This window comes from Oncorhynchus mykiss, chromosome 7 (assembly GCF_057628025.1).
Source record: "Oncorhynchus mykiss isolate SJ-2025 chromosome 7, ASM5762802v1, whole genome shotgun sequence".
Taxonomy (NCBI): Eukaryota; Metazoa; Chordata; class Actinopteri; order Salmoniformes; family Salmonidae; genus Oncorhynchus; species Oncorhynchus mykiss.
In genome coordinates, this window is record NC_143028.1 from 7,036,100 (window position 1) to 7,179,716 (window position 143,617).

The 143,617-nt window shown below is 44.7% G+C and overlaps 4 protein-coding genes across 61 annotated transcripts in view; 2 read left to right on the forward strand and 2 right to left on the reverse strand.

Annotated features, from left to right (window-relative positions):
* The window catches only part of LOC110528827 (obscurin-like protein 1), a 25,212-nt gene extending 24,128 nt beyond the window's left edge, over window positions 1-1,084 (reverse strand). The window contains exon 1 of the mRNA XM_090240079.1: window positions 572-1,084. The gene's annotated coding sequence lies outside the window, so the exon portion shown is untranslated. The remainder of the gene's footprint in view (window positions 1-571) is intronic.
* Window positions 1,085-12,684: 11,600 nt separating this feature from the next.
* LOC110528829 (uncharacterized) lies at window positions 12,685-96,993 on the forward strand. Of its 8 annotated transcripts, none has more exons than XM_090240086.1 (42): window positions 12,685-13,135; window positions 67,106-67,653; window positions 70,246-70,326; window positions 70,469-70,522; window positions 70,669-70,744; window positions 71,376-71,432; window positions 71,925-72,079; window positions 72,246-72,263; window positions 72,370-72,576; window positions 74,281-74,307; window positions 74,500-74,562; window positions 74,663-74,746; window positions 74,852-74,905; window positions 75,011-75,145; window positions 75,285-75,341; window positions 78,002-78,046; window positions 86,154-86,276; window positions 86,454-86,525; window positions 86,615-86,641; window positions 86,741-86,839; window positions 86,956-86,991; window positions 87,380-87,463; window positions 87,557-87,586; window positions 87,694-87,729; window positions 88,098-88,157; window positions 88,256-88,333; window positions 90,039-90,074; window positions 90,434-90,487; window positions 90,727-90,795; window positions 90,964-91,029; window positions 91,212-91,239; window positions 91,350-91,403; window positions 91,504-91,538; window positions 91,658-91,780; window positions 91,924-92,083; window positions 92,218-92,282; window positions 92,424-92,552; window positions 92,661-92,693; window positions 92,826-93,461; window positions 93,592-93,789; window positions 93,908-94,023; window positions 94,208-96,993. In XM_090240086.1, exons 1-42 carry the CDS (start codon window positions 13,051-13,053, stop codon window positions 94,419-94,421), a joined length of 4,407 nt encoding a protein of 1,468 aa, XP_090096212.1. In that variant the 5' UTR covers window positions 12,685-13,050; the 3' UTR covers window positions 94,422-96,993. The 8 variants fall into 8 exon arrangements, with proteins under 8 accessions (XP_090096212.1, XP_090096214.1, XP_090096213.1 ...); XM_090240084.1 differs by lacking the exon at window positions 12,685-13,135 and adding an exon at window positions 44,122-44,527; XM_090240082.1 differs by lacking the exon at window positions 12,685-13,135 and adding an exon at window positions 44,135-45,811 and having other exon boundaries at window positions 67,109-67,653.
* On the reverse strand, window positions 96,921-107,338 carry LOC110528833 (reduced folate transporter). Of its 2 annotated transcripts, XM_021610967.3 has the most exons (6): window positions 106,951-107,338; window positions 105,476-106,142; window positions 102,984-103,785; window positions 101,856-102,048; window positions 101,536-101,677; window positions 96,921-101,421 (listed from the first exon to the last, which is right to left on the reverse strand). In XM_021610967.3, the coding sequence occupies exons 2-6, from the start codon at window positions 105,746-105,748 to the stop codon at window positions 101,218-101,220; spliced, it is 1,614 nt and encodes a 537-aa protein (XP_021466642.3). In that variant the 5' UTR covers window positions 105,749-106,142; window positions 106,951-107,338; the 3' UTR covers window positions 96,921-101,217. The 2 variants fall into 2 exon arrangements, with proteins under 2 accessions (XP_021466642.3, XP_021466643.3); XM_021610968.3 differs by having other exon boundaries at window positions 105,476-107,304.
* A 2,113-nt stretch (window positions 107,339-109,451) lies between these two features.
* LOC110528838 (poly(rC)-binding protein 3) lies at window positions 109,452-142,834 on the forward strand. Of its 50 annotated transcripts, none has more exons than XM_090240091.1 (15): window positions 109,452-109,768; window positions 117,077-117,169; window positions 118,420-118,542; window positions 134,195-134,369; window positions 134,618-134,641; window positions 134,795-134,836; window positions 134,956-135,072; window positions 135,228-135,359; window positions 135,573-135,701; window positions 136,399-136,542; window positions 137,987-138,028; window positions 138,666-138,744; window positions 139,240-139,295; window positions 139,536-139,705; window positions 139,875-142,834. In XM_090240091.1, exons 4-15 carry the CDS (start codon window positions 134,289-134,291, stop codon window positions 139,927-139,929), a joined length of 1,071 nt encoding a protein of 356 aa, XP_090096217.1. In that variant the 5' UTR covers window positions 109,452-109,768; window positions 117,077-117,169; window positions 118,420-118,542; window positions 134,195-134,288; the 3' UTR covers window positions 139,930-142,834. The 50 variants fall into 50 exon arrangements, 33 of the variants coding, with proteins under 33 accessions (XP_090096217.1, XP_090096222.1, XP_090096220.1 ...); XM_090240096.1 differs by having other exon boundaries at window positions 134,795-134,827; window positions 138,669-138,744; XR_016497033.1 differs by having other exon boundaries at window positions 109,466-109,768; window positions 134,795-134,827; window positions 139,543-139,705; window positions 139,875-140,266.
* The last annotated feature ends 783 nt before the right edge of the window (window positions 142,835-143,617 follow it).

Here is a 143,617-nt window from a genome sequence, read left to right on the forward strand (position 1 = left end):
ATACCTCCTGGGATTTTTGGATTACTGTTGATGTGCTACCTTACCTGAGAGACAGTCACAATCTGAATGCCCACAGGGATTGGGATCAGGAAAAGGGAACTCTAGAAATGCCTAATACTTGCTGTCATTGTTGCTATACTAGTAACCACCTATCAGGTTCAACTATAGCTTTCCAAATGCATTGTGGTGCAGTTGATGATCCTATAGTTTGTATATAGCAGCTCTGGCATGCAGGGGCTATTTCCCAATACAGAGATAACTCTCTCTCTCTCTTACACGTGAACACATGGCATTTGATACTGCAGCCAATGTGTCTAGGTGCTGCAGTATATTCCCTCCAAAAGGCTGTCATACAGTACATTCTACTGGATCATGCCATTGACCCAGTTATCTATTTGGTTACCATGGGGGCAAAGATCCTGTTGATAAAGAAGCTCTTTTATCGACTTCCAGTGTTCTCCAAGAGTTGCTGCATTTCCTCTTCCCTCTCATAGGTGAGGTGAAATGATACACAATCCGCGTCGCTTAAATAATGATACAATCGTACAAACTATGATAATCAGAAACTTACCAGTGATTCTAGAGTGACACTTCCTCTGTTCCACATTGACAATATAGCCCAGAAATTAAAGCCACTCTTCAGAATCTCCTCCCAGGGTTCAAGAAGACTTGGACCCCTTTGATTGGAATGACACTTGACCCAGGTGTAAGTCTGGTTCAGAGTCCCTTAAAATGGCCGCCGTCTGCTCTGTCCGGTAGGGATATATTTCCCGTTCTCAGTGGTCTGCTGCAGTCCTGCTCTATCACTAAGACAATAATGTCTCTCAAGATGTCCTGACTGAATAAAAGCTAAATGAGTGTCTTGATCAAGTGCAATCCTCAAACAGCATCAAACAGATCCACAGCTCTCAAGGCTCGTTCTGTTGCTGTATCTGTCCATCCAGTGAGGTGGCTGTGGCTTCTGGAACTGGTGGGGGTCTGGAGCTCCGGTACAGGGACCACACAATCCACTCTGACTGCCTGCTGGTTTGCGTCACCCGGGCCTAAGGCGTGTCAATGTCAGGGAGAGAGGGAGAGAGAGAGAAAGGGGGAGGGAGATGAACAACCGTTAAATGCTTGTGCAGCTGCTGCCCTGCCGCTGCTAGCCGCCCCTAAAAATACCACAGGTTTTGATGACAGCCAGTCAGATAAGTCTTGGCCCTCCATTCACAGACCCTACAGGAGCTAAAGATAGACAGAAGCACTGAGCAGCACTGCTCTGTGACTGATCAATCAGCTTCCTAGAGATCCTCTGTTTAATCTCCACAGAGGACACCCCACCTGCCAAGACAGTGACTCCCGGGATCAAGCACACTAGCTCATCATCCGTAAACACAGACGATGTATGATGTGTCATAGACATAGATGTTTAAATGTACATTCTGGAAGGGCAGTTGATAATTGCTGAGCTCAAACTCTGCTTATAAACAATTGGTGAAGCATTTAACCTTTCACTGCAGTGAAAATCAGAGTCACACAGAGTGATTCTTGGTAGTCTTAAACAAATCTGCTTTGAAACAAAAGTATACACCTCACACACATGGTTATGGGCTTAAAACAAGAAGACACCTGTTCCATGTCAGATATAAAGTTGAAATGTATTACATTTTGAGTTTGCATCCCAATATTACACTTTATATACATCACAGAAGACTGAAATATAACAAAACTGTTATACATAGAAACACGAGTTTATTAATTCTGAAATTATGAAAGATGTAACGGTTTTCTTGATGAGAAGGAGAGTCGGACCAAAATGCGGCGTGTCTATTGCAATCCATGTTTAATGAAGGAACACACTAAACACAAACACTACCAAAACAATAAACTTAACGAAAACCGAAACAGCCTATACTTGTGTAACCTAACACAGAACAATGACATCAGGACACTAAGGACAATCACCCACGACAAACTCAAAGAATATGGCTGCCTAAATATGGTTCCCAATCAGAGACAATGATAAACACCTGCCTCTGATTGAGAACCACTTCAGACAGCCATAGACTTAGCTAGAACACCCCACTAGCTACAATCCCCATACATACACACCACATACAAAAACCCATGCCACACCCTGGCCTGACCAAATAAATAAAGATAAACACAAAATACTTTGACCAGGGTGTGACAGAACCCCCCCCCTAAGGTGCGGACTCCCGAACGCACCTCAAAACAATAGGGAGGGTCCGGGTGGGCGTCTGTCCATGGTGGCGGCTCCGGCGCGGGACGTGGACCCCACTCAATCAATGTCTTAGCCCCTTCTCCTCGCGTCCCTGGATAGTCCACCCTCGCCGCCGACCATGGCCTAGTAGTCCTCACCCAGAACCCCACTGGACTGAGGAGCAGATCGGGACTGAGGGGCAGCTCGGGACTGAGGCAGCTCAGGAGTGAGAGGAAGCTCAGGAGTGAGAGGAAGCTCAGGCAGGTTGATGAATCTACCAGATCCTGGCTGGCTGGTGGTTTCGGCAGATCCTGGCTGACTGGCAGATCCTGGTCGACTGGCAGGACTGGCAGATCCAGGTCGACTGGCAGATCTGGAAGATCCTGGTCGACTGGCAGATCTGGAAGATCCTGGTCGACTGGCAGATCTGGAAGATCCTGGTCGACTGGCAGATCTGGAAGAGTCTGGTCGACTGGCAGATCTGGAAGAGTCTGGTCGACTGGCAGATCTGGAAGAGTCTGGTCGACTGGCAGATCTGGAAGAGTCTGGTCGACTGGCAGATCTGGAAGAGTCTGGTCGACTGGCAGATCTGGAAGAGTCTGGTCGACTGGCAGATCTGGAAGAGTCTGGTCGACTGGCAGATCTGGAAGAGTCTGGTCGACTGGCAGCTCTGGAAGAGTCTGGTCGACTGGCAGCTCTGGCTGCTCCATGCTGACTGGCTGCTCCATGCTGACTGACAGCTCTGGCTGCTCCATGCTGACTGGCTGCTCCATGCTGACTGGTAGCTCTGGCTGCTCCATGCTGACTGGCTGCTCCATGCTGACTGGCAGCTCTGGCTGCTCCATGCTGACTGGCTGCTCTGGCTGCTCCATGCTGACTGGCTGCTCCATGCTGACTGGCTGCTCCATGCTGACTGGCGGCCCTGGCTGCTCCATGCTGACTGGCGGCCCTGGCTGCTCCATGCTGACTGGCGGCCCTGGCTGCTCCATGCTGACTGGCAGCTCTGGCGGCTCCTTGCAGACTGGCAGCTCTGGCGGCTCCTTGCAGACTGGCAGCTCTGGCGGCTCCTTGCAGACTGGCAGCTCTGGCGGCTCCTTGCAGACTGGCAGCTCTGGCGGCTCCTTGCAGACTGGCAGCTTTGGCGGCATCCTGCAGACAGGCAGCTCTGGCGGCTCCTTGCAGACTGGCAGCTCCTTGCAGACTGGCAGCTCATTGCAGACTGGCAGCTCCTTGCAGACTGGCAGCTCTATGCAGACTGGCAGCTCTATGCTAACTGGCAGCTCTATGCTAACTGGCAGCTCTATGCTAACTGGCAGCTCTATGCTAACTGGCAGTTCTGAACAGGCGGGAGACTCCGGCAGCGCTGTAGAGAAGGAAGGCTCTAACGGCGCTAAACAGGCGGGAGACTCCGACAGCGCTGGAGAGGAGGAGGGCTCCGACAGCGCTGGACAGGCGAGGCGCACTGTAGGCCTGATGCGTGGTGCTGGCACTGGTGGTACTGGGCCGAGAACACGCACAGGAAGCCTGGTGCGGGGAGCTGCTACCGGAGGGCTGGGGTGTGGAGTAGGCACAGGATGGGTTAGACCGTGAAGGCGTACTGGAGATCTTGAGAGCGGTGCTGGCACAGGACGTGCAAGGCTAGGGAGGTGCACAGGAGGCCTGGTACGTGAGACTGGCACCATCTTCACCAGCCGACTAACACGCACCTCAGGACGAGTATGGAGCGCTGACCCAGGTGCCATCAAATCCCCGACACGCTCCGTCGGGCGAATTCCATGTTTAAAACACCAACACAGCAACTCCCTCATTTCTCTCTCCTCCAATTTCCCCATTAACTCCTTCACAGTCTCTGTTTCGCTCACCTCCAACACCGGCTCTGGTCTCCTCCTTGGCTCCTCACGATAAACAGGGAGAGTTGGCTCAGGTCTGGCTCCTGACTCTGCCACACTCTCCCTGAGCCCCCCCCCAATACATTTTTGGGGCTGACTATGGGGCCTCCGTCCGCGCCGCCTTGCTTGCTTCGCAAACTCCATTCTCCTATATCCTTCCGCACACTGCTCCATCGAATCCCAGGCGGGCTCCGGCACTCTCCCTGGGTCGACCGCCCACCTGTCTATCTCCTCCCAAGAAGTATAGTCCATACTGTACTCCACTTTGGGCTGTTCTTGCCTGTTGACACGCTGCTTGGTCCCTTTGTGGTGGGTGATTCTGTAACGGTTTTCTTGATGAGAAGGAGAGTCGGACCAAAATGCGGCGTGTCTATTGCAATCCATGTTTAATGAAGGAACACACTAAACACAAACACTACCAAAACAATAAACTTAACGAAAACCGAAACAGCCTATACTTGTGTAACCTAACACAGTACAATGACATCAGGACACTAAGGACAATCACCCACGACAAACTCAAAGAATATGGCTGCCTAAATATGGTTCCCAATCAGAGACAACGATAAACACCTGCCTCTGATTGAGAACCACTTCAGACAGCCGTAGACTTAGCTAGAACACCCCACTAGCTACAATCCCCATACATACACACCACATACAAAAACCCATGCCACACCCTGGCCTGACCAAATAAATAAAGATAAACACAAAATACTTTGACCAGGGTGTGACAAAAGATAAGAAAAACATTCCAGCCAGGAGGCCACTAGGTCATTTGACTGCAGGAAAAGCTATGTAGGCCTACATAAATAACTAGACATATAGTCATTGCTATCACTGCATATGCTATGGTAATGGCCTCCCCTATCAGTGTCTGTCAGCCCCAGCCCCCAGCCCCCCATTACCAGCCCCCCTTCCCCAGCCCCATGCTCACTCCCCATGGTAAGTGACTGGGCCCATTACAACAGTTTGACTACAGCTTGTATGTTAAGTGACTGGGCCCATTACAACAGTTTGACTACAGCTTGTATATTAAGTGACTGGGCCCATTACAACAGTTTGACTACAGCTTGTATGTTGAGAGACTGGGCCCATTACAACAGTTTGACTACAGCTTGTATGGTGAGAGACTGGGCCCATTACAACAGTTTGACTACAGCTTCTATGGTGATGGACTGGGCCCATTACAACAGTTTGACTACAGCTTGTATGGTGAGAGACTGGGCCCATTACAACAGTTTGACTACAGCTTGTATGTTGAGTGACTGGGCCCATTACAACAGTTTGACTACAGCTTCTATGGTGATGGACTGGGCCCATTACAACAGTTTGACTACAGCTTGTATGTTGAGTGACTGGGCCCATTACAACAGTATGACTACAGCTTGTATGTTGGGTGACTGGGCCCATTACAACACTATGACTACAGCTTGTATGTTAAGTGACTGGGCCCATTACAACAGTTTGACTACAGCTTGTATGTTGAGTGACTGGGCCCATTACAACAGTTTGACTACAGCGTGTATGTTAAGTGACTGGGCCCATTACAACAGTTTGACTACAGCTTGTATGGTGAGTGACTGGGCCCATTACAACAGTATGACTACAGCTTGTATGGTGAGTGACTGGGCCCATTACAACAGTTTGACTACAGCTTGTATGGTGAGTGACTGGGCCCATTACAACAGTTTGACTACAGCTTGTATGGTGAGTGACTGGGCCCATTACAACAGTTTGACTACAGCTTGTATGGTGAGTGACTGGGCCCATTACAACAGTTTGACTACAGCTTGTATGTTGAGTGACTGGGCCCATTACAACAGTTTGACTACAGCTTGTATGGTGAGTGACTGGGCCCATTACAACAGTTTGACTACAGCTTGTATGGTGAGTGACTGGGCCCATTACAACAGTTTGACTACAGCTTGTATGGTGAGTGACTGGGCCCATTACAACAGTTTGACTACAGCTTGTATGTTAAGTGACTGGGCCCATTACAACAGTTTGACTACAGCTTCTATGGTGATTGACTGGGCCCATTACAACAATTTGACTACAGCTTGTATGGTGAGAGACTGGGCCCATAACAACAGTTTGACTACAGCTTCTATGGTGATGGACTGGGCCCATTACAACAGTTTGACTACAGCTTGTATGGTGAGTGACTGGGCCCATAACAACAGTTTGACTACAGCTTGTATGGTGAGAGACTGGGCCCATAACAACAGTTTGACTACAGCTTGTATGGTGAGTGACTGGGCCCATTACAACAGTTTGACTACAGCTTCTATGGTGATTGACTGGGCCCATTACAACAGTTTGACTACAGCTTGTATGGTGATTGACTGGGCCCATTACAACAGTTTGACTACAGCTTGTATGTTGAGTGACTGGGCCCATTACAACAGTTTGACTACAGCTTGTATGGTGAGTGACTGGGCCCATTACAACAGTTTGACTACAGCTTGTATGTTAAGTGACTGGGCCCATTACAACAGTTTGACTACAGCTTGTATGGTGAGTGACTGGGCCAATTACAACAGTTTGACTACAGCTTGTATGTTAAGTGACTGGGCCCATTACAACAGTTTGACTACAGCTTGTATGGTGAGTGACTGGGCCCATTACAACAGTTTGACTACAGCTTCTATGGTGATTGACTGGGCCCATTACAACAGTTTGACTACAGCTTGTATGGTGAGAGACTGGGCCCATAACAACAGTTTGACTACAGCTTGTATGGTGAGTGACTGGGCCCATTACAACAGTTTGACTACAGCTTCTATGGTGATGGACTGGGCCCATTACAACAGTTTGACTACAGCTTGTATGGTGAGTGACTGGGCCCATTACAACAGTTTGACTACAGCTTGTATGGTGAGTGACTGGGCCCATTACAACAGTTTGACTACAGCTTGTATGGTGAGTGACTGGGCCCATTACAACAGTTTGACTACAGCTTGTATGTTAAGTGACTGGGCCCATTACAACAGTTTGACTACAGCTTCTATGGTGATTGACTGGGCCCATTACAACAATTTGACTACAGCTTGTATGGTGAGAGACTGGGCCCATAACAACAGTTTGACTACAGCTTCTATGGTGATGGACTGGGCCCATTACAACAGTTTGACTACAGCTTGTATGGTGAGTGACTGGGCCCATAACAACAGTTTGACTACAGCTTGTATGGTGAGAGACTGGGCCCATAACAACAGTTTGACTACAGCTTGTATGGTGAGTGACTGGGCCCATTACAACAGTTTGACTACAGCTTCTATGGTGATTGACTGGGCCCATTACAACAGTTTGACTACAGCTTGTATGGTGATTGACTGGGCCCATTACAACAGTTTGACTACAGCTTGTATGTTGAGTGACTGGGCCCATTACAACAGTTTGACTACAGCTTGTATGGTGAGAGACTGGGCCCATTACAACAGTTTGACTACAGCTTGTATGTTAAGTGACTGGGCCCATTACAACAGTTTGACTACAGCTTGTATGGTGAGTGACTGGGCCAATTACAACAGTTTGACTACAGCTTGTATGTTAAGTGACTGGGCCCATTACAACAGTTTGACTACAGCTTGTATGGTGAGTGACTGGGCCCATTACAACAGTTTGACTACAGCTTCTATGGTGATTGACTGGGCCCATTACAACAGTTTGACTACAGCTTGTATGGTGAGAGACTGGGCCCATAACAACAGTTTGACTACAGCTTGTATGGTGAGTGACTGGGCCCATTACAACAGTATGACTACAGCTTGTATGGTGAGAGACTGGGCCCATAACAACAGTTTGACTACAGCTTGTATGGTGAGTGACTGGGCCCATTACAACAGTTTGACTACAGCTTCTATGGTGATGGACTGGGCCCATTACAACAGTTTGACTACAGCTTGTATGTTGAGTGACTGGGCCCATTACAACAGTTTGACTACAGCTTGTATGGTGAGTGACTGGGCCAATTACAACAGTTTGACTACAGCTTGTATGGTGAGTGACTGGGCCCATTACAACAGTTTGACTACAGCTTGTATGTTGAGTGACTGGGCCCATTAGAAGAGTTTGACTACAGTTTGTATGTTGAGTGACTTGGCCCATTACAACAGTTTGACAACAGCTTGTATGGTGAGAGACTGGGCCCATTACAACAGTTTGACTACAGCTTCTATGGTGATGGACTGGGCCCATTACAACAGTTTGACTACAGCTTGTATGGTGAGAGACTGTGCCCATTACAACAGTTTGACAACAGCTTGTATGGTGAGTGACTGGGCCCATTACAACAGTCCCCAGTACACCTGGTCGTGCTGCTGCTCCAGTTTCAACTGTTCTGCCTGCGGCTATGGAACCCTGACCTGTTCACCGGACGTGCTACCTTGTCCTGCTGTTTCGACTCTCTCTCTACCGCACCTGCTAACTCTGAATGAAAAGCCAACTGACATTTACTCCAGAGGTACCTGTTGCACCCTCTACAACCACTGGGATTATTATTATTTGACCCTGCTGGTCATCTATGTACGTTTGAACATCTTGGCCATGTACTGTTATAATCTCCAACCGGCACAGCCAGAAGAGGATTGGCCACCCCTCAGAGCCTGATTCCTCTATAGGTTTCTTCCTAGGTTCCTGCCTTCCTAGGGAGTTTTTCCTAGCCACCGTGCTTCTACACCTGCATTGCTTGCTGTTTGGGGTTTTAGGCTGGGTTTCTGTATAGCACTCTGTGACATCAGCTGATGTAAAAGGGGCTTCATAAATACATTTAATTGATTGATTGATTGATTGACATGAAGGAGGTCTGTAGATATTTCAAAATGGCCTCCCGTGATGTGATTACCAATCACCTCAGGTTTTGTATCCCCATTGTGATTGGTCCCTGAACTCACTGGAGGCAATTTTGAAATATATAAAAACCTCTCCTTCATTTTCTTCTGTAAAAACCAAAGAGAGTAAACCTTGATGAAGGTTAGGGCAGAAACCCGTAGGTTTTATGGTTGACAACAAATAAACTATTTAATCAACTTCCAGTGTTCTCCGAGAGTTGCTGAATTTTCTCTTCACTCTCATAGGTGAGATGAAATTACACACCGTATCACCTTTGCACAAAATGTGCGGCGCTTAAATAATGATACAATCGTACCGGACACGAAACAACTATATGATACTATTAAACTTTCTTTGCTAGCAAATGGCAAAAAATATGATTTTATAATTCAATGTTTTATCATGACTATCTTTCTAGTCAGAGTCTAACTACACTTGTCAGAAAGAGATACTATGGCTATACTTCTGGCAGAAGCACAGAGACTGGTCTCCTCACTTCCCTGTAGTGAGAGAGTTATAACCCCCCCCCACAGTTTTATCATTGGAATGTGATACAAAACGAGGCAACGATGTGCTTTAGGACCATGTGGATGCCTCCGAGCGGTCTGGTAGGCTGTTTGGAATGTTTATCCTACTGGATAAAAAAAAAAAATATATATATATATATATATATATATATATATATATATATATATATATATATATACGTTATACTAATGACGTTCATATGCAGTCACAGTTTAAGTGGCACCTTGAAAATGTCACTTCCTGTGCTTTGACTGCCCAAGTTGTGGAGGAAGATGGATGGAGTCTGGCTCTGAAGTGAAGGCCCTAGAAACACAACGCCTAGATACACACCTCCAGGCTACATAGCTGAGAAGCGTGGTGAAATCTTTCTGAAAGACGAGTGGACCTGCCTGTCTACGTGTGTGGACAAGATTGAGGTCGAAATGAGGTACCTGGAGATTCAGAGTTTCAGACGTGCAAGCTATCTAACCTAACACAGGAATAGACTAGTCATTTAAAAACTCATTGTACATGGTTCACCTCTCAGAAACGTCAGGCATGTTCTGGCAGCACTCTAAGATTACATGATGACCTTGACATTTTGTGTGAGTTTCCTTGGCTTACTGAACTAAATGACAGGCGAGGAAAATTGGCTGCGTTTCGCAATTCCTGACTTGTTAACAACCGTGACTGTGTTGACCCTCCTGAGAGGAGAGTGAGAGTCATTATGGCTGTCAGTTATGTGTCTTGTTTCCTGCAATTCCCTTTGGGATAAGACAACTATTCCATTCTATTCTATTTCCTTCTATTGTATTCTATTCCATTATATTCTATCCTATTCTATTGTCTTCAATCCTATTATATCCTATTAAATTCTATCCAATTTAATTATATTCCATTCCATTCCAATCCATTCTATTATATTCCATTCTATTCCATTCTATTATTTTCCATTATATTCTACTCCATTCTATTCTATTCTATTCTAGCAGCTCAAGCCAAGCCAAGGGTAGGATTGCCCTCTACTGACAAAGAAATGCCATCACTGATCTATTAGTCAGCAGATCTGACCACACCACACATAGAGTACTGTCGCTAGCAGTGCAAGGCTGAACTACGCAACCTGCATACAAACTACATAATATACAATTAATAACATGGGCATATGATGTCTGTTGACATAACATGAACCATATTTAAATTTGCTTGAACCACATCAATAAATGCCACTCTTTAGGGATTGGGAAATCTCTCTTGAAAAGCAATTCAACTGGCCATACAGGGCCTTCGGAAAGTATTCAGACCCCTTGACTTTTTCCACATTTTGTTAGGTTTTCCCCCTCATCAATCTACACACAATACACCATAATGACAAAGTAAGACAGGTTTTAAGAAAGGTTTTCTAATTTATAAAAAATAAAAACCAGAAATACTACATCTACATAAGTATTCAGGCCCTTTACTCGATTACAGCCTCAAGTCTTTGTTGAAGCACCTTTGGCAGTGATTACAGCCTCGAGTCTTATTGGGTATGGCACTACAAGCTTGGCACACCTGTATTTTGGGAGTTTCTCCCATTCTTCTCTGCAGATCCTCTCAAGCTCTATCAGGTTGGATGGGGAGCATTGCTGCACAGCTATTTTCAGGTCTCTCCAGAGATGTTTGATCGGGTTCAGGCTCTTGCTGGGCCACTCAAGGACATTCTGAGACTTGTCCTGAAGCCACTCCCGCGTTGTCTTGGCTGTGTGCTTAGGGTTGTTGCCCTGATGGAAGGTGAACCTTCGCCCCCAGTCTGAGGTCCTGAGCGCTCTGGAGCAGGTTTTCATCAAGGATCGCTCTGTACTTTGCTCCGTTCATCTTTCCCTTGATCCTGACTAGTCTCCCAGTCCATGCCTCTGAAAAACATCCCCACAGCATTGTGCTGCCACCACCATGCTTCACCGTAGGGAATGTGCCAGGTTTCCTCCAGACATGACGCTTGGCTTTTAGGCCAAAGAATTTAATCTTGGTTTCATCAGACCAGAGAATCTTGTTTCTCATGGTCTGAGAGTCCTTTAGATTATTTTTGGCAAACTCCAAGTGGGCTGTCATAAGTGGTCTGCCACTCTATCATAAAGGTGGAGTGCTGCAGAGATGGTTGTCCTTCTGGAAGGTTCTCCAATATCCACAGAGAAACTCTAGATCTCTGTCAGAGTGACCATAGGGTTCTTGGTCACCTCCCTGACCAAGGCCCTTCTCCCCCGATTGTACAGTTCTGCTCTAGGCAGAGTCTTAGTGGTTCCAAGCTTCTTCCATTTAAGAATGATGGAGGCCATTGTGTTCCACTGTGTTCTTAAATACTGCAGAAATGTTTTGGTACCCTTCCCCAGATCTGACACAATCCTGTCTCGGAACTCTACGGACAATTCTTTCGACCTCATGGCTCGTTTTCTTTCTCTGACGTGCACTGACAACTGTGGGACCTTATATAGACAGGTGTGTGCCTTTCCAAATCATGTCCAATCAATTGAATTTACCACAGGTGGACTCCAATCAAGTTGTAGAAACATCTCAATGATGATCAATGGAAACCGGATGCACCCGAGTCTCATACCAAAGGGTCTGAATACTTATGTTTTGAATTTTTATAAATTTGCTAAAATTTCTAAAAACCTGTGTTCACTTTGTTATTATGTTTTTTTAAAATTTTATTTAACCTTATTTAACTAGGCAAGTCAGTTAAGAACAAATTCTTATTTTACAATGGAGGCCTGATTAATTTGTTTTATTTCATCGATTTTAGGTAAAGGTTGTAACATTGCAAAATGTTGAAAAAATAAAAGGGTCTGAATACTTCCTGAAAGCACTGTATGTCTTCATTAGAGAATATTGGTTTCCACATGTAGGCTTTAACAGTGTGAGTGGGTTGATTTAGTGCTAGATGGACAGACTCACTACACACTGCACACTGTACACTCACTGTCTGTCAGCTAAGCAGCTTTTCCATTCTCTCTGGGTGGAATGCAGGGTTTAGTATGTATTATATGCCATCATGTCTCAACATGGGGACATGTATAAGCCAACTAAATGCTGATAATACCGTTTTCCTGCAGCCTTTGATTAGGTTTAGTCAAATGAGTCTTGGTGTACAGAAAGTTTATTGAAGAACTTGCATATTGTGTAAATAATTGTTTGACTGTGCCCTATGTTAGCTTACATGATTCTGCAAGGTATGTGGATATCATGAAGTCATAAAAGGCGCCAAATGTCAGTGTGTACAGTATGTATATTAGATTGGACCTGTCAGTCACGGAGGTTTGGATGAATCTACCAAAACATTAGGACACTTAGGACCCAGGGGAAAATCCCGTGGATAAATTTAGGTTTTGTCCATAGCGCCCGCGAACTAACGTTTTACTGTAGATTATACTGTCAATTCTGTTTCGGTAGTCAAGGTTCCGTGCCCAGGCAGAGAACTCACCTTGGAACTGTGCAAAGGCTGCGTAGCGTACCTGCCATTAATTCCAACGACACTGTTCTAGGACGGAGACGCCCAAATGTGCATGAATATTTTAGCTTTTTGCTTACCAAACAAAAGGATTTGTGGAAATATTTTGCACAAATAAGCGGAAAAGCATGCCTTGTGTTGACAGGTGGTCGTTGGGTCTGCATACCTGCGTACTTCTGCTGGTTGTCACACGGACAGAAACTCAAAGGACAGGTAAATAAATATATATCTCGGATACATTTTTGCAATTTCTTCGAAATGTACAGGGAACATTTAAGCCTTTTGAGACTTTAAATGCACGTGACTTAAATATATTTGTAAGTGAATACTATTGCATCTCTAGTTGGTATTACAACATAAAATAACAGCCTACTATGTTACATTTTGTGAATAAAAACATTTTACATCTGCGTTATAGGAGATTATAGATTTTATTTGAACCCCTACTGAAATTAGTTTATTACAGCTACTCTTGATGTCATACCCATTGTAGACCACATAAGGAAAACATTTCGGTTTCTATGACACCTATGCTGTGGACTGTTCTGGGCATAATCAGGTATAGTGATATTTGATCCATCACTCAAGGGAGGAATGAAATGTGGTGGTTGTGCTAATGGTAATGTATGTCTAGGCTTGTCCGGAACTATGAACAGCTAAAACCGCAAAGACAATCATCCATCACCAACGCCAATAGCACATTCAATAGTTGCATTGGAATAGAAAGTACAATATTAGGTTAGTCTACTATACAAGCCAGAGCTTGTGGTGGTCTTTTAACCTGCTAGACATAACATTGACTTGACGTTTATTAGTCTTTTCATCTTTGTAATGTTTTCACTGAACTCCTCAATCAGCTATTATAATTTAAGGGGCTTTATTGACATGGGAAACATATGTTTACAGTGCCAAAGAAAGTGAAATAGATAATAAACAAAAGTGAAATAAAAAATGTACAGTAAGCATTTCACTCACAAAAGTTCCAAAATAATAAAGACATTACAAATGTCACTTTCTCTCTCGCTCTCGCTCTCTAATTAAATTCAATTCAAGGGGCTTTATTGGCATGGGAAACATATGTTTACATTGCCAAAGCAAATGATATGGATAAACAAAAGTGAAATAAACAATAAAAAGTGAACAGTAAATATTATACTCACACAAGTTCCAAAAGAATAAAGACATTTCAAATGTTATATTATGTATATATACAGTGTTGTAATGATGTGCAAATAGTTATAGTTAAAAAGGTAAAATAAATAAACATAAATATGGGTTGTATTTACAATGGTGTTTGTTCTTCATTAGTTGTCCTTTTCTTGTGGCAACAGGTCACAAATATTGCTGCTGTGATGGCACACTGTGGTATTTCACCCAATAGGTTAAAAAAATATTGAATTATTTGTGGGTCTGTGTAATCTGAGGGAAATATGGTCATACATTTGGCAGGAGGTTAGGAAGTGCAGCTCAGTTTCCACCTCAATTTGTGGCCAATGTGCACATAGCCTATCCTCTCTTAAGAGCCAGGTTTGCCTTCTCAATAGCAAGGCTATGCTCAATGAATCTGTACATAGTCAAAGCTTTCCTTAATTTTGCATCAGTCACAGTGGCCAGGTATTCTCTGCTAGGGCGAAATAGCATTCTAGTTTGCTCTGTTTTTTGTTAATTCTTTCCAATGTGTCAAGTAACAATCTTTTTGTTTTCTCATGATTTGGTTGGGTCTAATTGTGTTGCTGACCTGGGGCTCTGTGGAGTGTGTTTGTGTTTGTGAACAGAGCCCCAGGACCAGCTTGCTTAGGGAACTCTTCTCCAGGTTCATCTCTCTGTAGGTGATGGCTTTGTTAGGGAAGGTTTGGAATCGCTTCCTTTTAGGTGGTTGTAGAATTTAAAAGCTCTTTTCTGGATTTTGATAATTAGTGGGGATCGGCTTAATTCTGCTCTGCGTTCATTATTTTGTGTTTTATGTTGTACACAGAGCATATTTTTGCAGAATTCTGCATGCAGAGTCTCAATTTGGTGTTTGTCCCATTTTATGAATTCCTGGTTGGTGAGCGGACCCCAGACCTCACAACCATAAAGGGCAAGGGGTTCTATAACTGATTCAAGTATTTTTTGACAGATCCTAATTGGTATGTCAAATCTTCTGTTCCTTTTGATGGCAGAGAATGCCCTTCTTGCCTTGTCTCTCAGATCGTTCACAGCTTTGCGGATGTTACCTGTGGCGCTGATGTTTAGGCTGTGGTATGTACTGTTTTTTTGTGTGCTCTAGGGCAACAGTGTCTAGATGGAATTTGTATTCGTGGTTCTGGCAACTGGACCTTTTTTGTAACACCATTATTTTGGTCTTACTAAGATTTACTGTCAGGACCCAGGTCTGACAGAATCTGTGCAGAATATCTAGGTGCTGCTGTAGGCCCTCCTTGGTTGGGAACAGAATATCTAGGTGCTGCTGTAGGCCCTCCTTGGTTGGGGACAGAATATCTAGGTGCTGCTGTAGGCCCTCCTTGGTTGGGGACAGAATCACCAGATCATCAGCAGTAGATGTTTCATTTCAGATTCTAGTAGGGAGAGGCGCTGCAGACTGTTCTAGTGCCCTCGCCAATTCATTGATATATATATATATATATATATATATATATATATATATATATATATATATATATATATATATATATGTTGAAGAGGGTGGGGCTTAAGCTGCATCCCTGTCTCACACCCCCCCCCCCCCCCCGGCCCTGTGGAAAGAAATGTGCGTTTTGTGCCAATTTTGTGTACATGGATTTTATAATGTCATATGTTTTTCCCCCAACACCTCTTTCCATCAATATGTATAGCAGACCCTCATGCCAAATTGAGTCTAAATCTTATTTGAAGTCAACAAAGCATGAGAAGACTTTGCCTATGTTTTGATTTGTTAGGATCAATTAGGATGTGCAGGGTGAATACGTGGTATGTCGTATGGTAATTTGGTAAAAAGCCAATTTGACATTTGCTCAGTAGAGGAAATGTACATTTCCTTTCACTGAGGAAATGTACAAGTCTGCTGTTAATGATAATGCAGAGGATTTTCCCAAGGTTGCTGTTGACGCATATCCCATGGTAGTTATTTGAGTTAAATTTGTCTTCACTTTTGTGGATTGGGGTTATCAGTCCTTGGTTCCAAATATTGGGGAAGATGCCAGAGCTGAGGATGATGTTAAAGAGTTTAAGTAAAGCCAATTGGAATTAGTGATCCACAGGCCTTTTTGGATTAGAGGGTTTGTGTACTCTCTCTCTCTCTCTCTCTCTCTCTCTCTCTCTCTCTGTCTGTCTGTCTGTCTGTCTGTCTGTCTGTCTGTCTGTCTGTCTGTCTGTCTGTCTGTCTGTCTGTCTGTCTGTCTGTCTGTCTGTCTGTCTGTCTGTCTGTCTGTCTGTCTGTCTGTCTGTCTGTCTGTCTGTCTGTCTGTCTGTCTGTCTGTCTGTCTGTCTGTCTGTCTGTCTGTCTGTCTGTCTGTCTGTCTGTCTGTCTGTCTGTCTGTCTGTCTGTCTGTCTGTCTGTCTGTCTGTCTGTCTGTCTGTCTGTCTGTCTGTCTGTCTGTCTGTCTGTCTGTCTGTCTGTCTGTCTGTCTGTCTGTCTGTCTGTCTGTCTGTCTGTCTGTCTGTCTGTCTGTCTGTCTGTCTGTCTGTCTGTCTGTCTGTCTGTCTGTCTGTCTGTCTGTCTGTCTGTCTGTCTGTCTGTCTGTCTGTCTGTCTGTCTGTCTGTCTGTCTGTCTGTCTGTCTGTCTGTCTGTCTGCAGCTGTCTGCAGCTGTCTGCAGCTGTCTGCAGCATTGTTTGTGTGTCCCTCCAGGCTAGTGATTGATGGTGTGCTCAGACTTTCCCTTCTCCAGGGAGGGTTGAGGGTTGGCCAGGCCAGTCTTTCCAGGGAAACAGATGCCAGTTCATCTTGTGGCTCCTGACTTCATCTGTCTTTGTTTCCTTCTCTTGTTGACCATGCCAGGGTGGCAGTGAACACAGTGTCCTTCAACCCCGCTAACTCACATAGAGGTCAACTCTGTTGGAACGCTGTGTCTTTTGTATGGACAGACAATTCATATCATCAGGGGTTTCAGAAGTAACATTATCATTCTTTTTAGCAATATTTCCACATAGAATAGATGTGGCATCTCTGTCCATGTTACAGTAGGTGTCTTGGAAATGATTGGTTGTATTGGAGCTGTGGTCTCTTTCCTTACAGGATGTTTCTGAGTGGAAAGGCAGAGGAATGCTGATGTATTGTAGGGTAGCTTCTATCTCATGCTATAATTAAATGATAAACTCTGTTGTTTCATAGGGCTCCAAAATCTCTGGACCCTTTCCTGGATCCACAGCTGTTCCAACAACCTGTATGAACATGAGGTCCCAAACTCAGTCATAATCATACCAGTGTTTAACACCGTAGCAACATTATGTTTTGTGTACGTTGACTGATGGATGGTTGGGTCTTGTGGAACTATATTAATAACACATATTGGGGGAAGATTATATGATGAATGTCTAAGTAACATACACATTTTATTTCTGCTATTGTAGTCAAATAGATTTCACATAACTATTACCAAACTATCAAACAATGTACGATCATACTTCTGAGGTCTTTCTGCAGGTTAGTTCGACTGGGCTCTAGGCCCAGGCAGTGGCTTGGAATGTGACGTTGGATGTTTGAAAGACGTCCCTTCAACCTGAAAATTGCACTGCTCATTATACTGTGCAGACCTATAAGCTGTGCTTAAACTATGATAAAGAAGCTACCCCTCTGGGGTTTGGCTGGAAAACATGTCTGCTTCAGTTCTGAACTAGAGACAGGATGGTAGTTCTAGTCTGTAGCTAGCTACTGTAATGCCATATAGTTCTATCGTGATCTCTGTGACACTTTGGTGAGTTGTGTCTTGAGTTGGGTGTGACTAGGGGCAAATGAAAGGGAGCTGACAAATCAACTCGCTTTACCTGTCACTGTCTGACTCATCAAAGGACTCTGGTGTTGGGCAGGGCTCAGGTTCAATAAGAGGGACAGGAGGACAGGACATTTGTGTTGGGCAGGGCTCAGGTTCAATAAGAGGGACAGGAGGACAGGACATTTGTGTTGGGCAGGGCTCAGGTTCAATAAGAGGGACAGGAGGACAGGACATTTGTGTTGGGCAGGGCTCAGGTTCAATGAAAGGGACAGGAGGACAGGACATTTGTGTTGGGCAGGGCTCATGTTCAATAAGAGGGACAGGAGGACAGGACATTTGTGTTGGGCAGGGCTCAGGTTCAATAAGAGGGACAGGAGGACAGGACATTTGTGTTGGGCAGGGCTCAGGTTCAATAAGAGGGACAGGAGGACAGGACATTTGTGTTTGGCAGGGCTCAGGTTCAATAAGAGGGACAGGAGGACAGGACATTTGTGTTGGGCAGAGCTCAGATTCAATAAGAGGGACAGGAGGACAGGACATTTGTGTTGGGCAGGGCTCAGGTTCAATAAAAGGGACAGGAGGACAGGACATTTGTGTTGGGCAGAGCTCAGGTTCAATAAGAGGGACAGGAGGACAGGCCATTTGTGTTGGGCAGGGCTCAGGTTCAATAAGAGGGACAGGAGGACAGGACATTTGTGTTGGGCAGAGCTCAGGTTCAATAAGAGGGACAGGAGGACAGGACATTTGTGTTGGGCAGGGCTCAGGTTCAATAAGAGGGACAGGAGGACAGGACATTTGTGTTGGGCAGGGCTCAGGTTCAATAAGAGGGACAGGAGGACAGGACATTTGTGTTGGGCAGGGCTCAGGTTCAATAAGAGGGACAGGAGGACAGGACATTTGTGTTGGGCAGAGCTCAGGTTCAATAAGAGGGACAGGAGGACAGGACATTTGTGTTGGGCAGGGCTCAGGTTCAATAAGAGGGACAGGAGGACAGGACATTTGTGTTGGGTAGAGCTCAGGTTCAATAAGAGGGACAGGAGGACAGGACATTTTTTGGGGGCAGAGCTCAGGTTCAATAAGAGGGACAGGAGGACAGGACATTTGTGTTGGGTAGAGCTCAGGTTCAATAAGAGGGACAGGAGGACAGGACAGTTGTGTTGGGCAGAGCTCAGGTTCATTAAGAGGGACAGGAGGACAGGACATTTGTGTTGGGCAGGGCTCAGGTTCAATAAAAGGGACAGGAGGACAGGACATTTGTGTTGGGCAGGGCTCAGGTTCAAAAAAAGGGACAGGAGGACAGGACATTTGTGTTGGGCAGGGCTCAGATTCAAGAGTCATGGTTGACGTGTTGTTAGGACAACATTGGTGGAAGAGTCATGGTGGACATGTTGTTAGGACAACAATGGTGGAAGAGTCATGCTGGACATGTTGTTAGGACAACATTGGTGGAAGAGTCATGGTGGACATGTTGTTAGGACAACATTGGTGGGAGAGTCATGGTGGACATGTTGTTAGGACAACATTGGTGGAAGAGTCATGGTGGACTTGTTGTTAGGACAACATTGGTGGAAGCGTCTTGGTAGACTTGTTGCTCTTAGTGGTCATGATGAAAAGAAAACCAGAAAGGAGACTGTATTGCAATTTGGGATAAACAGGTAAAATCCTGAACCACACCTCTGTTCTGTCCAGGGAAGTAGTAACACCTCTGTCCTGTCCAGGGAAGTAGTAACACCTCTGTCCTGTCCAGGGAAGTAGTAACACCTCTGTCCTGTCCAGGGAAGTAGTAACACCTCTGTCCTGTCCAGGGAAGTAGTAACACCTCTGTTCTGTCCAGGGAAGTAGTAACACCTCTGCTCTGTCCAGGGAAGTAGTAACACCTCTGTCCTGTCCAGGGAAGTAGTAACACCTCTGTTCTGTCCAGGGAAGTAGTAACACCTCTGTCCTGTCCAGGGAAGTAGTAACACCTCTGTTCTGTCCAGGGAAGTAGTAACACCTCTGTCCTGTCCAGGGAAGTAGTAACACCTCTGTCCTGTCCAGGGAAGTAGTAACACCTCTGTTCTGTCCAGGGAAGTAGTAACACCTCTGTCCTGTCCAGGGAAGTAGTAACACCTCTGTCCTGTCCAGGGAAGTAGTAACACCTCTGCCCTGTCCAGGGAAGTAGTAACACCTCTGTTCTGTCCAGGGAAGTAGTAACACCTCTGCTCTGTCCAGGGAAGTAGTAACACCTCTGTCCTGTCCAGGGAAGTCAAATCAAATTTTATTGGTCACATACACATGGTTAGCAGATATTAATGCGAATGTAGTGAAATGCTTCTAGTTCCGACCGTGCAGTAATATCTAACAAGTTCTCTAACAATTTCACAGCAATTACCTTATTCACACGTAAGTGTAAAGGAATAAATAAGAATATGTACATATATATATATATATATATATATGGATGAGCGATGGCCGAACGGCATAGGTACGATGCAGTAGATGGTATAGAGTACAGTATATACTATGAGATGAGTAATGTAGGGTATGTAAACATTATATAAAGTGGCATTGTTTAAGTGACTAGTGATACATTTATTACATCCAATTTTTAATTATTAAAGTGGCTAGATATTTGAGTCAGTATGTTGGCAGCAGCCACTCAATGTTAGTGATGGCTGTTTAGCAGTCTGATGGCCTTGAGATAGAAGCTGTTTTTCAGTCTCTCGGTCCCAGCTTTGATGCACCTGTACTGACCTCGCCTTCTGGATGATAGCGGGGTGAACAGGCAGTGGCTCGGGTGGTTGTTGTCCTTGATGATCTTTATGGACTTCCTGTGACATCGGGTGGTGTAGGTGTCCTGGAGTGCAGGTAGTTTGCCCCCGGTGATGCGTTGTGCAGACCGCACTACCCTCTGGAGAGCCTTATGGTTGTGGGAGGAGCAGTTGCCATACCAGGCGGGGATACCGCCCGACTGGAAGCTCTCGATTATTCTTCTGTAAAAGTTGAGTGTTTTCGGTGACAAGCCAAATTTCTTCAGCCTCCTAAGGTTGAAGAGGCGCTGCTGCGCCTTCTTCACCACGCTGTCTGTGTGGGTGGGCCATTTCTGTTTGTCCGTGATGTGTATGCCGAGGAATTTAAAACTTTCCACCTTCTCCACTACTGTCCCGTCGATGTGGATAGGAGGGTGCTCCCTCTGCTGTTTCCTGTAGTCCACAATCATCTCCTTTGTTTTGTTGACGTTGAGTGAGAGGTTGTTTTCCTGACACCACACTCCGAGAGCCCTCACTTCCTCCCTTTAGGCCATCTCGTCGTTGTTGGTAATCAAGCCTACCACTGTAGTGTCGTCTGCAAACTTGATGATTGAGTTGGAGGCGTGCATGGCCACGCAGTCATGGGTGAACAGAGAGTACAGGAGAGGGCTGAGAACACACCCTTGTGGGGCTCCAGTGTTGAGTATCAGCGGGGTGGAGATGTTGTTTCCTACCCTCACCACCTTGGGGAGGCCCGTCAGAAAGTCCAGGACCCAGTGGCACAGGGCGGGATCGAGACCCAGGGTCTCGAGCTTAATGACGAGTTTGGAGGTTACTGTGGTGTTAAATGCTGAGCTGTAATCGATGAACAGCATTCTTACATAGGTATTCCTCTTGTCCAGATGGGTTAGGGCAGTGTGATTGCAATTGCGTTGTCTGTGAACCTATTTGGGCGGTAAGCAAATTGGAGTGGGTCTAGGGTGTCAGGTAGGGTGGAGGTGATATGATCCTTGACTAGTCTCTCAAAGCACTTCCTGTCCAGGGAAGTAGTCCCGTTCCTCTTTGTTCCTAAGTGTTTCTGTAGACAGCTCTTAGCATGTTAATACCTGTGTTTTGTCCCACTCTTAACTATAATTACTACTTTACCCTTGTGTAGCCTAGTTGACCAAACCCATCTAGACTTTTAACTTTTAAGTCACTCTAAGTAAGGTAGTAGAGGCTACCCCTAACCACAGATATGGGATCTGATTACCCTACCACGAGTCTTAACATGAAGCCATTTGGTTAATAACAAATATCTGACCCCGGACCAGCAGTTAGGGAAAATGTCAATGACAATCCCAGGATGCTTTGGAGAGCCACAGGAAGTGTAATAATAGTGTAATAGTGACATACATGGATGATCTAACAGGGAGAAGAGGATGTTTTCATACCCTCTTCCACCTTTCTTTGTGTTTATATCAGCTCGCCCATCTAAATTGGTCTTTGAACAGAATAGGTCCTGTTTGATGGTACGGAATGCAATGTTTAGCCATCTGCACAGTCAGATTGGGCAGGCTGCTTTGAGGTGGTGCTAGGGGTGATGGTGGGGACAGGGGAGACCGCAGGCTGGGGCTTGCATCACCTCCCCTGCTCCTCACGACATGGCCCTATTAACATAGCTTTATTGTCATGGAAACCATTAAGAAAACATGTAACGATACATTGAGTACAAAACATTAGGAACACCTGGTCTTTCCATGACATAGACCGACCAGGTGAATCCAGGGGAAAGCTATGATCCCTTATTGATGTCACTTGTTAAATCCACTTCAATCAGTGTAGATGAAGGGGAGGAGACCGGTTAAAGAAGGACAATTGAGACATGGATTGTGCATGTGTGCCGTTTAAAGGGTTTATGGGCAAGACAACAGATTTAAGTGCCTCTAAACGGGATATGGTAGTAGGTGCCAGGCACACCGGTTTGAGTGTGTCAAGAACTGCAGCGCTTCTGTTTTTTTATGCTCAAAGGTTTCCTGTGTATCAAGAATGGTCCACCACCCAAAGGGCATCCAGCCAACTTAACACAACTGTGGGAAGTGTTGTAGTCAACATGGGCCAGCACCCCAGTGGAACGCTTTCGACACCTTGTAGAGTCCATGCTCCGTCGACACCTTGTAGAGTCCATGCTCCGTCGACACCTTGTAGAGTCCATGCTCCGTCGACACCTTGTAGAGTCCATGCTCCGTCGACACCTTGTAGAGTCCATGCTCCGTCGACACCTTGTAGAGTCCATGCTCCGTCGACACCTTGTAGAGTCCATGCTCCGTCGACACCTTGTATAGTCCATGCTCCGTCGACACCTTGTAGAGTCCATGCTGCGTCGACACCTTGTAGAGTCCATGCTGCGTCGACACCTTGTAGAGTCCATGCTGCGTCGACACCTTGTAGAGTCCATGCTCCGTCGACACCTTGTAGAGTCCATGCTCCGTCGACACCTTGTAGAGTCCATGCTCCGTCGACACCTTGTAGAGTCCATGCTCCGTCGACACCTTGTAGAGTCCATGCTGCGTCGACACCTTGTAGAGTCCATGCTCCGTCGACACCTTGTAGAGTCCATGCTCCGTCGACACCTTGTAGAGTCCATGCTCCGTCGACACCTTGTAGAGTCCATGCTCCGTCGACACCTTGTAGAGTCCATGCTCCGTCGACACCTTGTAGAGTCCATGCTCCGTCGACACCTTGTAGAGTCCATGCTCCGTCGACACCTTGTAGAGTCCATGCTCCGTCGACACCTTGTAGAGTCCATGCTCCGTCGACACCTTGTAGAGTCCATGCTCCGTCGACACCTTGTATAGTCCATGCTGCGTCGACACCTTGTAGAGTCCATGCTCCGTCGACACCTTGTAGAGTCCATGCTCCGTCGACACCTTGTAGAGTCCATGCTCCGTCGACACCTTGTAGAGTCCATGCTCCGTCGACACCTTGTAGAGTCCATGCTCCGTCGACACCTTGTAGAGTCCATTCTCCGTCGAATTGAGTCTGTTCTGAAGGCAGTAGGGGGCTTAATAATAAACATCAGGATTCAATTGTATGTATACTTCATTGAATGGTCAACAGACTATTTCATGGTTAATAAGTAGTTCACACAACACTGCACATATCTCGCTGTGCCAAGCAGCCTCTCAAAACATAGAAGGCATTTACCCTGAATTCTCTTCTTTGCTAGTCAGTCACTGTATCAGAGAAACCTCTATGTGTTGAGTGAGTGACTCACTGGTCATGGAAAGCCGGTTTCTAAAGCGTTTGATCAACACAGAACGAGACAATTGTCTGAGATGTCTGTATTCAGCATAGTGGGAAAGGAACTCAGATAAGATAGCCGAGTGTCTAACTTTTCCACTGGAGGATCTACTGTGTTGTGGGTACTCTACGTCTCATCAGGCCTGGTGGAATGGGGAATGGAAGAGGATGCTCTCATTCACTTCCCACATGGGGCCCAGATGGCATGGTGCCCAATTCAACTCCAACCTGAACAACTAACTGGATCCTAGCCGACTGTGGGGCCATTGTCCATTTAAAATACAAGTGCTAGATTCACACAGCTATTTGTCGCCATGAGCCTAAAGGGTAGAGGGTGGGGCTTAGATTTACTCCCTAGGGATTAATCATTGGAGTGGAATTTTTTGGGGGTGAGAAACTGCAGATTAGTTTAAAACAATGTAATACTGTTTATATGCAGTTTATAAACAGAACAGATTAATTGTGATGGTACCCATGACTATGTATGAATGGACAAAGCCATTGATCACGTGACACCCTTAATTCCTATGTGAAGACTCAATAGTGAATTAAAGCCAAATTAAGTCAGTTAAAATGGCTTCTCATGTAGGCATATCGTGCAGTTTGAGCTACTCTAGGAAGTGACGTTGCAGGCTAGCTCAGTGCTGCCCCTCTCATTGAGTAACTCAATGTGAAGGCCGACTGGGGTACGGCAGGCTGCCATTAGCAACTAAATTATCCCTATAACTTCTTCTGTGTGCGATTTTTAAATAATTGTTTCTATGACATCCACCTGGTGCATTAGAAGCAACTATTATTAGAGTACTAGGGGGTAGCTAGCCCCCCCCAAGAACAATGTCTAATTGCTAACACAAAAAAGCAACGTTTGGAGAAAAAAAAATGGTATGTGGATGAAGGTCATGCTTAGGCGAATAAACTATAAAGGGAAATAATTGGCTACAGTTGACACTTTTAGTTATTTCATGAAATGTTGTTTTTAGAAAAGGGGCGTTTTTTTAAGTGCCGGGGTAACTGGCCGATTATGGCATAGGGTTTCACACAGGTGTGTTAAAATCAATTTCATCTGTTTTATTTTAGAAATGATTTGGTAAGTAATACTTCAAAGCTAAGTCTAGTTGTCTTATTTTAATGATTTAAATGAAATATGGGGGGATGGTGTTGCACATGTCACCATTAATATCTGCACTATGAGGAGATGTGATGTAAAGTCCCTCTTTTTAACTCACCTGCACATTCATTTGCTTTGTTGTTCCTTTTCCAAACAATCCATTATGTACAACTGTACTAAATATGATTTGTATAATGCATGATTTTAATCCTAGCAGTCTTTAAAATTGCATTCAGGAGCAAAAGGTTTTCAATAGTTGATTTTAATTCATAAACATTGTATTGGAATGTAATATAAATAATATCATTAAATAACATTGGAATATAACATTTAATAACAACTAATTAACTCAGTGTAACAGTGGTGCAATGCTCTGCTATTGCATGATTCTAATTTGTACCTGTAGGTCACAAATAAAGCTATCCCCAGTAAAATTGGAGCACAACTTATGAGCCGAACCTCCCGCACTTCTCACACCTAATCCGGTCCCCACCTGTGACTGAAAACAGGGGGAGAGATGTCAATTGAAAAGCTTATATGACATAAAATGCTGTGTAAAATAGCTAAAAGGCTATAAAGTTGCATTAACTGTAAAGCTATCAGTCACTAATGGAAACATTTATAACTGAAATTAAGTTACGCTATATTTTTTTATGTACTTTCCCTCAGACGATCTGGTAGTAAGTTTGCTAGCTAGTACTCCTAGCAGCTTATGCTAACTACTAGCTAGCTGGCTAGCATTTACAAGTTAGCATAAACTAGCACTAACTGGGCTACTCATTGTCTAAATGACAGGTTCCTAACCATAAAGGGGTAACTAGCGCTCAGGGGGAAGTTGCCCCCCAACACACTACACTACATATTACTACTTTACTAAAACATTATCAATGATTTTCTCTCTAAACAAGTGGATTATTTATTTTAAGGCTTTCCTATTTATATATTTAAAAGCATTTTGAAATTTGATCAACTTTTTGTTGAATTATGTCCAAAAGTTGTGATGACACAGAGGACAATTTTTCTTCAGCAAGAACAGTGACAACCAAGGAAAGTGTTGGGAAAATAATTTGGTGACATCTTGTGGTCTTTGTGTGAATCTTTGGGGGGGGGGGGGGGCAGTTACCCCAGGGGGCTAGTTAACCACTACTATCTTAACATGGTAGTCTTCAAAACAAGTTTTTATTTACACAAAGATTGACCACAAAGATCGCCATTTTTCCATTCACTATAATTGGTTATCCTGTTTTCTGCTAACAATGTCTGCAGTACTGCAGTCGGCCTTGAACTTCCGTGGCTTTAATGAGAGGGGGCAGTCGTTCTCCCCTGGATGGTATATACGATGTTTTGAACCAAGATCTTTTCTTAGATCAAAACTACAGGGTTGGTTTGGAACCTTTTGGCCCCTTGTTTGCTTGTAAGCTTCTCGTCATCCAGTCCAATCCACCTCAAACCATCACTGATTAAACATCTGTGGTGAAACGCCCAGTGAGTCAACTGTGTCATGTTAGCTGTGTCAGAGTACAGTTATTCCAAAATGTGTCTGACCCCTGTGACCAGCATCACAGTATGCCTGGCCTGCCTGTCACCTCTCTGTCTGTCTCTGTCATCTCATCGTTTCTCTCCCTGATCCTGAAGTCTTTACCCTGGTCCAAGATCTGTTTGCGCTGTCTTGCTAAATCCTACGGTCGTTTCTTTAACCTGGTCCCAGATCTGTTTGTGCTTTCTTGCCATTTGCTAACACCAATGGTTGTTGTTGGCAAGACAGAACAAACAGAGCTGAGACCAGGCTAGAAGTCTGTTACTGGGAACTTAGTGTGAATTGATGTGTTGTGACACATGCTGCAAGGGAAAAGGCCCATCTCCGGAGGAATGTGATCGCAGTATTGAGCTGCAGCTCTATGGCCCTTGGGTCTTGGTCTTTCCACTTGACTTTGATGTCACATCCCCCTAGAGTCTCACACTAAAGACAGCAGTGTCTGCCAGATGAACAGTAGCCTATAGCAGGGTTTCCCATCTACAGTCCTCCAGTACCACCAACAGCACACATTTGTGTTGTAGCCCCAGACAAGCACCCCTGATTCAACTAGTCAACTAATCATCCGGCCCTCAATGAGATGAATCAGGTCTGCTTGTCTGGGGGCTACAACAAAAATGTATGTTGTTGGGGGTACTGGAGGACTGGAGTTGGGAAACACTGGCCTATAAGCAATGGAGGAGAGAGGTATTATGAAGTTTAACTCAATAGGTATGTATAAAAGAGGCCTTAGATGCTTTGTTTTGGTCTCATATTTCATATTTCAGTAGGTCAACTGAAATATAAGAATCGCAGCGTCCCCCAGAGAGAATAATAGTTTTATCTCCTATTCACGTGGCCTGCTGTACTTCATGTTGTTGTCAGCTACAGGTGTGGCCCTGGTATTATAAAGTTACACCATTCAACATACTCTCGTCCTAGATACTGTAGGTAGTCATTTTTTAAGCTCCACTTGCTCTTTGGCTGTGTGTGTTTACAAAATGCACTCATAATTGTAGACAAGAAACAGTGTTTTAGTCATGTCTTAAACTAACACAATTTTCCAAGTGTTTCCTTGAAACAACCTGATTGTAGACTAATTAAAAGAGTGGGAAATTACAGACAGCAGAAAGGAGACCTGAAAGCTTGTAATGGTGCAACCAACACCCAATATCCTTCTTCCCTGCTTAGGGAGTGAACGTTATTTAAATCTGACTTCTCTGAAATGGAAATGAATAGAAATGCCTTCTCTTCAGCAAAATATATTTGACCTAAAAAACAAAAACAAGTGACCCCTCCCCTATACCCCAAATAATAATGAAAACATCAAGTGGATAGCAGAGAACATGCCTACTGTTTACCGTCACTTCTTGGACACACCAGAGCCTTAGATATCCCGTTTTAGAAACTGTTCTTTGTCCTGTAAGCATTAGGCCTATAAGGCAACGCAGGATTCTTTTATAGGGCACAGACGGTTGTGGGTTCACAGACCACCATGGACTGAGTAGAGTAAAGTTAGAGTAGAGTAAAGATCTCCTTTATAGTAAAAGCATTGCATGAATCTATCACAGTATTTGCAGGTCTGAGAAAAAAATCCCTTTTAGAAACATTTCATGCAATTCTATGTCATTTGACATATTTGCAGACTCTTTTTTAATACCACACATGACTGAAATGACAGATTAGGAATGGACAGAGAGATAGGCGTATGTGTTCATCTTATCATATTTCTCCAATGCCAAATCAACATAAATGTCCCGATTAGCAAATAATTAAATCTGAGACATCATTAGGAATCTGAGCATGGTACTTTAAAAAGTTAGGCCTGCCTTTCCACCTCAGACGGAGAAAAATGTCACCTTTAACTGCTGGCTACTTTTCTTCCATGGCTTAACCCAGTGAGAGAAGGTCACAAGTGTTTCCCTAAAAGCTGTCTGGGTTTAAACATCTTCTATTGTACAGAAAGTGAATAGCTTAATCAATTGGGACTGCGGTTGAAAATTAGCCGGCTGGCTAAAACCGGCACTTTTACTGAAAGGGTGATTAATGTGCACTGTCCCTATAAAAATAAAATAAACTCAAACTCAGTTGATAGTGACAGAATTAGATTACTTCTCAAGCAAAGTACATTGTTGTCTCCCTGGCAGTAGAAAGTTGTGAATGTCAAAGAAACAAAACAATGACATCTCCATATGCATCGGAGTCACGTCTTTCCCGGGTATTTTACAACTTGTCTCTAGCATAAAGTATCGCGGACCAAAGCTCTGTTATAGATCACTTTACATAATCAGATCCGTACATGTTTTTCAACATCTTAAGGCCTGTGCTTTTTGTTGTGTTCTTCTGACCACTGTTCTAACAGTTATTGAAGTCATGATTCCACTACCATGTTTTTGAGCCAGGTCGTTTGTGCCAAAAGCTATAGGCACAGTACTCCCCCATTATCCTGAGCAGAATATCAAAGTGTTGGGACTACTCAACTTTTTTTCTTGTGTCTCTTCTACTGAGTTGGGGAAAGTCAGTATATTTGTGGTCGATGACAGTAGATAAGCTAAATATGGAATATCTATAGACGGTTGTTTTTTATCATACAATATGTTTACAGATCTCGACAGATTTCTTTCTGCTGTTGCCTGAAACCAAGGTCCCCTTGTACTCCAATTAAGTTACTTCACAACAATCATTGTATTGTGTTGCTTTCCTCTCCTCCTCTCCTCTCCTCACCTGTCTTCTCTAATGAATCAGGCATTGAGAAAAAAGACAGTGTCTTTCAGTTTTACGCCCTCTTCTCTGAATATATTCCCTGCTTCGCTCTATGACAAAATCCCACCTCGAAATCCCACTGTGGGTTCAACCTAGCAAACCCCTCCTCCAAACACAACCACAGATGGTTGTGTTCGGGAGGGAGGGCATTGTGTTTGAGGGGGGCAGTGTCACACAGATGGTTTCTGTCACATTACTGCCAATATAATGCCTGAAGAAGGTTCTCTATTTTGCTTTTCATCACTTTTGCATGTCCATCAGGGCACTCTGCAAGTAGACCATGGCCCAGTTCCATTTCAGTCCCTACTGCCTAGCCCCCATCCCTTCAGTCTTCACAAATCTGAAAGTCCTGGACAGATATAAGTTACTATTAGTTGAACCCGTGAGTGAAATAACACAAACAGCAGACACAGCTAATGCAAAATGTGAACCTTCGTAATTAGCTTTTTTCCTCACCTCAGTGGAGTTTGTGTAGTCCACGCGACAGTAGATGGCAGCATTTCATGCATTTTCGTTAATTTATTTGGACTCAGATTCCCATACTCCTCTACATAATGATGGTGCCTAAATGCAATGGTTCCCTCTTCGATGCTTCCTTCTACTGGTCGCTGTGTTTATTGTAAGCTCTTTACAGTGAATCAACTTCTCATAGCCGTAACCCACAAGTACATCAGTGGAGGCTACTGGGGGGGGGACAGCTCATAATAATGGCTGGAGTGAAGTGAATGGAATGGTATCAAACACATGTTTTGGATAACATTCCATTCACTTCACTCCAGCCATTATTATGAGCTGTCCCCCCCTCAGTAGCCTCCAATGAAGTACATGGACAATTCATGTGCTATGAATCAATCAATTTAATCTGCTATTTATTGTCCCATTGCCAATCTCATCTTGTGAGGTGCTGTTGTAAATGATAATGTGTTCTCTCTGTTAGAGTAAGGATGAAATATAAATAAAGAACAAAGTAGCGTGCTGAGCTGTCTGTGTGAGGCTTTGGATGGCTGGGGCGTGCTGAGCTGTCTGTGTGAGGCTCTGGATGGCTGGGGCGTGCTGAACTGTCTGTGTGATGCTCTGGATGGCTGGGGCGTGCTGAACTGTCTGTGTGAGGCTCTGGATGGCTGGGGCGTGCTGAACTGTCTGTGTGATGCTCTGGATGGCTGGGGCGTGCTGAACTGTCTGTGTGATGCTCTGGATGGCTGGGGCGTGCTGAACTGTCTGTGTGAGGCTCTGGATGGCTGGGGCGTGCTGAACTGTCTGTGTGATGCTCTGGATGGCTGGGGCGTGCTGAACTGTCTGTGTGAGGCTCTGGATGGCTGGGGCGTGCTGAACTGTCTGTGTGATGCTCTGGATGGCTGGGGCGTGCTGAACTGTCTGTGTGAGGCTCTGGATGGCTGGGGCGTGCTGAACTGTCTGTGTAATGCTCTGGATGGCTGGGGCGTGCTGAACTGTCTGTGTGAGGCTCTGGATGGCTGGGGTGTGCTGAGCTGTCTGTGTGAGGCTCTGGATTGCAGGTGTGTGCTGAGCTGTCTGTGTGAGGCTCTGGATGGCTGGGTGTGCTGAACTGTCTGTGTGAGGCTCTGGATGGCTGGGGTGTGTTGAGGTGTCTGTGTGAGGCTATGGATGAATGGGAGTATGCTGAGCTGTCTGTGTGAGGTTCTGGATGGCTGGGGTGTTAGAGAGTGTTGTGTGTCCATACAGCTGTGGTGGGGTTATTTGACAATGTAGGGTCCTGGCATGCTCTCCCTGTAAATCCCCTTCCATAAACCTTAACTATTTATTTGGCAGATCTCTACAGTCCTTTAGTACTGTTTGCCAAGGACTAGAGGATGTGTGCATGCGTGCGTGCTTGCGCATGTGCGTGAAGGAAATTAGCTTTTAAACAAAACATTTTCACCTCCATGGCAAAATGTGTAGATTTGCAGGAAATTACTCTTAAAACAGCAAAATGTCTTCTTGCCTGGCAAGAGAGGGCTCTAAAATGTTCTTTCCCAGGCTCATTGCCACGCCCCTGGCCACGCCCACCACCTAAGTCCCTTTTTTATCCAGGAAAAACCCTGTAATATATAGTATATTGGCAATCCATGGTTTTCCCATGTTAAGGAAGGTACATTAGTCTTAGATCTTTTTGTGATAAGCTGAATACTTTCATTAATACTTCACTTGGCTAGTTTGCCTCAATTACACACAAATAGTTCAGATCTGTCACCAGCAATAAATGTAACAGTGATATGAACCCATTACAATATCCCAACCATTTTATGACAGTTAGACCACCCACTTTGAATTAATATAACACTAATGCATCACAACACAGACACGTGCATATTTCCTCTCTCTCGATCTGTCTTTTCTTTAACCATGTAGACCACCTAGCTAGGCAGTGACAGTTCTTTAACCATGTAGACCTCCTAGCTAGGCAGTGGCAGTTATTTAACCATGTAGACCTCCTAGCTAGGCAGTGTCAGTTATTTAACCATGTAGACCTCCTAGCTAGGCAGTGTCAGTTATTTAACCATGTAGACCTCCTAGCTAGGCAGTGTCAGTTCTTTGACCATGTAGACCTCCTAGTTAGGCAGTGTCAGTTCTTTCCGCATGTAGACCTCCTAGCTAGGCAGTAACAGTTCTTTAACCATGTAGACCTCCTAGCTAGGCAGTGTCAGTTCTTTAACCATTTAGACCCCTAGTTAGGCAGTGTCAGTTCTTTAACCATTTAGACCCCTAGTTAGGCAGTGTCAGTTCTTTAACCATGTAGACCCCCTAGTTAGGCAGTGTCAGTTCTTTAACCATGTAGACCCCTAGCTAGGCAGTGTCAGTTCTTTAACCATGTAGACCTCCTAGTTAGGCAGTGTCAGTTCTTTCCGCATGTAGACCTCCTAGCTAGGCAGTAACAGTTCTTTAACCATGTAGACCTCCTTGCTAGGCAGTGTCAGTTCTTTAACCATTGTGGCAAACCTCTTCAAGGTTAGGAGCGTTTGTCACATATTAAGTGGTAAACTGTCACCAAATCACCCAAGAATGAGAGTTATTTCGAACAGGACAGTACCTGTGTGTTTGTTTCTCCGTCCTGGTCCACCCAGGCCGTAGGCGAGGTCAAGGATAGCAGGGTTCGGTACACGAATCGGGTTCTCGGTAGGTCCAGGTCCAAACGCCAACAGGTAAGTCCAAAACAATCCAGCTCATACACGGTAAATCCAGCCAATCTCTATTGTCTCTTTCTCTATTGTTCATAGATCCTTCCAGCACTCTCTCTCTCTCTCTTCCTGGTTTTTCTTGACCCTTTATCTGTGTGTCGGCTCCACCTTCTGAGGGTTCCCCTTGCTTCTGGGACTTGTAGTTTTGGCGGTCGGCCATTTTGTGATCTGTAGTTCTGACAGGGGTGGCCATTTTAGTGATCGGGCAGATCCCGTTTATTAGTTCTGCTCTCACATATCTGCCATTTATCACTCGACCCCCTTCTTTGCCACACATCTCTCCCCCTAGATCCGACCCCCTAGGTCGGGCTACCACAGCAAAATATGCGTGCATGCGGGATAACCCATCCACGTTTCCCATTTTCTTCCCTGCTCTGTGTTTCAAGTCAAAATGAAACAGTTGGAGACTCAAAAACCACCGCATCAACCGAGCGTTCTTCTCTTTAGCCCTATGTATCCAGGTGAGTGGGGCATGGTCACTGATGAGGGTGAAGTGGCGCCCCAGCAGGTAGTATTTCAGGCTTTCCAGAGCCCACTTTACTGCCAGCACCTCTTTCTCAACGACGGAGTAGTTGGTTTCCCGTGGTTCCAGCTTCCTGCTTAAAAACAGGATGCGGTGTTCCACCCCTTCTACCTCTTGGGATAGCACTGCTCCCAAGCCGACCTCTGAGACATCCGTCTGAACCACAAACTCTCTCTCAAAGTCTGGTACCACCAGCACTGGATTACAGCAGAGAGCCTCCTGTAATGTCCTAAATGCTTTGGTGGCCCTTTCATCCCATTTGACCATGTTTGGCCCTCTGGCTCTAGTCATGTCGGTAAGTGGGGCGGCCACTGTGGCATAACTTGGGATGAACTTCTGGTAGTAACCGGTCAGCCCTAGGAAGGCTCGAACCTGCTTCTTATTTACTGGTTTTGGCCATTCTCTAATTGCCTTCACCTTCTTACGTTGGGGTTTGATTAACCCTCTTCCCACAGTGTATCCCAGATACTCTGTTTCCTCTAACCCCACATAACACTTGGCAGGGTTTGCCGTGAGCCCTGCCTTTCTAAGGGCGTCTAACACTGCCTGTACCCGGGGTAAGTGGGATTCCCAATCTGGGCTGTAGATCCCCACGTCATCTAAATAAGCTGCGGCGTATGCTTTGTGCGGTTTTAGGACTTTGTCCATGAGCCGTTGAAAGGTGGCTGGGGCCCCGTGTAAGCCTAATGGCATGACGGTGTATTGAAACAAACCGTCAGGGGTTGCAAAGGCTGTCTTTTCTTTGGCCCTGGGGGTCAGAGGAATTTGCCAGTACCCTTTTGTCAGATCAAGGGTCGTAATGTACCGAGCATTACCAATTTTCTCCAGTAGTTCATCTACTCGGGGCATGGGGTAGGCATCAAACTTGGATATTTCATTTACCTTCCGAAAGTCGTTACAGAACCGCAAAGACCCATCGGGATTGGAGACCATCACAATTGGGCTAGACCACTCACTATGTGACTCTTCGATCACTCCAGCTGTCAACATTTTCTCCGTCTCAGCTCTAATCGCAGCCTGTCGAGCCTCGGGTACCCGATATGGCCTCATACTCACTTTTCTCCCTGGTAGGGAAACGATATCATGAGCCGTAACCTCAGTTCGGCCAACCCATCGTCTCACTTCTTGGGGTAGACCTCGCTGAAACTGGTTGAGTACGATGGTCTCGACGATCTCTGCGGATGACTGGGTCTCTGGTCGCAAACATTTCCGTGCCAGGTGAATCAAGTCAAACATCTGTGTTCGTGGGGGTTGTCCCGGTCGGTAGGACCACTGGTGGAAGCGGTGTGCCCTCACGGTATCGGTCACTCCCAGTCTAGTCAAGATCTCTCCCTTTAGTTTATCGTAATCCTGTGCATCTTTCAACTCCAGGTCGAAATATGCTTTTTGAGCATCCCCTGCCAGGTATGGTGCCAGAAGCCCTGCCCATTCTTCTTTCGGCCACTTCTCCCTCTCTGCCGTCCTTTCGAAGGTGGTAAGATATGCTTCCACATCATCCTGTGCTGTCATTTTTTGAAGAAAATGATTGGCCCGCCTCTGGGTATTTGCAGCTGGTAATTGAGCCCCAATTTGGTCCGCTAGCCCCTTTAGGCCTTCTCTTAACTCCCGGGTGTTTCTCTCTTGCTCTTCTCTGAGCAGCTGGTTGGTGCAGTGCTGGACCTGTAACGTGTCCTGATACATTCGCATTGCATCCTGATGAGCTATTTGTTGAGCTCTAGTTGCCTCTTGTTGGGCGGCCACCGCTTGTAACAGGGCCTGTATGGCTCCCTCCATACTCAATTTCCTGAGAAACTGTCCTAACCAAACAAAGCCACAAAAAAAAAAACCTGACTCCCCTTTGGAGTGCTAACTGAACACTTTTTTTTCTCCCTTCTACCTAACCAGTGGTATGGTTAGTCCATGCCCACATTCTCCACCACGTGTGGCAAACCTCTTCAAGGTTAGGAGCGTTTGTCACAAATTAAGTGGTAAACTGTCACCAAATCACCCAAGAATGAGAGTTCTTTCGAACAGGACAGTACCTGTGTGTTTGTTTCTCCGTCCTGGTCAACCCAGGCCGTAGGCGAGGTCAAGGATAGCAGGGTTCGGTACACGAATCGGGTTCTCGGTAGGTCCAGGTCCAAACGCCAACAGGTAAGTCCAAAACAATCCAGCTCATACACTGTAAATCCAGCCATTCTCTATTGTCTCTTTCTCTATTGTTCATAGATCCTTCCAGCACTCTCTCTCTCTCTTCCTGGTTTTTCTTGACCCTTTATCTGTGTGTGGGCTCCACCTTCTGAGGGTTCCCCTTGCTTCTGGGACTTGTAGTTTTGGCGGTCGGCCATTTTGTGATCTGTAGTTCTGACAGGGGTGGCCATTTTAGTGATCGGGCAGAGCCCGTTTATTAGTTCTGCTCTCACATATCTGCCATTTATCACTCGACCCCCTTCTTTGCCACACCATGTAGACCTCCTAGCTAGGCAGTGTCAGTTATTTCTGCATGTCGACCTCCTAGCTAGGCTGTAACAGTTCTTTAACCATGTAGACCTCCTAGCTAGGCAGTGACAGTTCTTTAACCATGTAGACCTCCTAGCTAGGCAGTAACAGTTCTTTAACCATGTAGACCTCCTAGCTAGGCAGTGTCAGTTCTTTAACCATGTAGACCTCCTAGCTAGGCAGTGTCAGTTCTTTAACTATGTAGACCTCCTAGCTAGGCAGTGTCAGTTCTTTCCGCATGTAGACCTCCTAGCTAGACAGTGTCAGTTCTTTCCGCATGTAGACCTCCTAGCTAGGCAGTGACAGTTCTTTAACCATGTAGACCTCCTAGCTAGGCAGTAACAGTTCTTTAACCATGTAGACCTCCTAGCTAGGCAGTGTCAGTTCTGTAACCATGTAGACCTCCTAGCTAGGCAGTGTCAGTTCTTTCCGCATGTAGACCTCCTAGCTAGGCAGTGTCAGTTCTTTCCGCATGTAGACCTCCTAGCTAGGCAGTGACAGTTCTTTAACCATGTAGACCCCCTAGCTATGCAGTGTCAGTTCTTTAACCATGTAGACCCCCTAGCTAGGCAGTGTCAGTTATTTAACCATGTAGACCCCCTAGCTAGGCAGTGTCCATTATTTAACCATGTAGACCCCCTAGCTAGGCAGTGTCAGTTCTTTAACCATGTAGACCCCCGAGCTAGGCAGTGTCAGTTATTTAACCATGTAGACCCCCTAGCTAGGCAGTGTCAGTTCTTTAACCATGTAGACCCCGAGCTAGGCAGTGTTAGTTATTTAACCATGTAGACCTCCTAGCTAGGCAGTGACAGTTCTTTAACCATGTAGACCCCCTAGCTAGGCAGTCACAGTTCTTTAACCATGTACACCTCCTAGCTACGCAGTGTCAGTTCTTTAACCATGTAGATCTCCTAGCTAGGCAGTGTCAGTTCTTTAACCTTGTAGACCCCAAGCTAGGCAGTGTCAGTTCTTTAACCATGTAGACCCCTAGCTAGGCAGTGTCAGTTCTTTAACCATGTAGACCCCTAGCTAGGCAGTGTCAGTTCTTTAACCATGTAGACCCCCGAGCTAGGCAGTGTCAGTTCTTTAACTATGTAGACCCCCAAGCTAGGCAGTGTCAGTTCTTTAACGATGTAGACCTCCTAGCTAGGAGGTGTCAGTTCTTTAACCTTGTAGACCCCTAGCTAGGCAGTACCAGTCTACCTGTCTGAGGATGACCATCAGTCTGTCCATCCTGGTCTCAGTGGTCCCAGCTGTCCCTGTTACCAACCCACAGTGTCTTTGAGACAGGACCACCTGGTTGGCCCTGTGGTTATGGATCATGTTTCTCTCCCTTTGTTGTGTTTTGGCCAGTTTCACTACTCACACAGTACAAACACTCACATAGTCCTGACTGTACCATTTCCCTCTTTCTACGCATATGCATTCACACGTGACTATAAGAATACTCTTATGCATTCACACGTTACTATAAGAATACTCAGCAGGTGTGTGTGTGTGTGTGTGTGTGTGTGTGTGTGTGTGTGTGCGTGCGTGCGTGCGTGCGTGTGAGTTACATATGCATGTGTGCCTAACCTGTCAAACGGTGTAGTGGTCTACCAGCTGCTTCTACGCATCACCTCTCACTACTCTTAGTCGCTGAACCATGATCCTCCAGTTTGTTTATTTACCCTTCTGATACCCCAGTCCAGGCCAGCATGCTTGGTTGACTAACGTAGATGAAATGGGTTTGAACCATCAGGTCAGAGAAAAGCACAGACAGGGAGGGAACAGAAGGGAGGGTATGGAGAATGTCTGTGGGAGGTTGTGGAATGCTCATAAAGTCATATTGATACATATACTATAGATCTTCATTAGGAGTGCTTGTCTCTCTACTCTCTATGTAAAGGGTGGGGTTTTAATCTACTGTAGATTGGGTATAGAGTACTTGCAGGTAACATTACCAATGAACAAGCAGCAACGCACAACCAAACAAGAATATTTTCTGTTGTCCAGTGCTACACTCTTAGAAAAAAAAGGTTCCAAAAGGGTTCTTCGGCTGTCCTCATAGGAAAACCCTTTTTGGTTCTAGGGAAAAAAAGTTTTGGTTCCACTTAGAACCCTTTTGGGTTCCATGTAGAACCCTCAGTGGAAAGGGCCCTACATGGAACCCAAAAGGGTTCTACCTGGAACAAAAAAGGATTATTCCAAGGGCTCTCCTATGGGGACAGCTGAAGAAACCTTTTAGGTTCTAGATAGCAAAAACAATTCTAAGGGTGCAGCAATGTTTATGATGTAGTTTACCCTTCTATCTGTGCCCTAGATACATAATAAAGCTGAATGTCATGGAAGATGTTTGGACTGTTTTATTTTATTTTATTTCACCTTTATTTAACCAGGTAGGCTAGTTGAGAACAAGTTTTTGTTTACAACTGCGACCTGGCCAAGATAAAGCAAAGCAGTTCGACACATAAAACAACACAGAGTTACACATGGAATAAACAAACATACAGTCAATAATATAGTAGAAGAAAAAAAAGTAGATATACAGTGTGTGCAAATGAGGTAAGATAAGGGAGGTAAGGCAATAAAATAGGCGATAGTGGCGAGGTAATTACGATATAGCAATTAAACACTAAGATGAATGTGCAAGTAGAGATGCTGGGGTGCAAAGGAGCAAAATAAATACAGTGCCTTGCGAAAGTATTCGGCCCCCTTGAACTTTGCAACCTTTTGCCACATTTCAGGCTTCAAACATAAAGATATAAAACTGTATTTTTTTGTGAAGAATCAACAACAAGTGGGACACAATCATGAAGTGGAACGACATTTATTGGATATTTCAAACTTTTTTAACAAATCAAAAACTGAAAAATTGGGTGTGCAAAATTATTCAGCCCCTTTACTTTCAGTGCAGCAAACTCTCTCCAGAAGTTCAGTGAGGATCTCTGAATGATCCAATGTTGACCTAAATGACTAATGATGATAAATACAATCCACCTGTGTGTAATCAAGTCTCCGTATAAATGCCAAAGTAGGAATTGGATTTGGGGGTGACCAGTGAAATATTCCTGCTGCAGCGCGTGCTGTGGGTGGGTGCTGCTATGGTGAACAGTGATCTGAGATAAGGCAGGGTTTTACCTAGCAAAGACTTGTAGATGACCTGGAGCCAGTGGGTTTGGCGACGAGTATGAAGCGAGGGCCAACCAACGAGAGTGTACAGGTTGCAGTGGTGGGTAGTATATGGGGCTTTGGTGACAAAATGGATGGCACTGTGATAGACTGCATCCCAATTTGTTGAGTAGAGTGTTGGAGGCTATTTTGTAAATGACATCGCCGAAGTCGAGGATCGGTAGGATAGTCAGTTTTACGAGGGTATGTTTGGCAGCATGAGTGAAGGATGCTTTGTTGCAAAATAGGAAGCCGATTCTTGATTTAATTTTGGATTGGAGATGCTTAATGTGGGTCTGGAAGGAGAGTTTACAGTCTAACCAGACACCTAGGTATTTGTAGTTGTCCACATATTCCAGGTCAGAACCGTCCAGAGTAGTGATGCTGGACAGTCGGGCAGGTGTGGGCAGCGAACAGTTGAAGAGCATGCATTTAGTTTTACTTGCATTTAAGAGCAGTTGGAGGCCACAGAAGGAGAGTTGTATGGCATTGAAGCTCGTCTGCAGGATAGTTAGCACAGTGTCCAAAGAAAGGCCAGAAGTATACCGAATGGTGTCGTCTGCGTAGAGGTGGATCAGAGACTCACCAGCAGCAAGAGTGACATCATTGATGTATACAGAGAAGAGAGTCGGCCTGAGAATTGAACCCTGTGGCACCCCCATAGAGACTGACAGAGGTCCGGACAACAGGCCCTCCGATTTGACACACTGAACTCTATCAGAGAAGTAGTTGGTGAACCAGGCGAGGCAGTCTGAGAATTTGAGAAACCAAGGCTGTTGAGTCTGCCGATAAGAATGTGGTGTTTGACAGAGTCGAAAGCCAGGTCGATGTATATGGCTGCACAGTATTGTCTCTTATCGATGGCAGTTATGTTATCGTTTAGGACCTTGAGCGTGGCTGAGGTGCACCCATGACCAGCTCGGAAGCCAGATTGCATAGCGGAGAAGGTACGGTGGGATTCAAAATGAGCGGTGATCTGTTTGTTAACTTGGCTTTCGAAGATCTTAGAAAGGCAGGGTAGGATAGATATAGGTCTGTAGCAGTTTGGGTCTAGAGTGTCTCCCCCTTTGAAGAGGGGGATGACCATGGCAGCTTTCCAATATTTGTGGATCTCAGATGATACAAAGAGAGGTTGAACAGGCTAGTAATAGGGGTTGCAACAATTTCGTCAGATAATTTTAGAAAGAGAGGGTCTAGCCCGGCTGATTTGTAGGGGTCCAGATTTTGCAGCTCTTTCAGAACATCAGCCATCTGGATTTGGGTGAAGGAGAAATGGGGGAGGCTTGGGCAAGTTGCTGTGGGGGGTGCAGGGCAGTTGACCGGGGTAGGGTTAGCCAGGTGGAAAGCATGGCCAGCCGTATAAAAATGCTTATTGAAATTCTCAATTATCGTGGATTTTTTATCGGGGGTGACAGTGTTTCCTAGCCTCAGTGCAGTGGGCAGCTGAGAGGAGGTGCTCTTATTCTCCATGGACTTTACAGTGTCCCAGAACTTTTTTGAGGTTGTGCTACAGGATGCAAATTTCTGTTTGAAAAAGCTAGCCTTAGCTTTCCTAACTGCTTGTGTATATTGGTTCCTAACTTCCCTGAAAAATTGCATATCACGGGGGCTATTTGATGCTAATGTAGTTTTTGTGCTGGTCAAGGGCAGTCAGGTCTGGAGTGAACCAAGGGCTATATCTGTTCCTGGTTCAAATTTTTTAAATGGGGCATGCTTATTTAAGATGGTGAGGAAGGCACTTTTAAAGAATAGCCAGGCATCATCTACCGACGGGATGAGGTCAATGTCCTTCCAGGATACCCGGGCCAGGTCGATTAAAAAGGCCTGCTCGCTGAAATGTTTTAGGGAGCATTTGACAGTGATGAGGGGTGGTCGTTTGACCGCAGACCATTACGGATGCAGGCAATGAGGCAGTGATCGCTGAGATCTTGGTTGAAGACTGCAGAGGTGTATTTAGAGGGCAAGTTGGTTAGGATGATATCTATGAGGGTGCTCGTGTTTATGGATTTGGGGTTGTACCCGGTAAATTCATTGGTAATTTGTGTGAGATTGAGGGCATTAAGCTTAGATTGTAGGATGGCCGGGGTGTTAAGCATGTCCCAGTTTAGGTCACCTAGCAGTACGAGCTCTGAAGATAGATGGGGGGCAATCAATTCACATATGGTGTCCAGGGCACAGCTGGGGGCAGAGGGTGGTCTATAGCAAGCAGCAACGGTGAGAGACTTGTTTCTGTAAAGGTGGATTTTTAGAAGTAGAAGCTCGAATTGTTTGGGCACAGACCTGGATAGTATTACCGAACTCTGCAGGCTATCTCTGCAGTAGATTGCCACTCCACCCCCTTTGGCAGTTCTATCTTGTCGGAAAATTTTTATAGTTAGGGATGGAAATTTCAGGGGTTTTGGTGGTCTTCCTAAGCCAGAATTCAGACACGGCTAGGACATCCTGGTTGGCAGAGGGTGCTAAGGCAGTGAATAAAACAAACTTGGGGAGGAGGCTTCTAATGTTAACATGCATGAAACCAAGGCTTTTACGGTTACAGAAGTCAACAAATGAGAGCGCCTGAGGAATGGAAGTGGAGCTAGGCACTTTTGGGCCTGGATTAACCTCTACATCACCAGAGGAACAGAGGAGGAGTACGATAAGGGTACGGCTAAAGGCTATAAGAACTGGTCGTCTAGTGTGTTCGGAACAGAGAGTAAAAGCAGCAGGTTTCTGGGCGCGATAGAATAGATTCAAGGCATAATGTAAAAAAAAAGGTATGGTAGGATATGAATACAATGGAGGTAAACCTAGGCATAGAGTGACGATGAGAGAGATATTGTCTCATCATTTAAAACAGGTGATGTCGCCGCATGTGTGAGAGGTGGAACTAGGCATATTGAGCAGGGCCAGAGGCTCTACAGTGAAATAAGACAATGATCACTAACCAGAACAGCAATGGACAAGGCATTAGGGAGAGGCATGCATAGCCGAGTGATCATAGGGGTCCAGTGAGTAGTTAAGCTGGCTGGAGACACGGCGATTCAGACAGCTAAGGGGCCGGGGCTAGCAGGCTAGCGGAAGAAGTCTGTTGTAGCCTCCTCGTGCAGTTCCATCGGCAGACCAGCCGTGATGGATTAGTAGGGTTCCGTGTAGGATTAGGTTCCGTGTAGTAAAGGTGCCCAGTCCAATTGGCAAAATAAGCAGGTTGTTGGGTAGCATCCAGCCATTTTAGCTGCTGTGCCTTCATAAGAAAGGTATTCACTCCTCCGTTCCATGGATGATTTACCCTGAGAGGAGAGGGTTACCTGGGCACCATGTCAACTCATAGAGGGAGGGAGAGGAGGGAGGGAGAGAGCAAAGTTAGGGAGAGGAGGGAGGGAGAGAGCGAAGGGTGGGAGGGGGAGGGGAGGTAGGGAGAGGAGGGAGGGTGGAGATAGAGAGACAACATTGGTGTCCATTTTAGCTATGAATGAAGCTGGATTTTGTAAACGCTATTGTACAATTTGAATGTGGTTTACTGGTAAGTGGAATAGAACAGAACGATTGTATTATGCCAATCAGATTGAGAAACTTCTCTGGGCTTACTTTTGAGCCAATAAATCAACTTATTTTTGGAAATGAACAGTGTGAAAACCCAAGACCGGTGGAGAGAGGCCCATGTCACACTGGCAAGCCAGAAGAACATCCATTTTATTACCATTTCAAACCAGTCCAACTGAACCATAACAACCTACAGTTATCATCACACCAGTTCAAACCAGTCCAACTGAACCATAACAACCTACAGTTATCATCACACCAGTTTAAACCAGTCCAACTGAACCATAACAACCTACAGTTATCATCACACCAGTTCAAACCAGTCCAACTGAACCATAACAACCTACAGTTATCATCACACCAGTTCAAACCAGTCCAACTGAACCATAACAACCTACAGTTATCATCACACCAGTTCAAACTAGTCCAACTGAACCATAACAACCTACAGTTATCATCACACCAGTTCAAACCAGTCCAACTGAACCATAACAACCTACAGTTATCATCACACTAGTTCAAACCAGTCCAACTGAACCATAACAACCTACAGTTATCATCACACCAGTTCAAACCAGTCCAACTGAACCATAAGAACCTACAGTTATCATCACACTAGTTCAAACCAGTCCAACTGAACCATAACAACCTACAGTTATCATCACACCAGTTCAAACCAGTCCAACTGAACCATAACAACCTACAGTTATCATCACACCAGTTCAAACCAGTCCAACTGAACCATAACAACCTACAGTTATCATCACACCAGTTCAAACCAGTCCAACTGAACCATAACAACCTACAGTAATCACATGCATATGCTCATGCGGAACGGCGAGAGAGACAAGTGTGTGTGTTTGTGTGTAACTTTTCCAGCAGAATGAGATATCAGTGCTTCTCTAGGAGTCCATCAGTCATGTGGTTGGGGTGCATTAGGGGTGCATTAGGGGTTTAGGAGGGGTAGCAGGGTTGTGGGAGGTCTGTCTGTGTCAGGAGGAATGTGCAACAGCTGGATAGTGAAGGCGGACAGGGACGGGGGTGACGGGGTAACTGGGCATCAGGGGCACCCAGGACTGAGCCAGGCTGTGGGAACCATGGAGCGGGGAAATTACTGGAAGTTTTCCTCAGATGAGGCTATGGGCTGGCCGTTTGGCCCCTGGGGCCCGAGAGCTTAAAAACTCTATTGAATCAGATACGCTCCTGCTGAACCTCTCCGCTCTCAGCTGTTCTCCCTCGTTTTCTTCATCCCTCGCTCTGTCTCGGTCGGTCGGTCACTCTCTCTCTCACTCACTCACTCACTCACTCACTCACTCACTCACAAACTCACACAGCTGTAAAATAATGAATGACCTCAAAGGTATGGCCAGTTATGTAATACATTTTTACAAGAGCTGTGAGTAGATGATGGAGTTCACCAACCTATTCACATTTATAATGGTAGTGGTGGCTATATGAACCCAGTGAATGGGCCTCCCTCCCTCTCTGTCTCTGTCTCTCTCTCTCCCTTCAGTCCCTTTTCAGCCCAGGGGGAGTATTAGGGTTCTATGAGTCAAACCTACCTCAAGAAAGCTCTTCTCACAATCCCGCTAACTTGATTGATAGTTAATTAACTGTAATACACTTTCTGACTGGAGTAGTGTTCCGTAGACAATGAGGAGTAATCACAACATTATTATTGGAGCTGTGGACTATTTTTATTTTATTTTGGAAACATTGATTAACTACTTCATTTGAATATCAACCAGTCAGCAGAGACTGTTTAGTGTTCCCTATCAAACAACCCAGATATTTTCCTTCTAGGGAGGGAGTGTGTGTGTGGTGTGGTGTGTCTTCTGTCTGTGTGTGTGTGTGTCAGTGTGCATGTTCTCTTCATTGAGGACTGTGTGTCTGAGGGGACCCACTCATCAACCTAGCAACAGGAGGGAGGGGCCAGGATGTGAGGGAGAAATTCATATTTGCCAATGAAGCCCCTCTCCAGCACAGTAACCCCTCCTCCTCATGTGGATTTCCCTGTGTGTGTGTGTGATGATTCTGCACTGGGCCGGTGCAAGGAGTGAAACAGTGAGCTGTGCTAGAGGGAGAGTCAGTGTGTGTGTGCATGCTAACAGTGTGCCTTATGGACAGAGGGGGCTTGAGTGACTGTTGACTAGCCGGCTAGTAGGTGGAGGAACAGTAAGAACACAGACAGAACTCCGTGCTTGTTGGATCCAGTGTTTGTTGTGGAATCTATACTCTCAGACCAGGAGGTTCTGGGTGACGGTGGGTTGAAGGAGCGGGATGTCTAAGATGACGTTGTGGTTGGGCCTCCTCCTGGCTCTCAGCGCAGGTCGTCTGGATGCTTGGTTCTGGAACAAGGACCCTGATCCTACTACCCAAGCCCCAACGAAGGCTCCGCCACTGGGCAAGGCAGGAGGACAGCTCAAGAGAGGTGAGGAGAACCTGGCAGGGGTTGGGGCAGAAATCATCAACGTGGCTGATGGGATCCGTAAGTTTGTGCAGACGTGGGACGCGACCCCAGCCACTTGGACTGACAGAGGAGTGGCGAGCCCTACCACACAGATGGCTAATAAGGAGGAGTCTGTGTCTGGGGAAGGGTCTGGGGCTAAGGAAGGATCTGGGTCTGGGGAAGGATCTGGGTCTAAGGAAGGATCTGGGTCTGGGTATAAGGAAGGATCTGGGTCTGGGGAAGGATCTGGGGCCAAGGAAGGATCTGGGTCTGGGGAAGGATCTGGGTCTAAGGAAGGATCTGGGTCTGGGTATAAGGAAGGATCTGGGTCTGGGTATAAGGAAGGATCTGGGTCTGGGGAAGGATCTGGGTCTAAGGAAGGATCTGGGTCTGGGGAAGGATCTGGGTCTAAGGAAGGATCTGGGTCTGAGATGGGTTCAGGATCAGGGTCTGGTTCAGCGTCTGGTGTAGGGTCTGGGGAAGGATCTGGGTCTAAGGAAGGATCTGGGTCTGGGTATAAGGAAGGATCTGGGTCTGGGTATAAGGAAGGATCTGGGTCTGGGGAAGGATCTGGGTCTAAGGAAGGACCTGGGTCTGGGGAAGGATCTGGGTCTAAGGAAGGATCTGGGTCTGAGATGGGTTCAGGATCAGGGTCTGGTTCAGCGTCTGGTGTAGGGTCTGGGTTTGGATCGAGGAATGAGTCTGGTGTAGGTTCAGGGACCGGCTCGGGTTCGGGGTCAGGGCTTGGAGAAATGGAAAGTGTGGTTCTCCCCACTAACCTAACAGAGGTGGTGGAGGATGACCTCACAGGGGTTGAGGGGGTGAAACAGGGCGAACCAAAGACCAACCTCTCTGACATCTCTTCTCATGACCACAATGGAACCTGCCACCTTGTGCCCTCTGATTGGCCAATCTGCATATCAAGGGGGTCAAAGCATTTCTCGCTGCCCAACTTCCTGAACCACACCTCTGTGGAGGAGGTTGGCGTGGCCCTGAGAGAGTGGGCGTGGCTGGCCAAGGCGGGGTGCCACCATGGAGCCGAATGGTTCCTCTGCCTCCTCCTCGTGCCCAGGTGCTCGCTGCCTGGCCAAGTGCTCAACAAGGTTCCCCTGCTGCCCTGCTGCAGCTTCTGCCAAGTCCTGCAAGACAGCTGCTGGCCAGCCCTGGATGACGGGCGACTTCCTGTAGAGTGTAATTTGCTGCCCGACAGGGATCAGGAGGCGGGGTTGCGGTGTCCGCCATGCGTGTCAGTTAGTAATCGGAAAGGTAAAACCGCGGGTTAGAATGTATCCTGTTTGGAGATACATTTTGAATCCGGTTGTCTGATCATGACAGGTGTGTGTGTGTGTGTGTCTGCATGTGCACGTGTGATTAACACACCTTTGTGAAGTAGCATAGACACGCGTTATCCTCACATTTGAGCGACTTCAAAATGCTTGGCGGCGGTGGGGACTTTCAGTCAGGGACTGCTGATGATTGTACCTTGTTTTGGGGTCAATCATACTCCACTGACGTGCTCAGAAGTGTGACATGAACACAAGCATGACTGACCGGCACTATAGACCACCAACCTGGGACCATTTGCATGTTCTGTATGAATGTTAACGTTAATAATAATGTTTTGTCTGCATAGAGTGGAGACAATCCATGAAATATACATAAAGCATAGGACAAAATCATGCTACAGCATGTTGTTTTCACACAGTGGAAAATACATGTCCTGCATTCTTCCCAATACAGCATTTATTCAGATATGCTCGTACTGTAGGTTGGACTTGTGATTCATGTGATGCAGTAAAGAAGCATATGGAGAAGTGGAAAATGCACACTGTTTAGAATCTGTTCTCCAGGGTTCGGCCCCACAAAGGGACAGGAAGACTTCTATAAGCTCTACCTGGGCTTTAGCTCTGTAGGCTATGACAGCTCAATAAATCATTCCCTGCTGAGTATGCATGGGAGAATTGATTGTCTGAGTTCAGAGTCACAGCACATTAAACGCATCAAGCCATATTTATCACACAGCTGTTTTCCCGTGGGGATTTGTAAGTGCTCAGGTTTCTTAGCATGTTATTGAACATGTTTTTCATTGTCCGTGTTAACTTTACTTTTACCAAGTAGGGTAGGAGTTTAGATAAAGTTGAAATGTTATCATAAACCATAGTCCTAGAAAATAGGGGTTAGGCTGTAAAGCCACTATTTTTGGAAGGCTCATTTAAAAGAAATGCATAGCAGTGTACTAGTATATATATATATATATATATATATATATATATATGTCACTGTTTTCCTTTAGTTGTAATACATGACAGAATAGGTCAATATGAGACAGGATAGAAAGACTGTTTCCTTATATTGGCTGTACTCATTTCATCATAGTTTGCACTCGTAGTGTTTTTGCCCGACAAGATAAATTACTTCAGAACATGTTCATTTGTGATTTACTTGGTGCTTCTGTTTGCCAAGCAAAGCAGTGGAACAGCACCGTGCTTGTCAGCATGTCGTTCTCTTCTGGGATGCATTCCTAGACTTGTACATACACACTGTATCAAACACACACACACACACACTCAGATGCGCGCACACACACACTCAGATGCGCACACACACACACTCAGATGCACACACACACACACACACACACACACACACACACACACACACACACACACACACACACACACACACACACACACACACACACACACAGTGCACTTTCCTTTGTTTACTTGAGTTCACTTGTCATTTGAGATGGGAGTTTAAATGGAAAGTCCCTGTTTTGTTGTGGAGTTGATGTTAGTCTGTTTTATGGGGACTGTCCCTTAGGCCTCTCTACCACTGTTGTGCCTTTTTCTATTCCAGTATCCTGTTTTACTGAGTTCACTAAGTTTGTCCTATCAGCAATGGAGGTGGAGATGGAGGAAGGGATGCATGGGTTGATGGGTAGGCTGATGATGGACCTATAGGTAGAAGGATGGAAACAAACTATTACAAACAGCCATCTTAAGATTTGACTCAACTATCTGGCTGAAGAGGGTCAACCATCTTGTCTCTGTCAATCTACAAAGCATTTTCACGCCACTATCTGTACCAATGGAATTCGGCTTGGTGGGCGACAATCAATCCGACCCTTATCGAGATTTGAGATTCGCCACCTTCCTTTCATTGCCATCTTTATATTACATAGCCTCCATACTGCATTCTAGTATTTCTGGGACTCAATCAATGTCTGAAATCAGTGATCATGAGGATTGGAATGTAGAATGTTTCTAGGAGGAGTGCATGATGCATTCTCAGCAGAGCAGACCACTGCAGTCTGAACAATGGTTTCATCTCATCCACACTGGTGCTGTTATGGACAGAATGGGGTGCGTGGCTGGGGGTGGAAGATTCATGGACAATGATCTGCTCTGGGGAAGAGTGTGGCGATTGTGCTCTCTGGTCTGGGAGAAAGGGTGAGGGTGTCTTTGCGTGCCCCCTTCCAACAAGGAGCTGTCTGATTCGGGCCAGACCGGGGCACTGAATCTCCACGAGGGGTCATGGGTCTCACCCACATTTTTACACAGTCTTTCAGTAACGGTCGAAATCAGTCAATGAAACATCCAGTCATCCGTGTGAAGAAGAGTAAAGAGAAAAACAAAGAGAAAGAGAGAGTCATTTGTGTCGGGGATTTACCAGTTCATTACATGTGAAGGTTCACGTTGGTTCACTGGGAAACAAGTGGGTGGTAAAGCATGCTTGTTGCCCGCATTGATGTTATCATGCAGTGGATCATGTTTCGTAATAAACAAGTCTTTATTTTTGTAATATCTGTTATGTAAACCGGTTTTATAGGTATGTAGGTAGCAAAACTATTGCTCTACAGTATACCAACCCAAATCACTCAGACAGTTGAATTCCCAGAAGATTCCAAGTATGGGCAAAATATCGTAAAGATGGGCCCTTGCCAGAGAAAACCTACCTGCTGTGGCGCCAAATGTTATGTTATGTTATGTGTGACCAATCCAACCATTAGCTTGAATAGCAGAATGGGGCTTTTCTGACATTCAGCCAATTGAGCCAATGTACAAGGTTGGATTTAGTGATGTCATCTTTGTGGAGTGCTCTGCTTTCTTGTTTCCTGTTCCATCATCAATCATTTTTAACTGACCATAGCCGGGGTTTGGCCAATATGGAATAAGGGCTGACCTGGAACAGTGGAAATGCCATAGATGTCACAGCTGTGTTGCCTCACTCTGAAGTGTTAACTGATGGGCTTTCAGTTCTGGCACTGCTCCCCCTTTCTGTAGCTCTCCAGGTCCAGTTGGTCTGGTCCTCTGGGATGTGTCACAGCTGGAGAGGTTGGACCATTCAGACTTTCTAACAGGGGGGTCCTTGGAGAGGATGGAAAGTGGAGTTAGATACTCTATATCTCAAACACCAGCTGACATCTGTCTGTTTCTGGTACAGTAAGATCAGTGTTTCACATTACAGCCTGTTCCAATGGTCTTTGATGGGCTCGTCACCAACTGTAACAAGCATTGCAAGTTAGCACCAATAAACAATGATGATGGTTTCATTTTTGGCTACTTACATTTATTTTATTTATTTTTTTACCCCTTTTTCTCCCCAATTTCGTGGTATCCAATTGGTAGTTACAGTCTTGTCCCATTGCTGCAACTCCCGTACGGACTCGGGAAAGGCAAAGGTCAGGAGCCGTGCGTCCTCTGAAACACAACCCTGCCAAGGGTTGCTTCTTGACACAATGCCCGCTTAACCCGGAAGCCAGCCGTACCAATGTGTGGGAGGAAACACCGTGCACCTGGCGACCGAGTCAGCGTGCACTGCGCCCGGCCCGCCACAGGAGTCGCTAGAGTGCGATGGGACAAGGACATCCCTGCTGGCCAAACCTTCCCCTAACCCGGACGACACTGGGCCAATTGTGCACCGCCCCATGGGTCTCCCGGTCTCGTCCGGCTAAGACAGAGCCTGGACTCGAACCAGGATCTCTAGTGGCACAGCTATCACTGTGATGCAGTGCCTTAGTCCACTGTGCCTCTCGGGAGGCCACCGGCTACTTACATTACTGTAATTAAAGTACATTCTTATGTCCGTACAGTAGTTTTTGGCACTGTCATCTTTGAAACCTGGGGGTTTAAACAAACAGTTGTTTGATGTTCGGCCTCTGGGTCTCTCTGATGCATCATTGAATTAGGAAAATAGTTTTCTGTTGCTCTTTGCACACAGTTAGTAGGCCTTCTTATTTTCCCAAGCAATTACTTATTACAGTTTTCAGACGAAGAGAACAGCACCATTTCTTCAGCACGGTCTCGAGGCAAGGAAGCCTTTTACAACGAAGTAGCACTCTGTTAAGTTTTTTTATTGTTCACTGTGACATACCTAAGTTTATTTAAAACAGAGTGAAACTCAGACATGAGGTAACTAGATGGACTGTAGTTGAGTCAATGTTTGGGTTGCGGGACATTTTAGGTACGCCCTCTTGGCTTGTTGTAAGAGGAAGCTCTTTGCTAGGATAACAGAAGTGAAGAGGAGAGGATGAAGATAGGATAGAGAGGCGAGGGGATAAAATAATGTTATACAGTACATACGGAAAGTATACAGGCCCCTTGACTTTTTCCACATTTTTGTCACATTACAGACTTATTCTAAAATGGATTCAATATTTTTTTCTCCTCATCAATCTACACATATTACCCCATAATGACAATGCAAAAACAGACTTAGATTTTTTTGTTGTTGCAAAAAACACCTTATTTACATAATTATTCAGACCCTCTGCTATGAGCCTTGAAGTTGAGCTCAGGTGCATCCTGTTTCAATTGATCATCCTTGAGATGTTTCTACAACTTGATTGGAGTTCACTTGTGGTAAATTAAGTTGATTGTACATGATTTGGAAAGGCACACACCTGCCTATATAAGGTTCCACAGTTGACAGTGCATGTCAGAGCAAAAACCAAGCCATGAGGTCGAAGGCATTGTCCGTAGAGCTCCGAGACAGGATTGTGTCAGCATTGAAGGTCCCCAAGAACACAGTGGCCTCCATCATTCTGTGCAATCGGGGGAGAAGGGCGTAGGTCAGGGAGGTGACGAAGAACCCGATGGTCACTCAGACAGAGCTCCAGAGTTCCTCTGTGGAGATGGGAGAACCTTCCACAAGGACAACCATCTCTACAGCACTCCACCAATCAGGCCTTTATGGTAGAGTGGCCAGACGGAAGCCATTCCTCTGTAAAACGCAAGACAGCCCGCTTGGAGTTTACCAAAATGTACCTAAAGACTCTCAGACCATGATAAACAAGATTCTCTGGTCTTATGAAACCAAGATTGAACTATTTGGCCTGAATGCCAAGCGTCACGTCTGGAGGAAACCTGGCACCATCCCTACGGTGAAGCGTGGTGGTAGCAGCATCATGCTGTGGGGATATTTTTCAGTGGCAGGGACTGGGAGACTAGTCAGGGCAGAGGGAAAGATGAACGGAGCAAAGTACAGAGTTCTCAGGACCTCAGACTGGGGTGAAGGTTCACCTTCCAGAAGGACAACGATCCTAAGCACACAGCCAAGACAACGCAGAAGTGTTTTTGGGAAGAGTCTTGTCCTTGAGTGGCCCAGCCAGAGCCCGGACTTGAACCAAATTGAACATCTCTGGAGAGGCCTGAAAATAGGGGTGCAGCAACCCTCCCCATACAAGCTTGAGAGGATCTTAAGAGAAAAATGGGAGAAACTCCCAAAATACATGTGTACCATGCTTGTAGAGTCATACCCAAGAAGACTTGAGGCTGTAATTGAGTAAAGGGTATGAATACTTATGTAAATGTAATATTTAGTTTTTTTTAACTTTTAATACATTTGCTAAAATGTCTAAACCTTTTTTTGCTAAATCATTATGGATTATTGTGTGTAGATTGATGAGGGAAACATTTTAAAAAAATCAATTTTAGAATAAGTCTGTAACGTAACAAAATGTAGAAAAAGTCAAGGGGTCTGAATACTTTCTGAATGCACTGTATATACAGCTAAATATATCAAATTTCAACACTGACATAAATGTAACTGTTTATTTTATTCACTAAGGAAGATTGATTCATTCTCAGTGTAATGTATTGTTATGGATATGAATGACTGCAGGTTGGTGTATGTATTCATTGGCAAGGAGGGTTTTTGTAGCTACAAGATTTCTCACGGTTTTTCTAGATTGTATTCGTATAGTGCTTTCAATCATGTCTAAAAGTACTTCATACCGTAACTCACCCTCATCCACTAGCACCTACCTGGGTGATACAACATGGCAGCCATTTTGTGCCTCACAGAAACCACCCACCACACATCAGCTCCAACTAGTTTTCTCAATGTATGCGTTGCATGGAAACCCTCCTCTTGGACATATTAAATGATTAGTCATGGTCTGAGAGCCAGTCGTTAGCCCTCGTCCCGAGCCACTTCAGCATGTTTAGACTGGCAGGCCTGTTGTGCTGGGCTCTGGGCCCGCTGGGTACTGTACTTAACAAAGCTTATTGTACACACACACACACACACACACACACACACACACACACACACACACACACACACACACACACACACACACACACACACACACACACACACACACATCCTAGTTTTGTTTTGGGTTCTTTAGTTTGTGCATGACATTCTATGATCAGTGCATGCATTGTTTAGGCCACTCACTTCACAAAATGATGCTGCCATGTTATTCCAAATATGGAAGTTCATGATATAGCAGGTGACATACAGAGATCAGGTGAATGAGCTCAGCTGACAGACATACAGTGCATTCAGTATTCAGACCCCTTCACTTTTTCCACATTGCAGTCTTATTCTAAAATTGATTAAATTGTTTATTATCCTCATCAATCTACACACAATACTCCATAATGACAAAGCAAGAACAGGTTTTCAGATTTTTTTGCAAATTTAAAATGTGCACTGTAGGCCATGGATTTTCCAATCTGGGGGAGGTGGGAATATATTCCCTATTGGGATGGGACATCTGTAGTACGTAATCGACAGGATATTCCCTTAATCTATGTCTGACTGGGAATCCCTGGAAAGCTGCAAGGTTCCCTATTACTGCAGTGCTGTGGAACGTCTCTGAGCGTTGCCAGGATAGCGTGAAGGATCAGACCAGTGTGGAGAATCATGGAATCATGTCAGATTGGGAACAGGGAAGGGAAGCTGCCTGCCTGGCCAGCCACCCTGGTCCCATGTGGCTCAGCTACTAAATGACTGAAATGAAATGTGATCCTGGGATGTGGTGGTGGTGTTCCCACGTTCTCCTCTGTCAACACGACATCTGCCTGCATGGGAATCCCCATTCAATGCAGTGCAACTCAGTCCCAGTTGATTTTGTATAGTGCAGTACAAGTGAGTGAGTCGATGGATTCTCTGTTATGACATCCATGTTGGTAAACATGGCTGGTATGTAACTGACAATACTTTCTGACAGCTATAGTGGATACATTCCATATTCCTCTTTTGTTCTTTCTCTCTTATCTAACTTTTTCATTATCATTCGTTGTAATTTTCGGTAGACAGAAATCAGTTACTCCCTGAGGCTCTTTTGTGACTCGGGTTAGTGTTGGGTTAGTGTCTGCGGTAGGGTTGGGTTAGTGTCTGCGGTAGTGTTGGGTTAGTGTCTGCGGTAGTGTTGCGTTAGTGTCTGCGGTAGTGTCTGTGGTAGTGTTGGGTTAGTGTCTGCGGTACTGTTGGGTTAGTGTCTGCGGTAGTGTTGGGTTAGTGTCTGCGGTAGTGTTGGGTTAGTGTCTGCGGTAGTGTTGGGTTAGTGTCTGCGGTAGTGTCTGCGGTAGTGCTGAGTTAGTGTCTGCGGTAGTGTTGGGTTAGTGTCTGCGGTAGTGTTGGGTTAGTGTCTGCGGTAGTGTTGGGTTAGTGTCTGTGGTAGTGTTGGGTTAGTGTCTGCGGTAGTGTTGGGTTAGTGTCTGCGGTAGTGTTGGGTTAGTGTCTGCGGTAGTGTTGGGTTAGTGTCTGCGGTAGTGTTGGGTTAGTGTCTGCGGTAGTGTTGGGTTAGTGTCTGCGGTAGTGTTGGGTTAGTGTCTGCGGTAGTTCTGAGTTAGTGTCTGCGGTAGTGTTGGGTTAGTGTCTGCGGTAGTGTTGGGTTAGTGTCTGCGGTAGTGTTGGGTTAGTGTCTGCGGTAGTGTTGGGTTAGTGTCTGCGGTAGTTCTGAGTTAGTGTCTGCGGTAGTGTTGGGTTAGTGTCTGCGGTAGTGTTGGGTTAGTGTCTGCGGTAGTGTTGGGTTAGTGTCTGCGGTAGTGTTGGGTTAGTGTTGGGTTAGTGTCTGCGGTAGTGTTGGGTTAGTGTCTGCGGTAGGGTTGGGTTAGTGTCTGCGGTAGTGTTGGTTAGTGTCTGCGGTAGTGTTGGTTAGTGTCTGCGGTAGTGTTGGGTTAGTGTCTGCGGTAGTGTTGGGTTAGTGTCTGCGGTAGTGTTGGGTTAGTGTCTGCGGTAGTGTTGGGTTAGTGTCTGCGGTAGTGTTGGGTTAGTGTCTGCGGTAGTGTCTGCGGTAGTGCTGAGTTAGTGTCTGCGGTAGTGTTGGGTTAGTGTCTGCGGTAGTGTTGGGTTAGTGTCTGCGGTAGTGTTGGGTTAGTGTCTGCGGTAGTGTTGGGTTAGTGTCTGCGGTAGTGTTGGGTTAGTCTCTGCGGTAGTGTTGGGTTAGTGTCTGCGGTAGTGTTGGGTTAGTGTCTGCGGTAGTGTTGGGTTAGTGTCTGCGGTAGTGTTGGGTTAGTGTCTGCGGTAGTGTTGGGTTAGTGTCTGCGGTAGTGTTGGGTTAGTGTCTGCGGTAGTTCTGAGTTAGTGTCTGCGGTAGTGTTGGGTTAGTGTCTGCGGTAGTGTTGGGTTAGTGTCTGCGGTAGTGTTGGGTTAGTGTCTGCGGTAGTGTTGGGTTAGTGTCTGCGGTAGTTCTGAGTTAGTGTCTGCGGTAGTGTTGGGTTAGTGTCTGCGGTAGTGTTGGGTTAGTGTCTGCGGTAGTGTTGGGTTAGTGTCTGCGGTAGTGTTGGGTTAGTGTCTGCGGTAGGGTTGGGTTAGTGTCTGCGGTAGGGTTGGGTTAGTGTCTGCGGTAGTGTTGGTTAGTGTCTGCGGTAGTGTTGGTTAGTGTCTGCGGTAGTGTTGGGTTAGTGTCTGCGGTAGTGTCTGCGGTAGTGTCTGCGGTAGTGTTGGGTTAGTGTCTGCGGTAGTGTCTGCGGTAGTGTCTGCGGTAGTGTTGGGTTAGTGTCTGCGGTAGTGTTGGGTTAGTGTCTGCGGTAGTGCTGAGTTAGTGTCTGCGGTAGTGTTGGGTTAGTGTCTGCGGTAGTGTTGGTTAGTGTCTGCGGTAGCGTCGGGTTAGTGTCTGCGGTAGTGTTGGGTTAGTGTCTGCGGTAGTGTCGGGTTAGTGTCTGCGGTAGTGTTGGGTTAGTGTCTGCGGTAGTGTTGGGATAGTGTCTGCGGTAGTGTTGGGTTAGTGTCTGTGGTAGTGTTGGGTTAGTGTCTGCGGTAGTGTTGGGATAGTGTCTGCGGTAGTGTTGGGTTAGTGTCTGCGGTAGTGTTGGGTTACTGTCTGCGGTAGTGTTGGGTTAGTGTCTGCGGTAGTGTTGAGTTAGTGTCTGCGGTAGTGTTGGGTTAGTGTCTGTGGTAGTGTTGGGTTAGTGTCTGCGGTAGTGTTGGGATAGTGTCTGCGGTAGTGTTGGGTTAGTGTCTGTGGTAGTGTTGGGTTAGTGTCTGCGGTAGTGTTGGGATAGTGTCTGCGGTAGTGTTGGGTTAGTGTCTGCGGTAGTGTTGGGTTAGTGTCTGCGGTAGTGTTGGGTTAGTGTCTGCGGTAGTGTTGGGTTAGTGTCTGCGGTAGTGTTGGGTTAGTGTCTGCGGTAGTGCTGAGTTGGTGTCTGCGGTAGTGTTGGGTTAGTGTCTGCGGTAGTGTTGGTTAGTGTCTGCGGTAGCGTCGGGTTAGTGTCTGCGGTAGTGTTGGGTTAGTGTCTGCGGTAGTGTTGGGTTAGTGTCTGCGGTAGTGTCGGGTTAGTGTCTGCGGTAGTGTTGGGTTAGTGTCTGCGGTAGTGTTGGGTTAGTGTCTGCGGTAGTGTCGGGTTAGTGTCTGCGGTAGTGTCTGCGGTAGTGTTGGGTTAGTGTCTGTGGTAGTGTTGGGTTAGTGTCTGTGGTAGTGTTGGGTTAGTGTCTGCGGTAGTGTTGGTTAGTGTCTGCGGTAGTGTCGGGTTAGTGTCTGCGGTAGTGTCGGGTTAGTGTCTGCGGTAGTGTTGGGTTAGTGTCTGCGGTAGTGTTGGGTTAGTGTCTGCGGTAGTGTCTGGTTAGTGTCTGTGGTAGTGTTGGGTTAGTGTCTGCGGTAGTGCTGAGTTAGTGTCTGCGGTAGTGTTGGGTTAGTGTCTGCGGTAGTGTTGGGTTAGTGTCTGCGGTAGTGTTGGGTTAGTGTCTGCGGTAGTGTCTGCGGTAGTGTCTGCGGTAGTGTTGGGTTAGTGTCTGCGGTAGTGTTGGGTTAGTGTCTGCGGTAGTGCTGAGTTAGTGTCTGCGGTAGTGTTGGTTAGTGTCTGCGGGAGTGTCGGGTTAGTGTCTGCGGTAGTGTTGGGTTAGTGTCTGCGGTAGTGTTGGGTTAGTGTCTGCGGTAGTGTTGGGTTAGTGTCTGCGGTAGTGTTGGGTTAGTGTCTGCGGTAGTGCTGAGTTAGTGTCTGCGGTAGTGTTGGGTTAGTGTCTGCGGTAGTGTCTGCGGTAGTGTTGGGTTAGTGTCTGCGGTAGTGTTGGGTTAGTGTCTGCGGTAGTGCTGAGTTAGTGTCTGCGGTAGTGTTGGGTTAGTGTCTGCGGTAGTGTTGGGTTAGTGTCTGTGGTAGTGTTGGGTTAGTGTCTGTGGTAGTGTTGGGTTAGTGTCTGCGGTAGTGTTGGTTAGTGTCTGCGGTAGTGTCGGGTTAGTGTCTGCGGTAGTGTCGGGTTAGTGTCTGCGGTAGTGTCTGCGGTAGTGTTGGGTTAGTGTCTGTGGTAGTGTTGGGTTAGTGTCTGTGGTAGTGTTGGGTTAGTGTCTGCGGTAGTGTTGGTTAGTGTCTGCGGTAGTGTCGGGTTAGTGTCTGCGGTAGTGTCGGGTTAGTGTCTGCGGTAGTGTTGGGTTAGTGTCTGCGGTAGTGTTGGGTTAGTGTCTGCGGTAGTGTCTGGTTAGTGTCTGTGGTAGTGTTGGGTTAGTGTCTGCGGTAGTGCTGAGTTAGTGTCTGCGGTAGTGTTGGGTTAGTGTCTGCGGTAGTGTTGGGTTAGTGTCTGCGGTAGTGTTGGGTTAGTGTCTGCGGTAGTGTCTGCGGTAGTGTCTGCGGTAGTGTTGGGTTAGTGTCTGCGGTAGTGTTGGGTTAGTGTCTGCGGTAGTGCTGAGTTAGTGTCTGCGGTAGTGTTGGTTAGTGTCTGCGGGAGTGTCGGGTTAGTGTCTGCGGTAGTGTTGGGTTAGTGTCTGCGGTAGTGTTGGGTTAGTGTCTGTGGTAGTGTTGGGTTAGTGTCTGTGGTAGTGTTGGGTTAGTGTCTGCGGTAGTGTTGGTTAGTGTCTGCGGTAGTGTCGGGTTAGTGTCTGCGGTAGTGTCGGGTTAGTGTCTGCGGTAGTGTCTGCGGTAGTGTTGGGTTAGTGTCTGTGGTAGTGTTGGGTTAGTGTCTGTGGTAGTGTTGGGTTAGTGTCTGCGGTAGTGTTGGTTAGTGTCTGCGGTAGTATCGGGTTAGTGTCTGCGGTAGTGTCGGGTTAGTGTCTGCGGTAGTGTTGGGTTAGTGTCTGCGGTAGTGTTGGGTTAGTGTCTGCGGTAGTGTCTGGTTAGTGTCTGTGGTAGTGTTGGGTTAGTGTCTGCGGTAGTGCTGAGTTAGTGTCTGCGGTAGTGTTGGGTTAGTGTCTGCGGTAGTGTTGGGTTAGTGTCTGCGGTAGTGTTGGGTTAGTGTCTGCGGTAGTGTCTGCGGTAGTGTCTGCGGTAGTGTTGGGTTAGTGTCTGCGGTAGTGTTGGGTTAGTGTCTGCGGTAGTGCTGAGTTAGTGTCTGCGGTAGTGTTGGTTAGTGTCTGCGGGAGTGTCGGGTTAGTGTCTGCGGTAGTGTTGGGTTAGTGTCTGCGGTAGTGTTGGGTTAGTGTCTGCGGTAGTGTTGGGTTAGTGTCTGCGGTAGTGCTGAGTTAGTGTCTGCGGTAGTGTTGGGTTAGTGTCTGCGGTAGTGTCTGCGGTAGTGTTGGGTTAGTGTCTGCGGTAGTGTTGGGTTAGTGTCTGCGGTAGTGCTGAGTTAGTGTCTGCGGTAGTGTTGGGTTAGTGTCTGCGGTAGTGTTGGGTTAGTGTCTGCGGTAGTGCTGAGTTAGTGTCTGCGGTAGTGCTGAGTTAGTGTCTGCGGTAGTGTTGGGTTAGTGTCTGCGGTAGTGTTGGGTTAGTGTCTGCGGTAGTGTTGGTTAGTGTCTGCGGTAGTGTTGGGTTAGTGTCTGCGGTAGTGTTGGGGTAGTGTCTGCGGTAGTGTTGGGTTAGTGTCTGCGGTAGTGTTGGGTTAGTGTCTGCGGTAGTGTTGGGTTAGTGTCTGCGGTAGTGTTGGGTTAGTGTCTGCGGTAGTGTCTGCGGTAGTGTCTGCGGTAGTGTTGGGTTAGTGTCTGCGGTAGTGTTGGGTTAGTGTCTGCGGTAGTGCTGAGTTAGTGTCTGCGGTAGTGTTGGTTAGTGTCTGCGGGAGTGTCGGGTTAGTGTCTGCGGTAGTGTTGGGTTAGTGTCTGCGGTAGTGTTGGGTTAGTGTCTGTGGTAGTGTTGGGTTAGTGTCTGCGGTAGTGTTGGGTTAGTGTCTGCGGTAGTGCTGAGTTAGTGTCTGCGGTAGTGTTGGGTTAGTGTCTGCGGTAGTGTCTGCGGTAGTGTTGGGTTAGTGTCTGCGGTAGTGTTGGGTTAGTGTCTGCGGTAGTGCTGAGTTAGTGTCTGCGGTAGTGTTGGGTTAGTGTCTGCGGTAGTGTTGGGTTAGTGTCTGCGGTAGTGCTGAGTTAGTGTCTGCGGTAGTGTTGGGTTAGTGTCTGCGGTAGTGTTGGGTTAGTGTCTGCGGTAGTGTTGGTTAGTGTCTGCGGTAGTGTTGGGTTAGTGTCTGCGGTAGTGTTGGGGTAGTGTCTGCGGTAGTGTTGGGTTAGTGTCTGCGGTAGTGTTGGGTTAGTGTCTGCGGTAGTGTTGGGTTAGTGTCTGCGGTAGTGTCGGGTTAGTGTCTGTGGTAGTGTCTGGTTAGTGTCTGAGGTAGTGTTGGGTTAGTGTCTGCGGTAGTGTCTGCGGTAGTGTTGGGTTAGTGTCTGCGGTAGTGTTGGGTTAGTGTCTGCGGTAGTGCTGAGTTAGTGTCTGCGGTAGTGTTGGGTTAGTGTCTGCGGTAGTGTCTGGTTAGTGTCTGCGGTAGTGCTGAGTTAGTGTCTGCGGTAGTGCTGAGTTAGTGTCTGCGGTAGTGTTGGGTTAGTGTCTGCGGTAGTGTTGGGTTAGTGTCTGCGGTAGAGTTGGTTAGTGTCTGCGGTAGTGTTGGGTTAGTGTCTGCGGTAGTGTTGGGGTAGTGTCTGCGGTAGTGTTGGGTTAGTGTCTGCGGTAGTGTTGGGTTAGTGTCTGCGGTAGTGTTGGGTTAGTGTCTGCGGTAGTGTTGGGTTAGTGTCTGCGGTAGTGTCGGGTTAGTGTCTGTGGTAGTGTCTGGTTAGTGTCTGAGGTAGTGTTGGGTTAGTGTCTGCGGTAGTGCTGAGTTAGTGTCTGCGGTAGTGTTGGTTAGTGTCTGCGGGAGTGTCGGGTTAGTGTCTGCGGTAGTGTTGGGTTAGTGTCTGCGGTAGTGTTGGGTTAGTGTCTGCGGTAGTGTTGGGTTAGTGTCTGCGGTAGTGTTGGGTTAGTGTCTGCGGTAGTGCTGAGTTAGTGTCTGCGGTAGTGTTGGGTTAGTGTCTGCGGTAGTGTCTGCTGTAGTGTTGGGTTAGTGTCTGCGGTAGTGTTGGGTTAGTGTCTGCGGTAGTGCTGAGTTAGTGTCTGCGGTAGTGTTGGGTTAGTGCCTGCGGTAGTGTTGGGTTAGTGTCTGCGGTAGTGCTGAGTTAGTGTCTGCGGTAGTGCTGAGTTAGTGTCTGCGGTAGTGTTGGGTTAGTGTCTGCGGTAGTGTTGGGTTAGTGTCTGCGGTAGTGTTGGTTAGTGTCTGCGGTAGTGTTGGGTTAGTGTCTGCGGTAGTGTTGGGGTAGTGTCTGCGGTAGTGTTGGGTTAGTGTCTGCGGTAGTGTTGGGTTAGTGTCTGCGGTAGTGTTGGGTTAGTGTCTGCGGTAGTGTTGGGTTAGTGTCTGCGGTAGTGTCGGGTTAGTGTCTGTGGTAGTGTCTGGTTAGTGTCTGAGGTAGTGTTGGGTTAGTGTCTGCGGTAGTGTTGGGTTAGTGTCTGCGGTAGTGTTGGGTTAGTGTCTGCGGTAGTGTTGGGATAGTGTCTGCGGTAGTGTTGGGTTAGTGTCTGCGGTAGTGTCTGCGGTAGTGTTGGTTAGTGTCTGCGGGAGTGTCGGGTTAGTGTCTGCGGTAGTGTTGGGATAGTGTCTGTGGTAGTGTTGGGTTAGTGTCTGCGGTAGTGTTGGGTTAGTGTCTGCGGTAGTGTTGGGTTAGTGTCTGCGGTAGTGTCTGCGGTAGTGTTGGTTAGTGTCTGTGGTAGTGTCTGCGGTAGTGTCGGGTTAGTGTCTGCGGTAGTGTTGGTTAGTGTCTGCGTGAGTGTCGGGTTAGTGTCTGCGGTAGTGTTGGGATAGTGTCTGTGGTAGTGTTGGTTAGTGTCTGTGGTAGTGTCTGCGGTAGTGTTGGGTTAGTGTCTGCGGTAGTGTCGGGTTAGTGTCTGCGGTAGTGTCTGCGGTAGTGTTGGGTTAGTGTCTGTGGTAGTGTTGGGTTAGTGTCTGTGGTAGTGTTGGGTTAGTGTCTGCGGTAGTTTTGGTTAGCGTCTGCGGTAGTGTCGGGTTAGTGTCTGCGGTAGTGTTGGGTTAGTGTCTGCGGTAGTGTTGGGTTAGTGTCTGCGGTAGTGTCTGGTTAGTGTCTGTGGTAGTGTTGGGTTAGTGTCTGCGGTAGTGCTGAGTTAGTGTCTGCGGTAGTGTTGGGTTAGTGTCTGCGGTAGTGTTGGGTTAGTGTCTGCGGTAGTGTTGGGTTAGTGTCTGCGGTAGTGTCTGCGGTAGTGTCTGCGGTAGTGTTGGGTTAGTGTCTGCGGTAGTGTTGGGTTAGTGTCTGCGGTAGTGCTGAGTTAGTGTCTGTGGTAGTGTCTGTGGTAGTGTTGGGTTAGTGTCTGCGGTAGTGTCGGGTTAGTGTCTGCGGTAGTGTCTGCGGTAGTGTTGGGTTAGTGTCTGCGGTAGTGTTGGGTTAGTGTCTGCGGTAGTGCTGAGTTAGTGTCTGCGGTAGTGTTGGGTTAGTGTCTGCGGTAGTGTTGGGTTAGTGTCTGCGGTAGTGCTGAGTTAGTGTCTGCGGTAGTGTTGGGTTAGTGTCTGCGGTAGTGTTGGGTTAGTGTCTGCGGTAGTGCTGAGTTAGTGTCTGCGGTAGTGTTGGGTTAGTGTCTGCGGTAGTGTTGGGTTAGTGTCTGCGGTAGTGTTGGTTAGTGTCTGCGGTAGTGTTGGGTTAGTGTCTGCGGTAGTGTTGGGGTAGTGTCTGCGGTAGTGTTGGGTTAGTGTCTGCGGTAGTGTTGGGTTAGTGTCTGCGGTAGTGTTGGGTTAGTGTCTGCGGTAGTGTTGGGTTAGTGTCTGCGGTAGTGTCGGGTTAGTGTCTGTGGTAGTGTCTGGTTAGTGTCTGAGGTAGTGTTGGGTTAGTGTCTGCGGTAGTGTTGGGTTAGTGTCTGCGGTAGTGTTGGGTTAGTGTCTGCGGTAGTGTTGGGATAGTGTCTGCGGTAGTGTTGGGTTAGTGTCTGCGGTAGTGTCTGCGGTAGTGTTGGTTAGTGTCTGCGGGAGTGTCGGGTTAGTGTCTGCGGTAGTGTTGGGATAGTGTCTGTGGTAGTGTTGGGTTAGTGTCTGTGGTAGTGTTGGGTTAGTGTCTGCGGTAGTGTTGGGTTAGTGTCTGCGGTAGTGTCTGCGGTAGTGTTGGTTAGTGTCTGCGGTAGTGTTGGGATAGTGTCTGCGGTAGTGTTGGGTTAGTGTCTGCGGTAGTGTTGGGATAGTGTCTGCGGTAGTGTTGGGTTAGTGTCTGCGGTAGTGTTGGGTTAGTGTCTGCGGTAGTGTTGGGTTAGTGTCTGCGGTAGTGTCTGCGGTAGTGTTGGTTAGTGTCTGCGGGAGTGTCGGGTTAGTGTCTGCGGTAGTGTTGGGATAGTGTCTGTGGTAGTGTTGGTTAGTGTCTGTGGTAGTGTCTGCGGTAGTGTCGGGTTAGTGTCTGCGGTAGTGTTGGTTAGTGTCTGCGGGAGTGTCGGGTTAGTGTCTGCGGTAGTGTTGGGATAGTGTCTGTGGTAATGTTGGTTAGTGTCTGTGGTAGTGTCTGCGGTAGTGTCGGGTTAGTGTCTGCGGTAGTGTGGGTTAGTGTCTGCGGTAGTGTTGGTTAGTGTCTGCGGGAGTGTCGGGTTAGTGTCTGCGGTAGTGTTGGGATAGTTTCTGCGGTAGTGTTGGGTTAGTGCCTGCGGTAGTGTTGGGTTAGTGTCTGTGGTAGTGTCTGGTTAGTGTCTGCAGTAGTGTTGGGTTAGTGTCTGCGGTAGTGTTGGGTTAGTGTCTGCGGTAGTGTTGGGTTAGTGTCTGCGGTAGTGTTGGGTTAGTGTTGGGCTAACCGGGCCACAGCTGTGACTGCCCTAGCGCCCTGTCAGATGGACCAATAGCAGGTTCATCCGATGAAAAGCTTCCTCCCCCTCGCCCTCTCTGCCTCCCACTAATTGGCTGAATTCCCACAGGATCTTCAGCTAAGCTTCGGTTGACGTGCAGGTTTAGAATGTAGATAGCATAACAACAGTGTCCAGTGAGACCCTAGCTGGCTTAGCAATATGGTGTGGGAGTGAGTACAGGCTGTACAGAGTAAGTGGTGTTGCTGTGTTAGTGTGTGGAAACACATGTTTGAGATTAGTCCAAAAAGTGTTGAGTCTCCAAATGTTCCAATTCATTTTAGGATGTAGTACGATAGTCCTTGTGTATTGGTTGTTGTCCAAGGGCTGCACCCAAGTACTATCCAAAAGTCAAATAAATACCATTCACACAAGTCACAACTGGAAGTATGATACTAATATGAGACATGATGCATTTTAAAATGTAGGCTTACTCAACCACCTGAAAGGGCATTCATAGATTTAGCCCGTGGTAACTTGTAGAATAGACACTGGCTGAAATGAGATATTAACCAATTAGCATTCAGGATTTAGACCCATCCGTTGTATAATCTTCATTATAAACTGGGTGGTTCGAGTCCTGAATGCTGATTGGCTGACAGCCGTGGTATATCAGACCCTATACCATAGGTGTTACTGTTTTAATTACGTTGGTAACCAGTTTATAATAGCAATAAGGCACCTCAGGGGTTTGTGGTATATGGCAAATATACCACGGCTAATGGCTGTATCCAGGCACTTTGCATTGCATCGTGCTTAAGAACAGCCCTTATCAGTGGTATATTGCCCATAAACCACACCCCCTCGTGCATTATTGCTTAAGTATGATATGATATTGCACTTACTTATGAATGCCACTTTTGCCCATTGAGAAGTTAGATCCCCTTTAGGATACAACATTAGCTATTGGAATAACTCCTCATGGTTCAGTCTAGATCCTCTGAGATTTAATGACTGTGTTACGGAGTTCACTTCCCCTGTTTAAGTTTACATCACTGGAGGGATAGGAAATCTCAAGTATCTCTGGTTCGTGTGACATTCACATTGTACAGTGTGGGCTTTTCTGTAAACAGCTGTCATAAATCTACTCTGACAGTTCACCCATGAGAGGATGTCTGTCTGTCCAGTGTTTAGTTCCCTAGAGGTGCTATTTCATGTGAATGTGATGGTTAGTCTCATGTAATTTCCTCATTTCCCTCTAGGCTATTTGAGTCCATGGGAATTGGATTACAGTCAGACGTTTTTCCATGCTAAAACAGCCCAAGTTCATTTGACACAGTCTTTGCCTGCTGAACCCCAACACTCTCTCCATAAAGCCTTATTTTTGCTTTTATTTTACATCTACTACCTACCTTGGTCAATCAGACTTACTGCTGCGCTTGAAAGACAATGTGAGCTGTCACGAGATCTGCTATCGCCCATCATAGAAACATAGAAGGGTTCATCATTGACCGCATACTGTAGACCCGTGAACCGTTTTGACCTGTCCTAGGTGAGGTTGAACCATTAACTAATAAAGTCTGAAGCCCAATTGACTCTGAAACCCTATTGAGTCTGAAACCCTATTGAGTCTGAAACCCTATTGAGTCTGAAACCCTATTGAGTCTGAAACCCTATTGAGTCTGAAGCCCTATTGTGTCTGAAATCCTATTGAGTCTGAAACCCTATTGAGTCTGAAACCCTATTGAGTCTGAAGCCCTATTGAGTCTGAAACCCTATTGAGTCTGAAACCCTATTGAGTCTGAAACCCTATTGAGTCTGAAGCCCTATTGAGTCTGAAACCCTATTGAGTCTAAAACCATATTGAGTCTAAAACCCTATTGAGTCTGAAGCCCTATTGACTCTGAAGCCCTATTGAGTCTGAAACCCTATTGAGTCTGAAACCCTATTGAGTCTAAAACCATATTGAGTCTAAAACCATATTGAGTCTGAAGCCCTATTGAGTCTGCTGGGGTTGGTCCACGTGGCATGAGGTTTGTCATTTCACTCTGCAACAGACCTTTGCTGACATTTTGCTGACCTTTCGCTAGGTCAGTTGATTTACATTTGGTTGGGTTGTCAGGCAACGTGAATTCAACGTGAAATCAACAAAACATTTCACCACGTCATTGGATTTTAGTTCAAAGTTGGGTGAAAAAAATACTAAATTCCCTTACGTGGATTACTTTTTTCAAATCCAATCCGTTTTCCACTTTGTTTCAACATCATCATATATCATTTTTTTTGTTGAAATTATGTGAAAATAACGTTGATTCAACCAGTTTTTGCCCAGTGGCTTTGTTGTTTACTTCACTGCACATGTATGTGTATGGCCTGAGGCACTCATCCTGGCTAAGTCACTTGGTGAAGCACAGCACACCAATCAAGGCATGATGCTTTCTAATCTGCTACTGCACTGTGCCCTTGTACCCTTCGGTAACCTCATGTCAATGATAAAGTACTCTGTGTATGCTTACTCTATGCCCTTAACAACTGACTCAGGATCAGTTTGGCTGTTCAGCTGAGGGTTAGGTTTGGGGGTATGGTAAAGGAAGATGGTACAGGCTGGGAAAAAAAGGAGCTGTCTAGAAGCTAAAATGATTATTCGGCTGTCCCCATAGTAGAACCCTTTGAAGAACCCTTTTTGGTTCCAGGTAGAACTAGGGTTGCAAAGCTACCAGTAGTTTACCAAAGTTACCGGAATCTTCATCGTCATTTTTGGTAATTAACAGAAAATATATGGCAATCTATCATAACTTTGGTAATTTATACTTGAATAACTTTTACAAAATGATACAATATATAGGATTATGTTTTTAAATATCTGTGTCCATATTGGCCACAGGTTTCTAGTGTATAGGATTATGTTTTTAAATATCTGTGTCCATATTGGCCACAGGTTTCTAGTGTATAGGATTATGTTTTTAAATATCTGTGTCCAAATTGGCCACAAGTTTCTAGTGTATAGGATTATGTTTTTAAATATCTGTGTCCAAATTGGCCACAGGTTTCTAGTATATAGGATTATGTATTTAAATATCTGTGTCCATATTGGCCACAGGTTTCTAGTGTATAGGATTATGTTTTTAAATATCTGTGTCCAAATTGGCCACAGGTTTCTAGTATATAGGATTATGTTTTTAAATATCTGTGTCCATATTGGCCACAGGTTTCTAGTATATAGGATTATGTTTTTAAATATCTGTGTCCATATTGGCCACAGGTTTCTAGTATATAGGATTATGTTTTTAAATATCTGTGTCCATATTGGCCACAGGTTTCTAGTATATAGGATTATGTTTTTAAATATCTGTGTCCATATTGGCCACAGGTTTCTAGTATATAGGATTATGTTTTTAAATATCTGTGTCCATATTGGCCACAGGTTTCTAGTATATAGGATTATGTTTTTAAATATCTGCATCCATATTGGCCACAGGTTTCTAGTGTATAGGATTATGTTTTTAAATATCTGTGTCCATATTGGCCACAGGTTTCTAGTATATAGGATTATGTTTTTAAATATCTGTGTCCAAATTGGCCACAGGTTTCTAGTATATAGGATTATGTTTTTAAATATCTGTGTCCATATTGGCCACAGGTTTCTAGTATATAGGATTATGTTTTTAAATATCTGTGTCCATATTGGCCACAGGTTTCTAGTATACAGACCATCTGGTTCAGGAGAAAATAGACTAAATAATGAAACTCTGCAACTCGTACAACTATTTACTTTTTTCACAACTGCCACCAGTTTGATGCTGAAACAGTGTCAACAAATTCATAGTAAGATAAATAAAAGTGTGTAAAACAATTTTTTATATATATTTCATGCTGAATCCCTCATATTAAACACCAATGATATTCACTAAGTTGATGGTTTATATTTTGGATAATGTTTTGCAGCTTTTATATTCAATGTTTTATTTGAAAATCATCTTATTTAATTATTTAATATACTGTATGTTACATGTGGTAAGGTCACACAGAGTGCCAGAGATAATTACAGACACCTGTGATAATCTGAAGTACCCAAAAGGGACACTAGATGTCTTGTGATAGATTAAATAAAATCCTTGAAAGATACCAACATTCTGGTAATTTACTGGTAAACTTTTAAAGTTTCCAGTAATATACCCTCCCTTTGCAATGCTGGGTAGAACCCTTTTGTGTTCCATGTAAAACCCTTTTCACAGAGGGTTTTACATGGAACCCAAAAGGGTTATCTTATGGGGACAGCCAAATAACCCTTTTTGGAGTGTATAGCTGATCCTAAACCAGTGGTTAAGTGCGCAGCGTAAACAGGAGCTGAAAAAAAGTTTTGGTCCAGAAACAACTCAAAAGTCCCGAAGCCCTGGGCACTTCATGTAGACTAGATCTGAAATAAGCCCTGGGCACTTAATGTAGACTAGATCTGAAATAAGCCCTGGGCACTTAATGTAGACTAGATCTGAAAGAAGCCCTGGGCACTTCATGTAGACTAGATCTGAAAGAAGCCCTGGGCACTTCATGTAGACTAGATCTGAAAGAAGCCCTGGGCATTTAATGTAGACTAGATCTGAAATAAGCCCTGGGCACTTCATGTAGACTAGTTTGAAAGAAGTCCTAGGCACTTCATGTAGACTAGATCTGAAATAAGCCCTGGGCACTTAATGTAGACTAGATCTATAAGAATTGGACAAATCAGAATAAAGTGCCATTTTTATTATACTGCTTACTGTCTATCCAGTGTTTTCAGATCTATACAGTGCCCTGGGATCTAAGTTAGGGCTAGTGCTTTGTTTCTGGACTGGGACAATGGGACTCCTGTACTGTAAGCGCTGGCTTCGTGTGTGTAACCTCACTTCCTGTCCTGTCTCCTCCCCTTCAGCAGAGAGTGGTGTGACTCTACTGCAGCTGATCGGAGGCCTGCCTCCTGATGAATCCCAGGCCGGTCCGGGGGGGAAACCCGCCTACTACTTCGGAGGGCAGGACGGGCTGATTGCTGCGGGACAGCCGGCCCTGTCCCACCTCCCCAACCCCTTCTACAGAGACTTCTCCCTGGTCTTCCAAATCCTCCCCTCCAGCCCCGGGGTCCTCTTCTCCATCACAGACGCCTCCCAGAAGTTCATGTATGTGGGGGTGAAGCTGAGCGCCCCAGACGCTGACGGCAGGAATCAGAAGATTCTGTTCTACTACACAGAGCCCGACTCGGAGGCCTCGTACCTGGCCGCTAGTTTCACTGTGCCCTCCCTGGACCTAGTCTCCTGGACCAAGTTCTCTCTGTCCGTGTTCAACGACCAGGTAACCTTCTTTATGGGGTGCGACGCCTCTGGGAAGACGGTGAAGTTGGAGCGCTCGCCGGATGACATGGAGCTGGACAGGGGGGCGAACATCTTCGTGGGTCAGGCGGGAGGCGCGGACCCTGACAGGTTCGAGGTACAGTATGGATCGCCAACCACACCTCTAATGCTGACCTGACCACACATATTTACCTCAAACTTTATTGTTCTCTCATGTAAAACATCTTTATTGTTCTCTCATGTAAAACATCTTTATTGTTCTCTCATGTAAAACATCTTTATTGTTCTCTCATGTAAAACATCTTTATTGTTCTCTCATGTAAAACATCTTTATTGTTCTCTCATGTAAAACATCTTTATTGTTCTCTCATGTAAAACATCTTTATTGTTCTCTCATGTAAAACATCTTTATTGTTATCTCATGTAAAACATCTTTATTGTTCTCTCATGTAAAACATCTTTATTGTTCTCTCATGTAAAACATCTTTATTGTTCTCTCATGTAAAACATCTTTATTGTTCCCTCATGTAAAACATCTTTATTGTTCCCTCATGTAAAACATCTTTATTGTTCTCTCATGTAAAACATCTTTATTGTTCTCTCATGTAAAACATCTTTATTGTTCTCTCATGTAAAACATCTTTATTGTTCTCTCATGTAAAACATCTTTATTGTTCTCTCATGTAAAACATCTTTATTGTTCTCTCATGTAAAACATCTTTATTGTTCTCTCATGTAAAACATCTTTATTGTTCTCTCATGTAAAACATCTTTATTGTTCTCTCATGTAAAACATCTTTATTGTTCTCTCATGTAAAACATCTTTATTGTTCTCTCATGTAAAACATCTTTATTGTTCTCTCATGTAAAACATCTTTATTGTTCTCTCATGTAAAACATCTTTATTGTTCTCTCATGTAAAACATCTTTATTGTTCCCTAATATAAAACATCTTTATTGTTCCCTCATGTAAAACATCTTCATGGTTCCCACTTGTAAATTATATCTTTATTCTTCCCTCGTGTAAAATATCTTTATTGTTCCCTCATGTAAAACATTGGTATAACTCTTCCCCTAAAGTCTCTGTCGTTCTGCACCCCCACCCTCAACCCTCGTTCTGGTGTCAAACCCCATGTGACCATCACATGTGGTTAGACGGGTCAGTGACTATGCTGAGGGGTCAAAGGCCAGACGACAGGACAGGTCAGCTAATATATTTACTAGAGGGAGGAGGGGTTAGTAGTGCTGTGTTAGTGAGATGTGACTGGCTGTCTGGCTTTCCTGTTGCCAGTGACACATACCTGACTGAGATTCCTGAGGGAGCGATTAGTGAGGGATTTACCCCCAAACAATGTGAGGGTTTAGGTTTCATCTCACTCACACCTGCTGTTCTTAACAGACAGTGTGTTGAAACATGCATTTTCACAGTCTAACTCTATCAGGCCTCTGGGAGAGATGTAGAACCCTGTCATTCTCATAGTCTAACTCTATCAGGCCCCTGGGAGAGATGTAGAACCCTGTCCTTCTCATAGTCTAACTCTATCAGGCCCCTGGGAGAGATTTAGAACCCTGTCATTCTCATAGTCTAACTCTATCAGGCCCCTGGGAGAGATGTAGAACCCTGTCATTCTCATAGTCTAACTCTATCAGGCCCCTGGGAGAGATGTAGAACCCTGTCATTCTCATAGTCTAACTCTATCAGGCCCCTGGGAGAGATGTAGAACCCTGTCATTCTCATAGTCTAACTCTATCAGGCCCCTGGGAGAGATGTAGAACCCTGTCCTTCTCATAGTCTAACTCTATCAGGCCCCTGGGAGAGATTTAGAACCCTGTCATTCTCATAGTCTAACTCTATCAGGCCCCTGGGAGAGATGTAGAACCCTGTCATTCTCATAGTCTAACTCTATCAGGCCCCTGGGAGAGATGTAGAACCCTGTCATTCTCATAGTCTAACTCTATCAGGCCCCTGGGAGAGATGTAGAACCCTGTCATTCTCATAGTCTAACTCTATCAGGCCCCTGGGAGAGATGTAGAACCCTGTCATTCTCATAGTCTAACTCTATCAGGCCCCTGGGAGAGATGTAGAACCCTGTCATTCTCATAGTCTAACTCTATCAGGCCCCTGGGAGAGATGTAGAACCCTGTCATTCTCATAGTCTAACTCTATCAGGCCCCTAGGAGAGATGTAGAACCCTGTCATTCTCATAGTCTAACTCTATCAGGCCCCTGGGAGAGATGTAGAACCCTGTCATTCTCATAGTCTAACTCTATCAGGCCCCTGGGAGAGATGTAGAACCCTGTCATTCTCATAGTCTAACTCTATCAGGCCCCTAGGAGAGATGTAGAACCCTGTCATTCTCATAGTCTAACTCTATCAGGCCCCTGGGAGAGATGTAGAACCCTGTCATTCTCATAGTCTAACTCTATCAGGCCCCTAGGAGAGATGTAGAACCCTGTCATTCTCATAGTCTAACTCTATCAGGCCTCTGGGAGAGATTTAGAACCCTGTCTGTTGTTTCAGCAAGACTCTGTCTGTTCTGAGTTAGTAAGGCCACGGTCAGTCAGAAACATCCTCTTTACATTTGATTGTATATTATTGGCTTAGATCCTGACTAGAATCATTCAATTCATACTGCCCCAATGGCTGTACAGTATCTCCTTTCTCACAGCCATCAGTGTGTTTGTCTGTGTCTCTGTGTGTGTGTCTGTGTCTGTGCGTGTTGTGCAGGGGGCGATCGCTGAGCTGAACGTGGTGGGTAACCCTCGAGCAGCTGAGTTCCTCTGTGAAGACGATGATGACTCAGACGCTGTGAGTGATTAGACTGTAGAACCAGACACAGTTTAGTAGGAATATGATATGATTCATGTCAACTAACATTTTCTCAAATGCCTTGACTTGTCTCTGTTTGTCTTGCTGTCTCTCTCTCTCTCTTTCTCTGTCTCTCTCTCAGGCCTCAGGTGACTTTGGCAGTGGGGATGGGGACAGAAGAGAGACCGGCAAAACTGTAAAGGAATCTTCTTTATCCTATGTTGTCCTGTTAATCTATTCTGTGATGTGGAAATAGAAGGAAGGATTTACTGTGAAACTATTGGATCAGGGTCTGACTGTCCTGTCTAACCTTCCTCTCCTCCCTCTCTTCCCTCCTGTCAGACCACACCTCCATCTCTCCGACCAGTGCCAGAGCCCCCTCTGACATCATCAGTGAGCGACAGGCTCTCAGAGACAGGTCAGTGGGGTGAGTTGAATAATGATGACATCATCTGTGAAGTTATCCTCTAAAATATTACTTAGGTTTATTGAAAATGCGCATATAATAGTGAACCAACCAAGCTATATTTAGAGTAACTGCAGTGCTAACAAAAACAGTTGATGTAAAAACTGTGAAACTATCTGTCATGGAAATATGTACCTAGTGTAATACCACACTACTTGAGAACCTTGTTGCTCGTTACATACGGTATGCTGGGATATACAGCACACTAGCACCTTCTAGTGTAGAAGGTAGACATTTTCCTTCAAGAATGGCTGATTGTAAAGAAAAATGAAAGGGGGATACCTAGTCAGTTGTACAACTGAATGTATTCAACTGAAATGTATCTTCCCCATTTAACCCCTCTGAGGGGGGGGGGGGGGGGGCTGCTTTAGTCAACATCCACGTTATCGGTGCCTGGGTTAACTACCTTGCTCAGGGGCAGAACGGTAGATTTTTAACTTGTCAGCTCGGGGATACGATCCAGCAACCTTTCGGGTTACTGGCCCAACGCTCCTACCCACCAGAGGAATGTTGATAATTGTTAGTGTTTTCTAGTGTACGAACTAGGCATGCAGGTAAGTGTGTTTGGGTTGATTGACTGTAGGTGACAGGAATCATCAGACCTCAGTAGAGTCCAGACCAGGATTAGGAGGTCAACCAGGTAGGTCACTGGAAACTTTGTCTGTCTGTCCGTCCGTCCGTCCGTCTGTCTGTCGGGCTATATTATAAACACTCTCCAATGAGGTCCAGCGGAGTTCCCTGACAACCAGTCCCTGATTTCAGGACAGTATACCCTTACCACTCCATGTCAGAATTCAGGGAATCTGCACTGGACTAGGTTGATGAGATCTCATCATGCCCTCAGCATGTCCTGTCTGCATGGAACTCTGTGGAGTAGTTTGGCATGAAACTGTAGAATATATTGGCATGGAACTCTGTGGAATAGTTTGGCATGGGACTCTGTGGAACAGGTTGGCATGAAACTCTGTGGAAGGGGAGGACAAAGGTAGTAGGATGCTAACTGAGGATAGAGGGTGCTAGTGAAAGTGATGATGACAGCAACATTCATACCGATGATGACCACGATGTTACTTCTGACGTCTATTCTAACACCCAACTCTCCCTCTCTCTGTGTCTCTCTGTGTGTCGTCAGGCCCTAGTGGTTCTAACGGAATGAAAGGGGACAGAGGGGAGAAGGGCAGTCCAGGGGACAGAGGTCCCGCCGGTCCAAAGGGGGAATCGGGGTCTTTCTCCAGCTCTGCTTCTTCCTCTGGCTCTTCATCAGGCGGAGGAGAACGCGGAGAAAAGGTACTGCATGCTGCCTGGCACAGTACTGTGTGTTATACACCCCCTATAACTGATGACCACCATAGCTGATTACATCTGATTCAGACAGACCACATACATGCCTCTGAGACACATGTAATAGTTCCAACATTACTTACAACTTGTCTTTGTCTCCTTTTCCTTTCAGGGAGACAAAGGCTTGAAGGTGCGTTTTGACTTTGTCCTTCCCAGCTTCTTTTTATTTGACTTCAATTTAGCTAGTCATTGAAGTGATCAGATTAAATAGGTAGTTGATTGTTTTCTTCCCACAGGGCAGTTCTGGGTTTGGTTACCCAGGCTCCAAGGGGGACCGTGGTGTACCTGGTCCCCCTGGCCCTCCTGGCCCTGGGGGGCCAGCTGCCCAGGTTGTGAGGCTAGGGGACGGCTCTGTGGTGCAGCCAGTGGTGGGGCCAATGGGACCGATGGGGCCCCCAGGAGCCAAAGGACCAGCAGGACCCCAGGGACCAGAGGGAGAGGCGGTGAGTTGTACCATACCTTCTGACATACAGTGCATTCGGAAAGTATTCAGACTCCTTGACTTTTTCCACACATTGTTACGTTACAGCCTTATTCTAAAAAGGATGAAATCGTTTTGTCCCCTCATCCATCTACAAACAATACCCCCATAATGACAAAGCAAAAACTATTTTTGACAGTTTTGCACATGTATTAAAAATAAACAACTGAAATATCACATTTACATAAGTATTCAGACCCTTTACTCAGTACGTTGTTGAAGCACGTTTTGCGGCAATTACAGCCTTGAGTATTCTTGGGTATGACGCTACAATCTTGGCACACCTGTATTTGGGGAGTTTCTCCCATTTTTCTCTGCAGATCCTTGCAAGGTCTGTCAGGTTGGATGGGGAGCGTTGCTGCACAGCTATTTTCACGTCTCTCCAGAGATGTTAGATTGGGTTCAAGTCTGGGCTCTGTCTGGGCCACTCATAGACATTGAGGCTTGTCCCGAAGCCACTCCTGCGTTGTCTTGGCTGTGTGCTTAGGGTCGTTGTCCTGTTGGAAGGGGAACCTTTGCCCCAGTCTGAGCTCTCTGGAGCTGGTTTTCATCAACTATCTCTCTGTACGTTGCTCATTCATCTTTGCCTCGATCCATCCCTGCCGCTGAAAAAGATCCCCACAGCATGAAGCTGCCACCACCATGCTTCACCGTAGAGATGGTGCCAGGTTTCCTCCAGACGTGACGCTTGGCATCCAGGTCAAATAGTTTAGTCTTGGTTTCATCAGACCAGATAATCTTGTTTCTCATGGTCTGAGTCTTTAGGTGCCTTTTGGTAAACTCCAAGTGGGCTGTCATGTACTTTTTACTGAGGAGTGGCTTCCGTCTGGCCACTCTTCCATAAAGGCCTGATTGTTGGAGTGCTGCAGAGATTGTTGTCCTTCTCGAAGGTTCTCCCATCTCCATAGAGGAACTCTAGAGCTCTGTCTGAGTGACCATCGGGTTCTTGGTCACCTCCCAGACCAAGGCCCTTCTCACCCCGATTGCTCAGTTTGGCCGGGTGGCGAGCTTTAGGAAGAGTCTTGGTGGTTCCAAACTGCTTCCATTTAAGAATGATGGAGGTCACTGTGTTCTTGGAGACCTTCAATGCTGCAGAAATGTTTTGGTACCCTTCCCCAGATCTGTGCTTCGACACAATCCTGTCTCGGAGCTCCACGGACAATTCCTTCGACCTCATGGCTTGGTTTTGGCTCTGACATGCACTGTCAACTGTAGTACCTTTAAATAGACAGGTGTGTGCCCTTCCAAATCATGTCCAATCAATTTAATTTACCACAGGTGGACTCCAATCAAGTTGTAGAAAGGATGATCCATGGAAACAGGATGCACCTGAGCTTAATTTCGAGTCTCATAGCAAAGGGTTTGAATACTTATGTAAATAAGGTATTTCTGGTGGGGTTTTGCAAACATTTCTAAAAACCTGTTTTCACTTTGTCATTATGGGTGGGGTATTGTGTGTAGATTGTTGATGTATTTTTTTATTTATTGAATCAATTTTAGAATAAGGCTGTAATGTAACAAAATGTGGAAAAAGTTAAGGGGTCTGAATACTTTCCGTAGACACTGTATTCTGTGTAGAGCATTCTCCCTTTATTTGGTCTCAGTACTTGTACATTTTCTTTGAATTGACTGTAACAAACCATACCGTATCTATTTCATTCCCCAGGGGGATCCAGGAGAGGATGGCAAATTAGTGAGTGTCACTTTCTGATGTTTTATCCCATTGACCTCATGTCATGGGTTTTTATTCATTGTTAATTGTGTGAGAAGAAATACAGTGGTAGTCAGATGTCATTATTGATAAGCGGTGGTGGTCAGTAGCAGTGGTCAGACTATGTCAGCCTCACTAAGCTGTGTCTTCTCTCTCTGTCCCACCACAACTCAGGGACCTGCCGGAGACAGAGGGTTCCCAGGAACACAAGGAGACTCAGGGGTCAAAGGACAAAAGGTAAAGGCCAGAAGCCATTTATTTAAGAGCATGAGTATTTGAATATTATCGGAGGTGCCCAAAGGTTAAATACTGAGTGTGTGCCCTGTGACCTCTCCAGGGGGATCGTGGTGATGGTCACCCAGGACCCAGGGGTCCTCCAGGGCCACCTGGACCCCCAGGCCCAGGGATAGCTGACCGCGCTGTGAGTAAACCACTACAGCATCAGGCCATTCAGCCCATGAATTCATGTGGATCAGACATGAATATACAAATATACCATTGTTAATGTTTCTTCATTTGTCCCTAGACATTTTTGGATGTGGAAGGCTCAGGAGGATTCCCAGATTTTGAGAAAATGCAGGTATGTTTTAGCTGATTCAGAGATTTTGAGTTTGACCCAGAAAAACGACTTTTCACCAAATGTATATTGTGAAACCCAAGACTGTTGTGTTGACTGTTTCTTTAGACTCTCCGTGGTCTACCAGGCCCCCCCGGCCCTCCAGGCCCCCCCGGCCCCTCAGCCGGTGGTGTCAGCTCCCATGGGTCAGGCTCTTTCGGGCCCCCTGGACCTCCCGGAAAGGACGGGGACCGTGGCCTACCAGTGAGGACCCTCTCTCTACTATATCTGACGTGACAATATGTTTTGTGCCTAGTTAACTGTAGACAGCACAACTACAGCATTGAAATGAATGTCTTGATTTCTTGACAATTATGTATTGATATCATGCTGTGTTTTTCAGGGGCCCGCTGGTCCACCTGGCAGACCTGGAACCCCAGGATCCAGTAGCGGAGAGAAGGTATGAGCTGAACTGATCATACTAAACTCAGCAGAAAAAGAAACGTCCACTCACTGTCAACTGCATTTATTTTCAGCAAACTTAACATGTGTAAATATTTGTATGAACATAACAAGATTCCTCAACTGAAACATAAACTGAACAAGTTCCACAGACATGTGGCTAACAGAAATGGAATAATGTGTCCCTGAAAAAAGGGGGGGGGTCAAAATCAAAAGTAACAGTCAGTATCTGGTGTGGCCACCAGCTGCATTAAGTACTGCAGTGCATCTCCTCCTCATGGACTGCACCAGATTTGCCAGTTCTTGCTGTGAGATGTTACCCCACTCTTCCACCAAGGTACCTGCAAGTTCCCGGACATTTCTGGGGGGGATGGCCCTAGCCCTCACCCTCCTATCCAACAGGTCCCAGATGTGCTCAATGGGATTGAGATCCGGGCTCTTCGCTGGCCATGGCAGAACACTGACATTCCTGTCTTGCAGGAAATCATGCACAGAACGAGCAGTATGGCTGGTGGCATTGTCATGCTGGAGGGTCATGTCAGGATGAGCCTGCAGGAAGGGTACCACATGAGGGAGGAGAATGTCTTCCCTGTAATGCACAGCGTTGAGATTGCCTGCAATGACAACAAGCTCAGTCCATGATGCTGTGACACACCTCCCCAGACCATGACGGACTCTCCACCTCCAAATCAATCCCGCTCCAGAGTACAGGCCTCGATGTAACGCTCATTCCCTCGACGATAAACGCGAATCCGACCAGCACCCCTGGTGAGACAAAACCGCGACTCGTCAGTGAAGAGCACTTTTTGCCAGTCCTGTCAAGTCCAGCGATGGTGGGTTTGTGCCCATAGGCGACGTTGTTGCCGGTGCTGTCTGGTGAGGATCCTGCCTTTACAACAGGCCTACAAGCCCTCAGTCCAGCCTCTCTCAGCCTATTGCAGACTGTCTGAGCACCGATGGAGGGATTGTGCGTTCCTGGTGTAACTCGGGCAGTTGTTGTTGCCCTCCTGTACCTGTCCCGCAAGTATGATGTTTGGATGTACCTATCCTGTGCAGGTGTTGTTATACGTGGTCTGCCACTGCGAGGACGATCAGCTGTCCATCCTGTCTCCCTGTAGCATTGTCTTAAGCGTCTCACAGTACAGACATTGCAATATATTGCCCTGGCCACATCTGCAGTCTTCATGCCTCCTTGCAGCATGCCTAAGGCATGTTCACGCAGATGAGCAGGGACCCTCTTTTAGTGTCCTTATAGTGTTTTAGTGTCCTAAGTTTTCATAACTGTGACCTTAATTGCCTACCGTCTGTAAGCTGTTAGTGTCTTAAGTTAACGACCGTTCCACAGGTGCATGTTCATTAACCTCTAGCGTCGAGCAATCCCGCATCCGGGAGCGTAATCATAGCCTCAAGCTCATTACAATAATGCAACGTTTCCTATTCATGAAAATCGCAAATGAAATGAAATAAATATATTGAAACACAAGCTTAGCCTTTTGTTAACAACACTGTCATCTCAGATGTTCAAAATATGCTTTTCAACCAAAGCTACACAAGCATTTGTGTAAGAGTATTGATAGCCTAGCATAGCATTAAGCCTAGCATTCAGCAGGCAACATTTTCACAAAAACAAGAAAAGCATTCAAATAAAATAATTTACCTTTGAAGAACTTCGGATGTTTTCAATGACGAGACTCTCAGTTAGATAGCAAATGTTCATTTTTTCCAAAAATATTATTTGTGTAGGAGAAATAGCTCCGTTTTGTTCATCACGTTTGGCTAAGAAAAAACCCAGAAAATGCAGTCACTACAACGCCAAACTTTTTTCCAAATTAGCTCCATAATATCGATAGAAACATGGCAAACGTTGTTTAGAATCAATCCTCAAGGTGTTTTTCACATATCTATTCGATGATAAATCATTCGTGGCAGTTGGTTTCTCATCAGAAGCAAACGGAAAAATACTGCAGCTGGAGATTACGCAATAATTGCCACGAAGGACACCAAGCAACCACCTGGTAGATGTAGTCTCTTATGGTCAATCTTCCAATGATATGCCTACAAATACGTCACAATGCTGCAGACACCTTGGGGAAAACGTGGAAAACGTAAGCTGACTCCTAGCTCCTCCACAGCCATATAAGGAGTCATTGCCATGAGGCGGTTTCAAAAAATGCGGCACTTCCTGATTGGATTTTTACCTGGGTTTTTTCTGTAACATCAGTTCTGTGGCACTCACAGACAATATCTTTGCAGTTTTGGAAACGTCAGTGTTTTCTTTCCAAAGCTGTCAATTATATGCATAGTCGAGCATCTTTTTGTGACAAAATATCTTGTTTAAAACGGGAACGTTTTTCATCCAAAAATTAAAATAGCGCCCCCTATATCCAAGAAGTTAATTGTTTATGGTTCATTGAACAAGCATGGGAAACAGTGTTTAAACCCTTTACAATGAAGATCTGTGAAGATATCTGGATTTTAAAAATTATCTTTGAAAGACAGGGTCCTGAAAAAGGGCCGTTTCTTTTTTTGCTGAGTTTATATATCACTGTATACAGCACACACAGAACTGGACCTTTGAATAGGGATCCTTTTGAGATGATTGTCTCTTTCTCTCTCTGTATCGCTCTCTTTCCCCATCTCTCTCCCTCTCATCCGCAGGGAGAAGCTGGTGATCTAGGTCTTCCAGGGCCCAGTGGAGAGAGGGTGAGCTCTGAAATACACCCATACTATCCCACCTCTAAATCTAAATATATAGCTATTTTCACTTTGACCTTGTTTCTTTGATGCTGCTGGGTGTGGGACTTCTCCTAGAGATCGATAGTCTAAACTAGAGGTCGACCGATTAATCGGAATGGGCGATTAATTAGTCAGATTTTCATCCAATCTTGCAACCTTACAGTTAACTCGTCCAACGCAATAACGACCTGCCTCTTGTTGCACTCCACAAGGAGACTGCCTGTTACGCGAAAGCAGTAACACGGAACCCAAACCGGCTGCGCGCGTGCGCCATCGTGCGCTATTGTGCATAAATGTATTTTGCTCCCCCCCCACACCAAAAGTGATCACGACACGCAGGTTAAAATATCAAAACAAACTCTGAACCAATTACACTAATTTGGGGACAGGTCGAAAAGCATTAAACATGTATGGCAATTTAGCTCGTAATATTAACTTGCACCTGCTAGCTAACGTTAATTTGTCCTATTTAGCTAGCTTGCTGTTGCTACCTAATTTGTCCTGGGATATAAACATTGAGTTGTTATTTTACCTGAAATGCACAAGGAACTCTGACAATTAATCCACACATAAAACGGCCAACCGAATCGTTTCTAGTCATCTCTCCTCCTTCCAGGCCTTTTCATCGTTTAATTTATATGGTGATCACATCTAAACTTTCATTGTATTACCACGACTACAGGCAAAACAGTTTGTCTTTCATTCACCCACGTGGGTATAACAAATGGAGATGAGCACGTGGATACCTGCTTCTATAAACCAAAGAGGTGATGGGAGAGGTAGGACTTGCAGCGCGATCTGCGTCAGAAATAGGAATGAGTTCTATTTTAGCCCTTGGCGTCGTAGACGCTCGTTGGCGCGTGAGCAGTGTGGGTGCAATAATTGAATAACAAGGATTTCTAAATGTATTTTGCGACGCTCGCGCACACGACGTGTCCGGTCTGGTCAGCATGTAAGCCAAGGTAAGTTGCTAGTGTTAGTGTTTAAATACTGGAGAGTTGAGACCAAATCACGGACGCTGGACAGAGTGGATTTCAGTTGTAACAAAAGACAGTTTTAATGAGTCAAAGATATCTTGTCCCACAGTTTTACGTGCACGGATCTAGTTCATATAACTCGGCAAGGAGTCAGGTGAAAAAGAGGCCTTATACAAAGGTTACATTCATTTTTATACATAGAATAAAGTAGGTGGAGTCTTGTCGTTTTGGTCTTCTGACTGGTCACAAAGGGTTGGAGGCGGGCCTTGCTCTAGCCAGAGCGGGCCCCATTGGTGCACAGCAAAAGTCCTTTGCTCTTGGCACCCGACCAGTAGGGGGGTAGTTTTATTGCTGGCTGTGTGAGCTAGTTCCTGTTTTAGCAAGGGTACGTAAGATGACTTGAGTCAGGCGGTTTGGCTTGGCGCTGTATAATATATGAGCTATGTGTATGAATGTTTACATATATATACAGTGCCTTGCGAAAGTATTCGGCCCCCTTGAACTTTGCAACCTTTTGCCACATTTCAGGCTTCAAACATAAAGATATAAAACCATATTTTTTTGTGAAGAATCAACAACAAGTGGGACACAATCATGAAGTGGAACGACATTTATTGGATATTTCAAACTTTTTTAACAAATCCAAAAACTAAAAAATTGGGCATGCAAAATTATTCAGCCCCTTTACTTTCAGAGCAGCAAACTCTCTCCAGAAGTTCAGTGAGGATCTCTGAATGATCCAATGTTGACCTAAATTACTAATGATGATAAATACAATCCACCTGTGTGTAATCAAGTCTCCGTATAAATGCACCTGCACTGTGATAGTCTCAGAGGTCCGTTAAAAGCGCAGAGAGCATCATGAAGAACAAGGAACACACCAGGCAGGTCCGAGGTACTGTTGTGAAGAAGTTTAAAGCCGGATTTGGATACAAAAAGATTTCCCAAGCTTTAAACATCCTAAGGAGCACTGTGCAAGCGATAATATTGAAATGGAAGGAGTATCAGACCACTGCAAATCTACCAAGACCTGGCCGTCCCTCTAAACTTTCAGCTCATACAAGGAGAAGACTGATCAGAGATGCAGCCAAGAGGCCCATGATCACTCTGGATGAACTGCAGAGATCTACAGCTGAGGTGGGAGACTCTGTGCATAGGACAACAATCAGTCATATATTGCACAAATCTGGCCTTTATGGAAGAGTGGCAAGAAGAAAGCCATTTCAAGATATCCATAAAAAGTGTTGTTTAAAGTTTGCCACAAGCCACCTGGGAGACACACCAAACATGTGGAAGAAGGTGCTCTGGTCAGATGAAACCAAAATTGAACTTTTTTGGCAACAATGCAAAACGTTATGTTTGGCGTAAAAGCAACAAAGCTGAACACACCATCCCCACTGTCAAACATGGTGGTGGCAGCATCATGGTTTGGGCCTGCTTTTCTTCAGCAGGGACAGGGAAGATGGTTAAAATTGATGGGAAGATGGATGGAGCCAAATACAGGACCATTCTGGAAGAAACCCTGATGGAGTCTGCAAAAGACCTGAGACTGGGACGGAGATTTGTCTTCCAACAAGACAATGATCCAAAACATAAAGCAAAATCTACAATGGAATGGTTCAAAAATAAACATATCCAGGTGTTAGAATGGCCAAGTCCAGACCTGAATCCAATCGAGAATCTGTGGAAAGAACTGAAAACTGCTGTTCACAAATGCTCTCCATCCAACCTCACTGAGCTCGAGCTGTTTTGCAAGGAGGAATGGAAAAAGAATTCAGTCTCTCGATGTGCAAAACTGATAGAGACATACCCCAAGCGACTTACAGCTGTAATCGCAGCAAAAGGTGGCGCTACAGTATTAACTTAAGGGGGCTGAATAATTTTGCACGGCCAATTTTTCAGTTTTTGATTTGTTAAAAAAGTTTGAAATATCCAATAAATGTCGTTCCACTTCATGATTGTGTCCCACTTGTTGTTGATTCTTTACAAAAAAATACAGTTTTATATCTTTATGTTTAAAGCCTGAAATGTGGCAAAAGGTCGCAAAGTTCAAGGGGGCCGAATACTTTCGCAAGGCACTGTATATGACAAATCCCCCTCTTCACATCTATTAGACGTGAAAACTATAGTGCAATGGTGGTGGTTGCATTCATGGGTATACATAAGGTGGTGCTTCTAACCTTGTCTGGTGTGCATGGTGGGTCTGTAGGTGTAGTGCTACGTTTGGGACGGGAGTGATTGGAGGGAGTGATATCAGGAACGGAGTTAGGGACATGTGTAGGGGTAAGTGTACGTGATGTGGCAGGGTGAAATAGTTGTTCAATTAACCATGTGAAAGTGCCCAGGGACACCCCAAATATCAGTAAGAATATCACAAATAAAGGGCCAGATATCCCCAGCCTCACCCAGGGAGGGAGAAATGTCCCTCTAACTGGGCAAGGTTCCTTTTTCAGGGGAGGAGGAGTTTGATGCCGCATCACCTGAGGAAGGAGTGTCTTCATTTGGAATCGAATTTAGGCCGCTCAAATCAGCTCTGACTTCAGTCAGTGTTCTGGAAGGAGTTGGGGCTAGGGTGCAATGTGTAAGGTGGTGCCAAGGTGCGCCTGATTTACCTTTGACCTGGACTGAGTGTGAAGTAACCTCCTTCACTTCGTACGGTCCAGTCCACCTGGCCAGCCACTTTCTCTTGTGGACTTTAACCCTCACCCAGTCACCAACCTTTACCTTCAGTAGTGGCGTGTCCCCCGGCAGCTCCCCCTCCTGGACCTTGTGAACCTGGGTAGAGAGTGCTGCAGAGAGAACCGTCAGTTTTTTCACATAATTAGACATTACAATTTGTTGTACATCAAGGGCGGGCATATGACCTCCCTCCCTTGGTGGACCAGGCATGACTCTACCAGTCATTATCTCATGAGGAGAGAGATGGGTGCCTGCTCCTGGTGAGGCTCTCATTGCCATCAACACCAGAGGCAGGACTTCAACCCATGTCAACTTCGAACCTGCACACACTTTAGCTATCTTAGCTTTCAGCTTTTGATTTGACGTTCCACCAGATTTTGGGATTGGGGCCTGTACACAGATCCAAATCTGTGGGTTATGCCAAATCTTTCTTCCACCTGTCTCAGGTGTTAGTTACTGAAATGTGAGCCATTTGTCAAATTTGATTTGTCTTGAGATGCCATACCTGGGTATTAGTTTGGTTTGTAGCCACTTAAAGACTGACCCAGCATCCCACTTCGCTGTTGGTATTGCTTCTACCCATTTGGAGAACCTATTTACCATAACTAGGAGATAGCGTTTGTTTTTAGATACATTATCGGGGCTCATGTCGGTGTAGTCTATACTAATATCCTGAAAACATGCATTAGGTAATGGGTATGACACCATTGGTGTTTGATATTTTCTTTAGGTTGTGGCTGCCACATATGTTGCATTCGTTACAAAATAAATCATCGTCATAAAATAAGTCAGTCATATTTTTTATGTGAGGGTGCCACCAGATGTGCGAGGCCTTTTGGAGGGTCTTTAGTTTGCCTTCGTGTGTGGGGCCATGTACTTCTCATAAAAGTTCTGGGTCCATCAGTGTGGACTGCTTCATGGGCATGGGCTGAGTCTGTATAGATATTCACAGTCTTTCCTTTTCCTCTGATGAGGGCCTGCGTCAATCCGATGATTTCAGCTAATTGGGCCGATGCTGGTTGAGGGATGATGGCTGATTGAAGGGTGACATCACGAGGTGAGCTGTTTTTTCAATAGCTTTTGCTACTGCAGCAACGTATCTGGAGCATGTTGTCTGTCCTACCTCAATGTGGTCAAGTTTGGAAGAGTAGTACATCAAGACCCTTCTCTCCCCCTCTTGTTTCTGGAATAAAACGGATGAGGTGAATCCTTCCCTTTCAGAAACATCCAAATGGAACTTGTTCTTGTAGTCAGGTGCAGTCAGAGCTGCTGCCGCTGATAGATCTGTTTTCAGGAGTGCTATGGCTGTTGATGCTTCAGCCTTCCAGGCCAGGGGTCCATGGAGGTTCCTTGATCGTAGGATGACCGGTGCTGCCACCCCCTCTGGGCCACACACAATGGTACAACACCTGATAGGTAGGGTCAGGTGCATCATGTCTACGTCCCAGTCTGCAGTGTAGAGGCAGTCATCAGTTTCTGTTACATTGAGTGTGCAATGGATCTCAGCTTGGGGAGTCTTATATGGGTGCAGAGTGTAGATTTGAGCTTTCAGTTGGTTGAACTTAAACTGGATGTGAGGGGTGGCAGGCCCTGTGGGTAGGCATTTTGGCCAGTACACTTCTTGGGTTTCAGACAGTGTGGGCATCGGCAGGAGTGGCATCATCATCATTCTTACTGGGCGATCAGGTGTTGAAGTGGGAGGGTTGGTGGATACTTCCACTCCACTTTCAGTAGTATGTGAGGGAACTTGATAGTAGAATAGGTGCATCCTGTGTCTACCAGGAACTGATGGGGGACACCCTCAACTTCGCACATCATTGTTGGTTCAGTGTGCTGTTGAAAGTGTTCTCTCTCTTCTCCTGCCGTGGGTGGTGGGCATATTTTATGGCCAGGGCATGGTGTTCCCTGCCATACCTTGAAACTGTGGTTGGTTGTAATCTTGCTGCTCCTGCTGCATGTGGCTAGATTCTGGGTGGTTGTATGCTGGCAGTTGCTGAGGTCCTGGGTGGTTGTAGTGAAAAGGGAGTGGTCCTCCTCTTCCTCTCCATTGCAGTTGGTGCGGGGAGAGTGGTTTCGTGCAATATCTGGCATAGTGACCGGGAATTCCGCAGTTATAACACTGGTAGTTTCCCCCTCTGTATGGTCCAGTGTAGGGGCCTCGTTGAGCCCGTTGCTGTTGCAGGATATACCGCTGTGGGGGAGGTGGGGCTGCCTGCTGTTGGATCATCTGAGAGACAGTCTGTGCTACGATCTGAGTGTTATCTGGCTGCTCCCCTTGGTCTTGAGTTTCTACTGCAATCATTTGTTTGGGCGTGGTGGCTGCAGACATTTTATCTAAGTCGTCTGATAATGTGTATAATGCGTTTATCTAAGTTTTAGTCAGTCCTTTGTGTGGTGTTTATTTCTATCTTTGTATACCCAGCCCGTCCTTGATCGAGACCAGGGATGTACTGCGGTGCTGGCTCAAACTTCTCTCGCCCCCACCCTCGCACAGAAAGATCTTATCAGTAATGTGGTTGCAGTTACGTGTGTGCCTCTCCGGCATGTAATTCGAATCTGTTCAGCGATTTGTTTAGGTATTTTCTAGAAATGATTCGGCGATTTCCTTTTGGAACAATATATCAGTGAATATATGCGGTTCTATAACAATTTTCAGAGTAATTCTAGCTCTGTAGGAAATATAGATAGAATAGAAAAACCCCAAAATCAGTGTGTAGCTTTTAGCATCTGTCAAACAAAGTCTGTACTAAGCTCAGCGGCTTATTTAAATACTTTCTAGAAACAATTCAGTAAGTTCCTTTATGAACTTATATCAGTAAATTCCTGCGATTCTATAGCAATTGTCAGAATAATTTTAAACTTTAGGCAATATCAACAGGAATGAAAAAAGTAAAAATCTGTGTTTTAGCCCGGCTGCTGTCAATCAAAGTTGCACGGCCATTCGACTACTAAGGTAGCTTTGTCTATAGCCCAGTTACGTATCCCAACCTAGCGGTTTACTCCGCGACAAACGTTTCTTTCAACTTAATTTCCCCGGTCTCAAAATCATGGAACGTCAACTCTGGTTCATATGTTTTCTCAATACTACATTCATTCATACGAATTTCACATTGAAATTCCAACATCCATAATTGTGTCCTTTACATGTTAAAACACAGCCTCTGCTTTTCCTCACCTCTATACACAACCCAATATATATATAATTAGGACAGTTTTCTATGCAGATTTCAGAACAAACAGCGTCCCGAAGGAATTTAACACATTGGTCAATCACAATTCACACATTCCTATTAAAATAACTGAGTATAGGCCAATTAATAAAAAATAAAACTTTTTTTTTTCTTTATACAAAACAAGATATCTTTAATCAATGCCTTAGGTTCTTATGTAAAAAAAAATGTTGGCACCGATTCATACTCACGCCCAGTACTTTCTGATCAAAATTTGGTTTAGGCTATAATACAATATGCAGATTTCGATTTAACAGGCTCTGCTCACCTTATATAGAGCGCTCCGATCAGATTTCCTGAGGTTTCCTCCAATAATCGGTATCGGTATTGAAAAATCATAATCGGTCGACCTCTAGTCTAAACATGGTGTTGGTGTGGGACTTCTTCTAGAGATCGATGGTCTAAACATGATGTTGGTGGTGGGACTTCTCCTAGAGATCGATGGTCTAAACATGATGTTGGTGGTGGGACTTCTCCTAGAGATCGATGGTCTAAACATGATGTTGGTGGTGGGACTTCTAGAGATCGATAGTCTAAACATGATGTTGGTGGTGGGACTTCTCCTAGAGATCGATAGTCTAAACATGATGTTGGTGGGGGTGTGAGGATTTTCTCAGGATACAGATCTTCTCCCTTATCCTTGTCTTCCTCTAGCAAAACTCTGTCTGCCTTCTCCTCCTTCTCCAACTTTTTGACCAGTATCTTTAGTGAAGGTGATGGGTCACAGGTACTACTGGGTCTCCTGCTATTGGTTCCTTGGTTTCGACTGCCTACTATTGGTTCCTTGGTTTCGGCTGCATTCATCACATGGGGGAATCAACTCACTGAGAAAAACTCTAATTCCCAGTGTGTTCATTATAGGACAAATGGAACATTTGCTTGTTTGACTTCTGACATAATATCTTAAATAGCATGTAGTTGCTTAAGATATTTTACCATCAGTCTGGATGTTTTATATTGGAACTAAACTATATGCAGTCATTGTTTTTTATTATTTTCAATATTGATTTACATTGCTTGTTATAGTAATAATTCAGCTTAAATGTGTTTCCAATTTTGTGGAATGCTTCTTTATTTGTCTGTTATGTCTACATGTAAATGGAATGCTGATTTTTACACACACATGCACACACACACCTTTACAATCTCTCTCTCTCGTTCTCTCACCTCTTCACTCCTAACCACCAGGGTTCTCAGGGTGACCCTGGAGTGCCTGGTCAGGCAGGGCAGGGGGGCTTGGCTGGGCTTCCTGGGCCCATGGGACCGATTGGGCCTCCAGGACCACCCGGACCTTCCTACCCCGTGCGTTATGTGAGTACTGTACACAACTCCTGCCACCCACCCAGACTACATCAACTACAGCTTAACCTCCCACCCCAAAGCTCCCTTCATACAAATTATTACCAAATTGACTACATACTGTATATTTGACGACATATTTTTGTGGAATTGTCTTTTTTGAACTGTATCTGTGTCCTCTCTGTGTAGGGTGACGGGGAGGGTTCCGGAGTGACGGGGGTCAATGGTGTTGCTGGGGTGATAGGGATTCCAGGACCACAGGTGATCTATACATTGCCATCCACTCATCATTTGGATTGCCTTTACAATCACATCAACTAATACATAGTCACATATCCATTGTTTTTCAGGGTCCGCCCGGAATCGCTGGCCTTCCGGTAAGAACCAGGAAATCCCTTTGAATATATTGCTAAGTTTGATTGGAGGCCATATCTTTGTTATATAGCAATGCTTACTGTATTCCTGTCATCATACAGGGAAGATCTGGTTTCCCTGGGCTTTCGGGAGAGAAGGGGAGCGAGGGAGCAAGAGGACGGGATGGAACACCAGGGATGGACGGATTCCCAGGACAATTGGTAGATCATTATCCCTCAGCCACCTCCCCAGAATCTATTAGAACGTTACTTAGGCTTTAGAGTAACCCACACAAAGTGCACTAACCTATTCTGTTTTGTTTCTTGTGTATACACAGGGAGACAAAGGGGAGAGGGGAGACAGAGGAGAAAGGGTGAGTTACCTACTCCTGATAACATGATGCTAACATAATTGCAAAAGGGTTTTCTAATGATCATGTCGCCTTTTAAAATGATACACTTGGATTAGCTAACACAACGTGCCATTGGAACACAGGAGTGATGGTTGCTGATAATGGGCCTCTGTACGCCTATGTAGATATTCCATAAAAAATCTGCCGTTTCCAGCTACAACAGTCATTTACAACATTAACAATGTTTACACTGTATTTCTGATCAATTTGATGTTATTTTAAATGGACAAAACATTTGCTTTTCTTTCAAAAACAAAGACTTTTCTAAGTGACCCCAAACTTTTGAACGGTAGAGTAAGTAGTCTAATAATTGTCCCACGGCTCTCATGTTGTGTGTGTGGTGTTGTAGGGTGAGCCAGGACGTGAAGGGGGGCCCCCTGGACCTCCAGGAGCCCCTGGCCCACCGGGACAGATCTACCAGACCTCAGGCAGCGTGAGTGTGGCTGTGTACTGTACGGTCTTGTTTGCTCTGGATCATAGTGATGTTTCAATGACACAACTGACCTACCTGTCTATCTTGTTGTAGTTTGATGGAGTTCTTGGGAATCAAGGACAGGTGAGAATTTGACTCAGCAGACAGTCACTATGCTACTCTACATGCAGTTTTATAATGTCTTATAATCTTTTAGAAAGTCACTCTAACCCTTATTTCCTTTTCTCCAGGGAGGACCAGGTCTTCCCGGCCGGGCAGGATTCCCAGTATGTATCAGTATCACACTGCCAATGAACACACAGTGGAGTGGAGACATTTACCATGACTGTTTCTAAAGATATTTCACAGTTGAAACACACCAAATAGTGTAACGGACAGTGTTGTTCTAGATGTATGGTGGAGATTGCGGCAAAAACTATTTTATAACATGTTAATGGAACATTTCAAAAAATATATATTTCACAGTTGAAACACCTTAATAGTGCTCCCTAATATAAAAATATATATAAAAAACAATGCTGTACGGCCTACTAGTTGTATGTTGAAAACTGCCTAAAACATGTTAATGGAACTCTCTTTTAAAAATATACACATACAAGGTTGTTATTTATACTGATCACAACTTCTTCTGTAGGGGCCTATGGGACCAAAGGGAGATACAGGAGAGCCTGGACAGCCAGGATACGCAGCTAAGGTCTGGTAATAACTTAATTCATATCTTGTTTTCTGTACAGTACAGGGAAAATTGCATGAAGTATTGACATATCTCCCTCCACCCTGTGTCCTGTCCAGGGGGAGAAAGGAGAACCTGGTATTATCATTGGGCCTGATGGAAGACCCCTGTACCTGGGAGGGCTGGGGTCTCAACCGGTGAGAAAAACCACACACTATATTTATAGTTGGTAGAAATACTGTATGTTATTATGTTTATCTCTTTTATAAAGTGGGGCAAAAAAGTATTTAGTCAGCCACCAATTGTGCAAGTTCTCCCACATAAAAAGATGAGAGAGGCCTGTAATTTTCATCATAGGTACACTTCAACTATGACAGACAAAATTAGAAGAAAAAAATCCAGAAAATCACATTGTAGGATTTTTAATGAATTTATTTGCAAATTATGGTGGAAAATAAGTATTTGGTCACCTACAAACAAGCAAGATTTCTGGCTCTCACAGACCTGTAACTTCATCTTTAAGAGGCTCCTCTGTCCTCCACTCGTTACCTGTATTAATGGCACCTGTTTGAACTTGTTATCAGTATAAAAGACACCTGTCCACAACCTCAAGCAGTCACACTCCAAACTCCACTATGGCCAAGACCAAAGAGCTGTCAAAGGACACCATAAACAAAATTGTAGACCTGCACCAGGCTGGGAAGACTGAATCTGCAATAGGTAAGCAGCTTGGTTTGAAGAAATCAACTGTGGGCGCAATTATTAGGAAATGGAAGACATACAAGACCACTGATAATCTCCCTTGATCTGGGGCTCCACGCAAGATCTCACCCCGTGGGGTCAAAATGATCACAAGAACGGTAAGCAAAAATCCCAGAACCACACGGGGGGGACCTAGTGAATGACCTGCAGAGAGCTGGGACCAAAGTAACAAAGCCTACCATCAGTAACACACTACGCCGCCAGGGACTCAAATCCTGCAGTGCCAGACGTGTCCCCCTGCTTAAGCCAGTACATGTCCAGGCCTGTCTGAAGTTTGCTAGAGAGCATTTGGATGATCCAGAAGAAGATTGGGAGAATGCCATATGGTCAGATGAAACCAAAATATAACTTTTTGGTAAAAAGCCAACTCGTCGTGTTTGGAGGACAAAGAATGCTGAGTTGCATCCAAAGAGCACCATACCTACTGTGAGCATGGGGGTGGAAACATCATGCTTTGGGGCTGTTTTTCTGCAAAGGGACCAGGACGACTGATCCGTGTAAAGGAAAGAATGAATGGGGCCATGTATCGTGAGATTTTGAGTGAAAACCTCCTTCCATCAGCAAGGGCATTGAAGATGAAACGTGGCTGGGTCTTTCAGCATGACAATGATCCCAAACACACCGCCCGGGCAACGAAGGAGTGGCTTCGTAAGAAGCATTTCAAGGTCCTGGAGTGGCCTAGCCAGTCTCCAGATCTCAACCCCATAGAAAATCTTTGGAGGGAGTTGAAAGTCCGTGTTGCCCAGCAACAGCCCCAAAACATCTGCATGGAGGAATGGGCCAAAATACCAGCAACAGTGTGTGAAAACCTTGTGAAGACTTACAGAAAACATTTGACCTCTGTCATTGCCAACAAAGGGTATATAACAAAGTATTGAGATACTTTTGTTATTGACCAAATACTTATTTTCCACCATAATTTGCAAATTAATTAATTAAAAATCCTACAATGTGATTTTCTGGATTTTTTCTCTCTCATTTTGTGTCATAGTTGAAGTGTACCTATGATGAAAATGACAGGCCTCTCTCATCTTTTTAAGTGGGAGAATTTGCACAATTGGTGGCTGACTAAATACTTTTTTGCCCCACTATGTGCCATGCCACATAATTTTTTTTATACCCTTTGACCTCTGTGTGCAGGGAGAGAAGGGACTCCCGGGACCTGAGGGACCTCCTGTAAGTACTCTCCTTTAACAGTGACATGCTTTGTTTCTGATTAGCCATCGATAACCGTGGATGTACTGTACATAGTTCTCTGTTTCTGTAGGGTCCAGCTAGTAGATTTATATTGTTCTGTCTCTATAGGGTCCATCTGGTAGATTTATATTCTTCTGTCTCTATGGGGTCCAGCTGGTAGATTTATATTGTTCTGTCTCTATAGGGTCCAGCTGGTAGATTTATATTCTTCTGTCTCTATGGGGTCCAGCTGGTAGATTTATATTCTTCTGTCTCTATGGGGTCCAGCTGGTAGATTTATATTCTTCTGTCTCTATAGGGTCCACCTGGTAGATTTATATTGTTCTCTGTCTCTATAGGGTCCCTATGGTCCAGCTGGTCTAAAGGGAGATATAGGCATGCCAGGTAGACCGGTAAGTATCTCTGTTCAGCAATTAGCCAAGTGGTGGTCCTCTGTAGCTCAGTTGGTAGAGCATGGCGCTTGCAATGACAGTGAGTACGATTCCTGGGACCACCCAAGTCGCTTTGAATAAAAGTGTCTGCTAAATGGCACTGAAGTGTGAATTAGAAAGAATCCAAGTGTGCTATTTCCCATTCAGTATTAACATGGTGATGGACTGCTGCTGAATGTGAACCAGTGTGTTGGTTACAGGGCCGTCCTGGGTTGAATGGTGTCAAAGGAGAGAGGGGGGATTCAGCGGGAGGGACTGGAGGATATGGAGTAAGTATCACACCGCTGGTTGGTGATTGATGGGATTCATACATGAAAGACTGTTGGGATGCAACCCAGAGGTCAGCATGTCAAATCATTCAGAAAAGCAGTGGTATGGTTAGACCGTCATGACCCAGACAGGGCATCAGTTTAACCCAGATTGATCCATGTTTTTAGGGTCCTCCGGGACCACCTGGCCCACCCGGACCCCCCGGGCCAGCAGTACCTCTGGACAGGTTCAATGTGAGTAGATGTCTGATCCAGTATTGTATCTTTCCCAGGCGTTGGTGTTGTGAGTTAAATGCTGTAGTCAGTCAGGTTGTTAAAACCCACAAAGTCACTAATGTGGGTTTACAAATTGATAGGGTTTCTTTCCAAGGTACAGTAGTGTAACTCTCCTCCCCTTTGTTCTGTTTCACACTCAGAGGGATGATGTCTCACGGTTATATCCTGGTAAGTCAACTCATTCTCATTGGCCAGTCCCACACCATGACATAGAACGTTACATGTAAAACGATGTCATGTGTTGGCTTACATGTTGGCCTTTTTCCCCCACCCATCAGACTCCAAAGGAGACAAAGGTGATCGTGGAGTACCAGGAATACCCGGGGTACCAGGTACAGTAAAAGCAGCTAGTTATTTACCTCCGCTGGCCTTAGGTGTACTAACACACGAGATTGAGCTGATTGAACTCACGTTCTATCGTCTCCACTCTAGGTCTCACGTCCAACTTTGACATCTACACCTTCAAGGTAAGTGACGTTACGACAAAGGAGCTCTACACTCACAACCCGCCATGCGTCTGTATGTGTTTGACGTGAGGTCAAATGACGTGGTGTGTGTGTGTGTGTGTGTGTGTGTGTGTCTGCAGAAGGAGATGAAGGGAGAGAGAGGAGACTCGGGGATGAAGGGGGAGAAGGGCGAGCCAGCCGGAGGATATTATGGCGGCGGTTACGGTGGACAGGGTGGTCAACCTGGACCTCCAGGACTTCCGGTAAGAATAACCACTGAACAACAACAGCCATTTTATTTTACTGCATTCTCCACGTTTTATCAGTGCCTTGCATCAAAAGACATGTGGAATTGAATTCCATTAGAAAGTTTTAATGAGCAGGACAAATATCTATCGATCTCCAGGGGCCAAAGGGAGAGTCCATCATCGGTCCTTCAGGGCCCCAGGGCCCTCCAGGTAACCCAGGAAGAGGGTACGAAGGCAGGCAAGGGAACCCAGGCCCACCAGGGCCCCCCGGACCTTCAGGATCATCCTCCTCACCTGGAGCCTACAGGCCAACACAGAGTGAGGCGTACTCTCTCGCACACACACTCATACATACATACAGTACATAGGCAGAAACACAACTTTCTGGGGACATGAAGTACAGTAGCTCCTTGGTTAACAGCTTCAATGAATGTGATCTTTTTACATCTCAGCCATCAGCATCCCTGGACCTCCGGGCCCTCCTGGCCCACCTGGAACTGATGGACACTCCTCTGGGGTGAGTCTGTTAACCCCTCCATTCCTAGTGTAGGGTCTAGGAGGTTAGGGCCTGTTTCTGGACGGGGCCTCACTGTGATGATATACACACCCCTTCCAGGATGTGGCATCATTTAGCTCCTTGTCGTCCACGTTTGAACAGGTGATGGTGCTGAGGTCATATGACACGATGACAGCCACGGCCAGACGACAGGCAGAGGGGACGCTGGTGTATCTGGTCGACCAAACAGACTTTTACATCAGAGTACGAGATGGTTTCCGGCAAATCCAGGTGCAGTGTTTACCGGTGTAATGGATGCAAGCCACTATATTTATAAAATACAACACCTTCATCCTTTGTTAATGTTTACATGATTAACTTGGAAGTTTTACCTTTCAGCTTGGACCATACATAGCTTTACCCCCTGACCAGGTAAGTCGTTGGAAATGTGCACTTGAGAAATGCTGACAAACTATTGTGACAGTGAAGGAATCACTTAATGAAGTTATTAATCACATTAGTGAATCTTATTGACATGATTTCTCTGCCTGTATCCATCTGAAGGGTAATGAGGTAGCAGCTGTCGACCCTCCTCCAGTGGTCTACTACCAGCCAGACCATCCCTCTAACACGGCCACAGAGCAACCCCCCAGACAGCTAGACCCCCACCAGCCACAGCCTGAGGGACAACACCCTGTTCACCCCGACCCACGTTACCCGACTCACCCGGATCCACGCTACCCAGCCCAGCCTGATCCACGCTACCCAGCCCAGCCTGATCCACGCTACCCAGCCCAGCCTGATCCACGCTACCCAGCCCAGACGGATCCACGCTACCCAGCCCAGCCTGATCCACGCTACCCAGCCCAGCCAGATCCACGCTACCCAGCCCAGACGGATCCACGCTATCCAGCCCAGCCAGATCCACGCTACCCCTCACATTCAGACCCTAGATACCCCTCACACCCCGACCCACGCTACCCCTCACATTCAGACCCTAGATACCCCTCACACACTGATCCACGGTACCCCAGTTATACAGACCACCAGCACAACCCTGACCCTGTTCAGCCGGTCCAGCCCCAGCCAGCCCCTGTCCCACAGAACCCAGTTTACTCAGACACCCGCTACCCTGTAACCCCACAACACAGACCCAGACCTCCTGAGACCCCCAGCCACCAACACACGTCAGGCCCAAGCGTGAGTAGCCAGTGATTTAAATGTCATAAATGTAACCTAAAAACATGCCACTGCTGAAATACTTCTGGTTGTGGATGTGATGGGAAGCACGTTTTTAAAAGCAGACTTTTCTTCTTCGTTCCTTCTGCAGATTCACCTGGTCGCCCTGAACGCCCCCCAGGGGGGTAACATGCGGGGTATCAGAGGGGCAGACTTCCTGTGTTTCAACCAGGCTCGGGCCATCGGGCTGAAGGGAACCTTCCGGGCTTTCCTCTCCTCCAAGCTCCAGGACCTTTACAGCATCGTCCGCAAGTCAGACAGAGATCGCATGCCCATCGTCAACCTAAAGGTACTATCGGCTAAGACTGAGATGCATTTTCAGCTTCATTCAGAATCCCAGTATCATTCCATATCATTTAAGTAATTGGCAGCAACTGTCCCTAACCATTTGTCTGTCCCCTCTATAGGATGAGGTCCTGTTTGACAGTTGGGAGGCCATCTTCAGTGACTCAGAGGGCAGAGTGAAGGACAATGTACCCATCTACTCCTTCGAGGGCAAAGACATTTTCACAGACGGCACATGGTGATAAACTACACTTCTACATATCACTCACTATACACAAAATATCAAAACCTCTTTTTACAACACCCATAAGGAGGCATTGATAAGTTATGTAAAGTTAACAGCTGAGAAAGTGAATGGAAGCAAAAATATGATGATTCATTCCTTCATCTCGTTCTCTCCCTTATTCCCTCTCCTCACCCAGGCCAGACAAGATGATATGGCACGGTTCGACCAGCAGGGGGCACGGCCAGGTGGATAACTACTGTGAGACGTGGCGTATAGGGGAGCGTGCGCTGACGGGCATGGCCTCCTCTCTACAAGAGGGCCAGCTCCTCCAACAGAGAACCAGCAGCTGTCACAGCTCCTACGCCGTGCTCTGCATCGAGAACAGCTACATCGGACAATTCAAGAGATAGGACTGACCGACCAAACGCACACACACACTACAGCCAGATCAAGAGATAAGCCTAATGAAACACCCACACAAACACATCAGCCAATCCAGGAGGCCTAACAAAACGTAAGTACCAGTGGAGGCTGGTGACTTAAAAAACGAGGATGGTAGACCCAGGGTATAGGCGCGGAGCGCACGGAGACAACAAAGTGTGTTTCAAAAATCGTCAAATACTAATTATTTTAACCTAAAGCATTTAATAAAGACATTTATAGTACACTATTATGGGGAATGGGAATGAGAGGGCTACTTACAGTGTTGGAAAGGGACCACAGCAGTGATTGAATGAGGGTATGAGGCATGAGTTGAGGTGTTCAGAGGCTTGACCAGTGCAGGACAGGATTTGCCTAGAAAGACAAACAATAACACAACACACTACACAGTTAGACAAAAGAGCTCAGAATGAGTTAGTCTAAGCAAAGAGTAAAATTATTGATGTGTAATAATGTGATTGTGTTTGACTCTTCAAAAATGAACGAGAGAAAATTGATAGGGGGACTTACAGAGCTTGGAGAGGAAACATTCAATGTGGATGAGCGGGCACATGAGACATGGCTTCAGTTCATGTCAGGAGATAGTTGACAATGGTAGTGGAGTGGTCATAACCTCTTAATCAGTGAACAGGAGGGGACATACCTGTAAATACAAATAGCAGATACATTCCATTACTTCTATGAAGTTAAACTCAAGACATCTCAAAATTCACTAAGTCAAACACAGACGGCTAGCTACTGAAGTTAGCGAGGCTAACTTTTAAAAATGTTAAATCAATTGCACTAACTGGACATAAAAATGAAGTTCTAAAACCAAGAAAACTATAATATACCTCTTCTGTCTCCTGTCATTTGAAAAAAAAACAAATTTGGATTAAATAAAATCCCCAAAATGCTCAACTATCATTGTTCACTCTTAATCTCTATCTGACAATGTCACCAAGTTTCAAAACACATAGAATCCCCATAATGCTCTGTGGCACAATCCCAATAAAACACACTATTTGTTCTCTGATCATAAAAGCTTTGATCTGTTGGAGGACTTCCTCCGGAAGTGGTCATAATTACCATGTATGTCTACGGAAGGGGGTGAGGCCTACGAGCCTCCTAGGTTTTGTATTGAAGTCAGAGGAGGATGGAAGCTAGCTGTCCTCCAGCTACACCATGGTGCTACCCCAGACAGTGCTGTTGAAGTTACTGTAGACCATCATTGCAAAACAGTGTATTTTAATCAATTATTTGGTGACATATGAATATATTTAGTATAGTTTTATCTAAAAAGTATAACTTGAATGTTTCTAATGTTTACATTTTTATGAAATTTCACCGAAGATGGTCCTTCCCTTCCTCCTCTGAGGAGCCTCCACTGGTACACACACACACACACACACAACGGTGCTTTGTATATAACAGCTATATTCCCCTTCTCCAATACACTCAGTCCAGCTGGCCAAATAGGACCACATGTCCATAATATGGGGTTGATCAAGAACAGCGACAACCAGGCTAAGAGATGGACCCCCCCTATACCCCAATCCACCCCCCTTTATACACTGATCGCAGCTGACCAAACAGCCCACCCCGACCCCCTGCACATACGTCTAAATCACTGTTCTGTAAACACCTCAACACTGGGGTTTTCAGTAGAGGTTGTATTCATTCCACTTCTCCTTTCACTGTCCACTTCAGAAAGCCATGTTCATTGGGGGTTAGAAGACAGACTATCACAATGTACATTTATTTTTTTGTGGTCTTACCCTCAAAAGCATAATACCTGCATTGTAGAAAGTCTATAGCCTTTTAACAGTTTGCCCTAGAATCAGACCGCACCTACAGATTAAACAGGACACTAATTCTGTTCTCTATGATTCCAACAAGCTAACTGTTGCAGTATTGTATATTAAATGATTATTATCCATTGTTGTAATTTTTTATTAACTTTACATTTTGTTGTAATCAGTACATATAACCAGTTTTTGAAGTACTATCTATAACATTGTCATAAATGTTGGATGGTTTTATTTTGCTAGCGGACATCAAAAGAGAACAGGATATTTAAAATGTTTTGATATCAAAAGGAGTATTTATTTTGCGATTAACATTTTTTTTAAGTACTTTTAACATTCACACTTTTCAGTAATTGACTCCATGGATCTATGTATTGACAGAGGAAGAGATGAGCCTGGGCCAAGAATCATGACATTTTGTATCAAAAATCTAATTACTATGTTTTTGTTTTGCAATGTCCTTTTGCGTTTCAAAATTCTCAAAAAGTGCTCTTAAGTGTTTTTCATGTCTATGCACTGTGATAGAAATTAAATAAGGCTTTTAATCCAAAGACGAAAGCAATGCAGCTCACTGAATTAACCGGTGTATGACCCTGGTGAGGAGTTTCCTGAGGTGACATGTACTGTGCCATTTCTCTCAATGTCATCAATGTTTATTGCAAACAAACAAATGCTACATTGTTTTTCCAAACTGATTTATTTGTAAATCAAAAATAAAATGTTGACATAAGTCTGTTTTTTTACAGCAACAAAATAGGTTCACAGTCATTCACCCAAAGTGTATATATATTCAGCATTGATTGAAGTCAGTGTGACAATAATAAACATGAACAATTCTGACAGTTAACGTTACAAATCTTATCCTATACTGAACTCGTTGGCTAGTATACTGCACGGCCTATAGACCATAAGGTGCAATTAATCTCATACCTTTGTATTTGTTTACGAGGCCATATGACCATGTAAAAATCATTGTATACTCTACAACCTCATCACTATATGCTGAAACCTACCTTGAGATATGACCTTTTAAATCAATTAGAGAATAGTGCAAAGTTCAAGTTGCATATCTCGTGTTCCGGACCCATTATACATAGCATTCTCAAGTTAAGTGCTTGTATTGTTCACACACATCTTTTATCCACCCTACATGTAATTAATAGACACTCAACTACTATAGTCTATATTCTGACATGATTTCTCAGTTTTGTAGTAAGATGGTCCTAAGATTACTCAAGGGGACCGGAATTCAGCAAACCACTTCCTATGCACAGCAATTCAATTAAAGGCAACTTCAATTTAAAAAAATGGGTAGGTATAATCTGCATTTATGGGCGTACTTTAAGTATGGTATAAACACATTCAGAATGTAAAGGGTACACCAGATATGAGTTCCTCGAGTTGTCAGATTCCAAAGAATAAACATATAGGCCTAAAATATATTTACATTTTTCAACTTCATTATTTCCTCAGTGACAAACATTTAAGAAAACACAATTTTACTCTTACGCACACAGATAAATAAATTGTTCCATTAAAACAGTAGTTCCCAAACTGGGATGGGATGCAGAAAAGAGAACGGACCTATACATTTTTCAATAATAGCCTATAATATTTGAGAATTTACAATCAACAAAATAAAAGCTAGACAATCAGGCCTCCACTGATGTTATGTTTGTGCATAAGAACACCAACCATGTCAAAATGCATAGAATTGAAGGAAATTTGTTTTAAAATTGCAAAAATGTTATTTCAGCTCCATGGCAGGATGTGGAATTGCAGGGGATTAGCTTTGAAACTGCAAAATATTGTGTCCACTGCCAAGATCATATTCATGCTTTGGTCTGTGTGTGTGTTTTTTTTTACCACTTAACCCTTATGGTGGGTGGAGACTCAAAACACAGCTCAATTGGTGGGCCACGAAGCAAAAACTTTGTGAGAACCCCTGCATTTAAACAATACAAAATAGCTCATTTGAAAATAACATGCAGAATAAAGGTCTGCCAGCTCATTGCTAAATCCTCCAACTCATTTGCAGTAGTTCATAACAACTATACTCCAGTTTACACATTCACATTCATGTGGGCTTCCTATTACAAAAGATGACAATGAACGGATGATTAGCACTGCTGGGGGAGAAAAGACAAATCTGCATGAAAACATTTCAACAAAAATAGGGGAGAGTGGGGTAAGTTGAGCCAAAGAGGTAAATTGAGCCACCCTTGTTTCTAGGAAACTATACATAAAATGTTATAATTTGACCAAATATCTAGGAAGAGGTCATCATTTCATGGAGTCTGAAGGAAGAAACCATTTGGAAAAAGCTAAGTAAAAAAATATATATAAAAAATAAAAAGATTTTCACCAAGTCAAATTCATTTCTGTTATAGAGGTTTCATGATGCTTGTATCTAAAGCAAAGTAGATAACTTTAAGATTATTCTATACACCAGCATGAAAGTGCTTTATTGTATGTGTGTGTGCTAATATCATCAAAATGTTTGCCTTGGGGTAAAAGTTGAACCAATGGCAAGTTGAGCAAATTGAAGTGTTTTCATTCCAGGCACAATGCAAGGCATTATCGCTGGGATATGAGATAACAGGACCTGGCCAATGTTTAAAAATATATATATAAAACTACAAAGTGTTTGAACGTAAAAAATGGCTCAACTTACCCCACTCTCCCGTAAGCAAAACTATACACAAAATGATCGCTAAAACACTTCCTGACACAAGGTGCATTGAATTACTCACTGGCAACAAGCATAACTTGTTCCCAACTGGCCTACCTGGTTAAATAAAGGTGACATTTAAAAAATAAAAGTCCACTGATATGGTTAGTTTGAAGGCCCTAAAACAATTGGCATCTGCTTTGTTCACAAGCAATCGCTGATTAAACCTAAGACAGTGGGAGTGTAGTGAACATACACACGAAGGGCTTCATTTAGAAAATCTTCTCACTCTTCAAATAAAAATATTCAGGAAGATTCAGCAGCCCCAAAATGCATCCTGTCATGTGTCTACTTAATCTAAAGCAATGCTAATGTGATCACATAGTAATCATGATCCTGTGGGGCACACCTCTCTCACTGGAGGACTTCTGTACAGCTAACAATAGACACGCAGATTCAAAAATATGGTTTTCGCTAATCAATACAATTGCAGCAATTGTTGAGAATTCCTAATGATCGAAAAACAGTGAATCATTTGCTGAATATAAACAGGCTATTGTTCCATCAGTAGAAGAAGTAGTCCAGTAGAATTAGACTGTTTCTGTAGATCATTTCCTATTGGTCCCCTCTACTTGAAATTATTATTTTCTCAGTCAGAGTTACGAAAACAAACGTGCTTCAACATTATCAGGGAACATATGATTACCCTGTATTTGGAAACCTCTGAACATAATCAACAGTGCATAACACCATTTGGGATGTTTCTGGGATAAGAAGAGCAAAGCAGCCACTACATAGTACATGTCAACAGTCTCTCTGAGAACATTAGGCTGACAACTAGGCCCAAACTCTGACTATTAAAAACAAAACACTGTTTGAGTGAGAAGTAGGGATTGGTCTAAAGCCGAAAAATAAAATTCCTTAAATTGACCTACGACAGTAGCTATATGCTGGTCTATTGTACTTCGAAACAATGTTGAGGCAGGTTGCTTAGGATGTAAACCTTCCCAAACAGCCTAATTCATTCTGTTAGAGGTGCTCCCACAATAATGTGATTTGTACCGCATACAAGGTCATGTATTGCTACTTACAAGCAGTGGTGTAAAGTACTTAAAAATACTTAAGAAGTATCTGTACTTTACTATTTATATTTTTGACAAATTTTACGTCACTACATTCCTAAAGAAAATAATGTACATTTTACTCCGTACATTTTCCCTGACACCCAAAAGTACTCGTTACATTTTGAATGCTTAGCAGGACAGAAAAATGGTCAAATTCACACTTATCAAGAGAACAACCCTGGTCATCTCTACTGCCTCTGATCTGGCAGACTCACTAAACACAAATGATGTCTCAGTGTTGGAGTGTCCCCCTGGCTACTGATGAAGAAAAAATGCAATTGTGACATCTGGTTTGCTTAATAAGTAATTTGAAATCATTTATACTCTTACTTTTTAATACTTAAGTTTATTTAAAACCAAATACTTTTAGACTTTTACTTGAGTCATTTCTATGAAGGTATCTTTACTTTTAAGTATGACAAGTTGGTACTTTTCCCACCGCTGCTTACAAGACCATTAGGGTTGATCGAGTGAGCTTTTTATATTATCTTGTAGTAATGTAGGTGGGCCCTGCCTGTAATTCTTTAAAAACATTGAGAAAAAAATATGTATTCCATAATAACATCCTTTTGGTGAACTGAATACACGTTGGATATAACGGATAAGGCACTAAGGGCTGAGAACAGTGACTGTTCACTAACACTGGTAAACTACACTCCCCCAACACATCCAACGAAGTGTCACGAGGTCTCGACTCACCTCTAAGTCTCATCTGTCCTTGTGCAGTCGTGTGGAAACCGTAGCGAGAGATTCCCAGACCGTTTAGACAACTCAATGTTAGTGTAAGGGGTTTAGGTGTTGATGTAAAGATGACAATGTTCAAGGGATAGTTGAGGATTTTGGCAAGGAGACCCTTTATCTACTTCCACACAGTCAGATGAACTCATGGATACCATTTGTATGTCTCTGCATCCAGTATGAAGGAAGTTAGAGGTAGTTTCGCGATCCAATGCCAACTAGCGTTAGCTAGCGCAATGACATGAAGTCTACATGAACAACTTGCATGCTAGCTGTTCCGATAGACTTCCAGTCATTACGCTAATGGTAGTTAGCAATTTGGCTAACGCTAGGTAGCAAATTCCTTTAAATTGCATGCAGATACATAAAAATGGTCTCCACGAGTTAATCTGACTCTGGGGAAGTAGATAAAGGGCTTCATTGCCAACATTCTGGAATATCCCTTTCAGGCCTTCACGTTGTTCCCATTGGACAGAGGTTCCGTCTCCGAGGGGTTTGATGGTACGGGACATAGCTCAGTGGGCGTGGCCTGGTCGGTGTCCCCTCCACCTCCTGCCGATTGGTTCCTGTAGTGGCGAATGATGACCCAGGCAGCACAGCCCAGGTAGATAACTGTCAGCAAGGCAAAGTAGAAGAAGTAGACCAGGAACTATTGGAGAACAGAACAGCACTCATTAGAAAACATATGGTGTTCCCATATGGGTGACGTCAGCTTGCAGGAAGTCGTCTGAGCGTGGTCGTAATCAGAGTGTGTGTGACTGACCTGGGAGTGTACGTCTAGTCCCAGACCCTTCTTGTCAGAGACGATGAGGGTGATGATGGTCTTCAGAACGGTCGCCAGGAAAGTGTTGACCCCAAACACCAGGGCACACAGCTCCTTGGTGAGCGACGAGGCGATCTGGAAACTACAAACACCACAACAGGATAGTCAGCAGATTAAATGTACAGCCTAAAGTAAGAAAGACGTGACAGTTCTATTTGACAATGCATTCATACACTGTACACGTCTGAACATGAAAATCCCCCAAATCCCATTATATGTATACAACAACGTTAAATAAAAGTAGACCTAAGGAAACGTACATGGCGATAGGCACGAGGAACTGGTAGAAACCCTTGAAGAGGGAGTAGGCCACATAGCAGACCCAGATGTTGCTGGTGGTCCCCATGAGGAGCAGCAGGCCAGCCTGCAGAGCCGTGATGATGCCAATCACCAGCTCAGACCACACGTTCCAGCGGATCTTCACGAAGCCCGCTGCAAACGACGTGATCGCACCTGGGACAGAGTAAACGGGGTGGAGTTAGTCGAAGAAGATAAGCTGATTAAGTTAATGACTGAGTAGGTGATTAAGACTTGGGGAACTTCATTTAATAAATGCTGTGTGTGGACTCAGGGTCACAGTTTGACATTATCATATCAAGGCAAACAGAGGAGATTGCTGGTTCAGTAAGCCTTTATGTTATTATTATGCATCAATAAAAATAATTCTACTAAATGACTATGGGGAGCAGCACATTGTCTGGCGTCATCTCCCTGTGTGATCAACATCTAAACCATTGTCATCTTCCACACCTTTCAACAGAACGTGACTGTTTAGTCTACTATTGTCTCACCACATTCTACTTCATGGGAATTCCTCTTTCTAGATTGATGGGCTTTGTATGTCTCCTGTCCTTGTCAGCTGTTTAGGTCATGTAATTTCAGTCATAATTAAATAATTGGAGAGGGGTCAGTCTAAAACAGTGTTTCCCAACGCCAGTCCCCCCAACGGTGCACATTTTTGTTGTGGCCCCGGACAAGCACACCTGATTCTACTTGTTAACTATTCATCAACTATTGAATCAGGCGAGTTAGCCTGGGGCTACAACAACGTGTTGTTGGGGGTACTGGAGGACTGGAGATGGGAAACCCTGGTCTAAGACAAACTTATTGACCTGACTTTACGTGACGCCGGAGAACTCATTTGACTGAGAAAATATGTACCTTGAAGCATGTTGCCATGGTTCTCTCACTACTACCACTGCCACCTGCTGTAGAGGTGTTAATATTTTGTAGGAATCATTGACTTGGAGAACACAGGCTCCAACCCTGTCAGACAGTAAAGACCCAGGTGAATGCTACATATTTGTTATTAAAACACTTGTATACCTGGCTTTGGAGGGCCTTTGTACCCAGACTAAAACTAAAACCTAGGGAAATGGATCCCTCACCCAGTAGTGTGGAGACAGCCTCCACCCCTCCGTTGTAGACGTGTTTGTTCTCCGTGGCGGGGTACACCTTGTTCCACAGGACATGGACGTACAACAGCACCAGGTAGTAGCCAGCGGAGTTGAACACCCACCACAGGCTCCACAGTCTCAGGCTGGGCCTCCGCGGCACGTTCCTCAGCTCCTTCAGCATCTGAATAAACACTGAGTCCCTCCAGGAGGAACCAGAGCTGAGAGGGGCCAGGGAGGGTGTGTCACCTGAACCCAAGCCCGCTTCGCCCTGCTTCATCCTGGCCAGCTCCGACTGGGCGGCAGCCTGCTCCTGGAGGTTCCTCTGGGCAGCGTGGTGGGCCCTGTTGAAGAACAGGGACCTCTTGGGCCAGGGCAGGCAGCAGGAGAGCACCAGGCCGAAGGACACCAAGGCCAAGGAGACAGCACTGAGCATGGCGAAGGAGAGCCTGCCCACGGATATCAGCACCTGGCCCAGCACCGAGCTAGCAAACACCCCCATGAGGACGCAAGAGCGCGAGTAGCTGGCCACACGTTGGTAGAGCTCTGGGGTGACCAGGGAGAATATGTAGGAGGAGTAAGCCACGCGTGCTGCCATGGTGATACCGTAGAAGAACTCCATGAACTGCATCTCTAAGAGGGAGGAGCCCAGGAGGAGGAGGAGCCAGATGGCCACATGGCTGAGGCTGGAGAGGACCAGGACGGGCTTGTAACGCAGGACGTCTGTCAGGAGGAAGACTGGCACCAGCACCGCCATGTAGGAGTAGGACAGGATCGGGTTGATCTCATTGGTCACCTGGAGGAAGAGAATGGCAGGTATGAGAGGGGGAGACCACATAGAAGAGACAGAGGACTCAGTGGAATCCAGTTCTCCTTGTAAAAAGTTGCAAAAACCTTCACTGATCACCTTCATTTGAACTAATGCTACATTGTAGGCAAGGACACCTTCCAATGAGTCTGCAGACGTCAGGCCATTAGGTTCATTAGTTGATACTGAGCCAGACAAGCCTACAGTAACCAATCAGAAAAAGAGACTGCCCTAATTTGTAGGAATGTGAACTTTGACCATACTGAGGAGGGGTTACTGCACTCACACTGTGATAGCCTTATTACAGTTCAGTGGGTTCCATGACTAAGGAACACTGGTTCAATTATTTTAGGATTGGGCGGTTGTAGTTCAAGCTCCTAGTATAAATTCAGATGGAACACGTGTCAGCTGATATAGCTTATATCAGGGTTGTCATTCTACGTGACATACAAGGCTATAGCCTCCAGCGCAGGACATTGCCTTTCATATCCCTCAAAATCAATTGGGCCTCAGGTTGAACTGACATGCCCTGGCCTTTAAATATATATATATATATATATATATCATTTTATGTTTTACATTTAACCTTTATTTAACTAGGCAAGTCAGTTAAATAAAGGTTCAATAAAAAAATAAAAAATAAAAATTCAGTAGAAGACCGATAGCAATAGTTGACACGACTAACAATATACTTGTTTACTAAGCAAGAGTGAAGATAAGTTTCTCAATCCTTCCTACTAGTGCTCCAAAATTATTGAATTCACATAGTAATCAAAATACTAACGTGCAATATCTATATCGCAAGAGATCCATATTGCAAGAGATCCATATTGCAAGAGATCCATATCGCAAGAGATCCATATCGCAAGAGATCCATATTGCAAGAGATCCATACTGCATGCAATATTTTGAAACGTGTAATGGACGTTTTTATAGTTTCCGCCATTGTTTTCTCCTCTTGCGGCTGCTTCCCACCAAGCGGTGCAGTTCCTCCTCCTTGCTGTTAGATTCACTGTAAGTTTGCATGCTATTCTGTTAGGTCAATGCAGTCAACTAATCGTTCCAAACAAGAACAATGCCGCTTTCCACTTTGGTTCGTAATAACGATGGGGGACCAAATCTAAACAGTTACATATCGGGATATTATTTGTGACTATATATATATATATATATATCATACCACTGACAATATCACCCCCCCCCCCCAATGACTGATAAAACTCATTTTCTCATGGCTCTCTCTTGTCCCTCTGCAGCAGACATATGGTGAGCAATATGTTTGGAACATCGAATCGCAATGAAATCACAGTATCGAATTGCAATACATATCGTATCGGCACCTAGGTATCGTGATAATATTGTATTGTGAGGTCCCTGGCAATTCCCAACCCTACTTTGTAATATAAGTTATTCCATTTCTATGATTCCAACAATTCACCCAAGTATTTTGATCTTTAACATCAAATTGCAACATTTGGTAAGATGTTTTTTTTTCTCAACTCAATTATTCGCCCATATTGTGCAGCCCTACCTCCTACACATCTACCCACCCTTAAAAACTGTGGTCAACTTAAGAGACACACACACGGATAGTTGCATACACAAACTGCCCTCTCACGCAAAACACACCACACCAACATTCCAAACTGTTATAGGGGGATGACTGTGCATCACTGACCTGTTCCCTGGTGAAGTTCTTCTCCATGCTGAGCAGGTTTGGTGTTATAAAGGGCTCCCCAGGCTTCAGCTGCACCATAAACCCATAGAAACACAGGAACACCACCGACAACTCCCAGGTCCGGGCGGTCTTGGTCTGGCCGTCTGAGGGGTCCTCAGGTGGGGGAAGAGCCATCTCAGGGTCAGGCTCTCCAGGGGAGGTCTCCTTCAGGTCCAGTTCAGCCTCTTCCTCCACAGCCCTGTCCCCACTCACCATAGCGTCTTTGCCCACCATGGTAGTGGCCTGACAGTGGACACTGGGGTCCCAAGTCTACCTCTGACTGTATCAAATGACTAAGTGGTATTGCTATAGTGAAGAGGCTTGCTATAGGATTTTTCATAGAAACCAGAGAGTAGGGCCTAAACCACCAATTCAGATGTTCTAAGCAGACAATGAGTAGAGATTCCTGTTAGCACTGTTCCCTTACAAGTTCCACAAAGGATCCAGTGTTAAACATTAGAGGGGGTGAGAGGGAAACCTTTCACAATGACGAACATGGAGTTAAAGTGCTACCTGCAGCCATTTTCATACTCTATGTATGAGAGAAGGTTAACCTTTGCTCCATTCCATGGATTAACAATGATTGAAAGCAAGCTAGTTTACAGCTGGACCTCTGGTCTGTGTGAACCTGTAAAATACAATAATGTTTGCAAATAGTCACTCAAAGTTTGTTTTCTGACAGAGTGCTTTATTCTTAATTATTTTGTGGGATGGTGCTCAACCAAACTCCCTATGTCCAAAGCTGTCCTTTCCCATCAAATCACACGTATTATAGTAACAACCATGGTAAACAACGACCCTAACAGATCTGAGCTGTCAGGTAACGAGTATTATTTGGGTGCAGTCAATGTATGATAACTTTGTTGTTCTCTGTTGGACTGATTTATTAACTTGGGGTTGACACACTCCAAAAAAAATAGATTCACAACTAACGACTTGTGTAACGTTTACCATGGTTAGAAAGCTTTGTAATTGCAATGCTGCATGCGTGAGACCAGACATAGTTACTTTAAAAAGTATTCGCTAAAACAGGGGTGCAACTTCTGCACGCATGGCTGGCACGAGCCATATTCAATGTTAGCTAACTAGTTACGTTAGCTAACCAGATTCCAGTCTGGAATACCTAACGTTAGTTAGCTAAAGGTAGCTAAGCTTGTCTGGAAGAGGTAGGAGCTTATTTTAATAAACCCCTTGCTAGTGAACAATGTCAGAGAGCTAGCTACAGCTAAAATCAAATAGCCTATACAATTTAGCTAACTGCCTACAGTAGCTGACACTATCTAGCTAACGTTAGCTCCATCATGCGAGTTAATATTATCTTATTGCAGGGAACATTGGTGAACTTGTTAGCTAGCTGAAGTTGACACCAATAATTGGGTTTTAAACAATGTACATACAACTTTGTACATTGACAAGGAAAGTAGGTAAAAACCTACCTCTAAATTCTTCCCCGACTGAACTCGTGTGCGCGCTGTTGCTCAGTTGAATGCATTTCAGAGTAACTGAGTCTGTGAGATTTTGCAAGGAACTATGGGGGCTGTAGTTTCTGTTGATTGACCGGAGATAATCCAAAGTGCACCTTAAAAGGTATTTATCAATTAACATTAGTATATCACTCAATGATCAATCTTTTCAATGTTTAAATATCAATGCCCAATAGGCTACATAATGTATTCCAACATATTAGGACATAATATCACATGAACATTTAACGAATAAAGACAAACACCCTACACAAAACATAGAGCATTCTACTGAGCACGCAACTGAACATTGCCCCATGGATAATCATTGGACGTGACCGTGGCGCGCGCGCTGTGGAATGAGGGAGCTCTATTTTCCTGGCCCGGGTTGAACCGAGAAATGGCGCCCTCATGTCATCTGGGGAAGGCTAGGAGGAAGGAGGGCCCTTCTCAAATCAAACAGCAATCTGCCCCCTCGGCCAATCGTCCCGAAACATACAACATCTCTTTTCCATAAAAATACATGTTTGAATGTTCAAACTAGTTTTAATTGGAAGGCAGATAAAGCGTTTTTATCGCAATCACGTTTGCACAGAATCCGACTCATCACTAATCCGATTTATCACTCCACGTCCTTAATTACTACACTTTTGTTTAGAACCGGCTAACACCCTTCAGGCCGCCCTGTTCCAAAATGAATGCAATCACCTTCACCCGATACAAACTCCTCTCATCGGGGTAACCCGAGCTTGATAAACGAATCCCCTCAGTGTAAACGTCCATATTAAATATTTGGAGAGTAGGCTACATGTCGGCGTTACAATGTAACTGAATAAAGAAACGTTGATATAGTATGAGGAGAAAACGTATGAGAATGTTTGTAAACTTTCTTTTCGCGTCACGTGTGATCTTTTATATACACATTTGGAATACGTCTAGCAGTATGAATATGCTTGAAAACGCCTGCAACATCATAAACAAACTTCAGCAAACATTTGCAATCTGAGTTTGACCTTTGGTGCTATAAATGAGGGCATAGCAATGGAGTGGTGACTGACTATCCAGTGCGCATGTTACGTAATCCTATTGTGCATTTGCCTACTTATTTTTCAAACTGTTCTTTTATGGGATTTGGTAGGGTATTTATAACATATTTACTACTCTTATAAATAGTTCTCCAAGTATAGCATGACCAATTTGATTATCATGTGGTTGGTTTTAAGTAAAAAACTGTCTCAGGCTACATGGAGAGAATCAGTCCATTGTCACAGCACTTTAAATGTTATGTGATTTAGCCAGTCATGAGATATATTCTGTGCCCTCAACAGAACCCATAAACACATATCTGGGGATTTGGTTGTCATGCAGTTATCCCAAGGCAGTCCAACAGTGTGCCTTGATTTCATGGACATCACAGCCATAGCTGTGAGGAAGGCCTCACTGCAAATTCTGGATCCATCCAACCTTTCCTTTTCTAACCAAGACCCATCTGCATCTAGTGCTGTTTCCCAGACGAAGCACTTCCTTCTGTGTCACCTCCTTTGAGAACCAGACCCTAATGGGAAAGGATAGCATGCATGCATATGGTGGCAGCCATTCTGCTGTATCACTTTCATCCATGAATGTATTCTGTGCTTTCAACTAGGAACTATCCATCTCTTTCAGATCAGTGGTTATAAGGAATCGGACAGAGAGGGAAATAAGTCTTTAGGACATAATTTCCACAACATTTTCCTGTTACCTTGGTTTGACTGTGGCAATATCCTGTATATTATTCACAGCGACCAATATTCATTTCATCGCAGCTGGTAAACCCTGCCTATATTTCCCCTCTGTGCCCATCTTTCCCCTCCCATTTTCTATTAATCTTTTATAGCCATCTCCTGTCCAGTATAGAGGAGGTACATCCTCTACAGCACAGCCTGTCAGCTGTGTTTTATTAGAGGGCTGAAATACTGCTGAATCAGAGGTTTCACCTCTCCTCCCTCTTTAACAATCAACTCTGTACGTGTGTATGCACGTGCATTCCTGTGTGTGTGTCTGTGTGTGCACGACTGCGTGTGTTCTGTTTTCAGAAATAATGCAACATGTCATGCGTAACCTCCTTTAAGAGGGTAGCCGTACATGAGAATGACTGTAGCATGCAGTACAGCACCTGGATCTCAGCTAGTGTTGTAGGGAAGAATGCTGCCTATTGTGTTATCACACTGGTCTAGGTGAATCCAAATCTAATCACTCTAATGTGTCCCAGGTCAGGGTCTTAAATCACTCACACAGGCTAAGTGCACCTTCCTAAATCTGTCATTAAGAGAGAGGGAGGTTCTAAGAGTCCAAAGGCAATTTCTCTGATTGGCTGGATGAGTCATTGCACCTATTGGCCCTGCCTTCAACGTCTCTCATTGGTCGTGCAGTTTTAAAGCTGCCTCTCATTGGGCCAGTAGGAGAGATTGGGCTGGGTCTTACTCTTGTTCTCTGTGTTTGAGTGTCTGTGGATGGGTAAGACACTCTCTCTCCCATCCTGGGAGTAACTGCTTGTGTTAGTTCCTGTCTGTAGGCTGTGTAAGTGTGTGTTTGGGTGTGTGTGTGAGAGAGAGAAAGGGAGAGAGTAGTGTTTATGTTTCACCTCCCTGTCTCCTTGTTCCCTGTCCTTCCTCTCCTCTCTACTCCTCTCTCGTTCCCTCTCCTGGACTACCCCATTGGGACCTACCCAGACCCCTTCCCTGCCTGGACCCTCTACTCTCCATCCCTGTGACTCTCCTCATCTGTCCATCTCTCCCTCTCCCAGGTCAAGGTAAGCACCACTCTTTCCTATTCAGAACGGGACTTTATCTAGCTTCCTCTAATTTCAGACGTCTGATGAATTACAACCCTGGATAAGTTTACACCATATTGCAGTTTTCTAATCAAGTGCTGTCAGGTCAGAGATATTCAAGACAGTTGGCATTGCATACAGCCAGTGATCCTGAGAAGCTCTCTTCCCTTTTTCCTCCTTGGCTGCTGTTCAAAGACGCCTGCTTGCCGGGCCCTTCTTCCTCCATGCAGACCATGGCTCTGGTGAGTCTGCTCAGAGGGAGGCAGGGAGGGAGAGAAAGAAGCAGGGGATTAAAATCAGCCAGCAAGGCCACATGGATTTCATCTACCCAGACTAAGCTCAGTCTAAAAGAGGTCCCTTATCTCTCTCCTCTTTTTTGGTCTTTGAAACATGGGTATCCTGCTCTCTGGGCATGGCCGTCTCACCTCATTTGAAAGTTTAAAATAAAAAGTAAATTCATGCTCGGGTGCAGTGGTGGTTGTTTGTACCAGGCTGACTCGTGTTTTGTTGTTCTTTTAGGCTGTTGTTGTCATATGCTTTGACCTAATTAGCCACAGATGCTCCAACAGTAGGTACAAAACAGTATCCCCACTTCCCCTCTTAGAAATGCATTGTCTCCTGTACTGTGGAGGTTGTGGGAGCACCATTAGCTAGCAAATGGAATTATGTTGCACACAGGATAATTGCCTTACCAGATATTGTAATTACCTGCTAAATTGAATCAAAGCCATGGCCTCACTGCATTCCCTTCTGTAAACAGGGTTTAGAGGGAAGGCATGCTGACTGGTACTGAGGATGGACAGGATGTGCTCTGCTGGCTGTCTGATTGGACTTCCTGTTTTGAATCTAGTTAGGAGGGAGGGCTGAGTGTGTTGATGTAGTCCCTCAAATAAATATTGTTCTGTATACATACGACTGTGCTTTTACTAGCCAGTTAGACCCGGCACATTGTAACTACTGTGACCTGCATGTGATACCGGTTTGTTGGGGTCATCTTGACTAATTTCAAACATATATCAACTGGTGGTGATTGTACAAATATTCTCATGGCATCTTGTTTTATTAGATGCATAGCTACTTGTACTAGAAACAAACAGAGTTAAATAAATGTTGACATTTTTCCCCTTACAAGCTTCACACGTATTTGATAACAATTCAACGGCTGTTGTTTGGAGTAAAAACACAAGGATGCGGTGTCTATGGCTTGAAAAGTCAAGAGACGAAACGGTTCGCCAATAGTGCTGTTAACGTTGTATCCTTGACTTCTCAGTTACCCTCTGTCTGCATAGTAGGACAGCAGAGTTCAAAAGACATTCAAGATCCAGAACCTGCCATTCAGGCAGTACTGTGTCTTATTGGTCCATTGTCAACCTCTCAATAAGATGGATTCATGTTTTTTAACGAGTGTGGGAAATGCAGCTCAATAATGTGACATTTATTGAAATCATAAGAATAATTCAATTGTCATATTAACTCTCTGAAGTGTGCAGGTGTTAGCAGTGGAGCCGTATCATGTTGTAATCTATGTTCCGTATCTGCTCTATGCATCCATAGTACTGCAGCTCTGAAACATACCTGCTGTGTACATGCCTCAGGGTTTTGGCAGTTCAATTTACTCCCATATGGCTCTACAACAAGGAGCTGACATGAGCTGTTTTTATCAGGTGTAAGGAGGAAAACTGATGATGATGGCTTATAGAACTCAGGGCCCCAAATGGAACAGAATACACAGCCGTATGGAAATTGGAGGACATTTTGACAGATTTGACGTGTAAGTGTTTGTGCGTGTGCGTGCTAGCACCTTCTAGTGTGCAGTAGGATGACATGTTGATAAGTGTGTATTGTCCTGTCAACAATAAGGAAGGAAGGACTTTACTTACCCATTGATGGACGTTAGGGATGATACAATAGCTTCTCATTACCACACCTCTGTGTTCAATAGGCTCATTAGGTTGTATTCTATTCCTCCTGCACCCATTTGCACCATAACTCATAACAGGATGTAGTGTAAGTGATACCCCGGCCTGAGAGAGAAACCTGAGTCCTCTCTCTGTTCACTGGCCACACAGAGGAGAGTTATGGCCTGGGAAATAGAGATATTTTTGTCTCAGAGAAAAACAATCTCTCTTTCTCTCACTCTCTCTCTCTCTCTCTCTCTCTCTCTTTCTCTCTCTCTCTCTCTCTCTCTCTCTCTCTCTCTCTCCTTCCCTCCATAACCTGGTTTGACAACCATTAGTCAGTTTTATGATGTTGACGGGAGGATTATAGACGGCTCACTCTTTCCTTTAGACACGTTTCCTCTGAAGCGTCTGCAGGTGCAGCACACGGAGCAACTGATGATTGTCACTGCAGCGTCTTACAGTAAGCCGAGCCACTCTCCCTGATCGCTCTCTCTTTGGGAAGGAGGGGGTAAAGATGAGTACGAAGCACAGAATACTCAGGGGACGAGGATGTGTAAAATATCATTTGTCTTCATCTAATACGTGATGCTGTTTTGTCATGTGTCTATGCAAGCCTTGTCTGTCCCTGTTTGGTACACAAGCATTTCTGGAGAGAATGGATTGTCTGGCCGTCTCGGTTGACACGCACATGGCAAAGCTGTTGTTGAAACAACCTTGTGCAAACCATCTGCACTTCCAGGTTAGCTACAGTACATATTAACTATACACACCTATAGATGTAGAATAGGATCAGAGACGAAGGCAGACATCTCAGTACTCTCTTTGAGCTGTTGTATTTCTGCCTGTATTATAGAATTAACTGAGTAGACCGGAACAGGGCATTCGCCTCAGACTGACATGGAAATCATGTTATACACACTATTTAGTCTTATAGAACTCAGTCTCATTTCAAAGCATCGCATTTTGGTTGATACCGCAGCCCTGTTGTTGTCAGAAAGCCCTGGAGGTTAAACAGGGTCAAGTTATGCTGCAGCCCTTATGACTGTGTGGTTAACAGGGTAAAGTTACACATACTAACGGCCATAATTTCAGTACTTAAACCAACATGGTTATTATCATCACTAACATACTCTTACTAGTGGCCTTTACGGTGTTGATGTCAAAGCAACGTACAATTAGAGAGCAGTGATATTTCTCTCAGCAAGAGGTTGAAAGAGGGAGAAAATGGAGGGATGAAATAAAGAGGTAGATGATTACTTTAAAGGGGCAATCCACAGTTGAAATAATAAAGCGTTTCCTCCACTTATGTTTGGTAAAAGGCTGAGGGATGTGCCTGGAGAAATGTTACCACTTTCAAATTCATAGACAGAGATATAGATGCAAGGATCGACCAACCAAGATATCAACATTATAGTTTTAAGCATGCACTGTTTGTTTACAAGTACAATGTTTACAAACATTGGAGTAAAACAAGTTGACATTTTGTGGTTCTGATGGAGTACGGTAGTTGAACTAAGCTCATAAGTTATGTTATTCAATGTTCAAAAATGTACAGTTGAAGTCGGAAGTTTACACACACCTTAGCCAATTACATTTAAACTCAGTTTTTCACACTTCTTGACATTTAATCCTAGTAATAGGTCAGTTAGGATCACCACTTTATTTTAAGAATGTGAAATGCCAGAATAATAGAAGAGAGAATGATTATTTCAGATTAGATTTATTTCATCACATTCCCAGTGGGTCAGAAGTTTACATACATGCAATTAGTATTTGGTAGCATTGCCTTTAATTGTTTAACTTGGGTCAAACGTTTTGGGTAGTCTTCCACAAGCTTCCCACAAGAAGTTGGGTGAATTTTGGCCCATTCCTCCTGACAGAGCTGGTGTAACTGAGTCAGGTTTGTAGGACTTCTTTCTCGCACACGCTTTTTCAGTTCTGCCCACAAATTTTCTATTGGATTGAGGTCAGGGCTTTGTGATGGCCACTCCAATGACTTTGTTGTCCTTAAGCCATTTTGCCACAACTTTGGAAGTATGCTTGGGGTCATTGTTCATTTGGAAGACCCATTTGCGACCAAGCTTTAACTTGATGTCCTGAGATGTTGCTTCAATATATCCACATAATTTTCTTTCCTCATGATCCCATCTATTTTGTGAAGTGCACCAGTCCCCCCTGCAGCAAAGCACTCCCACACTATGATGCTGTCACCCCCGTGCTTCACGGTTGGGATGGTGTTGTTCTTCGGCTTGCAAGCATCCCCCTTTTTCCCCCAAGCATAATGATGGTCATTATGACCAAACAGTTCTATTTTTGTTTCATCAGACCAGAGTACATTTCTCCAAAAAGTATGATCTTTGTCCCCATGTGCAGTTGGAAACCCTAGTCTGGCTTTTTTATGGAGGTTTTGGAGAAGTGGCCTCTTCCTTGCTGAGTGGCCTTTCAGGTTATGTCTATATAGGACTTACTGTAGATATACAGTGCCTTGCGAAAGTATTCGGCCCCCTTGAACTTTGCGACCTTTTGCCACATTTCAGGCTTCAAACATAAAGATATAAAACTGTATTTTTTTGTGAAGAATCAACAACAAGTGGTACACAATCATGAAGTGGAACGACATTTATTGGATATTTCAAACTTTTTTAACAAATCAAAAACTGAAAAATTGGGCGTGCAAAATTATTCAGCCCCTTTACTTTCAGTGCAGCAAACTCTCTCCAGAAGTTCAGTGAGGATCTCTGAATGATCCAATGTTGACCTAAATGACTAATGATGATAAATACAATCCACCTGTGTGTAATCAAGTCTCCGTATAAATGCACCTGCACTGTGATAGTCTCAGAGGTCCGTTAAAAGCTCAGAGAGCATCATGAAGAACAAGGAACACACCAGGCAGGTCCGAGATACTGTTGTGAAGAAGTTTAAAGCGGGATTTGGATACAAAAAGATTTCCCAAGATTTAAACATCCCAACGAGCACTGTGCAAGCGATAATATTGAAATGGAAGGAGTATCAGACCACTGCAAATCTACCAAGACCTGGCCGTCTTCAGCTCATACAAGGAGAAGACTGATCAGAGATGCAGCCAAGAGGCCCATGATCACTCTGGATGAACTGCAGAGATCTACAGCTGAGGTGGGAGACTCTGTGCATAGGACAACAATCAGTCGTATATTGCACAAATCTGGCCTTTATGGAAGAGTGGCAAGAAGAAAGCCATTTCTTAAAGATATCCATAAAAAGTGTTGTTTAAAGTTTGCCACAAGCCACCTGGGAAACACACCAAACATGTGGAAGAAGGTGCTCTGGTCAGATGAAACCAAAATTGAACTTTTTGGCAACAATGCAAAACGTTATGTTTGGCGTAAAAGCAACACAGCTGAACACACCATCCCCACTGTCAAACATGGTGGTGGCAGCATCATGGTTTGGGCCTGCTTTTCTTCAGCAGGGATAGGGAAGATGGTTAAAATTGATGGGAAGATGGATGGAGCCAAATACAGGACCATTCTGGAAGAAAACCTGATGGAGTCTGCAAAAGACCTGAGACTGGGACGGAGATTTGTCTTCCAACCAGACAATGATCCAAAACATAAAGCAAAATCTACAATGGAATGGTTAAAAAAGAAACATATCCAGGTGTTAGAATGGCCAAGTCAAAGTCCAGACCTGAATCCAATCGAGAATCTGTGGAAAGAACTGAAAACTGCTGTTCACAAATGCTCTCCATCCAACCTCACTGAGCTCAAGCTGTTTTGCATGGAGGAATGGGAAAAAATGTCAGTCTCTCGATGTGCAAAACTGATAGAGACATACCCCAAGCGACTTACAGCTGTAATCGCAGCAAAAGGTGGCGCTACAAAGTTTTAACTTAAGGGGGCTGAATAATTTTGCACGCCCAATTTTTCAGTTTTTGATTTGTTAAAAAAGTTTGAAATATCCAATAAATGTCGTTCCACTTCATGATTGTGTCCCACTTGTTGTTGATTCTTTACAAAAAAATACAGTTTTATATCTTTATGTTTGAAGCCTGAAATGTGGCAAAAGGTCGCAAAGTTCAAGGGGGCCGAATACTTTCGCAAGGCACTGTAGATACTTTTGTACCTGTTTCCTCCAGCATCTTCACAAGGTGCTTTGCTGTTGTTCTGGGATTGATTTTCACTTTTCGCACCACAGTATGTTCATCTCTAGGAGACAGAACGTGTCTCCTTCCTGAGCGGTATGACAGCTGCGTGGTCCCATGGTGTTTATACTTGTGTACTATTGTTTGTACAGATGAACGTGGTACCTTCAGTCATTTGGAAATGTCTCCCAAGGATGAACCAGACTTGTGGAGGTCTACAATTATTTTTCTTGGCTGATTTCTTTTGATTTTCCCATGATGTCAAGCAAAGAGGCACTGAGTTTGAAGGTAGGCCTTGAAATACATCCACAGGTAAACCTCCAATTGACTCAAATGATGTCCATTGGCCTATCAGAAGCTTCTAATGCCATGACATCATTTTCTGGACTTTTCCAAGCTGTTTAAAGGCACAGTCAACTTAGTGTATATAAACTTCTGACCCACTGGAATTGTGATACAGTGAATTATAAGTGAAACAATCTGTCTGTAAACAGTTGTTGGAAAAATTACTTGTGTCATGCACAAAGTAGATGTCCTAACCGACTTGCCAAAACTATAGTTCGTTAACAAGAACGTTTTCGGAGTGGTTGAAAAACAAGTTTCAATGACTCCAACCTAAGTGTATGTAAACTTCTGACTTCAACTGTATGTAGCAACTGCAGATTGCCCCTTTAAGGTGGAGAAAGTGGGAAGGGGCAGAAGACAGCACAGGACTTCCTTTTAGAAGTCATAAAATATGAAACAGTCTGATTCATCGTGGTAGGCTTTGCTAAGAAGCGTTCTGATGTAATAGCATATTGCATTCAGAGCATTTCTGTCCTCAGTCCAACAGTGAGTTGTATTTGAACACAGCGACCAACAGAGGGCACTGTTATCCTGTTGAAACAGCAGCCACAGCGGTAAAATTACTCCTTTCCTTTGGCAGGCCAAGCACATTGAACACATACGACTTGTCCTAAACCACCCTCAGAGTGGCAGGTTATCATTGTGTTATGGCACATTGATGTTGACGACATCCGCTGACCTCCCACTGTCTAGCCGACTATCTAATCAAGATCTAGAGACAATGTCATCATCTATATTATGGTCAATTCTATCTAAAGCGTTTCAGGGGGTCCAATAGGGGGTCCAATAGGGGGTCCAACAGGGGGTCCAATAGGGGAAATCAGAAATATTCATGGAAAAGCGGTTGATTGAGATAATCAATGTTCAATCAAAACTCACATTTAACCCCGGCCTGCAAATGTTTGACTCTTTCTCTAGTCTCCGGGTGGATCTGAAGTGGAGAGGTGGAATCTTCCATGTTATTCTGGAATGTGGGATAAGACAGGGTCCCATGACATGGACCCCTCTTTGGTAAGAACAGCATGATCTTCTGACATTACCCATTAGGCTGATAATCAACACACACACACGCACACGCACACACACACGCATACACTTTTTCACACAATATAAGGAGGCTGTTATTTTCAGCTGCAGCAGAAGGGAATGCTACTAATTTGAGTTTTTGTTGAGTTTACTAATGATGAAAGCCATTTAAGCATACACTAATGGTGTAGGTCCACATACTGTATGGTGTTTGTTCTGCCTTTTAGCCAGGGGCGGACTGACCATCTGGCATTTCGTGCAAATGCCAGATGGGCTGGTCCAGTTTTAGCCCATTGGGCCTGTCTAACTTGGGTTTGTTGTGCAAAATTCTCTTTATCTGAATAATATAGGGGGCCTCAAGGAATAAAATGGGCCGTTGTGGGGCCTCAAGAAAAAAAAATGGGCCTTCATGCGGGCCTCAAGGAAAAAATGGGCCAAAATTTAAAAAATGCCAGAGCCGATTTCGGGCCCCAGTTTTATTATATTTGACCTAGAAGTGGAGGCTTTCACCTACTGCAGAAATACTAAAAGATGAGATGTTCCATAACCTGTAGGTAGGTAGGAGTGGTTCTGAACGGATAGTTCATCACTTCTGCTCTTTTCTATCACCTGTAAGAAACACTATATATGGTCTATTCTTGGCATGTAGGTTTCTTACTTATGGTTGGCACAAATTGAGACATGGGGGAGGGGAATGGGCAGGTTATACTGTGTGCAAATTAATTACTGTAGTATTTATATAGTTTAAAAACTGTAGTGTTTTTGCAGACATTACTGTAGTATTTATATAGTTTAAAAACTGTAGTGTTTTTGCAGACATTACTGTAGTATTTATATAGTTTAAAAACTGTAGTGTTTTTGCAGACATTACTGTAGTATTTACTGTAGTGATTTTGCTGACTATAGTATACTGTAGTATTTACTATTGTATTCTACGATGTACTACAAAATGATATAGTAATACTACACATGATCGAGGCATACTTCAGTGTGTAGTATAGTATTCTACAGTATACTAGAGTTTACTACAAAATGATATAGTAAGTACTGTAGTACTCTCTAGTAAACTGAAGCATTTTTTCATGTGGGCTGAAATGATTTATTTTACAGTATGCTCTATTTTACAATACAGCGTTTCAGTCATATATATTCAAATATATCTGGAATTTAAAAAAAGTGGTAACAGTTGTATGTATGTATTCTTAATGGTTCTTATGTTTTCCTCCTCTTTCTAGAATGGGTTGATGCTGGTCCTGCTGGAGCTGATGATCTGAACCAGTCTGTCAGCCACCTAGCTCCCCCTCCTCCAAACACAACCACTGCCCATGTCCTGATCCCAGTGGTCCAGCTTGTCTGTGGTAAGTCCCTCCTTACCCCTCCCCTGCCCTCCCTCCCCATGCCCTGCCCTGCCCTGCCCACTCCTCTTTAGTTTTTTTCTATTAAAAGCACATTAAGTCTATGCTTAACTAAAGATGTCCAGTGCAGTCCATAGGCCTATACCCAAGGCCTATACCCAAGACCTATACCCAAGGCCTATACCCAAGGCCTACACCCAAGGCCTATACTCAAGGCCTATACCCAAGGCCTATACCCAAGGCCTATACCCAAGGCCTACACCCAAGGCCTATACCCAAGGCCTACACCTAAGGCCTACACCCAAGGCCTATACCCAAGGCCTATACTCAAGGCCTACACCCAAGGCCTATACCCAAGGCCTATACCCAAGGTCTACACCCAAGGCCTACACCCAAGGCCTACACCCAAGGCCTATACCCAAGGCCTACACCCAAGGCCTACACCCAAGGCCTACACCCAAGGCCTACACCCAAGGCCTACACCCAAGGCCTATACCCAAGGCCTATACCCAAGGCCTATACCCAAGCTGTTGCAGAGTTGAATGTGTAGTGCCAGGGTTGCAAAGGGCCATCTCTGAGGGTCTGGTGACTTTCTTTGCATCTCGCCTCTGTCTGTTTGTTGTGCCACTGTCAACACACGCACGCATGCGCGCGCACACACACACACACACACACACACACACACACACACACACACACACACACACACACTTGGGGCTAAGGCCACTCTCCCTCTGACACCCAGGGTAACTTGTGTCCTTTGTCACCGCAACTGGCTCGGCCACACTGGTAGCTTTAGCTTACGGCCAGTCAGTGCAGGAGTGTGCAAGTGCAAGCATTTGTGTGTCATTTCTTGTGCATTTGGTGTCTGTGTGTGTGGTCTGTAGCCTACTTGTCAGGGATAAACATGTGTCCCAGTCTCCAAGCTTTAAGTGCTCACTGTGCCACACAAGTGTGTGGTGAATGGGGATACGTACGGTATGATTAGAAGCCTCTTACTTGGGCCCTTCTGTGATGTATTCTACAGTGTTTGTATAGTCGTCCCGGTCACCAAGCTATGAGATTGAAGACCTACGGGGGAGAACATGCCACCTCCCTCTGTACATGTGGGTGAGATGCTCCGGGTGCCAGTTCAACTGACGTGGTCAAGTTCAATTTATATCACACTAATGTGTAGGCAGTATTAGACAAAGTGTTTCCATTGACCCCTGCATCAACAGCGCAGGTATAAACAGGCACACACACACACGTCTCTCTCAACTACCAGCAAAATGTACACAGTCATTAATCATCTCAAAACAAGTGATGTATGCTTCAGATACCCTACGAGAAGACAGTCGTAGAGAGAGAGGGAGGAGAAAAAAGAGAGAGAGGAGGGAAAGGAGAGAGTAGAACACAGAGAGAGAGACCCTAGAGCATGGTACATGTAGCTTTATCCATCTAAACACAAAGGGAGACAAAGTCCCCTCTCTCTTCTGTGCCCTCTGCAGATCCTTAATGGAAGAGACAGATATTACAGAGTACCACTAGCGCTTCCACTAGCTGCACCCCGCAGTACTCTGGCTGGTTATAATCTCTGTCCTGTATCCATGGTGGTGCAGTACTCTGGCTGGTTATAATCTCTGCCCTGTATCCATGGTGGTGCAGTACTCTGGCTGGTTATAATCTCTGTCCTATATCCATGGTGGTGCAGTACTCTGGCAGGTTATAATCTCTGTCCTATATCCATGGTGGTGCAGTACTCTGGCTGGTTATAATCTCTGTCCTATATCCATGATGGTGCAGTACTCTGGCTGGTTATAATCTCTGCCCTGTATCCATGGTGGTGCAGTACTCTGGCTGGTTATAATCTCTGTCCTATATCCATGGTGGTGCAGTACTCTGGCAGGTTATAATCTCTGTCCTATATCCATGGTGGTGCAGTACTCTGGCAGGTTATAATCTCTGTCCTGTATCCATGGTGGTGCAGTACTCTGGCTGGTTATAATCTCTGTACTATATCCATGGTGGTGCAGTACTCTGGCTGGTTATAATCTCTGTCCTGTATCCATGGTGGTGCAGTACTCTGGCTGGTTATAATCTCTGTCCTGTATCCATGGTGGTGCAGTACTCTGGCAGGTTATAATCTCTGTCCTGTATCCATGGTGGTGCAGTACTCTGGCTGGTTATAATCTCTGTCCTATATCCATGGTGGTGCAGTACTCTGGCTGGTTATAATCTCTGTCCTGTATCCATGGTGGTGCAGTACTCTGGCTGGTTATAATCTCTGTCCTGTTGTCCTGTATCCATGGTGGTGCAGTACTCTGACTGGTTATAATCTCTGTCCTGTTGTCCTGTATCCATGGTGGTGCAGTACTCTGGCAGGTTATAATCTCTGTCCTGTATCCATGGTGGTGCAGTACTCTGGCAGGTTATAATATCTGTCCTATATCCATGATGGTGCAGTACTCTGGCTGGTTATAATCTCTGCCCTGTATCCATGGTGGTGCAGTACTCTGGCTGGTTATAATCTCTGTCCTATATCCATGGTGGTGCAGTACTCTGGCAGGTTATAATCTCTGTCCTATATCCATGGTGGTGCAGTACTCTGGCAGGTTATAATCTCTGTCCTGTATCCATGGTGGTGCAGTACTCTGGCTGGTTATAATCTCTGTACTATATCCATGGTGGTGCAGTACTCTGGCTGGTTATAATCTCTGTCCTGTATCCATGGTGGTGCAGTACTCTGGCTGGTTATAATCTCTGTCCTGTATCCATGGTGGTGCAGTACTCTGGCAGGTTATAATCTCTGTCCTGTATCCATGGTGGTGCAGTACTCTGGCTGGTTATAATCTCTGTCCTATATCCATGGTGGTGCAGTACTCTGGCTGGTTATAATCTCTGTCCTGTATCCATGGTGGTGCAGTACTCTGACTGGTTATAATCTCTGTCCTGTTGTCCTGTATCCATGGTGGTGCAGTACTCTGACTGGTTATAATCTCTGTCCTGTTGTCCTGTATCCATGGTGGTGCAGTACTCTGGCTGGTTATAATCCCTGTCCTATATCCATGGTGGTGCAGTACTCTGGCTGGTTATAATCTCTGTCCTATATCCATGATGGTGCAGTACTCTGGCTGGTTATAATATCTGTTCTATATCCATGGTGGTGCAGTACTCTGGCTGGTTATAATCTCTGTCCTGTATCCATGGTGGTGCAGTACTCTGGCCGGATTACAATCTCTGTTCTATATCCATGGTGTTGCAGTACTCTGGCTGGTTATAATCTCTGTCTTATATCCATGGTGGTGCAGTACTCTGGCTGGTTATAATCTCTGTCCTGTATCCATGGTGGTGCAGTACTCTGGCTGGTTATAATCTCTGTCCTGTTGTCCTGTATCCATGGTGGTGCAGTACTCTGGCTGGTTATAATCTCTGTCCTGTTGTCCTGTATTCATGGTGGTGCAGTACTCTGGCTGGTTATAATCTCTGTCCTGTTGTCCTGTATTCATGGTGGTGCAGTACTCTGGCTGGTTATAATCCCTGTCCTATATCCATGGTGGTGCAGTACTCTGGCTGGTTATAATCTCTGTCCTGTTGTCCTGTATCCATGGTGGTGCAGTACTCTGGCTGGTTATAATCTCTGTCCTGTTGTCCTGTATCCATGGTGGTGCAGTACTCTGGCTGGTTATAATCTCTGTCCTGTTGTCCTGTATTCATGGTGGTGCAGTACTCTGGCTGGTTATAATCTCTGTCCTGTTGTCCTGTATTCATGGTGGTGCAGTACTCTGGCTGGTTATAATCTCTGTCCTGTTGTCCTGTATTCATGGTGGTGCAGTACTCTGGCTGGTTATAATCTCTGTCCTGTATCCATGGTGGTGCAGTACTCTGGCTGGTTATAATCTCTGTCCTATATCCATGGTGGTGCAGTACTCTGGCTGGTTATAATCTCTGTCCTGTATCCATGGTGGTGCAGTACTCTGGCTGGTTATAATCTCTGTCCTATATCCATGGTGGTGCAGTACTCTGGTTGATTATAATCTCTGTCCTGTTGTCCTGTATCCATGGTGCTGCAGTAAATTGGCTGGTTATAATCTCTGTCCTGTTGTCCTGTATTCATGGTGGTGCTGTACTTTGGCTGGTTATAGTCTCTGTTCTGTTGTCCTGTATTCATGGTGGTGCTGTACTTTGGCTGGTTATAATCTCTGTCCTGTTGTCCTGTATTCATGGTGGTGCAGTACTCTGGCTGGTTATAATCTCTGTTCTGTTGTCCTGTATTCATGGTGCTGCAGTACTTTGGCTGGTTATAATCTCTGTCCTGTTGTCCTGTATTCATGGTGGTGCTGTACTCTGGCTGGTTATAGTCTCTGTCCTGACCTACATGTCTGATGTCATCACATAGCACTAAACCGTTTAACCCACATGTCTGATATCATCACTAATTCTAACCATGGATGGATTTTCCATTAATGTGGTCATTTGATTGGATTAGTGTAACTTGTATTGCATAGGATATGTTACCACACACCCCAAGGGGTGTGTGGTATATAGTCAATATATCACGTCTAAGGGTTGGTCTTATGCACAACGCAGTGCGGAGTGCCTGGATACAGCCCTTAGCCGTGGTATATTGGCCATTTACCACAAACCCCTGAGGCGCCTTATTGCTATTATAAACTGGTTACCAACGTAATTAGAGCATTAAAAATAAATGTTTTATCATACCAGTGGTATACGGTCTGATATACCACGGCTGTCAGCCAATCAGCATTCAGGGTTTGAACCACCCGGTTTATAATGTCTTATAGAACACTGACAAATCTACAAATTGCGCATTGAGAAATTATGTCTCAAAAACACCAATCTGTTGAGGAGGTGAATAGCGTCAGTGAATGTTGCATTTGATTAGAAGTTGAAAGGACTATTCCTCTGTATATATGGACGCTGGCATTACTAAAGGAAGACCACATACGACACGTGACACAAGAGACAGACCAACACGGTTAAAGTTCCATTTCACCCCATTCATTATTGGTTTTAGCTGCAAGGCAATGTGGACCCATTACTGGCTGCATTGACCACATCAGTGGAGAGGGTCAGGCCATATTTTCCATTAGGGGCTGGGATTGTTGGTGTGGATTATGGGGCTGTGGGGGCACAGAGGGGAAGGGGAGGCTTTTAGAAGGGGAGGGGAGAGGAAGCTGCCCGGCAGAGGAGGTCTGTTGTTTTGCCTGAGACAGAAAGAAGTGCCGTGCACTCTTATCCCCACGGGTGTATAATGCTGATCATTGGGCTGAAAAGATGGTCAAAGATTACACGACTCTATTCTATGATCAATACCGGACATCAGGGCCCAGTTTTTCAAAAGCGATGCCCAGAAATATAAAATGCCTAGAAATAGAATGAGTAGAGCGGGAGTCCCCATTCAAGTCAGTGATACGTCTGTCCTATTCATTCTATGTCTATGCATTTAATCCTATCCAATAGGCGAAATCCATATGGATAACTTTACCTTGTTAAACTTGTTAAAGCACCATTCTGCCTGGCTGTAAAGTGTGTTGTAAGACAAATCTTATTCAGTGTCTGTTTGTTAGGTACTGTAGACAATGCATGGGACCAGGGGCATGTGGCTTGTGGATTCTCCGCAATCAATAATGACGTTTTTAATGATCCTGCAGCCCAGGATACGTCAGTTGGTTGTATAAAAAGTATTGAGTATTGGTATAAAATGTTCATTGGGTCAGGGGAAGTGCTTAGATAATCCCAAAAAGTCCCTTTGTGACACCCCCCCCCCCCCCCCCCCCCACACACACACACACACACACACACACACACACACTCACACAACACTCATTATTTGGTACCTCAGCCCCGCCTCCTTCAGTCACCACGTCAACAATCACTGGCGGGATCGACTGTTCCTCCTGATCCCTCTCTCCCTCGCTCCCTCTCTCCTTCACGCCCTTCTGCCTCCATCAGGCCTGCCTGTTCCTGACAGGGGACTGGGGTGGCTATGGGGAGGGTGCTTCTCCCACCGAGGGCTAGTCTGGGTTGGGCTGGGCTGGGCTGGTCACCTTGCTGGAGGCTATGAGGGAAAGTTTACATATAGAAGCAGGCCAGCCAGCGCATACCTCAGAGTGTCCGTTGTCCTCCATGTTTGTCTGGTCCCAAACTGAACCTCCATCTCCTCCTCTGGAACTTTCCCTTCATCTGAACCGGTAAGATACTGTATACTGCCTGACCATATGAATACTACTAGGTAAAGAGGCCTTCTATAAGACTCACTCTGGACCTTTTGCATGGACTTGAGATGTAAATATCCCTGCCATCTCAAGCCCATAACTAGTATGTGTGGATGCTATAGGGGTTTGTATATGTTTATAGTAAAACATGCACTGTGACTGCCTTGGGATATGGAGGAATACATTGGTCATGTCCCAATACTCTCAAATGTATTTCCTTCCTTATTTCCTTTCTTTCATGAGCACTGATAGGTGCAACGACTGGGACAGGTTTCCCAGTTCCACAATATCACTTTCACCTATCAAGTCCTTTCAGACCAGTGGGCCCTAAAGGAAGGAGACGAGGAGAGGACGCTGTCTAAACTATGGGGACAAGGCCTTAATGACTTGAGGAAAAATGGTAAAGTTCAAGTCTGTGTCTGTGGGGCTTCCACCATGTCCTCTTGGTTTTGAAGGAGAGCCAGCAGCGTTATTTGAATATAAAGCAGATTCCCTGTGACACTGTGCCTCTCTCAGCTTCTTGTGATTCAATGTGGAGCAAATTTAATGCTCTATTTGTGGTATTCTCCCATGGGCCAATCGACAGGCGGGGCGGTAGGGCGGGTGTTTTTTTGGGGATAGATAGATAGATGTTGAGTGTTTAAGAGGACATATTTAAACCGAGATATGCTTCTTGCTTCCCTCTGAACAATTGAAATTTAGGTGGGACACGCTCCTCATTGTTTGTGTTGCCCCTAATCCAATGCCTTTACCCCCGTCACCCACATCGCCCCCCTCAAACCCTCCACCCCCTAAACCCTACATTCTGTCTGTGCTGCTGGGGTCCCTGCACAACTGTCCATCTGACACAGGGTTGGATTTTAGCTGGATTGGATAATCTGGACGGGATGCCTCTAAAGCTCCCTGTAATTCCACAAACACTCACACACACACGCAGATTAAAAGCCAGCCGGGAGGAGCCAGGTTGGTTCGAGGGCGGCTGGATGTTACGACAGACATGTGATGTGGGGTTTGGGCTTTGACCTCTGTATCGCCATCTCTCTACCAGCCTCATCCTCCAGGGCACACAGACCACCACCCCAACCCACAAACCAACCACTAACCCTGGTAGTCCCTTGTCACAGACGTTGGGGGTCTGTGGGTTTGTGCTGGTGTTCCTTGGCGGTTGTTGTATCTGAAAATACTTTGGGTGTTGTGTTCATGATCAGCAAGAGAAGAAGGCGGTGGATCGGTGGGTTGGTGAGTTGGTGAGTTGGTGGATTGGTGGGTTGGTGGGTTGGTGAGTTGGTGAGTTGGTGGGTTGGTGAGTTGGTGGATTGGTGGGTTGGTGAGTTGGTGGGTTTGTGAGTTGGTGAGTTGGTGGATTGGTGGGTTGGTGAGTTGGTGGATTGGTGGGTTGTTGGGTTGGTGAGTTGGTGGATTGGTGGGTTGGTGGGTTGGTGGGTTTGTGAGTTGGTGGGTTGGTGGGTGAACAATTGACCTACAGGACAGGCGAGTGCCTGGGGGTGGCTCTGCAGACTTTGACACCCCGCCTCCGTAGACATGCCCCAATGCCAGTGTGCCTCACTAGGCACCCCCTTTGTTCCGTTTGGGGGTCGGGGAGGGGGGATGGTGACCCCATCCCGCCTCATCATACAGCCTATTTACAGTAGACCACAACATCGTCAGTGTAGTCAGGGTATCACACTGCCACAAATTGTTCGACTAGGATGCAAGGCTGTTTCATTTCGTCATTTTATTTAGAGAGGGGTCACGTCACGGGTTCTCTGTCTCGCCCATGTGATTTGGCCTTTCCAACCAATCAGATATCCCGATTCAGACTGGGCATAGCAAAGGGGAGAGGGAAAAAATCCTTTTCATTCTGTGTTTTTTTTATCTTTTGCGAAACGTCGAAAGTGGTCGCCATCTGTTTTACGCTGCACGAAGGTAATGCCTATTTTTCAGCTTCTAGATCAGGTTTGAGGAAGGCCTCTGATGAGTCCAATGGTCATATTGTTACTATTCAAATATGTATTTATTTTTATAAACACATATGGTGGAAATGTAAAATAGTGCAATTGACTGTATCATATGTACGTACAGTAGGCTAGTGTTAAACCATATGTAAAAAAGGCTTCATGGGTAGTCTCCTGGCTTTAAACTGGCAGCAGGAGATATTGGCCAATGTTGAGTTGGGAAATGTCTTCAATAATTAATGAATGTCTGTAGAGTTATCGTTAAGTGGCGCGGGAACAACAGCCGTTGACATGTTGCGAGTTTATTATCTCAATCCCATCGTTATTTGAAACCCCGTTGTTTTGTAATACAGTGGACATGGATCTGACTCCATTGTTTTGTAATACAGTGGACATGGATCTGACTCCATTGTTTTAGCCGTTGCTCTTAGTGTGTCCTTCATTAGGCAAATACAAAGGGTGTTGCGACCCCATGTGTGTGCTGTGAAAGTATTTCTGTATTCCCTTGAGAATCGCCGGTTAGCTTGTTGGTTGGTTGGACCCCTCTCTTTGTGGTCCCTCCATGTTCCCTGCGATTGACTCAACCTTGTGATCGTATAAATTGGGGCTAATTGTTTAATGGAATTATCGGTTAATTGTTCCTTTAAGGTGGGTTCTAATGACATTGTGATGTTTTGCAGATCAGAAGTGGCGTCGTTCTATTGCGATAGGTTCCGCTGACCTTGTCCACACTGAATGGTAACAGAACCTGATAGCCCATGAGATGGATGTATCTAGACCTCACAACCATTATCCCAATCATCCTCACTATCAAATTAGCTCTCTTGATGGTGTTCCTGGTCTGTAGGAACAGTCAACGTGTCATTTGGCATTATCACTAATTCATGTGAACCGTGGGATAGAACTAAGGAAGCACCAAATCGTTGGAATGTACGTTTCCTCCGTAATGGTTAGGACAGGTTTAAAAAGATCACATAATTGTTAAAATATTGCATAATCAACATCTCAAATAACAATACCGAAGGCTGGCACAATATTTTGTTGTTTAAATGATCAAATTAATATTTGTATTGGAATTTAGAAAACGAAATATCACTGTAATCTGTCAAGGAAGTAAAAATACTACGATCAAAAATTATATTATAGAATTTCAAAATGATAAATAAAGATATGTGTTTACACTCGACCCATTTAACCTGACTGTGATCTGTAAATCCATGCATGCTCATTCAGCGGAGCCTTGACTTAGTGACAAGCTGTGATCTCATGTACATTTGTGGGGAATCTAAGATGGCCGACCGCACGCTCTTCTTTTACCACCACAGCCACAGTACAACATGGTATGCTACAACGCAAAACGGGGTCTACATTCTCTATCCCGTTGTAGGCAATGGCACATTTTACAACCCCATTTTGTGATTGGATTCTAATTAGGGGACAGTGACAAGTGTTTTTGGGGCCACCCATGCCCCATCCCTCTCTTCTCTCCAGTGTCGCCTGGCCTGGTGAGGGCACTACACAGTGAGAGGGAGTGAGTGGTCGCCCCCTTTTTGACTGTGATGTAGGCTGAGGTCTCAGCGAGGGGGCGGCTGATCTAGAGTGACAGCTCTAGAGTGTTCTGTCACAGCCGGGTAGAGGAGAGGACGCCCACTCCCCACCTCCCCCTTCTCCCCCCCAATCACACGGCAACAAAAGCCTAGTTAGCGTCAGATGAGACCAGAGCTGCTGCTCACATCTCAGTGTCCTGCATCTACAACACATTCTATTCTATTCTATTCTATATTCATTGTCCCCCCATGCAGGAGTTTATTTTTCAAAGGAAGGTCTGACAACTTGGGTGGGTGCAATTCTGTCTCTGGCCACTTTGGTACAACAACAAGTATATTTGGTTATTTTATTTTCCAACAGCAACACAAGTTCAACTTGAATATCTAATATCAACATGTATTTCTCTGCTGTCCACTGTGGCCCTTACTTACTGACAGCAGGGCATTTTGAATCCAGCATTCCAATCTATTAGAAGTAGAATGACGATTTTAGTGACAGGCTCAGTCATGCAGGAGACGGTTCTGCCTGAGTCATGAAAGTAGATGGAGTTCTTCACATGGGGTTTCCTTCTGTGACGTCGTCATGGTATTGAGGCTACATAGGACATCCTTAAGACTCAACATAGGCCGTCTAAAAGGTTAGAGGTGAGAGGTGATTGAATTGGCATATCGGTGCTATTTGAGGGTGCTGACTTGCTTTTAGTGAGTAGTTCACTGCAGCTATTTTCCTAATGAAAAGTCTGTTTAGTGCGTTCAGAATGTAGAATGGACTGGATCCCCTGGCTGACATTTCTCTTAGCTCCTCATAACAGATTACAATGCTGCGTCACTCATCTCTTATCTTTGCCAGCAAACGTGGCCAACCAAAGAGAATGCAGCTACGATTTGTGTGCCATGCGTAACATATGTCTTCCCTTTTCTAGTTTGCTTGTGTGTTAACGCATGCTCTATTAATTACACTATGATTGAGCTCAAAGGTCATTTGTAGAATCGGGGTCAATTAGAGTCAGAGCAGGCAAACATACAGAGTATATGAATGTGGGGTGCACTGCTTGTGAAGAGCCAACGTCTTGAGTCACCCTCAGTTTAGTGGTCTCCCTCTCTCTACTGCTTTGGCTTACAAGTGTATGCTTATGGAGGGTTTATATCAAAATCAGAACGACATATCTCTAGCTCGGTGGATTAAAATGGAACAGATGACGGGGCTTTGGCCTAGATTATACCGCAAGTTCTGTCCTCCATTTTCCCATTCCTCCAGATCTCAGTCTTTTTCTCACGTGCGCTGTAAGAGCCTTTGGCTTGATGTTTCATATAATCAGTCTCTGACTTTGTGGAGATTTTCAAACAAAACACATTTTCCAACACAATCTCCAATCTCTAATAAGGAAATCTTAAAGATGCTGATTGCATGTTCTCTTTGGTCAAAGCTTGAGCAAGCATACTGTACACACATGCACATGCACCAACTCACACACAGCTGACCGGAAGCTGGGAAGGGCAGAGGTGAGGCCGGATAAGGTGAGGCAACACTGCAGAGAAAATTGCTGGCTCATTTCTACAGTGCATGATAAGACTGCAGTGCTGATCCACTTCCAGTCAGTGCGTTCCTTTCTTTTGCCCAGCACTAATCAAGGCATCTGGACGGCCTCTGTCTGTCATTCCCGGGTGATGTCACCCAATTCTCCCAAATATCTTTCTCTCCTTTTTTTCTTTCTTTCCTTCCTCACTGCTGACAGAATCATTTCAGGTGATCAGTGATGGCGTCACTTCTATTTAAATCTCACCTGTCTCAGTGGAGGGGGCCGTGACTATACTCACTCAGAGCTCTCTCCTGCCCACCCTCTTCAGATACTGAAGACAGCTATCTTTTCATATTTAGTCAAGTGTTCTCCGGTCACTCACAGTCCAGTGGTTCTACATAAGAGGAGGCATCCTCCATTGTTAGCTCTACATTAAAGAGCCAAGGAATGAAAAGAAAGACAGGCAGATGTAAAGCTTCTTCTCCAGGAGTGATGCTGCAGCCTGCTGTCTTTTCTGCACTGGGCTGAGGGCAGGTAGGGCAGCAGACGAAGGGAGAGATGAAAGAAAAGGAAGAGCCATTTTGTGCGCGGTGTTGTCCACCCGAGCGTAAAGCGTGATTAATTCAATAGCAGAGCACCATAGAGGAGGAGGCCAGCAGCTCTGCAGCTCAACATAGCTCTCTCTGACCCACTTACTAACTACATCAGATGTCACGAGAAATACTGCTCTCTCTCTCTACCACTTTCTCTCTCTACCTCTTTCTATCTCTCTATACCTCTTTCTATCTCTATCGCTCTCTCTCTCTCCCCCCTCTCTCTCTATACCACTTTCTCTCTCTCTCTCTCTACCACTTTCTCTCTCTACCTCTTTCTCTCTCTCTATACCTCTTTCTATCTCTATCGCTCTCTCTCTCTCCCCCCTCTCTCTCTATACCACTTTCTCTCTCTCTCTCTCTACCACTTTCTCTCTCTACCTCTTTCTATCTCTCTCTCTACCTCTTTCTATCTCTATCTCTCTCTCTCTACCTCTTTCTCTCTCTTTCTCTATCACTCTCTCTACCTCTCTCTTTCTCTCTCTCTACCTCTTTCTCTCTCTATCTCCCTTTTTCTTTATTTCCAACTTGTTGATGTAATAACTCTGTTAACAGAGAGGATTGAGAATGGTCAACACATACATTGTCCAGAGCACTGAAAGTATACTTGAAAACACTATTGGTCGAATGCAGACAATTGGTTTTGATAATGTAGTGTTCGGTCGGACGCATTTATTAACCTTCACTCTGTTGCCTCACTCTTGAATACAGTGGTATTGTGTCCTGAATTGCATACCCTACTAATAGATTCTAATACATAACTGATTGCGCTCAGATTCAAATGTGAACGGTTTGGGATTAAATTAAATATCATTCAACCAAGGGACACAATAGGCACATTTGAAGATAAAACAGGATTTTGGATTTTAAATGTCTTTTTTTTTATGCTGCCGCTGTCTCAAATAGAGTTCCGTCTGAGAATGGTGCCTATCTGTTGAAATAAAAAGCAAGTTGACTGGAAGGCATGGATGGGGCATGGATGAATCATGAGTCTGTGACCTAATTCTATTGTGCTGCAGTGGATGAGGGAGAAGGTGGTGGATGGTAGGAGAGCTGTTCAAACAAACCACCAGGCACACGAGAGAAAATACATTCTCATTTCAGCCACACATGATGGCTCTCAGGAGGTGTGGACCCGATTGGAGTATATGATTTGTTTTCTGCATGCCGCCTTTTGAAGAATTCTTCAAATACTCAACCCAATTCCAAGGCATTTCCATCACCATGTATGCCTTCACAAAGACCAGAAGTGGTAGCTCCATATACACCAGTATTTTTATTACAATACCACAGAGAGTGGTTACATCCTCTCATCTAGTTCCATCACCATGTATGCCTTCACAAAGACCAGAAGTGGTAGCTACATATACACCAGTATTTTTATTACAATACCACAGAGAGTGGTTACATCCTCTCATCTAGTTCCATCACCATGTATGCCTTCACAAAGACCAGAAGTGGTAGCTCCATATAAACCAGTATTTTTATTACAATACCACAGAGAGTGGTTACATCCTCTCATCTAGTTCCATCACCATGTATGCCTTCACAAAGACCAGAAGTGGTAGCTCCATATACACCAGTATTTTTATTACAATACCACAGAGAGTGGTTACATCCTCTCATCTAGTTCCATCACCATGTATGCCTTCACAAAGACCAGAAGTGGTAGCTCCATATAAACCAGTATTTTTATTACAATACCACAGAGAGTGGTTACATCCTCTCATCTAGTTCCATCACCATGTATGCCTTCACAAAGACCAGAAGTGGTAGCTCCATATACACCAGTATTTTTATTACAATACCACAGAGAGTGGTTACATCCTCTCATCTAGTTCCATCACCATGTATGCCTTCACAAAGACCAGAAGTGGTAGCTCCATATACACCAGTATTTTTATTACAATACCACAGAGAGTGGTTACATCCTCTCATCTAGTTCCATCACCAAAATACCCCAAATAACCCCGGTAACCCCTGGCTCCAGCAGTCCATTGTGCTACGGTCCCAGCCAGCCTACCACTCCCCATGTGCACCCCCCCCCCCTCCCTTGCACTTGGTTTTAGTGGGTTTATTTCTGTCCCTGCCCAGGCCCTGTGGCAGACCTGCACCACTGGCCTGGCTCTTAAACCCGGATTAAGGCTTTTTATGTAATCTGACCTCTGGGAGATTGGAGAGAGACAGCTGGTTGCAGAACCCTTTCCTCCCTTATCTCAGAGACCTCCCGTGGCCTCCCACTCTCTCCGTTTAGCCTCTCATACAACCTCTGGTTCTCGCTCTTTCCTTCTTTCTTTCTACAACGGGTTGGTCAAAACAAGCATTGTGATTGGTTGAGATGTGTTCTAAATCATACACACAAAAAAACAGTTTAGCACTGGTAAGCCTATGACATAAAAATGGACATCTTGTTTTCTGTTCCATCTGAGAAATCTCTACGCATCTAGTGTCTCATCAGCCCAGCCAGCCAATTCATTAACTTGGTTTCCACTGTAAAAAGCATCTTGACATTTTTCCCCCATGTTTCTAGCTTAACATTTGGGTTTTATAACAACAGGAGTTTGTCCAAACATCACTGTCTGTCTCTTGACATTTGCAACATTGTTTCAATATTGAAATTCGATCTCCACTGTCCTATTAAGAATTAACGTGTCAGGACAGACATCTTTTCTCAGCCAGTCGAAATCAACATCGTTTTTATGGATACATACAAAGAAATTGAATGCAGAAACATTGCTGTTATTCTAGCTGCATGGTTTGACTTGACTGGGTTAGCCGTAGTTGGCTAGCAAGCAATGGATAAGAACTGGCAACGGAACATTTAGAATGAACAACTTCCCATTCTATATCCATAGATCTAGAACGGGAAATCTTTTCTCAGCCAGTCGAAATCATGAATCAGTATCCTTTGTATGGATATAAATAAAAAAAGGTCAAACAACATGAAATATAGCTACAACTAACCAACCAAACAACATGAAATATAGCTACAACTAACCAACCAAACAACATGAAATATAGCTACAACTAACCAACCAAACAACATGAAATATAGCTACAACTAACCAACCAAACAACATGAAATATAGCTACAACTAACCAACCAAACAACATGAAATGGAGCTACAACTAACCAACCAAACAACATGAAATATAGCTACAACTAACCAACCAAACAACATGAAATGGAGCTACAACTAACCAACCAAACAACATGAAATGGAGCTACAACTAACCAACCAAACAACATGAAATGGAGCTACAACTAACCAACCATACAACACTGTTATGGCCTTCCTAGTCTCTTATGACAGCCTTAGCTCATTTAGTTCTGGGTTCAGGGATTATGGCCTTCCCTGTCCCTATACTTTTATGATGTACAGGTGTAGGATCTTAATTTGATCACCCTTTTGTTGCTCAGTTTCGTAATTTACATGAATTCACTGAAAACCAACACTAACACAGTTATATTAACAGTATTGCACTTTTCATATAGGCTACTTTTGGCCAGCTAATAGCCTAACCACTGATCAAGCAACATTATGGAGTAAACATTCAAATCCTGTTGCTGCAGGATTCTTTTGCTGTGACACTATAGGTCAAATTAAGATCCCAGAGTTAATGATTGTCCTCCAGAGTTAAAGCACTGTCTGCCACTCACAGTCTATAAAACTCTTCCTGTCTGAACAGAACTCGAATGGTATTCATGAGCAGGTTCATTCAAAGATGATATCCATCAATGTTAACCAGTGGAAGTTTGGTAACTCTGTTTCCAGTGGGCCTAATATTGAGTGGTCGTGTCTCATCCTTCTTGTCTTGCAGGTGACTGGTTGGCTGGCTGTTCCATAACACTCTCATTGGCCCTGGGACTCCTCTTCTACGTGACCACACCCCTTCCTTCACATCCAATCCCAACATGGAACCACCCAAGGTGCAGCAGCCAGGCGAAGGAGGCCTCAACGTCACACTCACCATCAGGCTTCTGATGCACGGCAAGGTACAGTACACACCGCCTGGGTTCCAATACTCTCATATGGCTTACTTTCCTTATTTCCTTATCTCCTTTCCTTCACGACCACCGTTGGCTGAATGCGCTGGACAGGCTACTGTCTATCAAGTGTTTTTAGATCAGTGGTTGTGAGGGAGACGAGGAGAGGTCGCTTTTCAAGGTTTTTGGGATAGTCTCTGTCATGTATTGAGTTGGACGTTGATGCTAACTGTTGTTGAACCTCTGTTTCTTTACAGGAGGTTGGAAGCATCATTGGAAAGGTAACTATCATGTTCATAAACACATCACAATCGTATGAATATTACAAAACTGTTTCAAGACGAGTACATTTTTTTAATGTGACAACTCTCCGATGTTTTAACTGTTGTCTGTCTGCTGTCTGTTTCTTGTCTGTCTACTGTCTGTCTTTTCAGAAAGGAGAGACAGTGAAGAAGATGCGTGAAGAGGTAAGTGCAGTATGTATCCCATAATGCACCTTACCCAGTTGAAGAATGCATATTAAATGGATAGTATTCCATTTAGTACTTCATGATCTATTTTATTTATCTGACTGTGTCTACTGTTTGACCCACAGAGCGGTGCACGCATCAACATCTCTGAGGGAAACTGCCCAGAGCGGATAGTTACCATCACCGGACCCACAGATGCCATCTTCAAGGCCTTCGCCATGATCGCATACAAGTTTGAAGAGGTATCTAGCGTACATATTTCCCTCAATCTCCTCTTGGTCGTGCTTCATTTTACAACGGCTGTTTTACAATTTTGTGGCAGTTTTAAAATTCTGTTACACCAGGTATTTTAATACAATACTATTATACTAATATGATCTTTATGGTTTCTTCCCAGGATATAATCAACTCTATGAGCAACAGTCCAGCCACCAGCAAGCCTCCTGTCACCCTGCGCCTGGTTGTCCCAGCCAGCCAATGTGGCTCCCTCATAGGGAAAGGAGGCTCCAAAATCAAAGAAATGAGAGAGGTAAGGAAGGGCATAATTAGTGATAATGATTGATTGAATTTACTTGACAATTTATTAGTTAGTTAATGATTAATTGGCAAAAAAATGCACATTTAGCCATTACATTTTTATTAGTCGTTTGTTTAGGAATCGTTCCTTTCTGGCTTGAGGACCAGCTATTTTTCATTGCACCTTACACAGTACACATGCTCAATAACAGTCTTCCCACTTCAGTCCACAGGTGCTCAGGTACAGGTCGCAGGGGACATGCTGCCCAACTCCACTGAACGAGCAGTCACCATCTCAGGAGCCCCGGAAGCCATTATCCAGTGTGTCAAGCAGATCTGTGTTGTCATGCTAGAGGTAGAGTATGGAGGGATGAAGGAGGAGGGTCTGATTCAGTCCTCCCGGGAATACACAGGAAAATACATTCACACAGACCTTAGGAATCAGCTAGAATGTACAACGTGGATGTACAATTTTTTTTACAATCTCAAACATCTAAGGAAGGAATTAGGATCTTGGTCAGTATAGACCATGGGACAAAATGATTATAACAATGTTGTAGATGATGGCTTCCCAGGTTGCAATGATATAGCTGACCTATGAGGTAAAATCATGTGATTCCAGTTGTCAGTGTGCTCTTAGACACAACACCTATTTCATGTCACTGCATGCATCCACAGTAAAGAACAATAGTGTGATGTAGTGAGTGTCACAGACTGTCTTCTCCCAAGGCACTGTCCCTCAGTCTACAAAACCTCTTCCTGTCTTCTCTTCTTCCTCTCTCTCTCTGTCTCTCTCCCGCACTCTCGCTCTCTCTGTCTCTCTGTCTGTCTCTCTGTCTCTCTTTCTCTCGTGCTCTCGTGCTCTCTGTATCTGTCTCTCTCTGTTTCTCTTTCTCTCATGCTCTCTCTGTCTATCGATCTCTCTCTGTCTCTCTCTGTCTTTCTCTCTCTCTCTCTCTCTCTGTCTCCTCTATCTCTCTCTTTACTGTATCCCTCATCCCACTGCTCTAACACTCTCTCTACCCCTCTTCCCCTCTCCTCCCTCTCCTCAGTCCCCACCGAAAGGTGCCACTATCCCCTACCGCCCCAAGCCTGCCTCCACCCCCGTCATTTTTTCAGGTGGCCAGGTAAGAGCCGACCCGCTGGGGGCCTCCACTGCCAACCTCAGCCTCTTACTGCAGCACCAGCCACTGCCTGTTAGTGTCACTTCCAGGTTTTATCACTCACCTCCTCACCACTGCCACTGCCTCTGCTGGCATGATATCATCACCACCATCATCATCACCACTACCACCATCAGAACTGGGCTAGCTGCCATTTCAGTGCCAGTTGACTCAGGACTTGATCCTAAACATGATCCAAAAATATGTTGGATGGAGTTGCTATGCTGGCTGGTGTTGAAATGGAATTCAGCCCAATGCTGACCCCATTATCACACTGTGAACCCCGATGAGCACACATCAATTAGGTCCAATCACATTCCCCTGACAGTGGGTCCTCGACTCCTTCCTCCAATCACATCTCTCCCCAGCCCTCACGGTAGCCACTCCCACCTGGCTATTCTCAGCCAGTGCAGTTAACCTGAACCTGATTGATGTGAGGGGTGAAGAACTAGAGAGGGAGTCTAGAGGACAATGGAGGAGCTTGCAATATGATTAAAGAGAGCAGTTATTATTGTAAATAAAATTGTAAAATTAGTTCTATGCCTACCACATTATTTTCCTAAAAAATTAAAAATAAAATTGCCCTACTACCCAAGAAATGATCAGTAACATGTTTAGTACATCAGCAAAGTATTCGTGTGCAAGCTCCCATTGTTTATCCAACTCCTTCCAACAGATACTATATCACATTTCCTTATGAATAATTGCCTGTAATATGACATTATGACATTATCTCAAGTTTCACAAATGGTGACTTGCAAAAATGGAACCACATAAAGTGGTCAGAGACTGAAGTAGACAGTTATGTTCCGTATTCACCTCAGTACAAGGGATATGATATCTGAATTGTTTTTCAAGGTTGCTCATAGATCTCTTTTTTTTTGCTAGCATTGTATGTTTAATTTTGACATGAATTTAACTTGATTTCCATAAAAGATAGTACTAAGACAGGGTTGGGGTATATTCCATTTAAATTCTAGTCAATTCAGGAAGTACAGTGAAATTCTAATTCAAATTCTCTTAAATGTTTTTCAATGAGGAAATGTGGAATTGGAATTTGCTTTACTTTCTGCATTGACTGGATTTGAAATGGAATTGGCCCAACCCTGCTAAGAGAATACTGAAAGAGTTATCAAGTGACTAGAATCAGTGAATATGACTGATAGATGTGGGGTCACGAATGTAGACCACTACCGCCCCTAGTGGAGGTATAGTGGAAGTACATGGACTTTCCCAAACTCGGGCCCCAGGACCCCAAGGGGTGCACGCTTTGGTTTTTGCACTAGCACAACACAGCTGATTCAAATAATCAACTAATCATCCAGCTTTGAAATTTGAATCAGCTGTGTAGTGTTCGGGCAAAAAACAAAATGTGCATTCCTTGGGGTCCGAGGACCGAGTTTGGGAAACGCTGATTTAGCCACTTCCATCAGCAGATTCTAATAGCGTTGTATGTATCTCCCTCCTCTCTTTCCAGGCTTACACCATTCAGGGACAATACGCCATCCCTCACCCTGACGTGAGTTCTAATTCCATGAGACAGTCTTCTCTCTACACTCTACTCTCGTGTCCAATCCTATTAATATTAACCCATAATATTAATACCACCAATTCTGAAAAGTAATTTCTGTCTCTTTCAAATCTGAAATTACTCACAACCTCTGTCCTTCGTTTGGAGCCAAACTTCATAGGACTTGGCCTGTAGGAAAACGAGCAGAGGGACACAGAAAGAAAACAATTATTTCCTTATCACCCAGAATAATAAGGATACCGGTTGCTCAAGTGAGGAATGTGAAAGTTAAGTGCAGTATTTCTTCAGAGAGGAGGAGGTCAATTTCAAGGAATACCACAACGTAGTCAAACGGACATGGTATGTTTCATGACTCCATGTTGGGTCCAAGTGTTTCAGACACAGACATCCATGAACTAAATTTCACATGGCACCATCCAAACACACAGAGACATTCTTTCTTCACCGACTCGGGCCAAGTCTTCTATGAGTTTCCTTTCTCTCTCTCTCCTCCTATCTGTGTCACTGCTTCTCCTGAATCCTGTCTTTCTTCTTGTACGGTTTCTTGGTGACAGACCTGACCTGTGTGTGTGTGTGTGTTTTAACGATGCCCTCATAGCTCTGCTGTCCCTCCTACCCCCCTCAGCAGTTGACCAAGCTCCACCAGTTGGCTATGCAGCAAACCCCCTTTAACCCCCTTGGACAGACCACCCCTGCCTTCCCCGGTACGTACCCACCTACACGAGAACCACCCTCTACCAAATCTCCTTCTCTTTTTTTACCTGTAGAGACACACACACACACTTCCTCCTCTTTCTCTATCTCTTCCTCTATCTGTCTTTCTCTGTTCATTCTCTTCCTGTCGTTCTTTGTGCTGTGCTTCCGATGACATGGCCACCTGGTGGTTGCTCTTGTTGACCTTTTATTTGTAGTTTTTCAAATATTTGGTTTATTTTCTTAATCTGCTTTTGTAGCGCCTTGAAGATTTTGGTCCTTCCGAGTTAGTTTTATCTGGGTCGGCGGGTAAATCTCCTCTGGTTTGAGAACCAACCCCCTTTCCAACAGAGAAGGAGAAGCCACAGGCTCCTCTCTCAAGACCTCTGCAGAAGCATCTCCAATCAGCGTTCCGACTATAGGTCTCCAAAGCTACGCCACCCTCCCGGTGCAAAACTCTATTTTATGCCGTGTCCCCTCTCTCGGTCTCTCTCTCTCCCATATAGCAGGTCTGGATGCCAGTAACCAGGCCAGTACTCATGAACTCACCATTCCCAATGATGTGAGTATGGGGACCATGGAGCTTTTCATTTGACATTTGTCATCTATTGTCATGTAAGGGATGGGTAAGATATTTTAACAAACAGTTTTCAAATGCTTGCATGCACCACCATGGATTTATTTGTAAAAATAGAACAATTGAAAAAAGGAGTCAGTGTGTCATGGTGCGTGTGACTTTATCTGCATTTCATTCAGACTTTGCTATTCCCCTGTTTTAAGTCCCTCCGCCTCTTCTTCCCAGCTAATAGGCTGCATAATCGGGCGCCAGGGAACCAAAATCAACGAGATCCGTCAGATGTCTGGGGCGCAGATCAAAATTGCTAACGCCATGGAAGGGTCATCGGAGCGCCAGATCACCATCACAGGAACCCCCGCCAACATCAGCCTGGCCCAGTACCTCATCAACGCAAGGTCTGAGTCCTGGCAGACACACACACATTACAATTGACAAAGGGGTCAATAGCTCACCTGTTGTCCCAGGGATCCTCTGTTTGTCTGTTTGTTGTTATTACATGATCTTCAGCTAAAGAATTTGACAGAAACAATAATGTACTCCCTTTCCCATCATGCCCTGTGGCAGGTTCAGAGACGTGGCGGCCATGTGGAATGACCCATCCTCCATGACGACATCCTAAGGACCCAGCCCGGCCGGCCTCCACTCCCTCTGCTCCGCTCCCTCCATCTCCTGACCACTGAAGACATGATGTTCCTACCTAACTCCTGATGATGATGCCCTCTAGACTAATGAATCTGGCTCTGATAACAACTCCCTTGACCCTCCAGCTTACTACCATGATCGCTCTCTAATAAGAGAGCTGTTGCTTTCAGAGAAACTGAAAAAATAAGTAATGTCTTTGTTTTCGTTGATTTTAGACCTTTAGACAAGTGTTGAAGCATGTTGAACGTTCATTAGGATCAAATTGTGTTATTCTGAATTCTCTCTCTATCACTCTCTCTGCTAGTGTTACAAAATAGGATTTCAATATCAGTTTGAAAAAAAATGTACAAAAAAAATGTAAAAGTGTAAAAACATTGGAAAAAAATGCTACTGTTCCATTTTCTAGGTGCTGGGTGATGCTATCGGCACAGTATGGTGGGATGTAGCCCAAGGATTACTTTATGATGCTCTTTTGAAAATAGGTATTTTTTAGGTCAATTTAATCGTTCTATTTTTACCCCTATTCGGATCCTTAAAATGATCTGCTTACTAATCCGATCTCTACCCATAACTTTTTGCTGCATCACATGACCTCTTTGAGCCAATGGTATCACTCCTAGAGCCCTCCTTTCTATGTCCATTTCTTGTATTTTACATTATGACTTATACTGCATGTGTTCAGTAATGTATTGTATGTATTTGAGTATTCCAGTTTGGTGTAAGTGTTCCTATGGTGTTGCTATGTTATTGCTGGTGGGAGGAGCTATTGGAGGATGGGCTCATTGTAATGGCTGGAATGGAATTGATGGAACTGAGTCAAACATGTGGTTTCCATATGTTTGATGTGTTTGATACTGTTCCATTTATTCCATTCCAGCCATTACAATGAGTCTGTCCTCCCATAACTCCTCCCACCAGCCTCCACTGCTCCAAACCTTTTCCGCAATTATTTTCATGAGTTTTTTTTTTGCCATTCACGTCTAGTCCTACTACCACCCCAAATGAATAACTCTCCCTCACATCCTCCAGGAACCCTATTTATAGTATTTAAGAAGCATGAAAGGAAATTACTCAAGAAAAGAGTCATCAGTGGCTAAAAACTGTATCCTAACTGACTGAAAACTAAAATGATTGTTTACTCGATTTCTTAACCAAGACTACTGTGGGTGACCACATAGTCAGCTATGCTACGCTCATGCAATAGACAATTCAACTCGTTATACTGTGGACTGCCTCTAGTGGGTGAGGAATTAGTTGGACTTAAGACTATTGCTGTGTCCAAATTCTCTTAGTTAGCTTCCTTTCGTCGTCTCCTTCACTCCCATGTCCACGACAGATAAAAGAGGCTTCAATGTACTACTCTTGAAGGAAAGGAGACCAGGAGAGGAAGCTGTTTGATATTATTGGGACGTGGCCATAGGTGTTTGGATGGAGCCAAATGTTTATGGGCCATGGAATGTTCCGGGGTTCATGGGGGAACCCGTGGGGCCTGGGCGGACGTGTTTACCCCCATGCCGCCACATTCGCGATTGTTCATCCATCATGTTATTTTATTATAATATTGTTTATTTAATGCTTTAGGTTTTGAATGTCATCATGCTTTTACGATGATGTCAACCGATTAGATGACAAAGTCATGTTGCTCGTTTTAAGTGATGATTTAAAAAAACATTGCAATTCTATTTATTGTTTCTTGGTGCATCATAATGACTGTTTTGGTTGATCATGATATTTAAGCTAGGTTTTTTTTTGTGTGTACTGTATTGGATTTCAGGGTAGGTTTGGGGTATATTTGCTTGGATTAAACATGTAAAATTCCCTTCATAACAATTCTCAAGCTTATTCAAAGTATAGGCGGTTGTGACATGTCATGTTTGCAAGCCTGGGCTGAGGTCATATTCAGCATTGATGCATATGAACAGCCGTTGAATGTTATCCTCTCAACACAGGTCATTCATTCACTGTCTAACTGGTTTCAAGTACAGTAAAAACCATCCTGGTCTGGATTTTCATTCTGTAAGACTGGTTTGTTTCATGTAACTCCCTGTTTTGGTTTCAATATGCTGAGCCTGACTTTGGGTCTAATTTCAACCGCTTTCATCATATAAACGTGATACGTCAATGGACCAAATGCTGTACTGATGTACTGAACGATGCATAGTTGATTATTATTCTGCAATAATTCTTACATTTTGATGTTAAACTTAAGTAGTAGTGCTAGCCTTGACATTATGGGTTTGTGTTATTCGTTTAATTTAAAACTTTGTCATAGCTTGTAATTCAATGGAATGTTTGTCATTTAAGCAAGTTAAAATGTCTGTTTTTTTTGGCTCGCTTTTTAGAACTGTTCAGCTTCTCATCATCGATTGCATTCAGACTAGGCAGGAATATTGAATTGTTGAAATAGTGATGCCAATGTGTTTTCAATAACTTCAATATCCACATGTTGTTACAGTGTATTGAAACTGTATTTACACTGGCGTATATGACAGAGTATACACACCTACTGAAACAGACTAAAATGCAACTGATGCAATAACAAGGGAATGATGTGCAATTATTATTTGTATTTTTTCTTGTGCATATAATACAAGGAAAGTTTGTCATGTATTTACAACTCATTGTTGCTCCTTGACCTCCTTCCTTTCTGGACGGCGGCAGCAACAAAAATTGAAAAAATACATGAGATATTCTTTTTCTTCGTTTTTGCTCCTGTATATTTTGCTTATTTAGGAAAATGTAACGGAGCTTGGTATATATTTTCAGTTGGATTATTTGCAATGAGCAAATCAATTTTAGGTTGAAGTAATTTCATTATTTAGGTTACTTTTGAAAATGTTTGTAAGTAAGAAAATGAATAAAGTTTTTTTTCTTCTTGTGAACCTAGGTTTGTCTTGTATCATTTTGATCTTCAATGATATCAAAAGGGGCTTGGTTTTTCTGTGTTGCCCATTAAAATGTTACTGTCAGTGGCAAAAATGTTACTGTCAGCGGCGTACATGCCATCTTGTATGTCTTCTTGAATGTCTCATCTTGAATGTATCATCCTGAATGTAACTTCTTGATGGTATCATCCTGAATGTCTCATATTGATGGTATCATCCTGAATGTCTCATCTTGATGGTATCATCCTGAATGTCTCACCTTAAATGTCTCATCTTGAAAGTATCATCTTGAATGTCTCATCTTGATGGTATTATCCTGAATGTCTCATCTTGAATGTCTCATCTTGAATGTCTCATCCTGATGGTATCATCTTGAATGTATCATCTTGATGGTATTATCCTGAATGTCTCATCTTGAATGTCTCATCTTGAATGTCATATCCTGATGGTATCATCTTGAATGTCTCATCTTGATGGTATCATCCTGAATGTAACATCTTGAATGTCTCATCTTGATGGTATCATCCTGAATGTCTCATCTTGAATGTCTCATCTTGAATGTCTCATCCTGATGGTATCATCTTGAATGTCTCATCTTGATGGTATTATCTTGAATGTCTCATCTTGATGGTATCATCCTGAATGTCTCACCTTGAATGTCTCATCTTGATGGTATTATCTTGAATGTCTCATCTTGATGGTATCATCCTGAATGTCTCACCTTGAATGTCTCATCTTGAAAGTATCATCTTGAATGTCTCATCTTGATGGTATCATCTT

Bases quoted from the DNA above. Each gene is read 5' to 3' on its own strand.
- LOC110528833 (XM_021610967.3), bottom strand. From the start codon at position 105,748: ATGGTGGGCAAAGACGCTATGGTGAGTGGGGACAGGGCTGTGGAGGAA. The intron at 103,786-105,475 runs GTCAGTGATGCA...CTCTTCCTCCAG, and splicing joins AGAACTTCACCAGGGAACAG to GTGACCAATGAGATCAACCC. The intron at 101,422-101,535 runs GTCAGTCACACA...GTTCTCCAATAG, and splicing joins GACTAGACGTACACTCCCAG to TTCCTGGTCTACTTCTTCTA.
- LOC110528829 (XM_090240080.1), top strand. From the start codon at position 44,377: ATGTCTAAGATGACGTTGTGGTTGGGCCTCCTCCTGGCTCTCAGCGCA. The intron at 87,587-87,693 runs GTGAGAATTTGA...CCTTTTCTCCAG, and splicing joins TTCTTGGGAATCAAGGACAG to GGAGGACCAGGTCTTCCCGG. The intron at 90,488-90,726 runs GTAAGTATCTCT...TGTTGGTTACAG, and splicing joins TAGGCATGCCAGGTAGACCG to GGCCGTCCTGGGTTGAATGG.
- LOC110528838 (XM_021610977.3), top strand. From the start codon at position 134,289: ATGGAACCACCCAAGGTGCAGCAGCCAGGCGAAGGAGGCCTCAACGTC. The intron at 134,642-134,794 runs GTAACTATCATG...CTGTCTTTTCAG, and splicing joins TTGGAAGCATCATTGGAAAG to AAAGGAGAGACAGTGAAGAA. The intron at 139,706-139,874 runs GTCTGAGTCCTG...GCCCTGTGGCAG, and splicing joins CAGTACCTCATCAACGCAAG to GTTCAGAGACGTGGCGGCCA.